At 41.7% G+C, this 129,121-nt stretch overlaps 2 protein-coding genes, 1 long non-coding RNA gene and 1 pseudogene across 4 annotated transcripts in view; 1 reads left to right on the top strand and 3 right to left on the bottom strand.

Annotated features, from left to right (window-relative positions):
- Positions 1–16,651, top strand: part of TXLNB (taxilin beta) — a 46,028-nt gene extending 29,377 nt beyond the window's left edge. The window contains exons 8-10 of the mRNA XM_081829377.1: positions 5,794–5,910; positions 11,905–12,000; positions 13,239–16,651. Coding sequence (XP_081685503.1) covers positions 5,794–5,910; positions 11,905–12,000; positions 13,239–14,039 — 1,014 coding nt within the window. The 3' untranslated portion in view covers positions 14,040–16,651. The remainder of the gene's footprint in view (positions 1–5,793; positions 5,911–11,904; positions 12,001–13,238) is intronic.
- Positions 16,652–47,285: 30,634 nt separating this feature from the next.
- Positions 47,286–47,352, bottom strand: LOC115940366 (U4 spliceosomal RNA; annotated as a pseudogene).
- A 7,047-nt stretch (positions 47,353–54,399) lies between these two features.
- On the bottom strand, positions 54,400–102,094 carry HECA (HECA ribonucleoprotein granule regulator). Of its 2 annotated transcripts, XM_081829090.1 has the most exons (5): positions 101,535–102,094; positions 67,502–68,545; positions 61,261–61,415; positions 57,809–57,989; positions 54,400–56,440 (listed from the first exon to the last, which is right to left on the bottom strand). In XM_081829090.1, exons 1-4 carry the CDS (start codon positions 101,803–101,805, stop codon positions 57,825–57,827), a joined length of 1,635 nt encoding a protein of 544 aa, XP_081685216.1. In that variant the 5' UTR covers positions 101,806–102,094; the 3' UTR covers positions 54,400–56,440; positions 57,809–57,824. The 2 variants fall into 2 exon arrangements, with proteins under 2 accessions (XP_081685216.1, XP_081685215.1); XM_081829089.1 differs by having other exon boundaries at positions 54,400–57,989.
- Positions 102,095–102,481: 387 nt separating this feature from the next.
- Positions 102,482–105,999, bottom strand: LOC145723120 (uncharacterized). The gene is made up of 3 exons (XR_014147974.1): positions 105,955–105,999; positions 105,738–105,833; positions 102,482–102,734 (listed from the first exon to the last, which is right to left on the bottom strand). It is a non-coding gene; the product is annotated as an uncharacterized LOC145723120 (long non-coding RNA).
- Between the last annotated feature and the right edge of the window lie 23,122 nt (positions 106,000–129,121).

Genomic DNA, 129,121 nt, shown 5'->3' with positions numbered 1-129,121 from the left:
GTGTGTGTTCTGAGGAGACCACAAGAATCCATATTTCAGACTCAAGAATAAAGGCTCAGGCAACAGATGACTGTATCCATCTTTCCCGTGCCCTTGGGGCTCTGCTCCTTCCGGCAAACGTTCCCTGTGGTGTTCCAGATGAGCATCCCAGGGCTGAGCTGTAAAGGGGCGCTAGCTCCCATGCTGGGAGTCCCAGTGCTACAGGGACTGTAAGTCACAGAGAGCAAATAAACTCACAGAAGGTGAGGAAATCACAAGCCTTCCAAGCTGGGCAGCGGTAATTTCAGATTTGGATAATTCACTTGTAAATGTTTATGTGCGGACTGCTATATGTTTATTCAGAATAAAAAACAAAACCAAAAAACTTGTTCACTACATGAATGAACAAGTTCAATGAATACTTGTTCATTTTTAAAGAGACAGATAAGAAAAATAAGAAACTGAAAATCACAAATCATTATCACTGCAGACAAAAATACAGATAACATTTCCATATCTAAACTTCCTAAAGCAGACTTTTCCAATGTGTGAACCGAATGCAGTGATAATTGTTTTCCCTCAGTAATATAAAATAACCTATCGAAATCATTTTTAAATACTCATTACATAGGAGTTTGAAGCATAATGTTTCTTACTGTTAATAAAACTAAAGGATCCAGAGTTAAAAGATTAAACTCTAGAGTTACAACTCAAGATCATCCTCTAGGTCATCACAGAGCCACCACATCATGGTTGTGAGGTAGGTGGTAGGCAGTGGTCGCTCTCTAACCAGAGGCGGGCGGGAGGAGAGGAGGTGTGACCTCACAGTCCTGGAGACAGTCCAGAGAATCAGGACAGGGCTGCTGGCCCCATCTCTGCCCCATTCGCAGCACAGAGCCTTGAGGGATACAATAGACAATATTTGAAGCTATTCATTGTTCACATCGTTTGTGACAAGCAATGTCTACTCCTCTATACTAAGTGGTGATAATGAACTTGAGAAGGGTATATTAATACCTTAGACTCTGGGCTAGAGAGTCATGTCTTCAGCTAGCATCAGAATCTAGGCCTTTAAAGACCTGTGGAATAAAACATAAAGGTGTGATCCAATATCCCACCAATACCCCCTTAAATTCGAAAAAGCATCTACCAGGAATTTTAGACTTGCCCATGTTCCTCGTTCATCCCTCAATACTGGACTGAGTCCAGAGACCAAGGTCAGAGTCCTGGCTCTTCTGCTCAGAATTTGTCTGACCCTGTGCAATCCATCTGAACCTCCCTACACCTAAATATCTTTGTCTGTAAAATGCATCAGTGATCCCGAGCTGGAGTTCTCTGACCTCTGGGAGGCTCATCACTTTTCAGTATTTCCAAAACACAACAGCATACAAGGCAGCAGCTACGATCTAAAATATAGTTGCTTTTGACATTATATCAGTTCTCCCTCAGCAGCTATGCATGGCAATTATTCACGTGTTTGGTTAAATTTATAAAAGGAAAATGAGTTAATGAATATGTAATATATGCAGTTTGTTTTCAAGTTATGCATGCAAAGCACTTAGCTCCATGCCTGGCCCATAAGAAGCATAATTAATTCAACCAATATTTATTGAGCACCCACTCAGTGCTAGGCAAGGTTCTAGGTGTAGGAGATACACTAATCAATAAGAGAATCAAAAATCCCTACCCAATGAAATTCACAATCTAGTGATAATAATATTAATAAAAATGCTAACAATTAGTGTGTGAGCTAATACAACTATTATTTCATAGGTGAGGATCTACGTAGGGATGTATGAGACAAAAGGAGTCTTTAGTTGCAAAAAAGTTGAAGAACCGCTGGAACAGATGATCTCCAGACCCTGTCCAGCTCTGTTCTTGAATGCAGAGAACGTCCAGAGTTGAAGCCATGTGGCCCGAAGCTGGGTTAACCTAGCCTTCTCCTCTACTGCTTTGTTTTCCATCATGTGGGGCTCTCTGCAAGGACCGTCCCTTGTCTGTCCCTTGTCTTCAAGGCACTTTTCAAAACTCCAATAATAACTTAATCTTCAAGAAGAATATAGAGGCCCCCAAACCCTATGTGTAATCATGTTTAAAGCTCCTCTTCAAAAGTAGCAACATTATATTTTTAAAACCTTTAAACCTGGAGAAACAAAATCTACCACAGGTCAGTGGGCTTAGCCCTTGAACACTTCCTTTGATTTTACAGTTTGTTTGAAGGAGTGGAGCGGTAGGAGACAGAGGTCTTAAGTCCCCGTTTCTACGGTCTGAGCAAGGGAAATAACAAGGACAGATTGTGTTTTACTAGACGAAGTCACTTTCAGCCGTAAGACAACAGCTTGCCAGTGTGCGGCATGGTTTTCACTTAGGGAAGAGATGTCTGGCTCTCAGTTATACAAACCAAGGCAACAGAGTAAATGTCAGACATGATCAATGGGATACAACTGTCACTACAAATAGAGTGTTCATTGGATCGATACAGATGAAGATGGTAGATGTGGAAAGTCAGCAGTACAAACAACCCAGCCACGCGGCCACAAAGATACGGCCCGAGGGGAAAGATCATGGAGTAAATTGTTAAAGACAGCAATCATAGCCTTTAAACCCAGAAGTCCTCACCTTCTGTGGAGAGGATGAGAGGAGATTACTCTGCGACTACTACTATAATTGGACTTGTTCCCAAACCAAATCTCACAAGTTTGCTAAGACAATTCCTGGACACGCTTCTGTTTCCTAAATGCTATGAAAGTTTGTAATTAAAATTCAGTGCTCCATTAAAAGAACGTATGTGTCGCTCACCCACTTAAAACTGAAAATGTTGGGGCAATTGTTGCTATTACTGACCCTAAGAATAGTTTGTTTCTATTTCTGCCTCTGGCAGGAGTACTGTGGATGACCTCTGGATATCCCTTCCATGGTTCTCTGAAATACCAAAACAAGAGCAGGAATATGACACGTGAAACCAAACATGCATCATGTCAGCGTAATAGTGAGAGGGGAGGTACTACCAAGCAAACTGGCATAAAGTAAACAGGCAGTGCCCATTTTTAGTTAGTGTAGGTAAAGAGTGTTGGAGTTGGTTACCTGAGGAAAGTGTAATCCACACAGATTTTGCCACCTACAACAAAGAGGTCAAATAGGAAGAAAAGCTGAGTACGAAAAACAGTTCTAGAAGGGAAATGGGGACTTAACTGTTTCCTGGGTGTCGAGTTTCAGTTTTGCAAGCTGAAACAGTTCTGGAGATTGGTTACACAACCATGTGAACAGAGTTAACAACACTGAACTGTGCACTTAAAATAGTTGAGATGGTAAATCTTACATTACATGTATTTACCCTAATTAAAAAGAAAGAAAAAAAGTTGAGGGAAGAAAAAAAACGGTCACTAGAAAAAGGCCAGGAGAAGTGGTAATGAAAGGAGACACCGCTTCCTGGCACTCTGGGTGTGTCTGCCTTCTCCATGCCACAAGAAAACATGAGGAAAGGAAACAAAATCTGCCCAACGTATACACCCAAACGAGCATTTTGCCCAAAGAAAGGGCAGAAGCTGAGCAAGCTGGGTGCGGTTGCCCCCGCTGATGCTGACAAGGTTGTGCCCGGGAGGTGGATGGCGCATGCGCCCAGTCGGGCTCCTCCTGTGGGCCTCCTGGGGCTCCAGGGCCGCAAGGGCGGGTTTGGGAGGACTTGCTCAGGAGACCGGAGTATCTGTCACCCTCCTGTAACTCTGCAGCAATTACTGAGAAGTGTGGAAAAGACAGGAGAGAAAGTCAGAAAAAGAGGCTTAACAGAGACCTGACCAGGAATGCAAATGAACAGATTTTGTAATAAAAGGTGAAGAGGATCAGCCCGGAGTAGCTGTTCCTACCCTAGACTGCTAGATCATGTGCAGTATAGGTAGCCAGTCCCATAGAAGCCTATGCTCGGATTAAGGAGCTTGACCTACTCATGGGCCCTGAAATCAATTCAGTGGATCCCAGCCAGTACTTTGGAAAAAATGAAACAGAATTAAATAGAACAGGTCAAGAGTGTGTTGCACATAATGAGTTAATGAGTAAGGATTGTCTTATGCGCTGTGTGTGTGCGTGTGTGTGTCTGTGTGTGTAAAACCCTGGGGTACCCTCCTGGCCATGACTTCCCTGATGCTCCTTTACTCAATCTTCTTTAATCTGTGTGCCAAGGAATCACGAGAAACAAATTTTAGGCCACCAGAGTTGCCCTGTCACATATTCACAAAGCTAAGGTGTGATTTCAAGATGATGGCCAGCCATTGTTTGACTTCTCTTTGGAAAATCTATCCTGTGGAAAGATTTTATATTATCATTTCGTTGTTCTTGTTTACTGTGGTAAAATCTCTGCTATTCTAAAACATTTGAGAATAAGCCATTCTAGATAAGCAGATTTTCTGGGTTCTGGGGGTTGAGTCCCATACTCTCTCTACCTCTCACCCCCAAGACTGAGAACTCTCCAATCTACTGGTTTCCAGTCAGTAGTTTTTTTCTGCTTTCAAAATGAGTGTCACAGGTACCACCAGCTAGTCATTCAGTGCCCAGTTGAGGAGTTGGAGCTGCTCCAGGCATTCAACAGTACCAAATACTCTTTGAAAATGCAGGCTTGGGGCGCCTGGGTGGCTCAGTCGTTAGGCGTCTGCCTTCGGCTCAGGTCATGATCCCAGGGTCCTGGGATCGAGCCCCGCATCGGGCTCCCTGCTCGGTGGGAAGCCTGCTTCTCCCTCTCCCACTCCCCCTGCTTGTGTTCCCTCTCTCGCTGTCTCTCTCTGTCAAATAAATAAATAAAATCTTAAAAAAAGAAAAAAAAGAAAATGCAGGCTTTACTAACGTGTATCATCCATATTAAATCTCCATTCACTCAAAGCATGCTATTCTAAAATCATTTTCAAAAGCAAAATTTTATTATTGCATTCCTGTCACTAGCAACACACTCTCCTTTCCTGCCCTGCTTTATTCCTACCCCAAATGCAACCCTTGGAATAAGGACGTAGATAGAGGTACAAGGTACTACTCCCATGGTGAGCCACACACTTGCCAATGCTAGCCCATATGATGTTTGATATTCTATGCATATTAGAAAAGGCATTTCTTCCTCAAGACTCATTCTTTCCATCTGTAGAAAATTGGTATAATAAACTGGTTTTGATGAAAAGGGACATTTAACTGCTATTGGCTAGAACACTGTATTCAGAAACATACAAAACCAACATGACTAAAATGCAAATGGCGGCTGCTCAGTGGGGCACAGCTGTATAATGGCAGCCACCCATGTCTGGTCCACCTTTCCTACCACTGCTTTTCATTTGTCTACATTCTCACTCCCTTCAAGACCAAGTGCAAGGCTCGCCTTCTCCACAAAAACATGGCTCACATGATCACCTGCCCTGCTCCCTTCCTTCTCTGACTGGCACTATCCTTAATGGAGTTGGCACTTTGTATTCACTGTCCCACAATCAAGTAGTCTATGAGATTATCTTCCTATCAGGAGCAGAAGTCTCTCAAAAACAGTAGTCACGTGTTAAATGCTTTTGTACATAGAGTCAATGCGTATATTCAGTGCTCAATAATAGTTTGTTGGTAAAAGTTTTGACATAATGAAATGGTGATGACATGTCATTATTTCATTTTTTCCTTAAAGATGTACTTCACTCATACTCACTGACTTAGGTTGTTCTCATAGTAAATAAAATAACTGAACATATTACTAACATTGTATTGAGAATTCCCTCAAGTCATTGTTCTTTTCAGATAATGAACAATGACATGTTGTTTTGTCCTGGAAGCATTCTGAAAGCAGCCCTAAAATAGATCCACTCTTTCCCCTATTTACAGCTTACTCTGTACTCTGGAAGGTTTGAAGAGTTCCAGAACACACTAACAAAAAGCAATGAGGTGTTTGCCACTTTCAAACAGGAAATGGATAAAGTGAGTATTATCCCCCCACAAAATCCTGCATTTTCTGTTTTGACAGGCAATTCTCCTTTGGATTCATTTTTCTCTCAAGATACTTCAGTGCATTTCATGAAGTAATGAAACACTTATACATGCAAATGAGATTTTAGACTGTATTTTTTTTATTGGTAAGTATCTGGTAAATTAATCTCAGGAAGAGTCCAAAAACGCTAGGATACATTTTCACTCTGAGAAAGAATATTTTCCTTTTCTAGTCCATCAAGAGCTAAATAAAAAAAGAAAGAAAAAGGAAAAAAAAAAAAAAAGACAAGAGCTGGCAATTTAACATTATGTTGTTTATACTAAATTTTTTGAAAAATCTAATTTTTAAAGATTGAAAAAACTTTCATACAAATATGCAAGAGGAGAATTTTAGAGTAGAAAAACCATTTCATACAATCCTTCTTAGAAGAGAATATATGTAGTATGTTATAATTGGCAGAGCCTTGAATGAGAAGGAAGCCTGAATTCAAATTCTGGGTGTGTTGTCACTCCTCAAGTAGCACTGGGCAATCCACTTAACTTCCCTCCAATTTTATTTTTCTTATCTATACATTAAGATACCATTTCCCTTGCCTACTTCACAAGATTGTGAAGTTCAAATATAAATTAATGTATTTTTAAAGGGTTTTAAACTTTCTTCTACCCTTTTACAAATATAAGGTGCTAAATATTATTATTGCACATAATGTTTAAATTTTATTCAATCCAATATTTTCCCAAAATAAAATTAGCATCAGAATTGTGTTTCTTAACAGGCACTGGCATTAACCTTTTTTAAGTGCACAAAGAATCCTTTTAAAGCATTTTCTTGGGGTGCCTGGGTGGCACAATCAATTAAGCATCTGCCTTCAGCTCAGGTCATGATCCCAGAGTCCTGGGATCGAGGCCCACGTCAGGCTTCCTGGTCAGCAGGGAGTCTGCTTCTCCCTCTCCCTCTGCTCATACTCTCTCACTCTCTCAAATAAATAAATAAAATTTAAAAATTTTTTTCTTAAAATTATATGATAAATTTCACAATTCAATGAACAAACATAAATAGGCCGACACTTGTTAAAATTACTACTTTCCTACTCCAAGATGAATCTATTTTTCAAAAATCTTTTTTCACTATAGTGTGTTAAGATTAGAATAAATATTAGAGCAGAAAAGTGTTTTTACTTATTTCAAAATTAGTTTTGATATTGGAATAAATATTAGAACAGGAATTTTTAATCTGGAATTTATTTATAGACTTTTAAAGTCAACTTGAGAATTAGCACACACACAAAAAACTGATGTGCATATTGCATTTTTTTGAGTGTGGTTCCATAGATTTCATCAAATTCTTAAAGAGGTTGATGACTTTAAAAAGTTTCTAAACCACTAACTTGGTTAAGAAATGATCAAAATTAAAAACCATTCAAAGCTCCCCTAGCTTCTCTATAGAGCCCAGGGGCTGACAGCCTGGGCCCAGCCTCTGGCCTCCAAGCACACACCACCTCAGACAGCATGGCACAGAGCCAGCAAGTGCCCAGGTGTGGTTCATCCAGAGAAACTGCACCCGATTATATGCCTGACCTTCACTTCATCCAAGCAGAGCAGAGATCTAACAAACAGTTTCAGGTTTAAAAAAGATGGGCTGCATTTTATTAACTTCTGTATCCCCTACACCCAGCTCCTTACTGATGACCAGCAGACACTCTGTGTATGTTGCATTAAATGGAATGAAATAACTCTAGTCCCACTCTTCTGCTAATTCACCTGAATATTCTTCCACCTCTCTGAACCTCAGTTTCCCCAGTGATAAAGTGAAGGTGAAAACAGAACCTTCCTTTTGGGGCTGTTTCAAGGATGGAATGAATAATGCATGTAATCACATTCTATGAATCCCACCACACTCTACAAATGTGATGACAGAGGGAGCAGAAAGATGGTGGTGGAGTATGAGGACCCTAGACTCACCTCATCCTACAAACACAACTAGGTAGCTATTAAATCACCCTAAATACCCCAAAAATTGACCTGAAGACTGACAGGATGAACTCTACAACTAAAGCGAGAGAAGAGGCCACATCAAAGAAGGTAGGCAGTGCAGAACCATGGTTCAGGGGAGAAACAGATTGCAGCTGCTGTGGAGGGGAGGGAGCTGTGGTCGTGGAAAAGGGTGAGAGAGAGAGGAGCACACAGGGAAATGCACAAGGAGAACATTTCCCCAGAGTCATTGGCTTAGAAAATGAGAGGGGCTGAATTATGAGTTCTTGCAACCAGTGGGTCTTAAAGCCTGGAGTTTTAAAGGTCAGCAGTCTTGACTGGAGAGAAGCAGGCAAAAATCCCAGGGTAGACAATGTGGAAATGGCGATGTGAAGAGCACCTGGGGCACACAGTGGGGAGATTATTCCCACTTTTCAGAGTGTGTCCCTGAGGGGAGCATTCATGGAAACACCTCTCCAGGAACACAGGAGCTGGCCAGCACCATTTCCCTCCTCTGCCCCTCAGCATAAACGTAGAGCCACCTGCAGGAAGCAGTGCAGCATGGACACCGGCCACCACAGCACACACTGGAGACCTTCCCTGAAGCACCAGGCTCTGGGCACTACATGACCTCCTCTTTATAAGGCCATTACCTTCAGGAGCAGGAGACATAACTGGCCTTTCTAATGCAGAGAAGAAGACAGAGACTTAGACAAAATGTGAAGATAGAGAAATTGATCCAAAATGAAAGAATAAGATGAGACCACAGCCAGAGACCCAAGCGAAACAGATATAAGTAACATGCCTGATGGAGAACTTAAAGCAACAGTCATAAGAATACTCACTGGCCTTGAGAAAAGAATAGAAAACATCAGTGAGACCCTTACCACAGAGATGAAAGAGTTTGAAAAGAATCAATCAGAGATGAAGAATGCAATAAATGAGATTGGAAACTGGCTTGTTGCAATAAACAGCAGGCTGGGAGAAGCAGAGGAACAAATTAGTGACCTGGAAGACAAAGTCATGGAAAGTAAAGAAGCTCAACAAAAGAGAGAAAGAAGAATTATGCAACATGAGAATCAACTCAGGGAACTCAGTGACTCCATCAAATATTTGTATTGGAGGAGTCCCAGCAGAAGAAGAGAGAGAAAGGGGAACAGAAAATTTATCTGAGGAAATAATAGTTGAAAACTTCCCTAATCTGAAAATTTCCCTAAGGAAACAGATACCCAGATCCAAGAGACACAGAGAACTCCCATCAAAATCAACAAGAGCAGGCCAACACCAAAACATACTGTAATTATGTTTGCAAAATATAGTGATCGAGACAAAGTCCTTAACTTACAAGGGAAAATCCATAAGGCTAGCTGGAGAGTTCTCAACAGAAACTTGGCAAGACAGAAGGCAGTGGCATGATACATTCAAAGTGCTGAATGGGAACAGAAATCTGTTGCATTTTTATACACCAATAATGAAGAAGCAGAAGGAGAAATTAAGAAAACAATCCCATTTACAAGCACCAAAAACTATACGATACCTAGAAATAAACCTAACCAAAGAGGTAAAAGACCTGTACTCTGAAACTATAAAACACTGATGAAAAAAATTGAAGATGACAGGGGCACCTGGGTGGCTCAGTCGGTTAAGCCTCTGCCTTTGGCTCAGGTCATGATCCCAGAGTCCTGAGATCGAGCCCCACATCAGGCTCCCTGCTCAATGGGGAGTCTGCTTCTTCCTCTCCCTCTGCTGCTCCCCCTGCTTGTGCTCTCTTCGGTGCTCTCTCCTCTCTCTCTCTCTCAAATAAATAAATAAATTCTTAAAAAAAAAAAAGAAATTGAAGATGACACAAGAAATGGAAAGACATTCCATGCTCACGGATCAGAAGAACAAATATTGTTAAAATGTCTATACTACCCAAAGCAAACCTACACATTTAAAGCAATCCTTAACAAAATACCAACAGCATTTTTCACAGAGCTAGAACAAACAATCCTAAAATTTATATGGAACCACAAAAGACCTCAGATAGTCAAAGCAATCTTGAAAAAGAAAAACAAAGCTGGAGGAATCACAATTCCAGAGTTCAAGTCATATTACAAAGCTGTAGTAATGAAAACAATATGGTACTGGCACAAAAACAGACACATAGATCAACAGAACAGAAGAGAAAACCCAGAAATAAACATACAATTATACGGTCAATTAATCTTCGACAAAGCAGGAAAGAATATCCAGTGGGAAAAAGAATGTCTCTTCAATAAATGGTGCTGGGAAAACCAGACAGCAACATACAAAAGAATGAAACTAGACCACTTTCTTACACCATACACAAAAATAAATTCAAAATGGATTAAAGACCTAAATGTGAGACCTGAAACCATAACAATCCTAGGAGAGAACACAGGCAGTAACTTTTTTGACACTGGCTGTAGCAGCTTCATACATATGTTTCCTGAGCCAAGGATAACAAAAGCAAAAATAAACTATTGGGACTACATCAAAATAAAAAGCTTCTGCACAGTGAAGGAAACAACCAACAAAACTAAAAGATAACCTATGGAATGGGAAAAGATATTTGCAAATGACATATCTGATAAAGGGTTCATATCCAAAATATATAAAGAACTGTTAAAACTCAATACCCAAAAAATGAATAATCCAATTAAAAAATAGGCAGATGACATGCAAATGGCCAACAGATACATCTTCTTTTTGCAAAGAAGACATGCAAATGGCCAACAGATACATGAAAACGTGCTCAATATCACTCATCATTAAGGAAATACAAATCAAAACTACAAGGAGGTATTATCACACTAGTCAGCATGGCTAAAATTAACAACTCAAGAAACAACAGATGTTGGCAAGGAAATGGAGAAAGGGGAACCCTCCACACTATTGGTGGGAATGCAAACTGGTGCAGCCACTGTGGAAAACAGTATGGAGTTTCCTCAAAAAGTTAAAAATAGAACTACCCTACAATCCAGCAATTGCACTACTAGGTATTTACCCAAAGAATAGAAACATACTAATTCAAAGGGATACATGCACCCTGATGTTTATAGCAGCATTATCTACAATAGCCAAATTATGGAAACAGCCAAATGTCCATTGAATGATGAATGTATATAGAAGATGTGATATATTTATATATACAATGGAATATTACTCAGCCATAAAAAAGAATGAAATCCTGCCATTTGCAACAACATGGATGGAACTAAAGAGTATTATGCTAAGTGAAATAAGTCAGTCACAGACATGTGATTTCACACACACGTGGAATGTAAGAAACAAAACAAACGAGCAAAGGGAAAAAGAGAGAGAGAAAGGCAAACCAAGAAATAGACTCAACTAGGGAGAGCAAACTGATGGTTACCAGAGGGGAGATGTGTGGGGCAATGGCTGAAATAGGTGATGGGGATGAAGTAGGGCATTTGCTGTCAGGAGCACCGGGTGTTGTAGGCAAGTGTTGAATCACTATATCATACAGCTGAAACTAACATTACACTGTATGATAACTTACTAGTATTTAAATAAGAACTTTTTTAAAAATGTAAAGACTGAGAAAATAGAAAGCTGCTTTTGTGTAGCTACTTCTCAGGTGTGCCCAGATAGTATCAACATTTTAATGGCTAAAGAGCCCGTCCAGCTTCCTCACTGATAGTCTCCTATTCAATAATGTAAAAAATCTAAATTTCAAGCTTATTCTTGTGACTAAATAAAGCTACTTTTACTTTAAACTAAAGAAAATGCAGTGACAAAACAGGGTGGACCTAAGGAGCTTCCTTCTTCCTGAATTGGCTCTGGTGCAAATAAGTTTGCTCGCCACTGACTTAGATGATTCAGAAATAAATATGACTCTCCCACTCAATCTTCATTCCTCGACATCAGACCTGTTTGCTTCAACAGCTAGTAACAAAAGGACTTTTCTTGGCGTCACATATGGAACTAATAGCTTTTTTGACATATTAAGTCTTCAGAATTAACATTAAAATACTCAACTTTTTGTAGACAACTAAGAAAATGAAGAAGTTAGAGAAGGACACAGCCACGTGGAAAGCCCGGTTTGAGAACTGTAACAAAGCTCTGCTGGACATGATTGAAGAGGTAAGAAGACTTCCCCCCAGCTTATTTTCCCCCATCTAGTCCAAATAGTTGTACTCAGAAGATAATTATTACCTAATAGTACAAATTATTATCTTTGAAAAAGAGCTGATTTTTTTTTCTGAGACATGACATATGAAATTATAATAAAAATAGAGCAAAAAAATAGAATTGGGTCCAGTCTCACAAAGAGCTTTGTGACCCTAAGTCACATGCCTACTTGCCGGGTCCAAAGCTGTCCTCAAATCAGCTCCATGCCTGCTCGACTGCATTCCTTAAAGACAGGACAAGCGTCTTACTTGTCTTTGAATTTCCCCAGTGCCTGGCACAGAGCAGGTGCAGAATATATTAGTGAGTTGATTTGAACATATGAGAGAAGACACCAGCCGGAGCACCCAGGGTATGTACTACTTTATAGACAGATATGGGGATGTATTGTTTAATTCTTCTAACAGGCATTTAATTACGGTAGTATGTCAGGCTCTGTAGATGTTGACCCAAAGATACGTGGCCCTGAATCTGAAAGGCAGATTTTACAGGCAAAGGTCTCTCCATGTGAACAAGCAAAAAAAAAAAAAAAGAAGTCTTAAAGGGTACAAAGTAGCACAAGGGTGGAGGCAAGGAGTAAGATGATTAGGAACGATTTCACACACAAACACACCAACATTTCTACAGAAAAGGAGGAGAATGGAATAGGTTGAGCAAGCAGCATCATGAATTAGTGTGTGGGAGTTTCTGTCATTATAATTACTGTTCTAACAATTCATCCCAAATTGCAACCAGTTCCAAAGAGATGAGCTTATTATTCACCAACATAAATCAAACAGTTGCTGGATTCCCATCTAGCAGTTTATCTATAGTCTAGATGAGCCACTGCTGACAGCCAGGTCCCCCTCCATCTCATTCATTGTGCTACTGGAAGACGTCTAAGTCCTGGAAGCAGAAAATGCATCTTACTTAAGATATTGGAGGCCTTGGGCTGAAGCAGAGAGAAGTTTTGCCGTCTTTCTCTCCCAAAGAAAAGGATACAGTGATTAAAGTTCTACCAGAGTCTCACACACTAATGGAGAAACTGCAGTGATGCCCCTGGCCAGGTGTCTGTTCAGCCACCTCTCTGAGGCCCCAGAGGCAGGTAGACAGATTCCTGGACAAATGGTTTTGCTTGTCTCCAGACAGCGTCCTGGCAATTTAACTTTGTTGTTTTATGCTTTTTTGCTTTTTCTATTGTTTTCAAATCACAGAAAGCACTGAGAGCTAAAGAATATGAGTGCTTCGTCATGAAAATCGGGAGGCTGGAGAACCTCTGTCGAGCTTTACAAGAAGAGAGAAATGAACTCTACACGAAAATTAGAGAGGCAAAAATGCCTCAAAAGGATGACCGAAGTCAGCACACCTCCGACGAGGAGCCCGAGTCCGCTGTGTCTGAGCGGGTGGGGGTTGATGCGGAGGAAGCCGAGAGTGTTCACAATGCTGTGAAAAATCTGGCCACAGCCTTCATGGCCATTCATCAGTCAGAGTCGACCCTTGACCAGGCCAAAGAAATCCAACCAGAATTCGGCAGTCCTCAAGGGGATGGTGACTCGGCCCTCCAGGAGCCGGCACAACCCCCTCTGAGCCCTTTGTGCCATTCAGAGAGTTCCCTGCCTCCCCCAACTCCTCAGGCGGAAGCTGAAAGAGGCCATGAGGCGGAACTGCCCCCCAGGCCCGGGAATCCCCCCCTGGGGTCGGGAGCAGAGGCCCAAGACCGGGGTCCCCTTGCAGCAGTCCAGGCTGATCAGCCGCCCCACAAGCCAGAGGCAGAAGCTTCTAGTCAGGCCCGGCCGTCCCCCGCCGAGGCTTCCCTACCCGCGATGGAGGCAAACGGTCCTGCTCCACCACCCACGGCAGCTGAGCAGATGCCAGCTGGGGTGCTTGGATGTGGGCCCAGCAGGCCGCCGCCCCCACCCCCACCGGACACAACAGCAGGGGGGCTGCCAGCAGGGGCCTCAGAGGGGCCCCAGCTGCCCCAAGTGGCCGACAGCAACCTAGAAGGAGTAGACTAAGCCTCATGGTGCCTTCCGAAGCTCTTCTTCCCGACGTTCCATCTCCATCATAACAGCTTGTCTTCTGAAAAGGCATTAAGGGCTAAGGATGTCTAAGGGAAGAGACTTGATTAGAATCAAGACATTTTCAAATCTTACGCAGAACACATTCAGCCTGTGCTATTTGTTCTCAATTTATCACTGATTTGGAGCTTTTCTATTTAACGCGGGTTGATGGTATAATTTTCCCAAATGGCAACAGAACATACAAATAGAAAATTCATATTAGTTTTCCACTGAGATGGTATTTATTTCAACTTCTTAATCAACAGTAAGATTTGGAGTTTCAAGACTTCCACTACAATTTAGAAATACAGAAAATGTGATGTTTCATTTTATTTCCCTATATAGTTTTAGTAAGTTCCAAAGTAAGTAATGGATGTCCAGGTTCCATTTAAGCATTATATACATAATATATGCATACATGTGGGTGTGCGTGTATATATATATACATATATGTATCTATGTCTGAATATACACATATGTGTGTGAATATATACATATGTGAGTTTATGCACCTATATATACATGTGTATATTTTATATATATGTATACATATGTGTGTGTGTGTGTATATATATATATAAAATACATACACCTCATTCCTTTTTGGAGTTGTCTCATGCAAAATATTTAGATGGTAATAAAAAAACATCTCTTACTTGCTTGGGATGAGAGTAGATTAATGCTCTATGAATCAGAAGTAGGTTCAGAACGCAAGTATTTAGGCCATGTAATGTTGGGCAAAAACAAGTAACTGAATGGTAGATCAATAAATCCAACCTGTTGATCAAATGACCGAAAAGCAGTTGGGCCGATTGCGAGTGTGCAGAACCCACAGACACGCAGGTGCCACAAGAGGTCCTAAACAGAAAAGGGGAACAGTCGCAGCTGTAGATTGCTCGCCTCCTCCAGCTGCCGCTCAGACACAACTCAGAGCACTGCTTTGCTACCCCGCATGGTGAGGCAGGCACTCTGTGGCTACCTGCACGGAAAGTTCTGGAAGTGGGAAGCAAGCCAGGGCATGGAGGGATTGAGGGTCCCCAGAGACGAGGCAGTGCTCTTACCCCCTGCCCCCTGTGCTACGGGAGTCTTAAGAAAGAATATTCACCTGGCCCTGCCAAGTTCCCAGTTCCCTCACTGTCATCTACTGCTCTCTCTCCAGAGGGGCTCCCACCACTTCTTGCTGTCACGGCTTTAATCTATATTCTCAAAGCACCTGCACCTTTTTTCGAAACCCCCACCCCGGACTTTGCAGAAAATTATACCCGGCCTTCATCTCAATTACTGCTAACTAAAAGCTATTATTTTTCCAAAACAGAAGTCCACACAGGGTCTCAATATGAGTAATGAGGCATACAAACCAACACGTTATCTGCTTTGTGGAATTCTCTACCAGGAATAAATGGGGCCCTACTCTAAAGGTTTTGAAAAATAGGTGAGGACTCAGAAGAAGGCAAAAGCTAGAGACACCTGGGGTTGTCTACATGAGTATTACATTACCATTGCTGGACAAGAACCTCTAACACCGCTGAGAGCATAAATCACTCGACCTAGGGTAGAAGGAGGCTGGAACAAAGAAACAGGAAGCAAGGGAGGACAGGAGGGCAAAGGAGAGAGGAAGGGGGAGAGGAGGGAGAAAAGGAAAAAAAGGTCTAACCCAGCCCTACCTTAAAAGTTGAATTCAAGTAGAAAAATGGATGAAAGCAAGATTCTCTACTGTTCATCCAGAAAACCGTTCTTTAGTGTCACGTGTGGCTTTCTGCCAAGGAACACGAAGTGCTTGTAGGCAGCAACCATATGCTCCAAGAATTGTAAACTGCATAAAATTTGTTTGAAGTAGACAGTGAGGGTAATAACAAAATGCTAATCAAGAAAAAAAGCATATCACTATTTGAGAACCCACGTATTTTTATTTATTTTTTTTTCCATGGATCTTTAAAGGCTCGAAATACTATAACCACAAATGATCCAGCCAAATTCAACATTACTGGAAATCTTCGAGATTTAAACATTAATTTAATTCACAGCCAAGTACTCACCACAACAATCCAGGAGGGTCTCCTTGCCCACTATTTACAGAAGCTAAACTTCCAAGAATGGAGTAAGATTAGATAATCATAGTAAAGTCTCAGTCTGAATGTTTCGCAAGACAAACAGGCAGGAGAGGAGCCAAAATCTGGTAAATCAAATATTCTAATACCCAAATTCTTTTTTTTTTTTTCATCCAAAAAGCTTTCACAGCAACACATTACGCACTACTGTGTATATCTTGGGCCGAGTTTCAATGCAATACCTTGCCTAAACTTTGCAAAGCTTAATATAGGCTCTGGAAGGATTATTTTAATATTCAAAGAATGTTTTATTATAGTCCTCTGTGTTAAAATTCAGCCTTACTAATTATAACAATAATTTGTAAGACCTGAAAGAGTAAGGAATTTCTTCATTATCAAGTTCACGTAGCTCTTTCTAGAGATGCCAAGTCTACTTTCCAGAAACACCAGCATTGTTTACGCTTTCTAAATTAAATAACTCTGATTTATGTATCTATTAAAGTTACTTCTCTTCCTGAATGCCTACTTTTGTTACTTCCATGTGTCAATAATACCTAACAAAGAGTATGGCTTTAAATCGTTGTTGGTTACATTTTTGGTCTCTGAGTCGAATGTACATATAATGCAAACTTTGAACACCTTGGCGTGTGTGTGTGTGTGTGTGTGTGTGTGTGTGTGTGTGTGTGGTGAGAGAAAGAGAAGGAGGGAAAGAAGGGAGAGAGAACACGAATGCCCAGAACTAGTGAGAGAGCAAAAGCCCAGCTCCTCTGCCTGGCCCTCAGCTGCCCACAGAGATCACATGGCCGATGTTTCTCCTTGGTGCCCGACTCCAGTGAAACTGTTTCCACAGGTTGCTCGGCCATGTGAGCTCTCAGAAACACTCTGAGGAGCAAGGGAGCGGGTGAGGAAGGTGTCAGCTCATTGTATCTCTACCTGGTCCTTCTAACTGCTCCAAGAGTTTCCCTAGTAAGACCCCAAGAGTCCTGACTGTCCTGCCTTTTGCTTATTCTCTCTTCCCAGTCTATACGGATCCAGGAAGGGTTTCTTGAACAAACCATTTCCTAGTATGCTTGGAGAAGAGAAATATTTAGCTAAAATGGAAAAAAAAGATTAAACCCTGCTCTTAAGGCTGTTTTTGCTCCTTTTTGCCTGGTATAAATACACATTTTTTTTAAATGAGCTATTTTTTTAAGCGTGTATTTATTTATTTATTTATTTGTCAGAGAGAGAGAGAGCACAAGCAGGGAGAGCAGCAGGCAGAAGAAGAAGCAGACTCCCCACTGAGCAGGGAGCCTGATACAGGACTTGATCCCAGGACCCTGGGACCATGACCCAAGCCGAAGGCAGACGCTTAACCGACTGAGCCACCCAGGTGTCCCTAGATACACATTTTTTAAATAGCTCTCTCATTCTCTCTTTTCTTTTCTTTTTTTTTTTTTTTTGAGACAATAAAGTATGTATTTGCTCCAAAACTGAAGCTGCTTTTCAGTAAGACTAAGATGTAGTTAGAGAGAAATCATTTCAGGAAAATGTCCTCAGCTCCTTCTCCTCTAACCAACAGCTAAATCCAGTATTTGGGAAAAATAAAAGTAATTTAAAATGTAAAGAATTGGGGTACCTGATGGCTCAGTTGGAACATCATGAGACTCCTGACCTCAGGGTCATGAGTTCAAGCCCCACATTGCATGTAGAGCTTACATAAAATGTAAAGAATTCCCTAAAAGAAAATAGGAAATAAAAATGATGAGTCTGGTCTCTAAAATTTGTTGCCATCATAAGCTGGCAGGTAAGATTTAGGGTACAAGTAGGGTATATGGGTAAATTTTCACAAGGTTTAAACCATTTATATTTCTGTACTTTACAACCTAAAAATTAAAGTTATCATTAGATCAACCATGAGGGCATTCCATTGGAATAGAAGCATTCATAAATGATAGCACTAAAGATTTTTCTTAGTCTTGTGAAGCCATATCTTCCATACTTGAAGTGGTCTCCTTGGTGGTATTCCCAAGAGAAGTTCTACAAATACCAGTTGCTGCTGCATATGTGTGTGAATGTTCCCACATACACATACACACATGGTGCACATAAACACATGTGTACAAAATTTGTCCTAGATTTGATGCTGTTCCTGTCGGTGAGTTTACACCTGTATTTTCAAAGGTTATTACTATTACCTTTCCTGACAAGGACAAACTATGAGAAGAAATCATTTCCTGTATAAAGAAGGACATTTGATAGAAACACTTCATTAGCAAAATAAACCTACAAGTTCATTGATTCATGACACAAAAAATCATCCACCGAAGCTGATTCATTCTACCAGGAGATAAGAAACAGGATCAATGTTTTACAAAGTGATATATCATAATGTTCAATTACCTCATGTCATAATTAAAACATACCGAGGTATAAAACTCCTTATTTCAGGGCTGACAGTCAGTATGACATTTTATGTCAAATAACACAAAACCACCACAGAAGACATTATGTTAAGAGAGGGAAAGTAGGGAGAAAAAGAGACTTTCAATGTGAGAGCTCATACAAAAATGAAAAATAAAAAAGATAAAACTTTAAGAGCAATAAAAGGCAGAGGCACATGAGTCGGTGGGCCCTTTTGTGAAAGCAAGATGCCACCAGAGGGCAAGAGCCATAATCCTCCCTGCGGCTTCTTACGGACATGTTTCTCAGCGCGGTTGCTTTGGTGTTTTTCTTCTTGTTTGCCTTTCTTCTAAAATAATAAATGCATTCTTTTCAGTAAAAAAAATAATAAAATTACATCATGGGACATGTAGAAAACAGAGAAAAGAGACAATTACCCCTAATTCCATCACCCTAACTTAACCAGGATCAGCATTTGCTCTATCATCATATATTTTATATCTCTCTTTTTAATTTAACACGATGTTAGTCTTTGGAGAAGGGAACAGTAGTTCAACTGAGAGTAATAGCTATGAGCTGCTGCCAAATTTGAGTCTTTACACTATGTATTCAAATCGTACACACTTTACCATACAAACATGGAAGCATATTATGTTATTTATAGAATAAACATGATTATGCAAATACAAATATACAGCATTCTCGCATGTTCTTTGGAAAAGTCGTGCTATGCCTTGAACTTGGATGTTCCACCACATGTATACACATTTCCAAGCAAATCTGGATATAGCTAGAGTGAACTTAACGCAGCTCAAAAAAGAAATTAATAAACAACCAACTCTAGAGACATACAAATGTGGTAGCTGAGAAAATAAGAGAAAGGGTCAAACTCTGGTTTATGAAGTGACAAGAAACATATGATAACACCACAAATCATAGCATTGGCTAAATAAAGGTCAACGTTCTAAAATAAATCTACACTCTTCAACATTAACGAGACAGTTAGTGCTTTTGTTGCTCTCATGGGATGACAGTCACCAACATTGGCCATAGTGTATCTATTAAATAGGGCTAGGCTAAAAACCAGTGTGAACCTGAGATTGATCTAACATCTGCCAGGCAGATGCAACCAGCTGTGGAGTACTCAGAGGTCCCATACACTAAGAAAATTTGAAAGTCAGCGTTCAAATTTATAGGAATAGCACAACAAGGATGCCTTTCATCGTGCCCAAAGTCATGAGGTTAAACATACGTCAGATATGATATCATAGGCTAAATTTATTAGAATACAGCAAAGCTCTGCCCAAACCAGTGTAATCCCTCCAGACTATTGTAATGCTCTGTGTAAAGAAATTCATGTTCAATCACTTGTTTTCTTCACATTCTTATCAAGGAATTATTTCCTGGAATAATCTGGAATAAAATTGCATAAGTCTAAGCAAGGTGAAAAGCACAAGTCCAGGAATCAGGCCATGGAGTCCCCAGTCCCTGTTCTGCTACCAACTAACTGGATTACTTGGGAAAAATAACTTAACATCTCTGGGCTTCAGTTCATTCACCTATACAATGAGAGCCTTGGACTAGACGATGTCTGAGGGTTTGGGCATCTCTGATTAAATCCTCAAGAGACTTAAGAAGTTATATAGGGCTTTCCACCCCCCAGGGAGAGTTTTATTCTAAGCGATCTGCACATCACCTTGGGTACTTCTATTAGAAGTCAGGGAAGGGAAAAGAGACAAGATATTACCCAAATAAAAGAAATGTTTTTAATTTTAAAAATGAGACAGAAGAAGTATTAAGGAGGAAATCACAAATTCTTGGATTTCTTCAACAAATCCTAAAGACCATCTATGTATAAGGGTCTGTGCTAGCCCCTGGGATGAAGTGGTTACAAGGCTAAATAAAAGATCTCAGGACCATCCATAACTTGACTCTGTCTGCTCAGGATGAGAATGCCTGGTTGAGCCTGAGGATTCCTGGGGACTCAGTAAAAGGGAAGGGGCTGCAAGAGATGCTGAGAGGCCCTACGTCCCCCTAAATGTTCTGCAACCCAAAAGCAGGATGGTGACCTCCATCAGCATTTTTATCACAAATGGTACCCAGACCTCCAAGTGGAAAAGTAATGTTCCTGGTCGAGAAGGAGGGTTTTATGGAATGTGTGTGTAGTTACTTGTGTGCATGTATATGAGTGCATACTTCTACATGAGGGTACGTATGAGCATATGTGTGTGATAGGTGCCAATCTATGTGTGTAGTTTTGTGTGTGTGCCATATGCATTCAGTTCTATGTGAATGTTCATAATTACATGTGACAGTGTTTATGCATAAAAAATTGACATGAGCCTATGTAAAGTGTGTGTAGTTGTATGTGAGTTTATGGCATGCAAGTGAAAAGACCGGGAACTGAAAAGCTCAACGCCACAGATGTGATCAGAGTCGTGTGGCCAGCTTGGTTTACATAGGATCATGTCTTGTTGCAGACTTTTGTTCGCACGACTAATCCTCCTTTGTTTACAGTGGCACAGGGCTCAGTCTTTTTTGGCTGACAGTCTGCCTTCTAAGCAAACAGGCAGGTGGGTGAAGTTGCAGGTGCAGGGGCAGCTAGTCATGAAATAATTGCACACACTCCCAGCCCCGGGTGATGGCCCCCATTGATGCACAACTCTCATCCTCAGGCAAGACTACAATTATGTCTTGAGAAATTCTCATAGACCAGCCACAGCTTGAGCAGGGAACACAGGAAGTACTAGAAAACCGGCCAACTTGATTCTTGTCTTTCTAAGTAGGAGAGGAGCTCCTCACATGACCACTATTTCTAACAAAGTTGGCATCCTTGGAGGCAGAGTCATAGTCTCTGCCACATATGTATATGGCAGACATATATTTTATATATATATCTTTACTAAACTATCATCTAGCTGAAACCAAGCCCCTGAATATTAAGAATGTTTCTCTGAATTAAAAATCAAAGAGAAACTGTCCAATCCATTTATGTTTTAATCATAAATGAAGGTAGCAAACCAGAGTTGATGGCAGATACTACCAGCCAATCAGTCATGCCCATGACTCATCCCTTGTGCAGAGAGATTTTTTGCTGTGATATAATTCATCTCCCAAAATATCTAGTGTTGGTTAGCTGTGTTGTCATAACTGGACCATCTGGCTTCTCCCTTGCCCATTATTAGAAAACTGATCCAGAAATCCTCCAAATCAGTCTGGGAGTAATTTAAAGCAATACCCAAAGGAAGGAGAGTGAAAGCCTTTTATAACAAATTAATTGCCTGCCATACAAGTTAACTGATGATCTTCAAAAGTTAAAGGAAACAAAACAACTAAGCATAAGCAAAATTTGAGGCGAGAACGGAATGGGAAAAAGTAGTCACAACGAATAGAACAAAGCATTAATATCCAGGATACAAATAGAAATCACAGAAAGCAATAAGAGAAGACAAACAACCCAGAAGAAGGTGGGAGAGGCCGGGGGAGCAGCCAACCAGGATGCAGGTGATGAGGGGCAGGGCAGAGTCTATGGAGAATTTAAAAACAGTAATGAAACCAACTACTAGCCAGTCTGCCTTTTACCACCACCATGCACAGCAATCATGAATAACACCAGTGCAAAGCTGTCCTCCCTTCCAGAGATGACACTCCCACCATGTATTCCCCATTTACATACCACTGGCATGAGATACGATGGACAGTTCATAGAAAAAGAAATGCAAATGACCAAAACACACAAGGCCAATAAAAAGAAAGGAGCTATTCTATCACGTTTGCCCATTAGACTGACAAAAAATTTAAATATTCATAATATTCCATTTTAGCAAGGCTGAGGAGCAAATGGATACACTCAAAAACTGTTGGTACAGGGGCACCTGGGTGGCTCAGTCGTTAAGCGTCTGCCTTCAGCTCAGGTCATGATCCCAGGGTCCTGGGACTGAGCCCCAAGTTGGGCTTCCTCGCTCAGTGGGGAGTCTGTTTCTCCCTCCCCCCTCTCCCTGCTCATGCTCTCTCTCTCTCAAATATAAATAAAATCTTTTTTAAAAAATTGTTGGTAAAATATTGGGTCATCCGTCTTTTTCTTGTTCTTTTGTAGGAGTTCTCTGGAAGGGCAATTTGGCAGTATGTGCTCAATTTTTCTAATGTGCAAAAATAAACCTTATTTGGCAAAGAACAGACATATTCTGTTCTTTGAGCGTAGGCTCTTGCCTACGCTCATTTTTTCCTTGGAAGAAGCCCTGTGCCCCTGATACATATAATCCGGATGGGGCCAACAATCACAGAGTCCTAACCCCCCAACCCAGGCCTGGCCTCAGGGCTGGGCCTAAAGCAACAGAATACTTGATAGGGCATTTACTTCAGCCAGTGGCAGCTCCAGGATTTCCTGCTTGCAAGAGGGGCAGGAGGCCATGTGACTTGTCTTGAAGCTGCACTTGCTGCGTGGCAGCCACACTCTTTTGACTCATATGCTATCTTGGTGTTTGTGGGCACTGAAAGCCCTCCAACCCAGCGTGTCTAAATTCACCACAGAGGGTCCAGCTTAATCGAACCGTTGGTTCTTTCTGTTGGAATTCTGCTGCCCACATGGAGATGGCCTGTGTGCGGGATAAAGTCCAGAGGGAATGAATGGAGTCGAAAGATGAGGAGAAACACCAGCCCAGTAACACTGTTTGGGCCCTGGATCCAGTTGGTCTTTTCGGATCAAATAGTTTTCCTTTTTGTTAAGAGGACGTGAGTCAGGTTGCTGTCATTCTCAATCAAAGAGCTCTGAGTCACAAAGATGAGAACAAGTTCAAATAGGTGAAGTGTGGCACACCAAGAAGGAAAGAGCTTAAAATTGTAATAACTGAATGTATATCGAAATGTTTTAAAAATCTCATTTCTCACTGTAAGTTTTCAGCTTCTCTTTAGAAGGTTTTTATCGCAAAAACAATGAACTAGTACAACGTAAATTCTTCCATGTAACCCACCACCCAGGTCAAGAAATAGAACACCAGCCAGCATTTTAGAAGTTTCCCCTTCCCTTCTCGATTGCTACCCGCAACTTCTTCTCCGAGGAAACCACTTCCCTGATGAATAACGACATGGATTTGTTTCTGCCTCTGTGTATGTGTGTGCATGTGTGTGTGTTGTTCTGTTTTGTACTTTATAAAAGTATTATTTTGTGTCTGCCTCCTTTTTTGCTCAAACTGTGTCCGCGAGCTTCATCCATGTTACGCTGGTAGGAGTAGTTCATTCATTTTCATTGTCAATAGTAATCACTTGTAGGACTATACCACAGTTTATCTATCTGTCCTAATGTTCACTGACATTCAAACTGTTTCAAGTTATTGGCTACTACAAATAATGTTGCTGTGACATTTCCAAAGTGTATACTTTGAGAAATTGTGCGGTTATACGGCATATACCAAATAGTTTTCCAAAGAGATTGTACTAATTGTTTCAACTACCAGTGCATGGGAGTTCCAGCTGCTCCTTGTCCTCCTCCTGGGATCATCAGCCATTTTAACTTTAGCTAGTTGGGTGTGTGCAGTATCTCACTGTAGCTTTAATTTGCCTTTCCTGGATAACTAATGAGGTTGAGCCATCTTTTCTTAAAGTTATTGGCCAAGTGGGGAGATCCTCTTTTGTGATACGCACATTCATGATTCCCCCCCCTTTTTTTGTTCATATTGAGTCATCTGGTTTTTTTCTTGTTCATTTGTAGAGTTCTTTATACTTCTAGAAAGACTTTATTAATTAATGTAATGACAAATTCTTCTACTCTGTGGCTCTGTGGCTTTTATTCTCATAATGATACAATTTGATAAACAGATTTTGTCAATTTAATGATGTCTAATTTATCAATCTTTACCTTTTTGACAAATACATGTGTTTGCTGCTTAAGAAATCCTTGTCAACCTCAAAATTATGAAGCTGTTCTTTCACGTTATCTTCTAGAAGCTCTATTCTCTTACCTTTTACATTTAGATCTACAATCTACCCAAAATTAATTTTTGAGGAGAAAGTGACAGAGGGTCAGATTAATTTTTTTCTAAATGGATAGGCCATTCATCAAGCACCACTTATTTAAGCAAAAAATTTTCCTCCACTGCTTTTTTAATGCTCTCTTAGTCATAAACTGAACGTCCATTTGTGGGTAGGTCTTTTTCTAGACTCTCCATTCTGTTCCACTGATTTATTTGTTTATCCTTGCACCAATACATTGTTTTAATTACTGTAGCTCTTTTTTAATTTAAATTCAGTTAATTAACATATAGTGTATTATTCGTTTCAGAGGTGGAGTACTGTAGCTTTATAATAAGTCTTTCTAGGCAATAATCCAGGTCTTCTACTTTGTTGTTCTTCAAGATAGTGTTGGCTATTCTTAAACTTTTTATTTCCATGTGTAATATAGAACCAGTTTATCAATCTACACACACACACACACACACACACACACACACACACGCTGGGATTTTCATGAGGATTGGATTTAATCAAAAAATCAGTTTGGGAAGAATTGATATTTTTCTAATATTGAGTTTTCCAATCCATGAACATGGTAAAGATGTCCACTTATTTATTTTCTTTGATTATTTTTCAGTAATATTTTATCATTCTCTGGTGTGTTTGCTCATTTTCCATTAGGTTTAATTTGGTGTTTTGTGATGATACTTAAAATGGCATTTATTTAAAATGTTGCATTAACTTTGAAATAAACTCAACATGGTCATGAAGTAATACCCTTTCACATTATCGGATTTGGTTTGCTTATATTTTGTTTAGGATTTTTGCATCTATGTTCATGAAAGAGGTTAATTTTAATTAATCTTAATTCTCTTATAATGTCCTTGTCATTATGAGTTGGGAAGTTTCCTTACTTTTCTATTCTTTGGGAGAATTTGAGTATGGTAAATGTTCTTCTTTCCTTAAATGTTTAAAAGAATTCTTTGGTTTTAAGCTATCTGGGATTTAAGTTAGAGATTTAATTTTCTTTAATAGATTTGCCCATTTTTTGTATCAGTTATTGGGTGCTGTATTTTTTCAAGAAATTAATCCATTGCATCTAAATTTTCAAATTTATTGGCACAAATTATTCAGGATATCCTTTTAAATTTTTTTAAATTCTGCAGTATCTATAGTATTTGTTACTTCTGATGGTGGTAATTTATACCTTCTCTCCATGTCTTTTATTAGTCTTACCTGAGTGTTATTAATTATAGTACAGTGTTCACAGAACCAACTATTGGCTTTTGGTTTTATCTACTTTACTTTCTCTGTTGTACATTTTGTTTTCTGTTTCATTGATTTGTGTCAATTTCATGATGTTTAATTGGCTGTTCTTTTTCTAACTCCTTGAGATAGATGTTTAGATCACCAATTTTCTTCCTTTCTTCTTTTCTAACATATGTATTTAAAACTACCTACAAATGGCTTTTCAACTGCATCCCACAAGTTTTGATCTATTGTGTTTATTACCATTCAACATATTTCCTAATTTCCACTATTTTTTCTCTGACATGTTTAAAGGTATATTGATTCATTTCTAAACAGAAAACTTTCTATTTATCTTTACTTTTTTTTTTAAAGATTTTATTTATTTATTTGAGAGAGAGAGAATGAGAGAGCACATGAGAGGGGGGAGGGTCAGAGGGAGAAGCAGACTCCCCGCCGAGCAGGGAGCCCGATGCGGGACTCAATCCCGGGACTCCAGGATCACGACCTGAGCCGAAGGCAGTCGCTTAACCAACTGAGCCACCCAGGCACCCTATTTATCTTTACTTTTGAATTAGTAGCTTAATTCTGCTATGATCATAAACCATATTCTAAGTGATTTAATTTATTTGAAATTTGTTGAAACTTTATAGCCCAGCATATGGTCAATTTTGGCAAATGTTCCATGCAGTTGTTGAGTGCAATGTTCTATATAGACCAAATAGGTCAGTTTTATTGATCATGTTGTTCTAATATTCATCCTGTTTGATTAACTTACTGATTTTTAGGTCACTAGTTCTATTGGTTACTGAGAGAAGTGTGCTAAAATATCCTACTATAACTGCATATTTTTTTAAGTTTTTATTTAATATAATTACATATTTTTATATTTCTCCAGTTTGTTCTTCAAGTATTGCCCTGTATCTTACTAGGTGTATGATTATGATATCCTTATGTTGGAATGACCATTTCATTATTATGAAATATATTTTTTTAACTTTAGTAATGTTTGTTGCATTAAAGTCTACTTTGATACATAAGTAACTGAACTTTCATTTGGTTAATATATACATGCTATATCTTTTTCCATCCTTTCATTTTCAACCTTCCTGAATTCTTATAATTTGCACCATGCACTTATGTACAACATTGATTTGAGTCTTGTTTTGGTTTGGTTTTTTGTTGGTTTATTTTGTTTTGTTCAATCTGACAATTTTTGTCTTTTATTTTTTTGTTTTGTTTTTTTAAATTTTATTTTATTATGTTATGTTAATTACCATACATTACATCATTAGTTTTTGATGTAGTGTTCCATGATTCATTGTTTGCATATAACACCCAGTGCTCCATTCAATACGTGCCCTCTTTAACACATATCACCAGGCTAACCCATCCCTCACCCCCCAATTTTTGTCTTTTAAAGATAATTTTTTATACCTTTACATATAATGTCATAACTGCTATATATAAATTTAAGCTCACTATCTTGCTATTTGTTTTAAATTTGTTCCATCTGCTTTGTGTTTCTTCTCCTGCCCCCCCCCTTTCTTTTCATATCTTCTTTTGGACTATGAATGTTTATTATTTTTATTATCCCATTTCCCCCCTTGCTTAACTATTTTTAATTATTCAATCTTTCATTATGCTTTTAGTGGTTACCATGGAAATTTCAACATTTACCTTTAACTTAGTCAAGTCTAATGACTAGTATTTCATTACCATTTCCTGGCCAAAGCAAAACCTTAGTACATTTAACTCCATCCAGTCCCTTTCTATGTCCTCTGATTTATCTTCCAGTTTATGATCTTTCTCTTCAACTATATCTAAGCCATGTTAAACCACTCTCTTGAGTTCTTAATTATAGATATTAGATATGAATGTTCAAGTTTAGATATTCCATTCGATTTGTTATAGTTTCCTGTGCAATTCTCTATCTCATCATTTAAATTCTTGAACATACCAATCACAATTATTTTAATGTCCTTGCCTGATCATTGCAATATCTGGATCTCTCCAGGGTTTCCTCCCCTCGGTTTTCAATAATTTTGCCTTGAGAGATACTGGATGATTTATGTTTGGATACAGGGCATTTTCTATTAAAAAATTTTGAAAAATAAAGCTCTGGATAGTGTCATCTTCCTGAAGGGAGCTTATTTTTGCTTCTAACAGGCAGTTAAGGTGGCACAGATTACCTCATCCGACCATAAATTGAAGTGATTTGAAGTTGAACTTCTGCCTTTTTATTTATTTATTTATTTTTTATTTTTATTTTTTTTTAAAGATTTCATTTATTTATTTGACAGAGACACAGCGAGAGAGGGAACATAAGCAGGGGGAGTGGGAAAGGGAGAAGCAGGCTTCCCGCCGAGCAGGGAGCCCGATGTGGGACTCGATCCCAGAATCCTGGGATCATGACCTGAGCCGAAGGCAGACGCCCAACGACTGAGCCACCCAGGCACCCCGAACTTCTGCCTTTTTAAAGAGTCATCTATTTCTTATGGCTTGTGGTGTAGTCATTTCAGGGTCCCAACCAAAAGCCTGGAGCATTTGCCAGGGCCCTAAATCACTGGCTGATGCTCAACTCTAATTTTTGTTTCTGATACTTCATAAAACTGCAGGACGCTTTACTTAGCTTCTTAGCCTCTCACCCACAGCTTGGATATTTGCAAGTGCCTGGAAGGGAAAACCAATCTCAATGTCACTTCATTTCTCTGGGGGTTTTGTTTGGTTGGTTGTTGTTGTTGCTGCTGTTGTTGTTGTTTTCCTTTTCTTGAGGACCTTGTCCCCTCAAAATTTTGTTCCCCAGGTAGCTCTCCAATGCCTTCAAACAGGTGTTATATGCATTTTCCCCAGCGTTTCTAGTTGTTCTTGGAGGGAAGGTCACCCTGCAACAGGTGATTCCACCTTTAACAGAAGTAGAAATCCCACCCAGCTTGTCTTCTGAGCATCAATTTCATTTTCTTGAGATTCTGGAGATTCATCATATTTCCTTTGAGCTCTCAAATTAAATTGATTCCTGATTTCTTTGTCTCCTTCGAGTTTCTGTTTCTTGTAAGAACCAACCATGAGGGATCCGTTTTGTTGTCTTAGCTAATATTTTGACCTTTATTTTTATATAATGAAAATACTAAAGATCAACCATGGTTTGAAGTGAGAAAAATAAGTTTTAACCCATGTGCCAGAGATCTGAGGCCACAGCTGATCCAGCAGGAAAGTGTGCCTTGAGAAATTAATGATGCCCCCCTGCCCCCCCACCCCCCGCAGAGAGTGGCGGTGACAGTGTATGTGCCAGGCATTTGTCAGACAATCCACTTGTGGATTTCTCTCTCTGAGAAGTTGCTTTGTATCCACTTAAATTTTAAAGAGATTCAGCTGGTGCCTCTCTCTAACAGTGGGTAAGGATTTGCTAACATGAAAGATATTCCTCCCATAAACTAAGAGACTAGCAACAACCAAATCCCAATGACTCGGGGTTTCCCATCACTTTGTATAAGAGTTTAATAGGTTTGAATTAGAGAGAAGTGGGGAGGGAGAACATTGTTGGTTGTCTTAGTCCATTCAGGCTGCTATAAAAATTATCACAGACTGAGTGGCTTATAAACAACAGAAATTTATTTCCCATACTTCCGGAGGCTGGGAAGTCCAAGATCAGGGTGCCGACAGATTCAGTGTCTGCTGAGAGCCTGCTTCCTGGTGCATAGATGGCTGTCTTCTCATTGTATGGTGGAAGGGGCAAGAAAGCTCTCCCGAGCCTCTTTTCTAAGAGCAGGAATTACATTCATGAGGGCTCCACCCTTATGACCTAATCACCTCCCAAAGGCCCCACCTCCTAAGACCACCGCACTGAGGGTGAGGATCTCACATAGGAATTTTCGGGCAACACAGTCCATAACATTGGTTGGAACTCAGCTGTCAGGAAACAGAGGATAATTATGGTGGCCATATTTCCTAAACCCCAAGTAGAGGCACCGTCTGACAAGAGCTAATACTCTTCTACCAGCAATAAGACAGAACATTAGAAATCAAGACTGATGGGGAGAAGCCAGCACAAAGATATTAAAAGTACAATTCTGTCAGTGGTACAAGATATTCTTGATTTTCACTAACTGGGTTCCAAGATGAGGCTTTAGAGAGGTGGCCATTTTAGATGAGATTTTCCAGAGCCATTCTGGGAGGGAAGGGCCTTCCCCAGGGTCTGGCCTCGGCCTCCAAGCTGCTCCCAGACCCGACTGTCTGCAGGGAAGCATATAACTGACTCGTAACTGGCTTCTTCCAGCCAGTGGCTTTGCCAGTCAGCTTCCAGAGGCCTTCACTCGGAAACTGCCTGCGAGCAGGGACAGACGGCAGCATCTGCCACCGCACCGATTATGGGTCTGTACTGCTGCTCGCCCCCAGGAGCGGCTTCGAGGTGACGATGTGCATGCCTGTTTGCCCAAACCCTCAGCCGCCGAGCGGCGGCCAGCTTCGGCACAGAGAGAACGGGAGTGCCACCTACTGGAGCACTGGGGATGAAGCCAGCCTCGCGGCCAGCCCAGGCCTGCGTGTCACCCAGCAACGGGACTAAAAACCACCTTTGTACGGCGATTAAGTAGGCCTCGTCTTCTGCCAACTTTAGTGACTGTTGACCGCAGTTAGGCTGAGAAAGTCTCAAGGAAGTTTATTCTGCTCTGAACAAACAAAACCGAACTGCAGTTGGGATCCAGGCTGTGTTCCACTTCAGTGAGAAGTGGGCGAGCCAGCAAATGCAGAGTTTAACACAGAACACAGTTATTAGGTACTTAACCCCGTCCTGGACACTGGTGAGACACCAGGATAGAAGGATGAATGGCCTGCACTAAGCAAACAATGCAAAGATGAAGAACCTATATCTGCATTCTACCTACGACTGACAGAATACACTCAAGAAATCCAGCGAGAATTTATTCCACAGAGACTCTCAAAGCATGGAATTGGGGGGATCTGAACTTTCCATTTTTCCCTAAGTTCTATGGCCCTGTCACAGAGCTTAGATTAAGAAGTCATGATGACTTATTGTTGTTGGGCTTTTTGAGTCATCAGTTAACACATGATATATTTGGAATTTTGTTCTCAAAACAGCTGCTTTGCAGACGCCCTCAGCATCCTCTTGGCTTGCTCTCATAAAATCTTGCCAGGACAACTCTCCAAGGGCTAAATCCTTTCCCTGTATTCACAAACTCTTCTATATGTGTCAACAGCACATTTCTGACAATGATCAATAAAATACATTTGTCGATATTTTTAATGTCTAATGACATCAGAAATCTTACTTGAAATACATGCATACGTACTTACATAAGTTAGTAAATAAACACCCTAGTCAGTCAAGAACCCAACGCAGTGACTAGGTCACACATGCGCAGCTGAGCGGCGAAACTGAACCCCCAAGGGGCCCCTCCCCCGTTGAGAGACTCCTGTACTTCAGCCATTGTGTGTGACCACCCTCCAAGCATATTTTAATGATCTGTAGAGGTGTGCCTTCTCCATTAAGAGGAGATCAGGTAAATATAAATGATAGGAAATGGGCAAAGGACTGCCACATTGGATGCAAGATATATATACACTTATGGCAGAATGCAATATTCACAGACTAAAATTTTTTAAGCTACTACTGTGAGAATTATATTTGAGGCCCTGCTAAAGTTTCTGGTATTTTACTCTCATTTTACTCTTGAATACATAATATGTTCTGTATTAGTATTTATGTTAGCACATCTCTCACCCATAAATAATCAACATATTTCCCACCTACCCAGTCATTCAGCTCCTGACCTGATAGACTTTTCTTTTTTCTTTTTTTTTTATTTAAAGATTTTTATTTATTTTTTGACAGAGAGAGAGACAGCAGAGAGGGAACACAAGCAGGGGGAGTGGGAGGGAGGAGCAGGCTTCCCGCTGAGCAGGGAGCCCGATGCGGGGCTTGATCCCAGGACCCGGGGACCACGACCTGAGCCGAAGGCAGACGCTAAACGACTGAGCCACCCAGGCGCCCCCCTGATAGACTTTTCTTACATGTCTTATTCCTTAGTTCTCACAATTCGGTTCAAAGGGGGCTCCTAGAACTGCTGTTGACCACTACAAATCTGTATTTGGACATAAAGTGAGCTGCTGGGGGACAGACACACAACTCCCTGTGCATCCCTCAGAACCTTCCACAAAGCTCTAAGGCCACGGCAGCCCTCATTCCTGTCAGAATATCTGTGCTGTTCTGAGGAAGGGCCTCGTAGTTTATGTCATGTTCCTGAGGTACACAGACCGCTGAGCACTGGGCAGGACACAGAAGCTGATTCCTGACTTTCGTCCACCTCATCTTCCCTCCATTCCTCTCCATCCTGCCTGTCCCTTGCACTCAGCAAGAAGCTATTCGCTGTCACCTGACCAAGGCACAAATACTCAAGCCTTGGGGGATAGCCTTGGCGAAAATGAACAGGAAATGACACAAAACAAAATAAAATAAAATAAAATAATCATAGATGCTGATATGGGCAGGAACCTCAAAATGCCAATTCAATCTCTGATCTTACTCAGAGCCTCGGGCCCTCTATACTCCCTGGCAAAAGGTCATCAACACTTTAAAACACTTTAGTGATGGGAACTTCCTCCAAAGCAGCTGACTTGATGTTTAGATGATTCTCCGTTATATCAGCCAGAATACGATGTAATAACAGCCTACATTTGTTAGATATTCTGTTTTGTATGTACAATAGCTTATTCTCCTTGGCAATGCTGTGAGGAAGATACTAGTATTATCCTGCTCTGCACATGAGGGACCGAGGCTTAGAGAGGTCAAGAGGCCTGCCCAGGGTCATCCAACAAGCAAGAAATGATGCAAGATTTGAACACAGGTGGTCTGACTCCAGAAGCTCTCTAAATTATGGGTTCTGCATAGCATAATGATTCCCAGCTCCTCTAACTTCCACTAGTGGTCCTCGGTTTACCCCCTTGGGCCACAGGAGCATCTAATTTCTCTTCCACATGTACTGGCTCTTCTCCCAGCTAATCACCCAGGTCCTTCAACATGTCTCATACAACATGGTTTTTATTTCTCTCCTTCTCCAGGCCCTGTAATTTGACATGCTCCATTTGGTCTATGTCCCTCTGAATGTGTTTCCCAGATCCTAACATAACCATATCCTTGATGTGGTTTGACCAGTGCAATGTTGAAAGCATGACCATAGCCTGCATTCTAGACCAGTCCTGTCCAACACAACTTTCTGTGATGAGAGAAATGTTGTATAGTTGCATGGTCCTACTCAGGAGCCACTAGCCACTCTTGGCTATTCAGTGCTTAAAATGTGGTTACTAAAACTGAGGAACTAAATTTTTATTTTATTTCGTTTAACTAATATTATTTTTAGTGGGTACATAGTAGAGAATGTAGTTCTAGATTCTGTATTTCTAAATCCTCACTGACCCATGTTGAACTGAATGTTCTCAATAAGAATGCCATCCCTGGGGCACCTGGGTGACTCAGTCAGTTAAGCATCGGACCCTTGGTTTTGACTCAGGTTATGATCTAAGGGTTGTGGGATAGAGCCCAGCGTCAGGCTCCCTGCTCAGCACAGAGTCTGCTTAAGATTCTCTCCCTCCCCCCTGTGCTCTCTCCTTTACTCTCTCAACTTTAAAAAAAAAAAAAAAAAAAAGGTATGCTATCCCCATCCTATCTCAGTTGGCTTTTGGGACCTCTGAGTATATTTTACATTTATCTTTGACAGATGTCACTTCGTGATGATTCCAGTCTTTTAAAATCATCCCCAATCTGATTTTGTCATTCAGAGTATTTAGGGTCTCTCATACTCTGTGTCACCTGCAAGTTGGCTAAATATACTTGCTACATCTTTACAAAACACAGCTAATGATGTGTGAGTAACTATGTAGCTGCCACTTACTTGAGGGCTTTCTAAGTGCCAGAAGCTCTGCTGTGCACTCCAGTAATCCATATACAGAGCCTCATGGACACCCAGGACTGACTGGATCCACTGCCCACACTCACCTGACTAGACTGCCTTCCGCAATGAGGAAACACGTTCATATACATGGGCACACACACACACACACACACAGAACACTGGAAAACCTCTTCCACAGAGACATCAGTTATGAATCTATGTGTTGCACACTGTCACTCAATCACAATTGTCCTTGCTGCCAAGACAATGTTTTTATCATGTTCACAAGAATTCCGTGAGAGTTCTCGTCAAATCCCTTGTTGAAGCGCGTATTCACAATATCTGTAAACGCTGCCCCAAACAACCTAACAACCTATTAAGAAATATAATGAGGTCAATCTACTCTGATATTTTCTTGAACTCATCCTGACTCTGGGAACTATCTAAACTATCTAATGGCCATTCCTCACTTAGTAATTCACTCAGTCAAGGACACATTCCCCTGTCCATCAAGAAGAATTTAAAAACTGAGACATTGGGGCGCCTGGGTGGCTCAGTTGGTTAAGCGACTGCCTTCGGCTCAGGTCATGATCCTGGAGTCCCGGGATCGGGTCCCGCATCGGGCTCCCTGCTCGGCAGGGAGTCTGCTTCTCCCTCTGACCCTCCCCCCTCTCATGTGCTCTCTCATTCTCTCTCTCTCAAATAAATAAATAAAATCTTTAAAAAAAAAAAAAAAACTGAGACATTAATGAAAATTTTGTTTCAGCAAACTGTCTAGCTTGTCAAACAGCAATAGAGATGCATTCAAAGTTTAGAGAAAAGAACAGTTTGGAATAAAAAGCAAGACTTCAAGGAGAACATTTTTTTTTTTAAAGATTTTATTTATTTATTTGACAGAGAGAGAGACACTGCGAGAGAGGGAACACAAGCAGGGGGAGTGGGAGAGGGAGAAGCAGGCTTCCCGCTGAGCAGGGAGCCCGATGCCGGGCTTGATCCCAGGACCCTGAGATCACGACCTGAGCCGAAGGCAGACACTTAACGACTGAGCCACCCAGGCGCCCCAGAGAACATTTCTTTTTTTTAAGATTTATTTTTTTGAGAGGGGAGGGGCAGCAGGAGAGGGACAGAGAGAATCCTTAAGCAGACTCCCCGCTGAGCACAGAGCCCAATGTGGGGCTCAATCCCAGGATCTTAAGATCATGACCTGAGCCAAAACCAAGAGTCGGACACTCAACTGACTGAGCCACCCACGGGCCCCCAAAGAGAAGATTTTTTAAATGATCATATGTCTAATGGCACATTGAGATTTTTTGCCTGTTGCTCAAATTTCAACTAGAGCCCCAAGATGGAGTACAAATGATAAAGCACCCCTCAGTCTTGAATCTGGACTGTCTTTGCAGAACTTTCTTAAGGGGTGGCCTCAAACCCCCATCAGCAGTCTGTCAGCTGTCTGCAGTCTATATATGAGAAAATTAGAATGATACAGAAAGGACACATTGGTGGGTGAGGATGTCTTGGCAGAGTTGTCAGACTGCTGTGCCATCTCTCTCGCCTCTCTACCACAGGTGGTAGTAGGAGAAGACATTAGAGGTGGGTAGAGAATGTCCGCAAAGCACCTGAGGAGGTAGAAAGAAAATCAGGAGAGTGCATTTCATGGAAACCGAGGGAAGGAACTGTTTCAGGGAGAAAGGGAGCGGGCAGCTACTGAGTACCACTGAGAGTTAAGCCAAGGAGCCAAGGTCTGGCTCGTATTTAACAATAATGGGACACCGGCTTCCTTCCTCCCCTTCCAATAATGGGACATTAGAGCAATTTCCTCCAAGTGGTGAGAGTGGAAATGAGATCGTAGTAAGTCAAGTGCTAATGACAGAAAATCCAGACAGTTCTCTGAATTAGGCTGTGAAAGGGGAGAGAGAGAAAGACCGGTCAGTGAAGGTGAATGGAAATTCCAGGGAAGAATGTTTAAGATTTTAAATTACCAGTATAAAGCCCTCCAGAGAAATCAACCTGTAGCTTTATATGTGCTCCATGGAGACCCCACCCTGGAGTGCAGGGAAAGTGATGAGCCTTGAAGACAGCTATATGTATATACACCTAAATAGGCTTTTTTTTAAAGATTTTATTTATTTATTTGCGAGAGAGAGAGAGAGCTAGAGCAAGAGCACGAGCAGGGGGGAGAAGCAGAGGCAGAGGGAGAAGCAGGCTCCCCGCTGAGCAGGGAGCCCGATATGGGGCTCCATCCCAGGACCCCGGGATCATGACCTGAGCCAAAAGCAGCCACTTAACTGACTGAGCCACCCAGGTGCCCCACCTAAATGTTTTAATAATCTTTAAAACAAAGATCAAAATTCATTTAAGTCCTGCTGCATTAGCCAAAATAAAATAGAAAAGGAATCAAGGGATCATTCAAAGTTTGAAATTCCTGAAACGTCCAATTTATGCATCTGTGGAAGACTTTATTAAGGTTTCTGAGAAACCCGGGATGATTTCAGCTAAACCAGAGGCACAATTTGCACCTGGGAAATGGTCCCAGGTGAGCCCAATAAAATAAAATGTGCCACCACACACATGTGGATCTGATCTTTGCCTACTAGGTTATTCATAAAGTCAGTCTCAGACACATTTCTAAACTGACCTGTGTAACTAGATAGGACTGGGAACTTTCAAATGGAAATTTTATATAGTGTCATTTCAATCAAAAGAAAATAACGAAATTAAGAATACATATCACTGGGGGGCACCTAGCTGGCTCCATCCGTGCAGTGTGCGACTCTTGATCTCGGGATTGTGAGTTCGAGCCCCACGTTGGATGTAGAGATGACTTAAAAATAAAATTAAAAAAACAATAAAGGAATACGCATCACCGTTGGGAAAGGAAGCAGTGTGCTGTGGTGTGTGTCCTGCAGGAGGGGAGGGGCCTGAGCACACCTGAAAGGATACCTCTCGCTAAGTAGGAAGCATTTGATTTTCTCTGGTGCTTTTTAAGCTCTGGGGCTGGTCTAAGGCCCCTCTCCAGCCTCGATGTCCAGTGTTTATCCCAAAGCGTTTCAGTTAGCCAGTTTGAGAAGGGGGTCGTGCTTTTCGGTTTCGATTCCTTCCTTCACAGGGCCAAGCAAATAAATCAACCAAACCTTGAGGAGTCAACAGACAGGGAGATGTGGAAGAATCAGGATCGCGAATCTCTGAGGCAGAGGAAGAAAACAGGGAACAGATACTAACATTACAGAGGAAAAGAGCCAACCGTTTAAAGATAAGAAAGAAGGAATAAAGTTACAGATGCTGTGAAGTTTGGCAACTTGGTGGCAAGAAGTTGAAGGATTTTTCATTTGTTGCCTTGAATTTCAATGTGAAGTCAAAGGCAAGGTCGTCCCCTGTGAATGGGGAGCAGGAGCGGTGGAGGGAGGTGGTTTAAGAGAATAAAGAGGAGATTTTTTTAAAAAAGAAAACCTGCCATGGAGTACATAGCAGGGAAAAGAATGAAAAGAGCACAAAATGGTAGAGCTGTTGAGACCTGGACAGAGACCAGGAAGGTGACGTGCCCCCAAATGCAGGGGCTTGGGAGGCTCTCCAGCAGCTGCCCAGGCCATGTGAGGCCCCGAGGAGGTGCTCAGGATACGAGGAGTAACTAGGAGAATGTTAGCAAGACAGGAATTGAAGCCCTGGGCCATGAGGTCCAGGCTGGATTAGAGTACCTGTCACTCAGTAAATCCTTGTTAATAGAGAAAGAAGAAAACTAGAAACCCAATAGTTATCCCTCTTCCCACCAAACCTAATCGCCACTTTATGTGGTAAGTACCTGACCTTATGTGGTAAATACCTCTCCGTTCTCTCCACTTCTACCATCTCACCACAGGGTCACCAGCATCCCAACATTTCCCACATCCACCATTGTTCAGGCAATGAGAAATCTTTTCTTAAACACCTACACGTGCCTTCTCAACTCACTGTCTTCCGGGAATAGGCCAAAATGACCAACTCAAAGGGGAAGAGCAGAGGCCCCGCTCTTTGTCCTCTGGGCCTCTCAGAAAACACGGAGTTGTTCCTTTGGGCACAGACATGCGAATCTACAAGAAAGGTGATTCGATAGACATCAAGGGAACGGGTACTGTTCAAAAGGCAAGGCCCCACAACTGTTAGCACGGCAAAATGGAAGTCTCCGGTGTTACCCAGGATGCTGTGGGCACCGTTGTAAACAAGCAAGTTAAGGGCAAGATTCCGGCCAAGAGAATTAATGTGCATAGTGAGCATACAGAGCACTCTCAAGGTAGCTTCCAGACACATACGATGAAAAATGATCAGAAAAAGAAAGAAGCCAAAAAGAAAGCTACTTGGGTTCAACAGCAGTGCTGGCCTACTCCACCCAGAGCAGCACACTTTATGAGAACCAACGGAAAGGAACCCATTCGCTATGAATTCGGGGCATAATGGGTGTTCAAAACAAAACAAAAACCCTGAACTGTCAAAACAAAAACAAAACCCTAAACTTACCTTGCTTTTTCCTGCTCAGACTCCTTCAGTCGTGTGTGAGAAGGGTTTTAGCTGAAGATCAAGGTACTTCAACCACACAGCTGCTGAGATGGTTTTCTATTTCTCCCACCCTACAAACCCTCTAATCTGACATGCCCCAGTTAGTAAATGTCCCTCTCAAAGGTGCTGCCCATATCCTAGACAAGATGGGACTAAACATGCAAGGATGTTATCAGGGCAAATGCCTGTGAGAGAAAATTAAGGAGACCGAGGAGGCTGGGGGAGCTGGGGGACCGAATGCGGTCAGACGCCCAGGGGAGGACAGAGGGAGCGGGGCGGGGGGAGCACCTGGACTTACATGCAGTCTCAGGAAGGTGGGGCTGGCTGCAGGGGAGTCCGTGAGCTGCAGATGGCCTTTCAGGCATCCTGTGTCTCCCAGGGAAGGCCCTGCCATGATCACCACGCTGTGCTCAGCCACTGGCTGGGAGCAACCTGTGCAAACATGGCTCGGAGCAAACACGGGGAGGAATTTCAACTCATGGCAGCTGGACCCTTGGTTTCTCTCCCTGTCACTGGAGGGCTGTGAAGCACATTCTTAGGACCACCTTGACCTAGTCTCAAGTCCTTAGTAAGTGTCACAGGTGCTATAAAGTCTGACCTTCACCCACTACTCCAGCCTTACCCAGCCCTGGTTTTTTTGCTCCAACTGTATCAGACTTCTCTCAAGTCCAGAACACACCATGCTACTCTTTATCAAGGCTTTCTATGTTCTGTATCTGCTAAGGAGAAAGCTCATCCTGATCCCACCCCCACCTTGGCTTAGCTACCTTCTTTACTTAGGCTTTACTCTCGTCAGCACCATCTCCTCAGCTCCCCTGCGGATAGCCCTCAGACTGGATTAAATGCCCCGTGACGTGCTCCTGTGACTGTCAGTTCTCCCATATAGAGGAGGCCAGATGAGTAAGCATCTGTCTAGTGTCTGACTTTGCTGCCAGATGAAGCAGCTGCATGACAGGTGGACCCATCTGTCTCACTCGCCCCTGGACCCCAGGGCCTAACACATGGCCGATGCTCAAGAGATGCAATCAACCAGCTTGACCACCTGCCCAGTAAAAGAGATCAGGTAGAAGGTGGCTGCTAGCAAGACATCAGGGCAATCACAGTCCTAGAGTGCCAGCTAAGGTTGAGGTTTAGGAGAAAAATTTAGTGAGCGACCTAAAGCAGGACGATTAGAATAGAAAGTCAAATAAAATGGTTTTGTAAAGAAAAATTTAGGCAAAGATCATACTAACAATGTGACCGTTTTGCTGAACTGAGTGTGAATCTAAGATACAACTATAGATATTTTTCAAACAACATGGCACCTGAAGGCTGTATCAGTCAGGATTAAATTCAGCTGTGGATAGCAGGGAAGCCAAACATGAAGCTCTAGCCATCAGGGATCCTAGCGTGAAATAGACGGCACATTCGAGGGGTTTAACCAGAACAAAATTTAAGGAAGGCACTATTACAGAGATGTGGCCAGATTTAGGAAACCAATAAAGAATGGGGGCGGGGGAAGCTCCCTGGGGTTAGCAACAGCGGGAAACCATTACCACCTCTAGGCTGAAGGGACAGTGGAAGAATGGTGCTACTGGAGCCCATCAAGAGCTGGAGCCAAGGAGAAGGGGCCACTGGGCAGGAGCTCTGGCCACAGAGGAACAGAGCCTCCGCTAGAACTGAAACAATGCAAGCAGGATGAGAACAGAAAAAAATCATCATTCTCTTCTCCCCATAGATCTGCCAAGGGCCTCAATGGGCCAAACCCAGCCAGAAGCCAAAGGGCAAGGGAGCCTCCTAGGGTACAGATCATGGAAGACAGAGTGGAGAATGGATGTGGAGGAGAGGGCTGCAAAAGGAAAATAACCAACACAACAGCTTGTTGATCTTGCATTACAGCAGATCCTGATGGAGGTGCCCAGGACTAGGATGCCAGCTCCATGGTCTTCAGGCACTCAGGCTCCTTCTAACTTTCTGATCCATCATCTTTAACAGTTGGCTTCCTTCCTTACTTTCATGTCATGGTAAAGATGGCTTCTGATGCTTCTGAGAACCATTCTTATTCCAGGAAGGAAGAGGGAGGAAAGGTGGAAGGTCAAAAGGGACCTTCTGGTTGAGCAGCGCCTCCCTGAAGGAGTTCCCCAGTAGCCAACCCAAGACTTCCACAGATAGCTCATTAGCTACCCACAGCTGCAAGGGAGCCTGGAAAAGGTATGCAGTACTTTGGTTCCCTGAAGAAAATCATGGGCTTTTGTAAAGAAAGGGTAGAATGAATATTAAGTAGGCCCTCCTTGGAACAATGATTAAAGAAACACTGCCAGCAATGGACTTACTGAGAGACGGTATGAATTTTCAGAAGAGAAAAATTTTTTGCCTCATATAACAACTTTACCACCTAATATCTATTAAGGTTCCCACAGGTTCCTGTGATTCATAATCTTCCTAAACCACAGAGACCATTTGCTTTACATTTTCTTATTGACATAATTCTCAAGGAATATCTGTCAATTAGTGATGGGCTGATTTCCTTAGTTGATTGTAATGAGTCATACTTCCAGCTGATGAAAGATGAAAACTCCTCATTCATTCACTCAATAAATATTTATTGTGTGCTAACTATGTGCCAGGTACTATTCTAGATGCTGAGATACAGCAGTGAACAAAATAGAAGAACAAAGTCTCTGTCTTCATGGAGCTTACATGCTAGCGGGGAAAACATTCACTATGATACATAAATACAAGTCAGTTGGTTCTAAGTGCTTTGAAGGGAAATAAAGTTGGAAAGCGAAAAGGAGTGTTAGATAGGAGTTGCAGTTTTCTGTAGTCAGCAAAGACTACATACAAGTACAGAGAGAAGACAACATACAAGTACAACCCTACAAGAGGGCATGATTTGCAGGTAACTGAGAGGAGAATAGCTCAGGCTGAAAATAGCAACAGGTAGAAGAAGAGGTAGTTCCCTGGGGCTCCTGGGTGGCTCAGTCGGTTAAGCATCTGCCTTCAGCTCAGGTCATGATCCCAGGGTGCTGGGATCGAGTCCTGCATCTGGCTCTCTGCTCAGTGGGGAGCCTGCTTCTCCCTCTCCCTCTGCCCCTCCCCCATGCTGTGCTCTCTCTGTTTGTCTCTCTCTCAAATAAATAATTAAATCTTAAGGAAAAAAAAGAAGAGGTAGTTCCCTGAGGGGTATGGTCAGGGGGTATGGTAGCTAAGATAATAGCTCCCCAAAGATGTCCAAGTCCTAATCCCCAGAACCTGTGATAATGTTATATGGCAAAGTTGCTAATTGGCTGACTTTAAAATAGGGAGATTGTTCTGGATTCTTGGGTGAGCCCAGTGTACTCACAAAGGTCCTTAAAAGTAGAAGAGGGAGGTGGAAAATTATATCAGAGGGATACAGTGTGAGGAGCACTCAGCCCACCATTGCTGGCTTTGAAAAAGGAGGAAGGGGGCCACAAGCTGAGGAAAGTGGACAGCCTCTAGAAGCTGGAAGGGCAAAGAAAAACAGATTCTCCTCTGGAACCCCCAGAAAGGGATGCAGCCCAGCCAACACCTTGATTTTAGCTCAGCAAGAACTAAAGTCTGTGTCAGACTTCAGACCTACAGAACTATAAGATACTAAATTTGTGTTGTTTAAAGCCACTGTTTGTAGTGATGTGTTATAGCAGAGCTAGAAAACTAACACACATGGAAACACATCGGTATGTTAGAGGAACAGCAAGGAGCTATCACTGAAACAGAGTGGACAAGGGAAGGAGTGGAATACTTGCATTGAGAGAAATAATTGGGAGCCAGATCATGTCGTTTTTCTTTGGCCATTTTAAGGATGTTGATTTTTACTCTGGAGAGGAAAAGGGAAATGTTCCACAGTTTCCAGCAGGGCTGTTACATCGGAAATACATTGAGAAGGCAGGGCAGACACAGTAAGATGATGGGCTAGAAAGCTATCTCAGTAAGCTGAGCAAGACACGATGACTTGTACCACACGGTAGCACTGGGCTGTGTGAAGTGATTTGATTCTAAACATATTTTGATGGCTGAGCTGACAAGATTTTCTAAAACATTGGATATAGAATATGAAAAAGAAGAGTCTGGCATGATTCCAAGCATTCTGGTCTAAGCAACTAGAGTTGCCAGTAATTGAAATGGGCAGGAATGCAAGAAGAATAAGTATAGAGGGAAGATCAGGAACTCAGTGTTGGACATGCTAAGCCTAAAATTTCCAATACACATTCTGCTGGGTTATGTTATTATTCAAAATAATTCACTCCCTTTCCAGTTGATGGAGTACACTTCCTTGTCATACTGACTTTGGTCTTGGCCACATGACTTGCTTTAGCCAATAGAATGTGAGCAGACATGACATATGCCATGTTTAGAGGCATCAAAAATTTCCACCTGCCCTCTTGTTCCCACTCTCTGCTAAAAGGAATAGTTCAGGCCAGATAGAGGCGATACCCTCAGCCAGTCTGAGGGTTCTAAGAATGAGAAGACGGGGGGGGGAGAAGATCCATCCATGGAACAAAGAAAATCTGAACCCAACCCATAGCCTGGAGCTGAGATGCAGCTGAACTGCAAATCCATGAACAAGAAATAAATATTTATTAGTGTAAGCCACTGAAATTTGGGGGTTATGTTCTTTTAAACTAGTGCAGTCTAGCGTTTAAGGGAGAAGTCTCGGCTAATATATCTATAAAGCCATGAGACAGGATGAGATCACAGAGACAATGAGTATAGATGGAACAGAGAAGAGGGTCAAAGGCTGCGCACTGGGGCGCTCCGTTGTTAAGAGATCAGGGAGATGAAGAACCCGCTAAGGAGGGATTGAGAAGGAGCTAGCCAGTAAGGTAGGAGGAAAAACTATAACATGCAGTGTCCTGGAAGAGGGAGTGATCACTATATTAAATGCTATTCACAGTTTAAGTATGATGAGGACTGAGAGATGACCACTGGTTTTAAGAGATGGAGGTCAATGTGAACTTCTCAATAGTTTTAATGGAAGGATCAAATGGAAACATCACTCTTTGTGATCATATTCACCTATTCACTCAATAACTATTTCTTGAGCAGCTACTACGTGACAAGCACTATCCTAGATATTTGGTATATACCAGTGAAACAGACACGCCCCCTCCTCCCCACTTCTCCCCCTCAAAAACAAAACAAAAAAACAAACAAAAACCTGTGCCCTCAAGAGGCTTACATTTTAGTGGAGAGAGACACATAAACAATAAGCATAATAAATGAGTCAGAAGGTGATAAATGCTATTAAAAAAAGTAGTGCAGGAAAAGGGAAATCAGGAATGCCGGAGGGGTTGCAATTTAAGTAAAGTGGTCAGGGTAGGCTTCATAAAGAAGGTGACACTTGATTTATAGCTTTAAAGAGCTGATTCTCTGATCCAAGACTTTCCCCAGGATTTTACTTCCCTAGGTGCCCTTTACAGCTCTCAGCCAGCATTAAGTAATCAAGTGCATCTACCACACCTATGACTCTAAAGCGTCTCTGAAATGTTAATTAGTTGAATAAATAAACCCAGAGTAAAAACCAAGATTCGGTCTCCACTTATTTTGCTGTTACCGTTAGAATAATCCAATTAGTACTGTGATCTATCAGAAACACCAAAGAAAAATTATTTCTTATTAAGTGTGATGAAAGGTTCATAAAGCATTACCATGTCAAAAAAATCCATCACTATTAGATTATTTAAAACTAAGTTAAGTGTATGTTTAGTGCAGCTCATAGAAGAGACTAAACTGAGCAGGGATGTTAAAAATGCCAGTTTAGGAAGTTACTTGACACAGACCTGAAATTAACCTTGGGGTTTCGCATGAGGCAGACAAGGGCCAAATAAAGCCTTTTCTGTTCCTTCTCAGGGATATGGTTCTGTGACTGCTCACTTCAGGCTGTTAACATCTGAATGAACCACGCAGGCCCTCCATGAGCTCCTGATACACCTCCCTCCTAGGATAACCAAAAATGAATAATAAGTAACAACATCATTTCACACATTGTTTCCAGTTTTGAATCATTTATTGAAATATATGGTACAGAGTGAGGGGCCCATCATCAGGCACCCATTCATTAAGGGAGAAGAAAGAGCTTTGGTGAAAAAGTCTAGTCCAGCAGGATCCAATAGAACTTTCTCCAGCGATGGAAATGTTTTATAACTGGTGCTGTCCAGGATGGTAGCCACTAGCCATGTGTGGCTATTGAGAACTGGAGATATGGCTAGTGCAACTTAGGAAGTGGATTTTTAACTTAAAAATTTGTTAATTTAATTTGAATGGCCGCATGTGGCGAGTGGCTACTGAACTGGATGGCCAGTTCAAGAGGCCTTGATTCTAAGCAATCCTTGTACTGCTCCCCATTCTTTCCAGAAAGGACTTTTAACATACCTTCTATTTCTGACATTCCTAATTTTTTAATCTTAACTACCTAAATAATCTTAAACATGATCACCTTTATTCTAAATGTGTAAGAGATGAAGTGATTTTTACCAATGGCCCAGAACAGAGGTCAGTTCTTATGACCCAGATATTTTCTTTACTTCTAATATTTTGATACTTGATTTTCCGAAAGGAGTCCCCAAAGGAGCAGGCATCAAAAATGCAAAACACAGTATAATGTAGAGTACACTAGGTGAAAAGAAAAATGGTCTGAACTCCCCCACAGCTAGCTCATTCATGCCTCTGACATGCAGAACTCCCAGTACATTCACTTAACCTATAACAGATAGTTAATGGGTAAGGCCCTGTACTAGACATTATGAATACACGATGTTGAAAATGACTGAGAGTCGAACACAGTTCTTCAAAAAACTCTTGCTTCTCTGCACACAACGTGCTACATATGCATTGATAAACCTGACAAAAATGTAAATGACAGATCCGCCAGGAATGAAATTTCTTGCAGACTTTTTTCAGCCTTCTAGTCCCTTGCCCATAAGGAGAGCATAATCAATGACATCTACATGGAGTGCCATCGTATAGTTTCCACAGAACAACAGCCTAGCAAGTTCTCCGTACCCCACATCTGAGCAACTTCATGCCAACAAATCATCCTTCCTAAATGCTAACATTGCAATTGGTCAAAGCTCTGTTTTCATCTGGCTCTGCCCTTCCCACCACACACCTGCACCTCCCCACCACATCCTGCCACCAGCTGCAAAGACAGTATTGCCCTTGAAGAGTTGAAAGCTTTCTTCCTTGACCCGTATGAGAAGCCTATGTATTCAAAATGAGCACATCTCCATAAGCCAAGAACTCCATTTACTTCATGACCTTTCCGATTTCCTTTCTTTTGGGTGTAATAATAGATATTGAAATCTTCAGACTCGTATTTAGTATCTTATTAACTGAAATTATGTGTAAACCAAGAAAACTAAAAGTGCCAAAGTACTTGCTCCAACCTTCAAATAGAGGCCATTCTAATAAAAAAAACTTCAACTTGACCATTTTTAACATTATTCTTCTTAGATAAGACTGTCTCTTTGAATTTTAAAACTTAGCAATTTTGAATAAGCTTTCTCACGTAGCTTAGATAATTTGCTAGAGATATTTTCTTAAAATTTTCAATAATGCGAATCTAAATATGCACATCAACTTTACAAGAAATCATAGTCTTTAGCAACAGAAACAGAATTTGCCTATCACCTCTCTGCAATGTTTTTACCCCCAAAACTATAAAAAAAAATTAGTACTTCTTACACTAGGCATCATATAAATGCTTAATGTTAAAAAATCCCAACTCCAAAAGAATAAGAACAACAGTCCATATCCTGCCTACACAGACAGGAGATTAAAGGCATCTGGAAAATGACTGAGATTCCAACACAATTCTTCAAAGAACTCTTGCTTCTCTGCACACAACGTGCTACATATGCATTAATAAACCTGACAAAAATGTAAATGACAGATCCGCCAGGAATGAAATTTCTTTCAGACTTTTTTCAGCCTAATAAAAATCTTCTTAACCTAAAAACGCAAATCTTCTAAGTCAAATACTTTGTTAGAATTTCAATTAGTTCTTTTAAAAGGGATCTACATTTAAACTTTCATATCAGTGTTAGGGTAGATCACCAATGAACACAGTAACTCTCAGCAAGAACTATTTTAGGTGTACATAACCTCAAGGAGCTTGTCACCTCTCATGGCACACCTCGAAAGTAGAATTCAGTAAGAGTTTTTAAAAGATTTTCACAGCTATTGAAGAAGATCAGCCTTCTGAACAAATAGTCATACTTTTTTAGCAAAAAGTATGCGCACATAGTACATGCTCAATAAACAGTGTATCTCAATACAAGCTGAATTGGCTAGCATTTAGCATGTCAAGGTTGACATGTGAAAGACTAATTCCAGTGACAGTCACAGCTATTTAACACCTGGGATCAAAGGCATCTGGGATAGATGCTACTGTTTGAAAGTAGAATTGGGGCGCCGGTGTGGCTCAGTAGGTTAAGCATCCAACTCTTGATTTCAGCTCAGGTTATGATCTCAGGATTGTGAGATGGAGCCCTGCATCAGGCTCTGCACGCTCAGTGTGGAATCTGCTTGTCCCTCTCCCCCTGCTCCTCCCTCCTCCCCGCCCTACCCCGCTCGTACTCGCGCTCACACACACACTCTCTCTCAAATAAATAAAAATCTTTAAAGTAGAATTAAATGGAATATCACTTACTTGCTCATTTTAATAATGTCTCATGTTTATCTCTCATTGAAGAGCTTATAAATTCATTTAGCCTATTAATTCATTAAATCTCACTCTAAGAATATTAGAAAGTTGGTATTTGTATTTTCATGCTGTAGCAGAAAGCAGGATCCAAAAGATGAAGTGGTTTGCCTGAGTGTAAGAGGCACAATTCAAACCCGGGCCTCCTGCCTCTTAGACCAGCACTGCTGCCAGGCCCTGGCCCTGCTTGGCTGAGCGAGCTCAGATGCCTGTCAGGGGTTAATGACCCTGCAGCATTTCAGCAGGTGCATCTTGCAACCTAGATCCCCCGCGCTGGATGGGGCCAGTAGAAGCAAACCCCCAGTACTAAAGGGCATTATCCTGATGAGCAAACAACGATCATGATCTGTTTCTATCACATTCCAAGCAAGGGTTATCATTTGCAAGTGGCATTCACTGCACAAAGTCAGGAGTGTGGATGCCATCCTTCATGGGCACGCTTCAATTAGCAATAATCGCGCCTCGGATAAACCTCATTGGCTACGATACTGCCACTGAGCAAAGCTCATGGGCACGCTTCAAATGAAGAAACAATCACCGTAACAAAACCAATGGCCAGTTGTTTCTCTTCACCCCCCAGGGGGAGAAATGAATCGTTTTCCAGCCGAGGAAGAAGGTTTTGGAGCGTAGGTCTCAGTGGGAAGCTAAACCCAAGTGGGGAAAACCAAATACAGCTTTCACAAAATTTCTAACCCACCTTCCTGAGTCAGATTTCATCTGTTTATTCATCCCACAACCTTTCAACTGCCTTCTTACCTTGCTGCCTTGCTTCACACACCCACTGATTTTAAAATGTTCACAGCTATTGAAAATGACCAGCCTTCTGACCGAGGAAGGCTGCTCTCAGAAGCTCTTCTATGAATCTGACATAAGGTCTGCAATTCCTCCACATGATCAGAGAACTAACTCCCTAGGTTTTCAGGAGCCCTTTAGAAAGAAGCCTCCAGGGAGCCTCCTTAAGGGTTACCCACTTTTGGTTATACAAAAGACCTTCAGCCCTGTATGCTGATGTGTTGAACCATTTTCCTCATCTGTAAAATAAACAGTTTAAGTCAATCTCTGAGGTCTTTCCTGCCCTACCATTATAAGAATGCTTTCTGAAATAATATACGTGACCATAAGAAGGCACATTTTCAACACCTACTACATGCCAGGGATTGCAGAGAGCCCTTTATTTACACTGTTTCACTTAGTTCATGTTTATTCCCAAACTTTTTTGTGCCAGGTATATTTATCCCTGCAATAATGTAACTTAATAAAAACAGTACATGCACCTATCATATATAATTATAAAAAAAAATATCGTTTCAATAACTCAGGATGTTTGGAAATAAGGCAATTCACACAAACACACACACACATTGTTGAATTAAATGTTGGACTGAAACAGTAAAAGATTAGGGGACAGAAATCCCAAAAGGGTAAAGAGTTGTTATATTTATAGTTTCTCATGTGTCCTTAAGTTCTTATTCCATTTTTTAAAAAAATATTTCATTTATTTATTTGACAGAGAGAGCCAGAGAGTGAGCATGAGGTGGAGGAGCAGCAGAGGGAGAGGAAGAAGCAGGCTCCCTGCTGAGCAGGCATCCCAAGTTCTTGTTCCATTTTAAAGAAAACCAACAGGAAGTATTCTTACAAGAATGCATCACAAAAGATTTTGCAACAAAGGCAGCATGGTGCCATAATTGCAGGAATTACACATTAAAACAAACAGAATCTGTCATGAATGTGTATTCCTGATTTTAATTTAAATAAAATGTTTATGGGGGCGCCTGGGTGGCTCAGTCAGTTAAGTGCCTTCGGCTCAGGTCATGATCCCAGGGTCCTGGGATCGAGCCCCACATTGGACTTCCTGCTCAGTGGGGAGCCTGCTTCTCCCTCTCTCTCTCTGCTGTTCCCCCTGCTTGTGCTCTCTCTCTCTCTGTCAAACAAATAAATAAAATCTTATTTACAAATAAATAAATAAATGTTTATGACATAGGTCATCCCTTGGGGAGGGTATTTCTTCTGCTTTCTGAAGATATAATTAACATAGAATAAACCACACATTTAAAGTATACAGTAGGTTTTAACAAATGTATACACCTATGAAATCATCATCCCAATCAAGATTATGTACACATCAGTTGTCCCCAAAAGTTTCCTCCCACCCCTTTGTCATCACATTCTCTCTCCCCTCCCCATTAATATCCCTCAGCCCAGCCCCAGGCAACTACTGAGAGCACACTACAGATTTGTTTGCATTTTCTCAAGTTTTATATAAATGGAATCGTAAGGTATGTACTCTTTTTTCCTCTGGCTTCTTTCACTGCAGTGTAATTATTTTGAGATTCACCCATGTTGTTGAATGTTATCAATAGTTTGCTCCTTTTTACTGCTGAGTAGTATTCTACTGTATACATATCCCCCATTTTGTTCATCCGTTCTCCTGCCGATGGACATTTGGGTTGTTTCTGTTTTGTGGCTATTACAAATAAAGCTGCTATAAACATTCATGAACAAGTCTTTGTGTGGACATGCTTTCATTTCTCTCAGGTAAATACACAGAGTGGAATGGCTGGGACATAGGATAGGCATGCTTAACTTTTTAGGAAACTGCCAGAAAGTGGCCGTTTTAGGAAACTGTTCGCCATCAGCAGTGAAGGGGAGTTCGGTACCTTGCAACTGTGCCAGCAACTGGTATTCCCTCCATAATCGTAGTCATTCCGATGGGTGTGTAGTGGTGTTTCACTGTGGTTTTAACTGGCATTCTCCAAATGACTATTACGCTGAATGTCTTATCATGTGTTCATTTATCATTCTTATTTTTTTAGCTGTTCAAATATTTTGCCCTTTTGTCTTTTTTTTTTTTTTTTTACATTTTGGGAGTTCTTCATAGATTCTAGATAACAAGTCCTTTTCTTCCAGTTTGTGGTTCTTCTTCATTCTCCTAACAATATCTTTGAGAAGTCCTTAATTTTAATAAAATCCAACTCCTCCATCTTCAGATTTTACATTTTTTTGTGGCAGATTTTCTTTCTTATCATAACTGTACTCTTTAATCCCCATCCAACCATCAGTTTGTTCTCTACAGTTAAAGAGTCTATTTCTTGGTCTCTTTTTTTTTTCTTCCCTTTGCTCATTTGTTTCTTAAATTCCACATGAGTGAAATCATATGGTATTTACCGTTCTCTGACTTCTTTTACTTAGCATTATACTCTTAGTTCTATCCATTTTGTTGCAAATGGCAAGATTTCATTCTATTTTTGTGGCTGAATAATGTTAGTGTGTGTGTGTGTGTGTGTGTGTGTGTACACACATCTTCTTTATCCATTCATCTATCGATGGACACTTGCTTTCAAAGTCTGGCTATTGTAAATAATGCTGCAATAAACATAGGGGTGCATGTATCCCTTTGAATTCGTTTTTGTATATTGGGGGGTAAATACCCAGTAGTGCAATTACTGGATCATAGGGCAGTTCTACTTTTAATTTTTTGAGGAACCTCCAGACCGTCTTCCACAGCAGCTGCACCATTCCCATTCCCACCAACAGTGCACAAGGGCTCCTTTTTCTCCACATCCTTGCAGACACTTGTTTGTGTTGTTGATTTTAGTCATTCTGACAGGTATGAACTACTCATTGTAGTTTTCATTCTCACTCCCCTGATAATGAGTGATGTTGAGCATTTTTTTCATGTGTGTGCTGGCCATCTCTAAGTCTTTTTTGGAGAAATGTCTGTTCATGTCTTCTGCCCATTTTTTAATTAGGTTATTTGGTCTTTGGGTGTTGAGTAGCATCAGTTCTTTACATGTTTTGGATGCTAACCCTTTATCAGATATGTCATTTGCAAATATCTTCTCCCATTCAGTAGGTTGCCTTTTAGTCTTGTTCCCTTCACTGTGCAGAAAATTTTTACAGATCTTACACTTAGATCTATTATCCACTTTGAATTTTAATATGGTGGGAGTATAGATCCAGGTTTAGTTGTTTTGGTTTTTGCATATGGGTATCAAATTGTTCCAGCACGTGTTACACTGCCCTTTCTTCTCTGAATTCTCTTTACATCTTTGTCAAAACCAATTGGCCACATATGTAAGTATGGGTCTACTCCATTCCTCTAGTGACCACCTAACTTGTCTGTTTTTTTAACTAACTTTTAAAATTTATTGACCAACTCACGTCTGGGTTTGTCAGGGGGCTTTTACCATTATTCCAGTGGTTAAGAACGTTGGTGCAACAGGATAGGCAGGAGAAAGGACAAGGTAGGAAAGAGAGATGGGCAGGAAAAAATAAGGCAAAAGTATAACAACAGGTAATAGGAAAAGGATTAGAAAAAATAGGCACTTCTAAAAAATGGCATTTTCCCAACTCTGCCATCACCAAAGGCCACCCCTCACCTAACTTGACCCTATCCTATTCTGAAAGCTTATGTCTATAAAATAAACAGCATTTATCAGGTAATAATTCATTAGTGTTCTCATATATTATTCATCAGAGACATATGCTACTGCCAGTGTTTGATGAGATAACCAGGGTTGCTGTAACTCCTGCCAAAAATAAACTGACCTTTTAGATATCCTGTGCAGTCTTGTGGTGGGCAACATTACATCCCCATTAAGCTTTCTGAAATATTCACAATAGCCACAATAGGACTTCCACCATTTTGCTCCCTGCCCAAACCACCCTCTTTTTAGAGCCATGGGGGTCTGGAGCCTTAGACAAACTCTAGCCTAGGGGCTTCACCTTAGCTTTACTTTCTCATCAACCACATGCTATGTCAACAGAGCTTCAGAAAAAATGTGTGATTTGTTAACGTGATGAAAACAAGTATAAGGCACTGATTGCCAACTCATGGTTTTGTAATAATTTGGAGTATTGCTAATTATAAGCTCAAGAGATAGCTCCTATACCATGAAAAATCTTAAGTCTCTAAAAGAAACATGTAACCAACATTCCCCCCCACCACCACCCCCAGGCTGTGTGGAATACAAATAAACAGTGCTCAGGTTTAGCAACTCAAAAAAGTCTGAGAGGGGCACCTGGGTGTCTCAGTGGGTTAAGCATCTGCATTCGGCTCGAGTGATGATCTCAGGGTCCTGAGATCAAGCCCCACATCAGGCTCCCTGCTCAGCGGGGAGTCTGCTTCTCCTTCTCTCTCTGCCTGCCGCTCCCCCTGCTTGTGCTGTCAAATAAATAAAATCTTAAAAAAAAAAAAAAAGTCTGAGATACCAGAGCTTCAGACAAAATAGTGAGAAACCAAAATTGAAACACACCAAGAGAAACTGTTTGAAAAGTTAGTTAAAAAGGAAAACCCTGCCCAGATTGCAGAAACCAATGCTATCAAATCTGACAGCTAGACATGTTTGAATCAAAACAACTCAAAAGTCAGATCCCAAAGTGAATAAAATGACGGATTCTTAGTATAGACTGTTAAAATGTCACCTTATACCCTCAAGCAATGCTCGAATGAAAGGGAACAGATGTCAATAAATTAATGCATGAAAAATGAGGCAAAAGACAATTATTGATTTCGAGTATTATTTTTCCCTTTTATAAAAGTGTTCCTATTTGGTTTTTTATTCTAAAAACGGGATGCTTTCAAATGTACTTATCACCCTTTTTTTTTTAAGATTTTTTTTTTTTAAAGATTTTATTTATTTATTTGACAGAGAGAGTGAGAGAGAGAGAGCAGGAACACAAGCAGGTAGAGTGGGAGAGGGAGAAGCAGGCTTCCCGCAGAGCAAGGAGCCCAATGCAGGGCTCGATCCCAGGACCCTGGGATCATGACCCGAGCCGAAGGCAGACGCCTAACGACTGGGCCACGCAGGCGCCCCTTTTTTTAAGATTTTATTTATTTATTCATTTCAAATGTACTTATCACCCTTACACGAGGACTCCGTGAAGCTTCTCAGAATTACTGCCATTTTAGCACCTGTGCAGCTGAAATGAGGGCTACCAAACCTTTTAAATCTAGTGTGAAAACAAACCCAAAGTTCTCTCTCACCTGAAAACAAAGCACCCATCCACTGAGCTTATTTGGAGGACTAGGAGAAGAAACCTAGACTTAATACTCTCAGCCAATAACTATGTGAATTTATTATACAGATTTAAGTTCTCTAGGCCTCCGTTTCTCTCTACAGTAAGTACAACATAAAGGAATTTAACAAACATATACTACTGTGAATACAACTGAAAACATAGCCCTTGCTCTAAATTCTGGCATCTCTAAATTCTAGACTTTTATGGCTATGAGTTCTTACTTTTAGATTTATGAGAAATGTAACTAGTTCTAAACCTGATTTTAAGATATGATCTAAATCATCAGAACCACTTGGCATAGTATCTATCCCTCACCAGGAAACGATGTAATGGCGGCAGATCCCATTTGCTGACCACCAACAAATGTAAACAGTGTCGTTCTACTGAACTCCATCAAAGTTCTTTGTTCATTTTTATTTTGCCATCCCTGAGGCAAAGCAATACTAGAAGGAGCTTGTATGAAGTCATTACCGCAGTGCAAGAGGCCATTAGAGGAAAAAATAGTCCTTAAAAAAATTATTTAAAATAGTAACTATCTTCAAAGGTATTTCATATTCATTAAATAAGGTTTATCCCAACTATGGCCAGCTAACAAAACATGAAAAGAACACAAGCTCGAGGCAAGCTTTTTTTCTTCCAAAACTTACCTCTTCACTCAAGAAACAGCCTGCATAATCTAATTGCTGCTAAATTTAAGTGAAAACAATATAAGCCAGATTTAAAGAAATGGAAACCACTACAAACAAGATTCTTCTCCCATTAAACTTAATTCCTATCAATTACTGCTTCACTTTGTTTCTTCTTTCTGCTCTGCCATGGTAATAACTGTATTTTTCTTACAATTGCAAAGGAATTTTGTTGAATAAATTACACTAGCAGAAACCACACTATCCCAAGTCCTTAGGCCTTTAAATAAAAGTTATGCCTGAAGATATCTGTAGTAAAGAAGCAGGAAGACAGGCCTTTGAATCCACTGGCAGACTGGAGACATGTCCCTCAGCCCCATTTCCACCTCTTATCCTGTGTCCCAATGTTTTTGTGGATTCAATCCACTAGCTGAGAGTGACAGTTGAAATGAAAGGGACAACGAGATTTAAAATGTAAAACATATCTGACCACAGTGCAGAAAGTCGCAAGAGGTTTAATCACAACTCAGTTTTCACTGTCTTACAATGAAGAAGCATGAGATCAAGGCTTCTCGTTATGAAAATTGTTATAGGCCTGGGAACCCAAGAAAAATCTGTAGAGTAGGACTGTATACCCATTCAGGAGAATTCCCTCTAACCAGAACAATTAATTCTGGACTATCCACATGGAAGCAACTCTGTTATACAGAAGGCTTATGTTATCGCAAAGTGAGGCTGCATGCGACCCACCACCATCAAACAGCATAAGAAGTCCACGGTGCTCGTGACTGTGAACGCACCGTGGTCAAACCCCAGAAAGGCTTCCCTACTATCTTTTCTGATCAAACAGGCCCAAGCTCCAAAACCCTGAAGCCCCAAACAAAAAATAAAGTGACACACTGAAGAGAGGGTACAATGTTAGCTTCTGAGATTTTATTATTTTTAATACACACATTTCACAAACAGAAACCTTCAAACACCACACACAATTCCATAACCAAATGTTTCCGTTTTATCAACATTCTTTTAACTATTTACACCATCTTCCCATAACAAAAGTGCAATCCAAGACATCTTGACAAGAAATCTTTAGGACAAGAATATATTTTTGAGCTGGCTTTAACGATGCCCGTCCGTTAATTGTTTTCTTTCAATCACCTGGAAAAATAACAAAGTCAACAGGACACAGAGATGAGCTGGGTTAGGTGGCAGCCTATTAAAGGAACCAAAACACTGAACAGGAGCGCTTTCTCCTCAAGTCCTCCCCAAACGTCCAACTAAAATTGCTCAAGAGCTGCAACCAGGAGACCAAAGAGGAGAAGCCATGTGGAGGTCCTAACCCGGGGAAAGGAGAACCGACTGTATGGGAGGCATTGGTCTTACAGGACAAAACAGAAAATTTCAGCAAATTAGTTTTCATGGTCTACTAAGTTATGCATCAGCCTGTTAGTTTTAGTAAACACCTAATAATATTCTTTCCTGATGAGTTCATTCCCCCCCGCCGCAAAAGATATGAAAATACTTTTTACTCTGAAAATAAACTTCTTTTGCAAAACCTGGAAATTAAAGACCGGGGAGAGCTCTGTCTTACTAAGAATGGAATAATCCACCCCACTGCCCAATTTCATGGCCAATGTCTATCTTTCAATCAAGCAGTTGATAAACTCGGTATTATCACTCGCTTCAGATACAGCCAGAAGAAGTGGAGAACTGAGCCAGCCTGAAGAGGAAACGATAAAGCCATCAGAAATGGTTTCTCACTGAATTGAAGCAGGTAAAATTTTATTTGTTCCAGGTACAGAACTCTTAAAAATAAATGATAAAAAAAAAAAAAGAACAGATGAAAAATCACTTTGAAATTATTAGTCACTTATGTAGTGGTTCATTTTATTGAACACTATTTATCAGAAAAACAGAAAATGGATCTCCTGGGTGACTAATATCCTTTAATAACCAAACCATAACAAAAACAGTCATCTTTTTTGACATACTCCAATTTCTACCAAGGTATTCAGAGCAAAGTACTTTGAGAAAGTCTGGTGAAAATACTAAGGTCAGCAGATTTCCAAAATAAGATTTATTATCCACACTGTGGCATACTCACTATATTTTATTCTCAAATAAGCCAGATTTTCTACTTTAGATGAGACTGTGATGCCTTACAGGTAAACGAAACTCTCAGATGACACCTCTGCCTCTCCTTTTTCAGAACTGTGGCATCCACCAAATCCTAACTTTGTGGTCCAAATAATGGCCAAAAGCAAATTTTACCCAATTACAGGGAAAACTCCTCCTACTTATTTTTCAGAGAGTAGAAACCAATAGAAGGAGAAAATACTGAATGCATCAGACACCACATTCATAGCAGTTTTAGACCAAGGGGCTTGTGAATGTGATCTATACGTAAACTTTAAGATCCAGAACAATAATAAGCAGGTTTCTCTATAAAATTTTAGGTGCATTAAAAAACAGCATTACAAATATTTTACTACCTGCTTGAAATTCAGAACTAAAATTCAAATGTTACTCTCAAGATTCGAGAAACTGACGGATTTTTACACTTGGGTACATGAGAGAATCAGTGGGGAACCAGTTAATTCACAATTACAGCTTTGTGTATTAAAGACAAATTTGCAAGGGCTATGTCCTACAGACCTTGCATCAAATGCAAGGTTGCATCAAATACTGTCAGACAGATATCGATTTGCTGCTTCGTAGAGGCACCGAGCACTTCCCCCCACTGTGAAATATTTTTCAGACCATCAAACACCAAACTAGATGCAGTAAACCGAATTACAATCATCCAAACTGAAAGATAAGAATATTAGTTGATATATTGGTTCTTCAATGCTCTGTTGTTTCAAACAAATTATCAAATATCTCATACAGTAGAACTGAAACTTGCTTGCAGTAACAGCTAAACACTTCTGAGAGGAAAAACAGCTTTCTGAGGGGGAAAAAAATGGTATAAACCAAATGAGTAATACAAACTGTTCACATAACCCCAAATTTGGCTACTCATAAAACAGATTGTATTTTCAGCATTCTTTTAGCATATATGTATATAATACTTAAAATTACCAAATCCATTTTTGAGAAATCATATTCTAATTCCAATTCTATGATGGTATGGGGAAAGCCCAATGCTCTGACTAATCAAGTTACACAAATTATCATCTTTTTTCGCTAATGGTGAAGTATCACAGAAAGCTTCAGAATGATCTATTTTCAAACATACTGTTATACATTACAATCCATGGTTTTGAGAAATGAAACACACTTTAAAAAGAAGTATTATTGTTCTCTTCCTCATATCCTCACAAAGCAATTTTTTTCCTTTCCTTCTTAGGGTCAAACCTATGATCTGGGAAACTCATCATTAAATGGGTCAAATGTGGCCATGACAGTTTTGTGGAAGATAAAGCAGGTGATGATGGTTCTGAATTTCACCAGTTCGGGTATATGCCTGTGAGATTTACCTGTGAGAAGGATCTGACATCAAATGGCACTTGGACAGTGCAACCTACATAAATCAGTACCACCCAAATCATATCATTCATGGATTCTCCTTAAGAGCTCATCTGACCAACTTCAAAGACACAATTCCAATGATAGGGTTCTGCCTGATCTTGCCCCCCTTGAGTCCGTGCGCATCACTTCCAAATTCATTTAGTATATTCTCTCTGTTACAGGTCAGTTTACCTAAAAATATTTGCAACACCACAAGTTTTCATAGGTCTCATAATTTGGATATAATTTTCAGCAGGAAAACTGCCTGCTAAATCACAGAGGTGTAAGAAACAGCACTCACGTCCACTTTCAAATAATCTGCAGGTCAATGTGCACTGCACAACAATGAACCAAGATGGACTAATACACTCTCAGCCCTCCAGGCACAGACTGACATTCACATGCCCCATGTTTTTCCCAAGGCCTGAGCAGATCTGAAAGTGGGTTTTCAGACAGGTAACATTTTAATAAGAGGTTCCTTCCAACTCCCACCATGCTTTTAGTTGATAACCACATAATCCCTTTACTAAATTCACCCTATCCTCCCACCACCTTAAAAGCTGCATGAGAGACTCTTAGTGATAGTGAACCGCTACCCCAGACTCACAGGATTATCCATTTGGGCTCTGGTCAGGACCACAGACTAACACTCAGGAGTCAAGTGAGGGCAAGGGGCCAACCCCATTTTAGTGGCACACATACACAAAGGAACTCTCCTTTAAATTAGAAAAGAAAGTCATGTCACAGAATGTTTCCCTATAAAAGATATGTAATAAAGAAATAAAGTCAATAAAACAGCTATTACTAAAGCAAAGCTTTCATCAATAAGCTTCAAGAACTTTAAAGGAGGAAAATGGCTTCACGAAATGGTAGTCCAGGTTCCCACAGTGCGGACACTGCTGGACATTGCTGTACTCGGAGAAGTACTGCATCCCGATCCGCACGTCTATCACAGGCTTCCCACAGTGCTTACAGTTCAGGCGGGCCTGCGGGGGAAACACAGATGCGTCAGCCACCATACCCTCCCTTCCACCTCACCACACTGTCAACGTCACCCAAACCAAAATGCAACACTGTTATGTCTCAGAAACTGATCAGGAGCTCAGCCAAGCATCCCTCTTATTACCAAAAGCAGGGTAGGCAAGCTGAAGATACATATTCACGGGCGCCTGGGTGGCTCAGATGGTTAAGCGTCTGCCTTCGGCTCAGGTCGTGATCCCAGGGTCCTGGGATCGAGTCCCGCATCGGGTTCCCTGCTCCTTGGGAGCCTGCTTCTCCCTCTGCTTCTCTCTCTCTCTCTGTCTCTCATGAATAAATAAATAAAATCTTTAAAAAAAAATTAAAGAAAAAAAAAGAAGAAGATACACATTCACATATTCATCACCCGTCTGACAGTGTGACTCCTCATTTCTCTGTGGATCTGCAGCACCGTTAACACTTTGACCTACTGGTAGGAAGAAAATTCCAAACTCGCACTGCCTGAACTTCTCCCCAGCTTCTCCATGGAAGCTCCCCTAACAATAGGACACTCCTTCCCCTGGATTGTTAGGAGCAGCTGAAGCTGACTCCCCTCATTCAAAGCTTCATGAAACTTCGTGGACCGTGCTGAGTTTATTTTAAAAATTCATATGCATTTCTCATTCCGCTCATTACTACACTTGTTTTCTTTGATGTAAAAATAAAGTTTCCCGAAAATACTCCAGCAAAATTAACAATCCAGGAAGAAGTGCTCTGTGTTACCACCACACACTAGCTCTTCATTCATGCCTGGGTCTCTAATGGCACAAGACTGGGATCTTTTAGCAAAAGGTCCAAGACCTTAGAGGAATAACCAGAAATGGTTAAGTACAACAGTCTCTCAATTTAGATTCATTCTAAAAATGTAATAAAAAGCGTAACCTCATTTTGTCCTCAATACACTCACGGGAGGTATGTGTAGTATGTGAATTTTAGATGAACAGGCACATAGTGATAGCAACATGCCCAAGACCACATAGTTAGGAAGCAGAAAGGCTAAGGACTGGACCAAAATAGCTTATTCCAGAGCCCACATTCTTAGCTAGGACACGGACGACCTTTCTGTGGCTAAGATAAATTCCCTTTACAATAATCGCTCTGAGCAACAAAAGTGAAATTCTGGGCAAACCTCTCTCTTTAATCATTCTCTTTAATCTGTTATTCCTTTCAAATAATTAACCATTAAACTTCTTTTTGGCTCAAAGTCTTAGTAGAAGACGCTTAGCAGCACCTAACACTTGCACCTTCCCAGTGAATACACAGTCGCCCTTGAACAACATGGGTTGAACTACACGGGTCCACCTAGAAGCAGTTTTTAAATAAATACAGTACAGGACTATAAATGTATTTTCTTTTCCTTATTATTTTCTTTATAACGGTTTCTTTCCTTTCCTTTATTGTAAGAACACAGTATATAATACATATACAAAATATGTGTTAATCAACTATTCATGTTATCAGTAAGGCTTCCAGTCAACAGTAGGCTATTAGTAGTTAAGTGTTTGAGGAGTTAAAAGTTACAGGCAGATTTTTAACTGCACAGGGGGTCAGTGCCCCTAACCCCCATGTTGTTCAAGAGTGAACTGCAGTTAACTGACATTTTTTTAAAAGCCAAAGAGTCATCAAACATGTTTTCCATTTTAGTTGGAGGCCAGAAAATAAAGGTCTGGGCTTAAACTGGTTTAAAAGAAATAGATCATGAGTACCAACAGGTTGGCCACGGCAGGATGCCATTCTGCTTTCCTCCCTAGCTAAAGATAAGGAACTAATCCCACTGCCCCTCAGTGGTATAGGAGAAAGAACAGCGGACCGGGAGTCAAAGGTTTTAGCACGGCTGTGGCACATTCGTAAAGACCTAGGTAAAAAGACCTCCACTGTGTGTGGAAAACAAGGAGGCTGACCTAGCTCTCCCAGGTCCTTCCCAGCACCACGAACGGCCCCAAATTCTTTCACTTCCTCATTTCTTTAAAAGAGAACCCGCTCTTGTGTGTGTCGAGAGAGGAGCCCCTTCCTTCTGTTTCTCTCGGCACTGGGGCACAGCTGAGTCCGACAAAATGCCGCAGTGCGTCGCTCAAAGACTATGAGATCTCTGGCGACGAACATAACAAAATAATAAACAAATAAATAAAAGACTATGACATCTCATTTCCAAGGCTGATGGAATTTTAAAATGGAAATGTGGTCAATACATTAGAACAGCGTACCAGTAGTCCGTCCTATCTGGAATCACATGACCGGTCACGGGTGCCGTTTAGGGCTCCCATGCCCATACTTCTCTTTTGAGGACCCTAGTACAGACAAAGTTTGGCTGAAATCCCCGCTCTGCCAACCTTTTCATTCAACCGGCACAGCTTCTCATAGGATATTCTTTTTAAAAAATCAAACCATAGTGCTAAAGATACAAAGCTATATAGTAACTAATAAAGTGCTTATCAGTTACTTGTATTAAAAGCCAGGCCTGGCAACTGAAGAGCAAAGTAAAACTCTCTCCTACCCGTGATTATGAAGGAACTGTAAAACAAGGCTTTCTTTTCCCCAAGCACAAGGATTTTGTTTTGTCTCTTGTGTTTCCATGGACTTATCTAACCTGTTTTCCCAGACTACTACTTCCCTTTTTTCTGGTGACAGCTCAATTTTGGAAAATGCTTCCTCTCAGCAGTACTTTAAGGATTAAAAATCTTTTCTAAGGCAGCACAGGAAGGCAGTTCCTGCGTAACTGCGCTACCCCACAGGAAGGAAGAAGAAAATCCTGTCCCAGAAAGTAAAACTTTCTTCTTCCTTTTCAATAATGACTTTTTCTTATTAGAACCTAAGTATATGTTAATCACACAAAACATAAGAAAATGCAAGTGAAAGGAACCACTTCGCATCCCAGCATGCGGACACAGCCTCTGGCTTACAGGTTAGCAGGTCCCTTTCCACAAATAGAAGCATACTGTTACACCATTTTATAAACTACCTTTTTTACTTAATACACTAAAAATATTTCCCATTGATTATGCATTATTCCACAATACCCCCCTTTTAATGGCTGCAGAGTATTCGGGCAATAGCTTCGTCACGCTGTGGTACATCAGCCATCACTCCTGGCCGCAGGGGCGGGGGGGGGCGGGGAAGACCACTCGCCATCTTCCTCGCCCTCTCCCGAACTAACGACAGTGCTGCCCTATCTCCTCTGCGTTCGCCAGGGGACAGAAGCCCGAGATCATGCACTGCTCGCTCTGCGGGGTCAATACCAACCTGACAGCACGGAGAGGCGGCCAGGATGTCGTAGGTGTACATGGTGCCCAGCTGGTGCCAGCTGCCGTCCCACCGGGACTTACACTTGATGCAGATGATCTTGTGAACCCCTTCCAGGCAGTCCACACACACGGCGTACAGGTGCATGAGCCTCCCTATGCACAGAAGACACAATGCTGAGAACGGCCGTCCTCGGGGCTAAAAAAGTGGCTCATCTATCGATTATAAGCAAACATGTTATCATTCAGATAAAAAAAGCAGCAAAACAGGTCATATTCATCCCATATCCCCAAGCTGTCCTTTTAGAATAATTATGAATTACGAACTACTGTCAATGGGACATACACTTAAAAGCTGTATCTTATTAAATATTGCTTCAATTCACTTTTCTAAAAAAGTACTGCCAGGTTTACAACATGGACCTCCAAATTCAAATGACCAAGCCCCAAATGCTACCAACTGCCAGTGGTCGTGCAGGACTCTCTGCTCAGAAGTGTGTGTGTGGCGCGGGGCCTGAACCAACAATGCTGGTCTGCAGTCTCGGGCTCGCATCTACCGACAACTGCCATCATAAGAAAGTCAAGTCTGTCCTGGTTCTGGTGGCCCAGAATTATACCACAGCCACAATTACCGTGTTAACTGTCCCTGTCTCCAAAACTGCTCAGCCATCACCATTATTTAATTTAGGAACCAGGATCATATATATCTTACTTGTGAGTGGTTATTTAAAAGGAGTTCAGTGTCTTATTATTTACTGGGCTCTTAAGAGACACAACCCCATTCCTCCACCATTTCTTAACATCTAATGCTTACGAGGAAAAGAGGTCACCCTTGTTTACATGGAAGGGTTAGGATTCAAATCATTAGGAAAGACTGGGCATGTCCAGGATCCACCTACGCGGTGTACAACAGCAACACTGCTGCTCTCTACGTAGGCATCAGGGAGCTCCACCTGGCTGCAAACTACGCTCGGAACACATACTCCTTCAGAATGCGCTGGCTCCTCGCCAGCAGCCTAACCATGGCTCTTCACCTTTCAGTGGTTAGGACAGCCTGCTCCTTACCCTCTGGAAAGAGGTAAACAGTACTTACAGGGTAACCTTTCATTACATTTGCTTACAAGGCTCTCTCGTCCTCCTCAAGGGTAGGAACCATGTTCTCTCTCTCTCACACACACACACACACACACACACACACACACACACACACTCACTTCTCAGGCCTATCTAATTTTCGCCTTTCTCCACCCACTGCCTGATAGGTACCCTTCAGACGTGGTCCTGGGCTCTCTCACATACTCTTCCTTTTCTTTCTCTTCTCTCCCTATTCAAGAGTCTTCCAATCTTAAGATCTGAACCACCCGTTATAAAATAAGCTCCCCAGTTCTCATCCCAGATGCTTATTTCTAAGAGTGCTTGCTAGATAGACATCTCCACCCAAAGTCCCAACACTCCTTCAAACCCAACACACACACCAATGCCCTCATCTTCTTTCCCCTAAGACAGGTCTCCTTCCCAATGTTCTCCACTCCTGCCCATGGCAGCATCCTTTATCTGCTCTAGAGCCAAAGTGAGCCATCCAGGATGCAGCTTCATCCTTGTAGGCTCAGTGTCTAGCACAATGTCCATAATGGAAAAAGCCCTTCATAATTATATGTTGGATAAATGGATGGGGTATATTAATAGCCAAAGACATTATAATCTTGGAGGCCTCTAGGGCCAAAAAAAAAAAAAAAGGAAAGGGTGACAAGAGCTGCTGCTTTTTTTTTTTTTTTAAGATTTTATTTGAGAGAAACCAAGAGAGCGAGAGAGCACAAGCAGGGGAAGCAGCAGACTCCCCACTGAGCAGTAAGCCCAATGCGGGGCTCAATCCCAGGACCCTGAGATCATGACCTGAGCCGAAGGCAGACGTTTAACCGACTGAGCCACCCAGGCGCCCCAAGGCTTCTTGTAATAGTGCCCATCTCTGCTCTAAAAAGCTGAAAATAAAAAGGTCTCATGTGGCCTGACAGCATTTCATGGTATCAGTTCAAGTACCCAGGAACCACTGGAAAACATATTCCCAGTTTCCCTCCTAGATTTAGCAGGGCTGATTCTCAAACATTCGAAGATACCCCGCGGGCTGCCCAGAAGGGTGGGAGGAGGGACACACGCAGAGGGGAGGCGGTGGCAACAATACCCATGTCACCAGAGCTGACAGGGCACTTTCGCGAGGGCCCACCACGGGACAGGCCTGTGCTCTGAGGAGGCCCCAGGCGTGACTGCACGTAAACCCTCCCGGCTCCACGATGAAGCAGCCAGTGTTGCCTTTCCCGGCCGACGCTGGAGGAACTGAAGTTCGGAGCGCTGGCGCAGCCTGCCCAAGCTCACGAAGATAGCAGGTAGCCAAGACCAGACTTAAATTCATGTCTGTGTGATTCTCAACCTCCGGGAAAACTCCTGGGAACTCCCGGCCTAGAGTCTCTAGATTTGTTTCAGTTACGATTATCCTTGTCCTAAGCACAGAGAATTCTACATTGCTAAACTGGAGGGTCGTGAGTTCAAACAAAAAGGAGATGCCTAAAAGAACAGTCAGTCACCTGTAGTTCTCAGTGGTAAAGCAGCACGATAAGAACTTCCTAATTAGACCAATCTTAATAAATTATTAACACCAAACAAAAGCATCTTCTCAAAGGAAGAGTCCGAGAACAGAGGCTGGAGTTGGAGGCTGCAGGGGGCAGTGATGGGTAAAGGGCAAGCACGGCAATGACAATCCACACAGGCCAGCCCTGGAAATTACAGGTGGTTTCGGCAGCGTATCATCAACTGCAGCAGGGATCCTTGTGGCCTGGAACAGGGCCTTGCTATTGTCGTTGAAAATGCTTTTAATACACGGTGGGACTCTGTGATGAAGAAATGATGGACACTACCTAGAGATAAAAAGAGTGTGTGAACTTCTATGAGAGGTGGCAACAGAAACACGGACACATGGCAAGGCTCCACCTGAACCACCCACCTGTCTGGTAGTGACAAAACACCTTAGCTTCAGATCTTATCATCAACAGTCAGACTTCTTCAGACCTTTGTAGCGCATGCCTAACACATCCATTAGCTGTTTGTGGATATAGATGTACTCATGGGTACACACACACACACACACACTTCTCGGGCCTATCTAATTTTCGCCCTTCTCCATCCACTGCCTGATAGGTACCCTTCAGACGTGGTCCTGGGCTCTCTCACATACTCTTCCTTTTCTTTCTCTTCTCTCCCTATTCAGGAGTTCCTCCAATCTTAAGATCTGAACCACCCGTTATAAAATAAGCTCCCCAGTTCTCATCCCAGATGCTTATTTCTAAGAGTGCTTGCTAGATAGACATCTCCACCCAAAGTCCCAACACTCCTTCAAACCCAACACACACACCAATGCCCTCATCTTCTTTCCCCTAAGACAGGTCTCCTTCCCAATGTTCTCCACTCCTGTCCATGGCAGCATCCTTTATCTGCTCTAGAGCCAAAGTGAGCCAACCAGGATGCAGCTTCATCCTCTATAGGCAATGAAAACCACAATGTGATGGAAGTGATGATACTCAATTCTAAACTTACGCCTCTTGAGAGAGAGTGCAGCCCCTACCCTCACCCCCTGAACGCAGGAAAAAGCCCAGGCTAGCCTACTGGAAGATAAAAGACCACACTGAACAGGGATGAGCCATTCATTCCAGCGGAGGCCCCCTGCCAGGCAGCCAGACAGCCAACTGTCAGACACGTGTCAGAGGCCATCCTAACCAACCAACCCACAGAACCGTGAGAATCATAAATCATCACCGGTTTAAAACACTAAGTTTTGGAGCAGTTTGCCTTTAACAAAAGCTAAAAAATGTAAGGGATTAGGTGAAATTCTAGAAAAGGAAGGAGACTGCTCCCTTCAACCTCCTCTTCCCTGTTGAGGAAACAGTGAAAACAAGAACCTGCATCCATGAAACAAGAGCAAGATGCTATTAAAAAGTGCTCTTGGAAATTATAAATATACAGAAAATCCTAAACTCAGTAAAAATCCTGGGATACAAAGCCAAAGAAATCTTCCAGAAGGCAGGACAAAGACAGACAGAAACAATAGGATATATCAGGGCCCTCCATCTAAAAAAAAAGGATCAATTTAAGAGATCCAATATCTAACTAACAGTTCCACAGTTGTTTTTAAAAACGAAAGAGAAAATGGTCAGAGAAATAAATCAGAAGAAAATTTCCCCAAACTGAAGACCATGAGTTTACACAGCCAAAAACCCAAGAAAGCACACTGCACAATGAATGGGGGTGGAGGGGAAGACCCGGGTCATGGTGAAACTTCAGAACGCTGAGGATGAAGAGAAAATCTTAAAACCTTCAGGGGATGGGAGGGGAGAACAAAGGGACAGCAATAAAATATTGACTTCTCAACAGTGACTCAGGAGACCAGAGACAGTGAAGAAATAAATGCCTTCAAAACCCTAAGGGGAAAATATTTCTAACTTGGAAGACTCTACCCAGCCCAATAGCAATCAACTGTGAAGACAGAATCAAGACCTTTCAATCAGACTTTCAAAGTCTGAAAATACCTATTCCCAGGCTTCCTTTCTCAGAAAGCTCCTGGGGATGTTTCTTAACAAACTGAGGAAATAAACCAGGAAAAAAAGAAAACATGAGATCTAGGAAACAGAAGATAGAGAACAGAAAAGTAAGCAGAGAATTCCTAGAAGGGCAGCCATGTAGTATGGCAGCTACGAGTGCAGCCAGACAGACAGGAGCAGGAAGATGAAGGCTCCGTGAAGGGAATTTAATTTCTACAAAAAGAAGTCCATTAAATGGATAATAGGTATGTGCAAATGCTTCTGAAAGCTTTGTGGGAGCTGCTGGAGAGTGGGAACAATCAGCCAATGTTTCCAAAAAGATTAAGCAAAGGAAATTGTGAAACATTAACTGTAAGAACAAAACAAAAGATGTCCTAGAATATACTGTACTCTGATAAGAAATACACCTGTATTTCTTGCTCTACACTAGATATTTACATAATCATAGCAGTAAAAACATTAAGGAGTTTCACCAAGAATTGTGATACATTATCCTGAGAGAAAGGGAAAGATTTAAGAAAGCACAGGCATCCACCTTAAACATAAGTCAATAGACAGTATCTAAAATTGGACATGAAGATAGCAGTTTTAAAATTATGATGGTGGGATGCCTGGGTGGCTCAATCGGTTAAGCGTCTGCCTTCAGCTCAGGTCATGACCTCAGGGTCCTGGGATCGAGCCCCGTGTGGGGCTCCTTGCTCAGCGGGGAGCCTGCTTCTCCCTCTCCCTCTGCCTGCCGCTCCCCCTTGTTCTCTCTCTCTCTCTGACAAATAAATAAGTAAAATCTTTAAAATATATAAATAAAATAAAACAAAATAAAATAATCAGTTAAAATTGAAAAATGCTGTCTCTGGGAACTGAGACAGCAGGGGGTGTGGGAAGAAGACAGGTGGGGATATATCATCTCTACCACAGGCTTTTTTAGCACACTTTCAAAGTTACAAACATGTTACACCTCATGTATCTCACCTTTATATAAATTCAGTAATTTTCTATGAACTGACAGATTGCTCATTTACCCTGACCAACCCCCATCATTCAAGTTCTGGCTGAAATACCCCTACATCCTCGAACGTCATCCCCAGCACTAAGCTGTCCCTGCCTTCACCACCAGGGTGATGCCTCAGCTTCCAATAATCCACTTTCCTTTTGCTGTTATTGAGAAAGCCTGATCTTCCATAAACTTCAAGATTAATTCAGCTAATCTAAAAACACTTGGCCCTCTCTGCCCCCACCCCTTCCCTTACTCCATTATGTTTACAAGGATCAAAGAGAATACACAGCGTGCTGGGCACATTAACACACGTTTCAAAGGCAACTGTTTTACACCAAGTGACATAATTATGCAATTCCCTCCCAATTATGGAAAACTATACCCAAGGAATCCTCCCTTCAAATTACAGCAGAACAAAAACATAAAATGACCCACCAGGACAACTGTATTTGGTACAGTGACATCAGAGTAAAGGGAAAAAAAAAAACACCACCACCACCTCCACCACCTCAGTGGGCAAAGCTGAGATATTCCAACACTGCCTGGCACCTAACTAGAACAAAAAGCACCATCCGTTAAAATTAAGCCAGAATGGAGCAATCCCATCTTGCTTCTCAGCTTTTAACAAAGGGAAAGCAGGCAAGGTGAATGAACACCTGTACCTTGAAGATGACACGGAACATCGTATTCGATCTCATCGTGTCTCGACGGGCTTAAGAACAGAGTTCCGTCCACCAGAGGGAACTGTTCGAACACCGGCAGCGCCCGATGACACAGGGCACAGTTTACAACATTCCTGTGGCTGGCGCTGAGGGCCGCAAGAATGAACTTGCGCAGGTCCTCGCCCTGGCCCATCTGGGCATCGTCCTCCATCCGCACGTGGAAAGTGTTCAACTTATGCCTGGGGATGTGAGTGAGCAGCTCGGACAGGTCGAGGCGCCGCAGGAACTGCACGGGCGCATCGAAGTGGCCCCCCCTGTGCCCCGACAAGCCAGCCGGACTGTAATCAAAGTGGGTGTTCCGGAACACGTGGCCCCCGGCCATGGCCTTTTTGTGAGGCTCCAAATGGATGGCATTCTTCAGGAATTCCCCGAGGTATCTGGAGGAGCGGGGGCCGCTAAAGTGGGCGGGGGAGAGGATGGAGTAGCCGGTGGGCGGGGACTGGCCCGGAGAGGCACAGGGGGAGCGGGCCCCGTAGGCCGCCGCCGCGCCCACTGCCTTCTCCTGGGAGTTCTGCCGGTCCATGGAGTGCCGCCGGGGGAGGTCATGGCTCAGGCCTTTCTGCGGCTTGCTGGGTGGCCGGCCCTTTTTGGCCTCCTCCCCGGCTTCGCCAGGGGGCCTGCCGGTGTTCTTCTCCGAGCCAGACTTCTTCTTTTTCTCGTCCTGCATCCGCTTCACCTGGTACCAGTCCGTGTCCTTCTTTAAGTGGCCCTGTCCACAGCGGCAGGAGCAGAAGCGGAAGGCCAGGTCGTAGCCCTTCTTCGTCCACATGTTTTGGCGGCACTGCTTCTCGTTCCAGCTGCGGGCTCGGCCGATGCAGTTAAACTGGACCAGGATGCTGCTCTCCCACTCGTAGAAGCACTGCAGGTGCATCCAGGTGCTGCAGGGGCAGTGTTCGTTGTTGCACACCACCTTCTGGTAGTCGTCCTTGTCTAGGTCCACCGGCCTCCCGAAGCTGCAGAGCAGGGGCGTGGCACAAGGGGCTTCTGGGGAGGAACACAAAGAGAGGGGTTCAGCACGCGGGAGCTGGGATTCCGGCCGGCGGCCCATCAGGGATCAAAGCCACCATCCCCCCGTGAGCCCATTCATGCCAACAGGACAATTTTCTGGCGTCAGGATTTCCACCGCTGGAATAACACCAGACAGGATTAAAAAACATTTACTACTTTCTTCTGGTACTATGTGGTGCCAAGAGAATTTATTTTCAGGTATTTGTTATCTGCTGAAAAACACACCAGTAAGCTTCAGAAAGTCCAAATCCTTCACAGTGCAATTAGCAGTATGTCAGTACTTGCAACAGTAGAGTGTAGTATGCGGTCTTCCTAAGATGTGGGGGTAATGACAGGCAGGTCCAAGGTTCTTTAAAAAGGAATCACTCCAATGAACTAGGAAATATTACGATGAAGCCACTTAACCCACCAGCTCCAAAAGGACCCTCAAAGCCCTTTATCACAAGTGTTAGGTTATCCTGAATACCACAGAGAAGCTAGAAAACAGAATTACCTCATCCCCAATTCTCTTCTAGAATGGTCTGACACCTAATGGCAGGAATATGTGGTCACACTAATTGTTGGTCTACACAGAATTACACTGCCAGGATATGAAGGAAAAAACCAGAATTCTCCTAAAGCTATCATGACAGAAACTAGGAACACCAAGATATTTCTACCCTATTTAACCACATGCCCCACAGGACATCTAAAAGGCCAGTTTCCCCAAAAGGAGGCAAAACTTGGTGACACAAAGTAGAACCCATCTCTTAAGAAGTAAACAGGATTTACGGAGATTCCACTGGATTCTGGTTACTCCAATATCCGTAACATTTTCAAAAGGCCCTTTTGGAGAGCAGTAATACTCCTAGTTGGGAACCACTGGGCTTGATCTGGAAAGTTCCACATACCAAGCTCAATTCAGACTTTATCTTCTGTTGTAGCTGAGAACCCTCAGTCAGAGTTCCGTTTTATAAAGCTCACCCTGGTGGCAGTGTGGGACATGAGGCTGCGGGGTTCAGGGGGGCGGGGGGGGGTGGTAATCCATTGAGAAATGAGTGCCTAAGCAACAGCAACAGCAGAGTAAAATGGCGCTCACTGTTGGAGGTGAGCAAACACTGATGAACAGCAAAAACGGGAGGGGCAGGTCTGGACAAATGGACAAAGATGACTTTGGGCTGGCCTTATTTTGGACCTGCTGAATTGACAATGCCTATGTACCAAAGAGATGGAGAAAGACAAGACTGGAGTCAAAAAGACCTGGAGCCTGAATACAGATGTGTAGCCGCACAGCCAGAGTTCGTGGAAGTTAAATCCCTGGACTGAGGAGTGAGCCCAAGAGGCATGTGAGAGGAGGAAAAGAATCCTGAGAAGCAACATTAAAAGGCTGGAGAAGAGTCCTCTACAGAAGACGGTTAAGAAATGAACTGAGAATTTACTGCAAGACAAGTCAGGAGAGAATTCTACCAAGGCAGTTGGACTGACTCAGAACAATTGTGACACCTAAAAATGTCTCCAGACATTGCCAGCTATCCCGAGGGGAGAAGGAGCAAAACTGCCCCTGGTCGGAAACTACTGGGCAAGTCAAAGACTGAAAAGTCCTCACCAGAATGATCAGTGAACCAGTCGGTGACACCTTAGCAGGAACAGTTCCAGTGGGATGACACAGGACAGATCGGAGGTGATGGTGAAGAGTGGATGAGGAGGTCAAGAAGTAGAAGCAGTTCAGACGATCTTCCAGAAAACTCTTCCCAGAAGTACAAGGAAGGGAAGGAAAAACAACGGGAAGAGGCAAGGGCTGAGACCTACACGTTCACCTACTCGGGGAATGAATGCCAAAAATTTAGGCCAGCCTGAAGAGAAGGAGGCAACAAGCTCCTCTTCAGGACTCCAGGACTCAAGGACCTTCACAACCTCACCACTGCCCACTGAGTTACAAATACAACATTGCACCAGCACAAGTGACAGGACCCATAAAGCCCAGGACACTCGAATGTTACAATCATCCCTTTCAGTGTGGGACTCCAGGGTATCAATCACAAGGCCCTAACTAACTTGTCTGCCTCCGCTCCTTTGATCACTGCAGCTCCCCCATCTACTGCCTGGGAGTCCACAGCCCTTAATCTTCATTTGTCCAAATCCCACCCGCCTCGTGCAGCGACTCACAGCATGGACTCTCAACCAGACTGCCTGAGCTAGAATCCCGGCAGTACCACTGTTGAGCTGTGTGCCCTTGGACAAGTTACTTCTTTTTATCTCCATTTCCCGTACAGAATGCAGATAACAACTGAATGTACTTTATATGGTTGTTATAAGAAAATTCTGATACATAGATGGTGCTTAGAGCAGGGCCCGGCACCTCATAAACCTCCTCCCCTTCTTCCCATCCTTCGAGGCCCACCTCTAGACACTGATTTCACCAGAACCACCCCTTCCCCAGCATAGTCTGGTCTGAACCTTACTTGAGTCCCCACTGTGATCCCACCAGGTTGAGGACTCCAAAGAGGATGCCTCTTAGTCATCTTTGTGTTCCTGGCACCACCAGGCCTAGGCCTGACACACATCCCATGCTGAATAAAGTTGCCTTAAAACAGGCCCACGAAACCCAACGTGACCAGCAGAGCAGAAGGAAGCAAGCAAGCTGAAATCCTAGACAGAAAGACCTACATGTACTGAAGTGCACCGAAAGGAAGTAGAAAAATGGTCTGTAAACTGAGTAAATTAACTGCAGTCACCTGGGCTGTGACCTTTAGTGTCCTTTAAAATGTTAATTAGTCAATTAAAGTTCAGTTGCTTTTATCTTCAGTCCTTCAGGGAAACAGCGTTGGAGGGAAGGTCTCTGAAATGTAATGACAGTAACCAAAGTGCTAATAACCCAGGACTCGTGAAATCAAACTGAAGAACGGCCTAACTCTACCTGTGCATTTATGATATCCAAAATTTAAAATTTTAAACCTGAGACTGGCTTGGTATTTCTTTTTAAAGTATTTTCACATTAAAGAAGGTAGATTAAGAGGGGGAAAGTCCTATTTATATCTTTCTCAAAAAGTTGCAAATGGATCATTTAGCCAATACTGAGCACTTCCTACATACCAGGTCTTCGGAGCTGGAAGAATCAGCAAATGGTGCTAAGAGCTCCCACAGAAATCTCTGCGGGAATCAGAGGAGGCAGTATGGCTCCAGGTCCCTCTCCCTAACATCGCCCAGCCTCCCCATAGCCGTCCTCACCTGCCTTCTGCCCTCCACGGCTCGGCAATAAAGAGCTCCCACGCCAACCTGCCAGCCTGCTTGTTTACATCTCAGCCACTCTGATGTGGTCTTTGTGGCTAGGCCTCAAAAACAAAGACAAGGGCTTGAGACCAAATATGTGCAACCGACACCTCACCCTGTTACACACCTCCAGCCCAAGGGCGAGGCTCCAAGGAACAGGGGGAGTAACGGGGAGCCTTGGGTACCGCACGACAGCTTCTGATAGGCTTTTACAGCTCATGCAGCCTTCTGATGAGGCCACGATGGGCTGGCCTCTGTACTCAGACAGGATAGCCCTCAAGGCTTGGTTAGAACTTGTCCTCTCCCCCCCACCCACTGTCCACACTGGAAAGGCAGCTGGGAATAGTGCGAGTGGGGTTTGGGAGACTAGCTGTTTGACATGGAGCGGTTTCCTGCTTCCTCAACTGTAAAGTGAGAACAAAAATGCTTGACCTCATTCACAGCAAATATATGTGGAAGCGCTCTATAAAGTTCCCTAACAACTCTCCCATGCTACCTACCTCTTCTGTAACTTGATACTTGTGTATCTGGCTCCCTAAATCTAGCTCCCTAAAAAAAAAAAAAAAAAAAAACCTAAATACAAACTGCTGCAAGAGATTTCCTACTTTTTCAAATGTTTTGGACCCACAAAAGGGGTTCAGAAAGTCACGAATGAGGCCATGCCTCTTTTTCCAATTTCCTAAGTCTTACAGTTAACTAAAACATACAGGAAAAGATTTTAGAACTCTAAGAAACAGCATGAGTGCCCTTCAGATCATACCTATAACAAATGAGCAATCTATTTTTTTAAAAAGATTATATTTAGGGGCGCCTGGGTGGCTCAGTTGGTTGGGCGACTGCCTTCGGCTCAGGTCATGATCCTGGAGTCCCGGGATTGAGTCCCGCATCGGGCTCCCTGCTCGGCAGGGAGTCTGCTTCTCCCTCTGAACCTCCTCCCTCTCATGCTCTCTGTCTCTCACTCTCTCTCTCTCAAATAAATAAATAAAATATTTAAAAAAAAAAAAAAGATTATATTTATTTATTTGAGAGAGAGAGAGAGGGCACGAGCAGGCGGGAGGAGGCAGAGGGAGAAGCAGACTCCCCCCAGAGCTTAACTGAGCCACCCAGGCGCCCCACAAATGAGCGGTCTTATAGAAATGCATTTGACTGCTTCCTCAACGTGGTCTCTAAATTTATAAAATTTGTAAAATTCCTAGCTCTTAAGAATTGCAGTCCCACAAAGGTAAAGATATAAACAGAATACAGACTGATCCAACAAAACCGTTCATGAGATGCGGGGAGAAGGAATGGCAGAGTCAGTGAGGGCCTGTGTCCCGTACATCCCTTAGGACATGTGTCAAAGCTGTGATAGTTGACTAACAAGCAATATGAGAAAATATTCCTTTGTGCATTTGTACAAATGTATATAAACCCTCCAGTGCGTTTTTACAGCTTCATCGTCAGATACTCAGGACTCAGCTTCTGTTTCTCCCTGCCCAAGTGAAAATAATTAGGGATCACCTCATTCTGGGCAAAAATCTCACGTGGTTTCAAGTCTGGACAATAAGATAGCTAGGCTGACATCACTTGGGCAAAGTCTGTCACTCTTCCCAGCCTTCTCATCCCGTATCCTGCCTCCCACACCTATTAAAAGGGAAGGGTCTGACAGCAGTCATTTACACCAGCTGCCCAACAAACCCAAATCCTGACACACCCATTCACACTAACAGGAGCCCCATAAACCAGACAGACGTTGCCACTGTCAGCTTTTTAACTATAAAATGAAATGTTTTCACCCCTCTTAAAATAGTTGCAAGCATCACAAGCAGGTGGGGAGTTCAGTAGGATGGATGGGGAAGGAGGGTCTTCTGAAGTCATACAAGGCTTTCTAGGTGAAATCTAAGGTAGGCACTTGGTCACATTCAGCCTTGTAGACCCACTACTATGAAAATCATATTAAGTGCCTAATGAATGTCTTATTGATGGAAAGTACAGTGACTGAAGCGCTGAAGGATGGGCAGGGAGGAAGGGTGAGCCCTTGGGTAGCACTGTTCTCATTAGGTCTTCCAGACTCAACCCAGGACTCCCACCAATTTCAGAGCACAGCCTGGCCCTCCATCCCCGCAAACTTACCACAATCTATTCTTACCCTCCTTCGGTATGCAGTTACCAAACGCAAACTGTAGGGTTTCTGAACCACTATTTTATTACATATATCTTTTCCATATGGTAAGTCCTTTTACATGGGAACACATCCCCTTGTTTTCAGAGCAAATTCTCCTCAGGGTATGAAGTTTCTGACTAGAGGATCCTCAACTCCAGCGTCCTGAAAGGCCACAAAGATTGGTCAATGAGGATACAGCCTGTGGAGCCAGCCAGCTTGGATTTGACTCTCAGCTCTGCAACTTAATAGTTTTAGGATCTTTGGTCGCTTAAGTCACTTAACCTCCCTGTGCTTCTGTCTTCTCAACATGTGGAATGGCAGAAATAACAGTGCTTACCTCAAAGGGTTGCCGTGAGGATTAAAGGAGTTATTGAAGCAGTTCACACAAGGCCTGGCACATAATAACCACCATTTAAACAGAAGCAATTATTATTAAAAGCCCTATCACTTTATATTACTTGATGTAAAAACCAAAGAACTTTGAAATCATTTAGGGCAAATCCACAAGCAGGAAGTGACCATCTGCCTTTTCCCGTACATAGTAAGTGCAAGAAAAACATATCAAAACAGGGTGGCATGGAAAATAATTCACAAAATATTTACTGACAAGTTTTAAAGAAATAGATGCACAATTTTCTTCTTCTAACCCCTTAAAGATGTTCTACTGCGTATCAGACAAATAAGTACCTTGCTATACGTATTTTTTCAAAATCTAAGCAATCTTTTCCAAGCTAGGTAACAAGGTTTCATAAAGCATGGCTGCATTTGATTCATGGGCTGTGTCCCTGAAGAACTCACATAATTCAGAACTGATTATCCCACAGTCTGGGGGAAGGGTGTGGGGAATGCATCCTCAGAACACATAAATCTATAATCATTGTGCTGTACTTTTCTTTACTGTTGCTTTTTAATATCAGCATTATCTCTAATATTTCTCAGTTGCAGCAGCACATAAATTGACAGCATGGCATATCATAGTGTGTTTTATCACATTTCTGTTCAAAAGTTACCGATTTTCAGGATATTCTTCAGCACCAGTATTAGCATACCTGGATATTTTACAAGATAAAGACTTAAATTATAATACTTAATTTTAAAATAATAACACGTCACCAAAATCCTTGAAGAAGTTCTATAAACAACAAAGAGATCACATAATATTGCCAAGGGTTAGTAGGTATTTCTCTTTATAAGAAAAGGTGATGCCACTGGGTATCAAAGCATTTTTATAATTCAGTTGACCTGCTAGCTTTGAAAATATGACACAGCTTGATGCACAACTGGGGGAACGTATCTGCTGAAATTCTGCACATCATGTGAAGCTTTTATTAATAGTATTTGTGTCATTAGTTGAAATTTGCATTAATTTAATTTGCATATAAGGGGATCACACTGTACTAGGAAATAAAGCAGGCTGCTTTTTCTTTTGCTTGGAGATTTTTTTGATCCTGAGGGTGCTGGATCACAGAGAACCACACAGCACCCTAGCATTACATGTATTGCCCGCACTCGCCCTGAAGGAAAGGTAGGTTCAGGAGCTCTCGGAACCAAATCACAGTATCATAAATTAAGTATGTGTACACATGAATGAGTGTGTGTGTATTTGTATGTAACTGCAGAGAAACTGCTAAATTGTTAAACCATCCCATTTCTTTTATTATTGAGGTATAACTGACATGCAATGTTTTTATTAGTTTCAAGTGCACAACGTAGTGATTCCCCAGTTCTCAACACGACGTGGTGCTCAGCAGGGTAAGTGCAGTCACCACCTGTCACCAGAGTTACCACAGTACTACTGACTATGCTGTACTTCTCATCTCCACGACTTATTTTAGAACTCGAAGTTCGTACCTCTTAATCCTCTTTACCTATTATGCCCATCCCTTCACCCACCTCCCATATTTAACCAGTTTGTTCTCCATATTTAAGAGTCTATTTGTTCGTTCATTTTTTAGATTCCACATATAAGTGAAATCATACGGTATGTCTTTCTCTGACTGACTTATTGTACTTAGCATAATACACTATAGGTCCATCCATGTTGTTGCAAATGGGAAGATCTCACGTTTTTTTAGGACTAATATTCCGTTGTATATATTTACCACATCTTCTTTATCCATTCCTCTGTGAATGGACACTTGGGTTGCTTCCTTATCTTAGCTATTGTAAATAATGCTTCAATGAACAGAGGGGTGCATATTATCTTTTTGAACTAGTATTTTTGTTTTCTTTAGGTAAATACCCAGTAATGGAATTAATATATCATATGGTAGTTGTTTTTAATTTTTTTGAGGAACCTCCATACTGTTTTCCACAGTGGCTGTACCAGTTTGCATTCCCACCAGCAGGGCACGAGGGTTCCCTTTTCTCTGTGTCCTTGCCGACACTTGTTGTTTCTTGTCTTTCTGACTCTAGCCATTCTGACAGGTGTGCAGGGATATTCTCATTGTGGTTTTGGTTTGCATTTCCCTGATGACTAGTGATGTTGAGGATCTTTTCATGTGTCTGTTGGCCACCTGTAATGTCTTCTTTGGAAATATGTCTGTTCAGGTCCTCTGTGCATTTTTTAATCAGATTGTTTGGTTTTTTGGTGTTGACTTGTGAAAGTTCTTTATATACAGATAGAAAGGATATCAATACTTTATCAGATATATCATTTGCAAATATCTTCTCCCATTCAGAAGATTGCCTTTTTCAACAATCCCATTTTTCAAAACTCCAGAAAAGACCTCGTGTCATCCTTCAATACTATATTCCAATTTTAAAGTATTTTCCTTGCTCTTCTGAAATACCATAGAACTTGATTATCTTTGTCAATGTCCTCTCCTTTGCCAGCACAAATATTCAAAATGTGGCCATATAATCAAAACCCTACATTTTTTTATATGTGATACCCATTTCCCACCTAAGTTCTAACACAGCATCCCCAAAATGATGGCCTACCTCTTCTCTCTTGGTGGACCCAAAATGGTACCTGGAGCCCAAAGAGTGGAATCGGCCTTCTCCTCTTACCTCTAGATTCTGATGTGGTTCAAGGCAGGCCACCCCACAATGTGCCACTTCGGCATGCAAATTATTTTGAGCTTAAGATAATCAAGGCACAACAGACTCAAGAAGAGCTTTTTAGCTCCCCCACTTATCTAAAAAAATTTAGACAGGGAGTCTGTACCAAGAGGAGAGCTATTTCCAAAGATAACTTTTTTTTTGTTTGTTTTTACTTAAGAAAGACCTCTCTGCAGGGTAAACACTTATTTACCAAACATTTGCTCTTCTCATCTTCCTGTAAATTGTCTTCCTCCCCTCTGAAGTCCCAGACTCCTACACCTAACCTCTCTTTAGCTCGGGGTGGCATATAAACTTCAACTGCTGTCAGAGAGCCGCTCCTGTCTTTGTGCGGCTCCCATACATATGTAATTAAATTTGTTTCTCTCCTGTTAATCTGTTTTATGTCCAATTAGTTATTAGGCCAGCAAATAACCTAGAAGGGAAGAAGGGAAAAGTTTTCCTCCCCTACAATTTCCAGTGGCCTCAGTTGAAAAGACAAATGGCTTTACCTCCTCCCTAGTCTGTCCAACAGGTAAAACATATGGCTGCATGATTAACTGGCAACATGGGTCATCTGCAGACCAGGTACCTGTCAGAGAATACAACCCATAACTCATTGCTGTTCAATATTTTCCAAAAGCTCAACTGAGAGAAACAATTTTTAAGAAAGATTTCACAGGTGATGTCCACACACTCTAGATCAGAGTTCCCGTGGGCGTTTTGGCCTGCAGTGTGACTTCTTAAACCAGTAGAGGCTTTTCTGTAATAGAAGATAAACCCAAATGCCTGTTAGGTGCATCTTGGACTCTCCAGGTCATCCAGGCCTCCACTCCAGCCCCATTCACACTTACTCATGCCAGGACTCTGGAGGTGTTTGGGTATATGACTCCTGTGCTAGATAAAAGCTATCCCTCAGCTAAGCTAGGTGTCACACAGCTGGTTAGCTAGACCACATTATTTCATTCTCTGGACAGACTGCTTTTAATGATGCAAGCAAGCCTAATAAACTTTTTTTATTTATAAAAGGATACTGTCATGGACACTGGTTAGTATTTTACAATGCCTTATAAATGGCTAAGTGACTGTTTCTGTTTTTTAATCTGATGGACACTGTAAAGTATAGCACTGCTTCTGTTTGCTTCTTCCTTCTATGAGTTAGAAATATGAAAACCAAATTTGCGACCTACCTCTTGTGATGACTGAAGACATCCATTATTTTTCCTAATACTGCTCCTAGTACGAATATTCTCATTTATTATTTATCTTATAGTAATACATGTATTTTTGAAAAACACTGTATTTTACAGTGAAGAAGGAGAGTATAAATGATGACAAAGAAAAAAACCTATTTGCCATCTAACTTTCCATTCAGTTTTGCCTAGTAGATACTAAAATCTGTACTTGACGGATGCCAAGGCGCCCCCTCTCCTCCCCACTTTTCAAAGTCAACCAGAGAAGGGTGGGAAGGGAGAGGAGAGGCCAGGATAACCCACCGTCCCCAGGGGTCCCACCAACACAGCACCTTTCAGAAGGGCCACCCTCTCTGCCATGCCCTGGGCTCCACTCCTCAGAGAGGCACCCTGTGGACAAGCCAAGTGCTCTCCGTCCTTGAACCACTCACTCATCCATTGCACACCTCTCCTCTCCTTTCCCTTGGCTCAGCTCCCTCAGCCTCAGACTCTGCTAGTCATATCCAGGTCTCCACCTATTCTTCTCTCACCTGGTTTCTCTCTCAGCATTTCTCCTCTCTCAGACACAGCCTGGGCTGCTCCTGTCACTCTACCCTGCCAGCCAACCCAGCCCTCGGTCCACCTGGTCCATGCAGGTGCCTCTCCCTCCACATCCCCCCACCTGCTCCCAGCCTCACTGGTAAAACTAAGACAATAGTGAAATGGGCTCAGCTTGCTCCCAACTCTACCCTGCCTGGTCTTCTGTCAAGGATCCTCTCCTTGGCTCTAACCCACAAAGGCCAGACTTCTCAGGGTGCTGTCATCCTCATGTGGGCCCAGTCTTGTCTCCACTTAGCTGTTCACAACAGCATTATCTTTATGTCCTCTGCACCTATTCTCCTCCCTCACCTATCAAACCTGGAATTCAGAGTCCTACAAATATGAAAAAGAGAGTCTCATATTTACCTCAGAGACTAGATCAATGAGGCGAGGCAGACAAAGAGCAATGAACTGAGAAATGACAAGTGATAAAGAAGTGGCCACATAATTTGAACCTACACCTAGATCACATCACCACCGACAACGACAGGAGCCCAACAAAGTCATCTTAGAATGACTACTTAAGAAATGTCAACATAGGAGCACCTGGGTGGTTCAGTTGTTAAGCATCAGCCTTTGGCTCAGGTCCTGATCCCAGGGTCCTGATATCGAGCCCCGCATCAGGCTCCTTCCTCAGCGGAGAGCCTGCTTCTCCCTCTCCCTTGGCCTGCTGCTCTGCCTGCTTCTGCACTCTCTCTCAAATAAATTAAATCTTAAAAAAGAAAAGAAAAGAAATGTCAATGTAGGGAGGCCTGGGTGGCTCAGCTGATTAAGCATCTGACTCTTGATTTTAGCTCAGATCATGATCTCAGGGTCGTGAGATCAAGCCCTGTGTCAAGCTCTGCCCTCAGCACAGAGTCTGCATGAGATTCTCTCTCCCTCTCCCTCTGCCCTCCCCCTAAAAAAAATGTGAATGTAGGGGCGCCTGGATGGCTCAGTCGGCTGAGCATCCCACTTTTGATTTCAGCTCAGGCTGTGGTCTTGGGGTGGTGGGATTGAGGCTGCACCCTCAGTGGGGAGTCTGCTTCTCTCCTCCCTTTCCCCCATCCCTCCCCCCACACTCGCACACGTACTCTATATATAAAATAAATAAATAAATATTTTTTAAAAAAAGGAATGTCAATGTAATTATAGGGAGAGTAACAGATTACTGAAGCTATCTAGTCTTCATCAGGGGCATTAGCAATCATAATGGCAACTTTTTTTAATAGGAAAAGATCATATTCATCAGTAAACTAATCATAGAAAAATGTACTCATATATAAGAACTATAAATTTATAACAGATGTCAACTGAAATAAGGCACACTCACATATGTGCATGAGTTATCTATGAATAACTATAGATACAACCTTCTCCATGTAAATTTACACACACATACATGCATCCATGTGCACATGCACACGTCTATCTACATGCTATTTCCACAGTGAAAAACAAACAAAAAACTGCTTGCATTTAACTTTTACTTGCTCTGGTGCAGAAAACCCAAAATACTCTTTCATAGGAAAATTGCTTATTATGTTCTTCTACATTTACAAACAGAAAACTGTGAAACAAAACTAGAAAGACAAGGTCCTTCAACCTCTTATAAACCCAAACTAGTCCTCGAAAGGGAATGATTGTTTTGCTAACCAAGTTCCTTAACAATTAAGTTTTAACTTCATGATCTACTGTGAACCCCAGTCATTTTTGGCCTTGTCTACAATTGCCAGTAAACCACAGTTTACTTTATGGGTTCCCCTTTCAGGTGTCACTCTTTGAATGTTGGCCAGCTCAGCATTAGCCACTGCAGCAATCTGTCATCACCATTCGGAATTCTGACCACATTCTAGAAGATCCTCATCAGCCCCTGCCTCCCCGGCCGGCATCAATGCAAAGTCAGTAAGCATCTCCTCCCTGCAGTGACACAGGAGTTTGAAGCTTGCCAGTCTAGCAGGTTTACTTCATCTTTTTTCAGATGCTGGAGTAAAAGAGAATGATGAAAAATATACACAAATGAGTATTTGGAAAAAGGAAATATTGATAACACTCTGTGCACAGATGTGAAGACATCAGTATTTCCAGTTTCCTTTTTTCTGCTCCTGGAATGAATCAGGGAACATCAATACAGTACCTGACAACCCTGAATATCTTCCATCATCACAATTGATCATGAAAATGGTAAAAGTCTGTCATCTGCAAATATTATGAATTTGAGGCCAGATTTTTAAAATCAGCATGTGCTGGTAAGTAGTCTTAATTCACGAGGTCTGACACACCAAAATCCTCTGAATCATTAAATAAAGAAGTCAAATACAATACAATGTGAGTACTTGACTGTAGGTCTCTAGAGATCTGGACATCTGCAAAAAAAAGTATAATTATATACTTAAAATGCTTTAAAAACTCAACACTATATAGGTAACTTTCATATAGCAAACTTCTCAAAATGATCTGGTCTCTGAATAAGTCAGTTTTCTTAGCAGGTTGACTATACATAATTGCCTAAAGAAAGAGCCTTCAAATTTTCCAGGATACTAAATCAACACACATTTGGGCAAACGTATGGCTTTTTAAAATGTCATTTAACAAGGACCCTGTTCTAGGAGACGTAATCAAAATGCCAGGGTTTGTCTTAGGGTTAAACACTTGTAACAGAAGAAAGAAAATATGCAGTGGCTCTCAAAATCAGCTAATTACGACCACCCGCTAATCAATGCACGTCAATTCAAATTATGTTTTTGTACACCTGTTATGTGGTCAGTGCAGAGTTTAGCACAGGAGATGCCAAGTGGTGAATAAGATCATAAGTCATTTTTTACTATTTCTTTGAGTATCATACTTTTTTGAACACTGAACACTTTAAAAAATATAAGGTGGCAACTCTGAAAACCAGATTCCCTCTCCTCCTTACTATTGCTGTTTGTTTAGTGATTTTCTTGGACTAATTCTGTAAAGTCTGTATTTTTTTTTTTTTTGTCATGTGCAGCCACTGAAGTCTCTGCTCAGTTAAGTTTAGTGATAACTGAGCTAATAACTGAGTCTCCTACCCTTCACCAAGGGGCTGTGTGTGTGTGCTGGGACATGCCTTCAATGCTTTAACAGTTCACAACTGTTTCAGCCTTTCCTTACTGCTTGTGTAGAGCCTCAAGGCCAGACGTGAGAATGTGGGCCACTTCAAGTACTTCCTGGGCCTGCGTGCAGCCCTGCCCATGGGCACAGTCTTCTGGAGCACCAGGAATACATCCGAGCTTTTCATGAGCCCCCTATGGACATCTCATTCCCAAGATTTTCTTTTTAAGTTGTTTGGCCAACCTCTTTTTTGCCCCAACTGCTATCACTGACCCAGCCAGTTGTGACATTGAACAATTGCTGCTGATTGTTTTCAACAGATATCCTAAGAATAGGACTTAACCACCTGGCAATTTTTGAGCCAGGTCAAATAAAGACAAGTCCTATGAATGAGCCTTTACTGGGGAGCTTCCAGACAAGTAAATAGTGACAATTCTCTGGAGCTCGGGCTTTTGGGGAAGCTCCAAACCTGTTCTTCCCCCTCCAACGATTACTAGGCTACTTACTTTTTTTGTTGTTGTTTTTTTTGTTTTTTTAAAGATTTTATTTATTTATTTGACAGAGAGACAGCGAGAGCAGGAACACAAGCAGGGGGGAGTGGGAGAGGGAGAAGCAGGCTTCCTGCCGAGCAGGGAGCCCGATGTGGGACTCCATCCCAGGACCCTGGGATCATGACCTGACCCGAAGGCAGACGCTTAACGACTGAGCCACCCAGGCGCCCTACTAGGCTACTTGTTTAAAGCTACCATGGAGCCAGGGAGAGGGAGTGGGATAGAGCAAGTTAAAACACAACAATATTCTAAGTGAAAGAAGTCAATCAGAGAAAGACTTGTATCATATGACCTGAATGATATGAGAAATTCTTAATCCCAGGAAACAAACTGAGTGTTGCTGGAGTGGTGGGGGGTGGGAGGGATGGGGTGGCTGGGTGATGGACATTGGGGAGGGTATGTGCTATGGTGAGCACTGTGAACTGTGTAAGACTGTTGAATCACAGACCTGTACCTCTGAAAGAAATAATACATTATATGTTTAAAAAAAAAAAAAAAGTAGGAAGGGAAGAATGAAGGGGGGGGAAATCGGAGGGGGAGATGAACCATGAGAGACTGTGGACTCTGAGAAACAAACTGAGGGTTCTAGAGGGGAGGGGGGGTGGGGGGATGGGTTAGCCTGGTGATGGGTATTAAGGAGGGCACGTATTGAATGGAGCACTGGGTGTTATACGCAAACAATGAATCATGGAACATTACATCAAAAACTAATGATGGGGCGCCTGGGTGGCTCAGTCGTTGAGTGTCTGCCTGTGGCTCGGGTCATGATCCCGGGGTCCTGGGATGGAGGCCCGCATCGGGCTCCCTGCTCCACGGGAAGCCTGCTTCTCCCTCTCCCACTCCCCCCGCTTGTGTTCCCTCTCTCGCTGTCTGTCAAATAAATAAATTTAAAAAATTAAAAAAAAAAAAAAAACTAATGATGTAATGTATGGTGATTAACATAACAATAAAATAAAATTTTAAAAAGAAGAATTAGAGAAAAAAAACACAACAACATTCACTGTTCTTACTGTGATTCAGTCCTTTTTCTTGAATATACACTCCAAGGATTACTGTAAGCCTATGGTTAATTTCCAGAGTTCTGAAAAAGTTGAGTTTAATCATCTTTGCATTTGTCCTCATTATTTTATGGAGAAGCAGATTTCTAAAGGTCCTTACCCTGCCATTCCAGAAGTGCTTCTTAATATAAACTTAAGTTTATATACATACTTTGTTATAGAAAAATATGATAAAATAATCAATAAGAGACTTTCAAGCAGGACAATACTTGGTCTTAGAATAAAATTCTGGGTAAGAATTGAATAGAAATCAAGAAAAAAATGTAAAATTTCTGACTACTATTTTTTAAATAGCTGATAAATGGTTATCAAATTACTATGATACTGGAATTCTCTTTAAATATGTTTAAATGATGTTTACAATACAATGGAAACGGTATCCTCTGCATTTATTTAAAATCTTTAAAAAACTGGGTGTAACAGCATTAAATGTGCAAGAGGAACTGTGCTTTCAAATTCTATTAGGGGTCACACAAGCAAAAACGTTTGACTACCACTTTGAAATCAGCCTTCTGAAAAAAAAAAAATCACACTATGATTACATCATACACACATTCAGGATACTCAGAAACGCCCAGATTAAAGCCCAAATCCTCTGAGTATGTTAAAGGAGTTCCACGATTAGGCCCTAGTCTGGTCTTCCCACCTAATCACCCACCAGGCCCAAAAGCGAAGCCTCTGCTTCAGCCACGGTCTCTCGCTGTGGCCACAGCACAGAAAACAGATTGGAGGGGAACCAGTGGACACAGACTGAGGAAGGCTAACTGCAAACCCCGTCGCCCCCACACCACACCTCAAATTCACTACGTGTTTGCGTATCATTTCTTGATTAACTGCTAAGTATTTTTTTAATTGAAAACCAGGAAGTTTTCTTAACGTTCTCAAATATTTTGAGACCTTTCTCTACTACATAAAAAAAGACACTAAGTCTTATACATAAAGGGAATAAGTTAATACAAAAATATTTTGTCAACTTGTTTTAATTAGTATAGGAACTACAAATAAGCTCACTTAAGCACATCTGTCTTAACCTCAGATTTAGTTTATCCTCCCTTATGTTATTTTAGTAGCTGAGACTGCTCCAAAGTGGGTAGCAAATCTACTACACGGCGATTACATTCAATTAAACATGTTTTTTATGCTTTGAATAGGGTTTAAACACATGCTTTTACTCAGACAAGCCACTCTATACAAATAAACATGGAAGTTTTACATTTAAAAAAAAAAAAAGAGCTCTTCAACTATATTTAACAACTTGGGTTTTTAACACTCTCAATATATTGTTTATTCTCTTAGACCTATACTCTTTCCTTACTTTCAGTTAAAACCCACAGCCTACCTAGCCTCAAGCTCACACTAAATTGAAAGCTACAGGCTTCTAACTGTACCTATTTTTTATTTCTATTCTGGCTTTCACATTCTGTTATCGGTAAAAAATCTGTATCGATAATGACTATAAAGTAGAAAATTCATTTTTCTTTTTCTAACAGAGGCCATGTCAAGATCCCAAAGGACAGAGACCCAAATATGCCTGGTTTAGGCTGAATATCAGAATGAAGATAATGGTTCCATAGTTTTCCAAAATGTTTCTTAAAAATACCAAAGTTTCACAGAATATAAATAAGGCAATCTCTTCATATTCTACAAACATTTCCTAAGCACATGGGATTCTTTAGTGATCTGCCCAGGGTCATCCAGCTAGTAAGTGGCCTTCCCTCTTCCACTCTTACCCATTCCACACACAGATCAATAAGTGCATAAAGCCACCTTATCAGAGACAGTGACCAATAAGCTTTGTGTAACCAGATCATAATAAGCAGTTCTATAATTTGGAACAGTGTCTTATTCAAAATTATAGCAATACTTACTGTGATCTGATGACCCAAAAGCTTATTCAAAATGTTCAATACTCATATTAACACTCAGACTTACCTTAAAACTAGGTACAAGGAAACCCAAATTAAAGAAGTGCTTAAACCCAATTATGATATAAAGGTTTCCTGACCCCATCTTTGCACTCCTTAAAAACAAAGTTGGAGGGGCACCTGGGTGGCTCAGTCATGAAGCGTCTGCCTTCAGCTCAGGTCATGATCCCAGGATCCTGGGATCGAGCCCCACATCGGGCTCCCTGCTCTGCGGAAAGCCTGCTTCTCCCTCTCCCACTCACCCTGCTTGTGTTCCCTCTCTTGCTGTGTCTCTGTCAAATAAATAAATAAAATCTTAAAAAAAAAAAAAAAGATAGAGAGGGGTGCCAAGGTGGCTCAGTCAGTTGAGCATCCGACTCCTGATTTCAGCTCAGGTCATAATCTCAGGGTCCTGGGATCAAGCCCTGGGTCAAGCTCTGCGCTTGGCGGGGAATCTACTTATGGAGTCTCTCTCCCTCTCCCTTTGCCCCTCCCCCTCACTCACACGAGCTCTAAGATAAATGAATCTTAAAAAAAAAAGATAGACAATGTGATAAATCTACTCTAGCTAATAAAGTTGCTAAACTAAAAAAGTTATGAGCAAAGGCTTACATTGTCATTAATGAGAATAAAGCAATTTTCCTTGGAGTTGCTAAACTAAAAAAAAAAGTTATGAGTAAAGGCTTACATTGTCATTAATGAGAATAAAGCAATTTTCCTTGGAAAGAATGTAAAGAAACACACCATTCCATCTGAACTAGGCAGCAGAAAAAGCACGCAGACGTTGAGAAAAAGCAGCTCAGCCTGTCTTGCCTGAACCCTGTTTGGGTCAACAGACTGGGTCAACATACCAGCTGAGATTATTTAAGACTAGTATATTTAAATCATAAAATCACAGCACACCGTAACAAAATTCATTTCCCTACCCTATCCATACCCCAAACTAAACTAAATCCTTATAATCCTTTGTTTTCCATGTGCCTTTTCTGCCCTGTTGAGCTCCCTGAAAAATAAACTTTCTGCTCCCTTGCCTTCCCTTCAAAATAAACCTGGGAAAATGTTTTATAGCGATCCCTCCCAGCCTGGCAGTCACTCTGCTGGGATCCAAGGAGAAAAGACAAAGCTTTTGCCTGGGGGCCACACTGGTCTATTTCTGAAATGCTGCATCAGCAACCAACAAGCAAGTTACAAAATCTGTTGCAACAAGGAAAGACTTGTCAAAGGAGAGAACATGTCTAAGTCTTATACATACCTCAGTAAAAATAAAAACTAGACTCAAGAATCAGTCATGTCTCTGTCCTGCCCAGCAGTTTACCACATATTCACACTCAACACAACCTGCTGTAATATGACTTGTTTTCAAGACAGTATTTCATAAGATTTTCTACTGTTAAGGAAACTCAAAGTTATAGACCCCCACTGAGATATTAAGCCAGTGACGTCATTCTAACTAGACATTCACTCCTTTTCCAATTACTTCTGTGGAACAAAGATGTAACTTTATAGTATGGTCACTCTCAAAGACTCAAAACTATTCATTTCTAAACTAGAGGGAAAAAAAATATATACCATTTATAAAATTACCAAAACTCTCTGGAAATTTCTTTTTGCTATAGGAGAATTTGTCACAGTAGATATAATTCTGGGGAAATATATAAATATATATAAATGTATACAATTATATACTAAATGAATTCTAAATAGTATTTCCAATCTGTCAAGAGAAAAACATTTCCAATTAATTCTTTAAAAATTCTTCAAAGTCATCTTTAGATCACATACCTCATGGAAGATTAAAAAGTTATGAGGAAAACTGATTTAGTCCAAAGTCAAAAGTTTCAAATCTGAATATCTCAAGGATGATGTTTACAAAGTGTTTTTAAATCAACCAAATCTCAAGAAAAACAATCATTCAACATATTGATACATTTGCATGCATACATTAATACTTACACATACCAAGCATCATATGCCTATATAAGTTATTTTGATAAAATCCATAATACAGTTTGATATATCCAAAATTCTTCAGTGTAATTTAAAAGGCAAAATCTAGGGGCGCCTGGGTGGCTCAGTCACTTAAGCATCTGCCTTCAGCTCAGGCCATGATCTCAAGGTCCTGGGATCGAGTCCCATGTCAGGCCCCTTGCTCAACGGGGAGCCTGCTTCTCCCTCTGCCTGCCGCTCCCCCTGCTTGTGCTCTCTCTCTCTGACAAATAAAATCTTTTAAATAAAATAAAATAAACATGCAAAATCTAAAAGGGAGGTAAGGAAACAAACGAAAGCCACATGTAAGCATTTCAAATGCTTTTACAGCAACACTTAACTCCCACTCCATAGGACCCTAGAGGCAGGTAAAGAGCAAAAAGCAGAAAGGCCTGAGTGAATCAAGACACAAACTGAGACATGATTCAGATCCAGGCGCACACACACATACATCATGCAGCACAACAGCCAAAAGCAAGGCTGTTAATAAAATGGTTAAAATCATAGTGGAATTTGTTGTTATGATGAAACCTGGGGACAAGATGATTCACAGATCCCAACAGAACAATCCCCTAGTCAGCTATCCTCACTCTGCTGAACAGAACCCTGCCCAAGGCTTCACCACAGTCCTTCTCCTGGTGGGGTCAGAAAGCTGAGGCAGAAACTCCTAAGAGCTCCTCCCTCGAGGGGCTGGCCTTGCCCTAAGAACAGCCGGCAAGCAACTGCAGATTGTCCTGGAAAACCTGCACAGCAGAGCTCCTATACCTGGACATGGAAAGAAACTCCCCCAATAAGATTCTAGAAGAATAACATTTGCTGTGAACTCAAGGGGGGAAAGAAAGCCAAGGCCTGGCCTGGGTTCTTCAACACATCAGAGTGTGCATTCAACTCGGTGGGAAGCAGCCACACTACCACAAAGGTAACTAAGAACCAAAAATTCACCCAGAAAACACTAAAACCCCCAAATCATGACCCAACGATTTGCTTTTTCAAACATTTGTTTGCAAAGAGTTGGTCACAAACAATATATCATTTTATTTTCTACAGATAAGAACATTTGGGCTAAGGGGCACCTGGGTGGCTCTGACTCTTGATTTCAGCTCAGGTCATGATCTCAGGGTCCTGAGATCTCTCGCTCTATCTCTCAAAAAAATAAATAAATAAATAAAATCTTTAAAAACAAAACGAAACATTTGGGCCGAGAAAAGTCCATTGGTCTTGCAAAATGCCAGATCTCAAGTTATGTATGACCTATGTCTGTCAAATCTCACACTCTCTGGAACAAGCAGTGAGTTTCGGAATCTCTTCCAAATCACAGCCATTTGAGAAGCACAAGGGCCGACTAGATCAGCATGATGCATGGGGGTGCAAATTTTGGTTTGACTGAATGCTATATCTTCATTTTATTAACATACAAATGTAATTTCAATCCAAGTGCCACAATGAGAAAAATGAGTTCTTGTGACTTGGCACTTAAGGGTGTTATCACAAGGAAGTTATGGGCAATTTAGCCTTACGAGGACTGAGTCTGCAGCTTTGTTCTTTTTTTTTTTTTTAAGATTTTATTTATTTATTTGAGAGAGAGAGCATGAGAGGGGGGAGGGTCAGAGGGAGAAGCAGACTCCCCACTGATCAGGGAGCCCGATGCGGGACTCGATCCTGGGTCTCCAGGATCATGACCTGAGCCGAAGGCAGTTGCCCAACCAACTGAGCCATCCAAGCACCCTGCAGCTTCATTCTTGAGAAGAGGTGATAAGTAACTAATGGACCTTTATCTACAAGTTGCAAAGTCCTACGTAGCTAGAATAAAAAGTGCAAGGTATTTTAGAAATGTGCAAGACGACAGGTGTTGAGCACTGCAGCCCAGGGTCAAGTGGACAACAGCGGTCAGGGAAGTGGAGGGTCAGGGAAGGCAACCGAGTCTGTGAAAACAGAGCCTCAAAAATTAAATACAAAAAGGGAACAGAACCTCACTACCGTTAAGCGCACTGCTGTGCACTGATATCCAAGTGAACGCAGTCATTAACCTTATGCCATGCCCACACTGCTTTGCCTGCGAGTACCATCAAACAGGCTCCTTTCCTCAAGCTCCCTACCTTTCTCCTGAGTTCTCTATGTGGATGTTCTGTGATCATACAAAACCATAACATTTCTAACCAGCAAGCTCATCTGAAATAAGACAAAAGATAAACAACAGACCAGGGAAAATGTACATCAAAAAAGTATCCTGAATATACAAAAACTTTGTGCAAATCAGTAAGAACACAAACATCCCACTAGTGAAATGAACAAAAAGCACAAAGAGGAAAACACCACGAATGAGCAGTATACATATAAAGGCACTCGCTCACTGACAATCCACCAAATGCAAATAAAAATAACAATGAGATGTAATTGTTCATCTATCTGATGGGTGGAGATGAAAATGATCATCAAAGCCCAGGCTGAGGACTGTGAAGAAAGGCGCACCCCATGCAGAGCCAGTGGTCATGCAAACAGGTAAACCCTTTCTAGAGGGCACTTTGGCACTTCGTCTGGAAGCCTTAAAAACCACATGCCTTGGGCACCTGAGTGGCTCAGCTTAGGTCACGATCCTAGGGTTCCAGGATCAAGTCCCACATCGGGCTCCCTGCTCAGCAGGGAGTCTGCTTCTCCCTCTCCCTCTGCCTGCTGCTCTGCCTATTTGTGCTCTCTCTCTCTCTCTCTCTCTCAAATAAATAAATAAAATCTTTAAAAAAAAAAACACACATGCCTCGTGACCAGTGATCCCACATCTAGGGCTTTAGCCTACAGTCCATTAAAAACAGGAAGTGTCAGTCCAAATGTTCACAACCTCCACAATTCCAACACCAGGAAATCCTTCCATCATAATGAGAAGGAATCAAATCAACATGAATGGAAAACGTATGAGTGAAGTGCTTCCTTGGTCAAGTGTTTTGTTTCACAAATTTAATTTCAGTTCAAGTACCCAAATGATAAGCATAAGGCCTTTTAAAAGTAATTTAAGGGCGCCTGGGTGGCTCAGTCGTTAAGCGTCTGCCTTCGGCTCAGGTCATGATCCCAGGGTCCTGGGATCGAGTCCCACATCGGGCTCCCCGCTCGGCGGGAAGCCTGCTTCTCCCTCTCCCACTGTCCCTGCTTGTGTTCCCTCTCTCACTGTCTCTCTCTCTGTTAAAAAATAAATAAAATCTTTAAAAAAAAAAAAAGTAATTTAAACAGCCCTATTGCTTCCTTGAGGTTTTCATACTGCATTTAAATCCTCTACTTAAAAACGTGTTCCTTATTTATACACATGCACGGTGTCAAGATGGGCCCAATATGACACAGGATGAAACTGTGGTATCAGGGTCAGGCACATCTCTGTAACCCAAATATGCCTTTTCTGCAAAAAGGGAAAGAGGCCTTATCTGGAGCTCAGTGTCCTCATCCTCAAGTGCAGACTGCCGACTGCTGGGTGTCGTATCTGGCTCCTAGAAAGCACTCAATAATGGGCAGTTGTGGGATCATCATTGTTCCAATTGCGGGAAGCAGCTGCTTCTCCTTTCTGTGGATTCTATGGGTTCTGTAGCTCTAACACACCTCGCACCCGGGAATCTTACCCAATTTGCTCTGGAAGCAAGACATCATCTGCACATCCAAAACTAAATGCCTAATATTGCGGCACCATATCATTCATTACAGGGCTAACAGCACTGCAACATGTAAGCACTGCCCCCCTGAGAACAGATCTGAAGAGCTTGAAACCACTTGGAGTCGTTTTTGGAGCTGCCCCCTATGTTAGATGTACACATTTTCACCTCTACCAGAGAAGGACACTTCCCATTTCTCGATGCCAGGCTCTCTCCTGGCTTCTGGCAGCACTGTGTGTGTTCAGTAACAACCGTCACCAACCATCCTCAGCTCAGCCTCTCAGATTACAAACTGCACATGCTGCCAATCAAAAATAGCCAGAACTCGATTCTGTACATTCCCCAGTTTCCACTTCTGCCCAGACACTGAGCTTCATCAGGCACTGATACATAACAAGTAATGTGTCACTTTAATAAGTTGTATAATAATAGAGTTCTACTAAAACATTATACTGAAATAACCACATTCAGGAGTGCTCATTTAGAAATCTTAAAGACTTTGTGATTCAGTTTCAACATCAGTGTCAAAAGACTCTCCTGAGATGCTTTTATAACTTGAAAGGACATGGATCTGAAGTATCATCAAACTTACGCTTATCCCTAGGGAAAAAGCTACATTTTAAATCTGGCAAATACCTTCCTTACTTATATGAGCAATTTGATACCCTGTTAACTTTTGCCTAAACTTATCCTTTTTCTCAGTTTTTTAAAGGCATATGCTTTAAGACCATCTATTTCTAATAAATTTCCAACAAAATCAAAATTAAAAATCCTGAATTATGACACTGTCTTTTGCAATCTGACTACCTGTAATTGCTATCACGGGGGTAATGTGATCTGAACTGCAAAATATTTTGAAGAGATCAAGAATGTGCCACTGTAGCCTAAAAATTATTTTCAGCTGAAGGCATTTGAGTTCTTGAAATCTCTTGTCTGCCTAAAAGCAGAGCCTCTCAAAAGAACTGACTTAAGTCTCCTCATAGGAGCAATCAGGGAAGACTTTTTTTTATTTTTTTTATTCTTATGTTAATCCCCCTACATTACATCATTAGTTTTAGATGTAGTGTTCCATGATTCATTGTTTGTGCATAAAACCCAGTGCTCCACGCAGAATGTGCCCTCCTCAATACCCATCACCAGGCTAACCCATCCTCCCACCCCCCTCCCCTCTAGAACCCTCAGTTTGTTTTTTAGAGTCCATCGTCTCTCATGGTTCCGGAAGACTGACTCTTATCACCAGAGAGAAGTCTCCATACCACACCTAAGCAGACATTGCCACAAAACTATCATCTCTCTCATCTATTCTCTAAGGGCCCATTTATCTTTCCAGAAAGTTATTTCTTTTCCTATAGGTGCCCATTTTCCTCTCCCCTTCTCTTATAAGAAGTCATCTGTTTCCCCGTGCCTTTCTCCCCTCCCTTTCTCCTATTAAGGTGGTATATAAGCCATAAATTCTAACCCCCCACTTTGAGTCAAATTCTTTTCCTGTGATTAAATGTCTTTTCCCTTATTAATTTATCTTTTGTTGGCTTAATTTGCAGACCCCAATTATTACACCTAAGAGGATGGAGGAAAATCTTTTCCTCCTGACAACTTAAATCTACAGATAATATATATGAGTGTATATGAAAATCATGCTAACTTTATTAATTGCAGTCAAAGCAATTATATGATTAACATTTAACACTTCCTCTTTAAGTCTTCCTCTTTTCTTTAAACTTCCTCTGAATCTTTGTTTCTAACTCTTAATTGTTTTCAAGTATTATCCTCATAAGTATAATTTAGCAGAAAGAATCTGTTTCCCTTTTCTACTTCTAATAAATCAGGACATAAATAAGTAAGCATTAGAAACACTACTCTCCGCCGTTTTATAAAAATACTCTAGTACAGGGCGCCTGGGTGGCTCGGTTAAGCATCTGCCTTTGGCTCAGGTCATGATCCCAGGGTCCTGGGATTGAGCCCCACATCAGGCTCCCTGCTCAGCGGGGAGCCTGCTTCTCCCTCTCCCTCTGCCCAACGCTCTGCCTGCTTGTGCTCTCTGTCAAATAAATAAATAAAATCTTTAAAAAAAAAAAAAAACACTCTAGTACAATCGAACTGAAACATCCTGTTGATTAAATAAAGCAAGTTGCTATTTCACCAACCACTGAGAACTGGAAGCTTTCTAAAATATACAGAATGAAACACACACACACACACACACACACACACACACACAGTTACTTTGTACAAAACAATGAGAGCCAACCACAACCACAGTTTGTTTTAAAACTGATCCAATGATAAAAATAGAATGACAAACCAAGAAAATTAATCCAACCTGGCACAGAGATATATATACTTTCTACGGAGATATGAAAAATAAACCATAGGAACAGCTCTCCCTCCAGAGAAAACCCCTTCTGCTCAGATGGCCCCAACCACTCCTTGGCAGTTGGTTCTCTTAAGTTAACCTCAATTAGCTAACCTTCCATGGCTCAGAAAGCACAGGGATGCTGGTGCCCACAATGAAGACAGACTCTCCCCTAACAGCCGTGGGTACTGTGCCCACTGCTTTACTGAAAAACCAGAATCAAGGGTCCATGGCAGGTTGGGCCAATAATCCTTGACTAGTTGTATCCAAAGAAAAATTGCTAAAATACCAGTCTATTGAAATTACAACTCTATCAGCTTGTCAGCAACATATAATGACAAACCAACTAAACGAACCTACACCCTTTTGCAGGTGCAGCTGACCATGTATGTGCCTGCTTACAAACCTCAAGGACAGTCCTCTACTGGCTACAAAACATCCAGATTTGACCATCTGGCCCCACCCCCTTTCCTGCCTCCTGTCCTACCGCTGCACCTGAGACCAGTCAGAAACTCCTGGCAGCAACCAGAACTTAAGGCTCATTCTCACCTCCCTCTGTTTGAAACATCTTCCCTTTGCTTTCAGAGCTAACTGCTTCCTGCAAGACTCAGCTCAAATATCCCCTCCTCCAGGAAACAAATCATTTCCTCCACTGGGCATCCATAGCACATTATCATGGCTCCTGGTGTTCACATGTCTCTGTCCCAACTTCACCATGAGCCTGTAGGAATGTAGATTCTGATGCATTCAAGTACAATTCAACGTTAAACTTCCAATTATAGAATAGACCATAGCATAGGCACATAATAAATGTTTAGTAAATGGATGTGTACACAGATGAACAAAACAATGAATAAGCAAACAAACAAAACACTTGAACTAATGAACTTTCTAGTTGTGGCCTGGAGAGAGGGGATATTAATATTAATATGTCAGTAATATTAAGCCCTGGCTGATCCCCAAAGAATACCCTGAGCTCCCCACCTCCTGTCAGCTACTCTTCAACTCCACATGTTTATTTCACTTCTCCATATCATAATACAATCCCATCTTTTTGGTTTTTTTAAGATTTATTTATTTGGTGGGGAGGGGGGAGGCAGAGAGAGAGGGAGAGAGAATCTCCAGCAGACTCCTTGCCGAGTACAGAGTCCGACACGGGGCTCAATCTCACGACCCTTAAGATCATGACCTGAGCCAAAACCAACAGTCGGGAGACTTAACTGGCTGAGCCACCCAGGGGCCCCACAATCCCCACCTTTAATCTAAATTTTTATCACCTCAGAAGCTCCAGCTCTTTATTTCTAAGCTACCCTTGTGTAGTGTACATGTAATAACCTACTTGTACTGGTTTCTATAAAGGCTCCCTGTAGACCATAAGCCCCTTGGGCCCAATTCTTTTGTCCTTGTAATCCCAGAGCCTAACACAGTGCCTGACAAATAGCAGGCACTCAATACCTGAGATGAATAAATAAATGAAGGAAGGAGGATATAACAATTTTCACATTTTGCTTTTTACTTTTTTTTTTTTCTTTTCTGATAAATCATCTGATTTTTCCAGGTAAACTATAATCAAAGAGAGATGATGAGGGAAGAACAGATCACCTGTAATCAAATCAGTGCTTGAATAATAACCTGTATGAAATCAGTCTTTTCTTATATTAATATTCACAGACCCTTCACCACCATCTTACTGTCTCTTGGTGTCTGTTCTCAATGCAGAATAGTTTAAAAGTCTTGTAACTGAATAAAGTTGAACAAATCACAAAACTTATAAACCTATTACTGACAGTGCCCATATCTGCCAGGCCCTGAGCCAAGATCTTTAATACAGTTCTTCTTCATCTTCAAAAACACTCTAAAGGGTTGTTTAGAGAAAATGGAGTCTGAGAAAGGTTACATAACTTGCCCCAAAGTCACTTTGCTAGTAAACTGGGGCACCTAGGTTTGTACCCACATCTATTCAGACCGCATGCTTATTGACTAAAACTTTAAAATTTTTAGGCCTTATTTCTTAAGATTAGAATAATGTTGCAGCCAGAATTTCAAAAGCCTGTGTTTTCATCTTCACTATTACCAACTGCTAAAATACCACTCACCATTATTAGATATCTTGTTGAATCCTTGTTAGCCACCAAATCACTAAAGAGCACAGAAGTCCCCAAAAGAAATAAATGCAGCTTTGGAAAGTCCCCTTAAGTGCGGTAGCATCCGCTCCGGGCTCTTGATCCTACTGGGGCCCTCTTACTGCTGAGACAGTCGGGGATACCAGCAATTCTCCAGCTGCCTAAAAACAACAAGAACTAGAGACTAGTGAGGCTATGGGGAAAGGACACTCTGACCACAGCAGGGTCAAACTGCTACAATTTTTCTATGAGACAATCTGTCAGCATGTATTAATTATTAAAAAAAAAAAAAATGCCTATCCTTTGAAACAGCAAGTCCACAGGTAAAAAAAGAAAAAAAAAAAAAAAAAAAGAATTTACCCTAAGCAAGTAATTGGGTAATGCCTACGGATGTATAAATAAGAACCTAAAGGTCAGACAATAGTAGAATGATCAAATTATCCAAGATGCAAACGTATGATGGCATGTTATGCAGTCATTGAAATGGTGATGCACCTGTGTATTTAACACTCTGCTAAAACGTCTACAAAATACTGCATATGTACAACACAGATTATAAAATATATTATCCTTTTTGAAAACTGTATACTTTTGAAAATCTGTAAGAGAAAAAATTAAAAGTGTACAAGAATATGCATCAAAATGTTAACAATGGTGATCTAAGTGGTAGGATTATGGGTTTGACTAGAAAGTCAAAGAGAACTTCACCTATCTTCTTTATTTTTTTAAATCCACAATGGCCATTTTATTACTGCTAAAATAATGAAATAACAAAACATTTGTAATTAAATCAACCCCTTAAAAATGCCAAAGACATCGTGAGCAACAATCAGATTTTTTTTTCCCTGAAGTTTTCCTTTTGATGCCTTCAAGTTTTTTAAATTGTTCATAGCTAAGCCTGGAGTAAATTCGTAGGAGGATTAAGCTGGAAGAGACTTCCCAGTTTTATCTCCTGTTTTCAATTCTCTACAGAATGATATATATTCTTGGACTTACAGGAAAGCTGACATTGAAGGTTTAGTTTCTAGAATTTAAACTCAGGTCCTCTAACAAGAAAGAAAGAGAGTAAGGACTGTGCACAAAACTCCATCAACAGAACACAGAATAGTTCTTAAAAGTGCACAAGATGAAACTTTGATGGATGAGGCAATATTTTCTACCAATCCCCATTACAAAAGCAGATTTTAAAAGACAAGGTCCAAAAGTAGCAGATATTTTTAAAGACCTGACAAAATTAACTTCTAAATAAGGCAAGAAAATGTCTTCCAAGATGACAATCACACTCAACATACCTCAGACCTGCAATAAATATTCCTTGATTTGAAAATAAACAGCAAACACTCTTCATTTTTCTTCTGATGAATATAGATAACTTAAATGTAGTAAGAACTCAAGTAAACACCTAAAAAGAGAAAATTTAAAATATACTACAAACCTGGGATTATACAGAATGTGTTCACTGGCCTAAGTATGCAGAAAAGCACAAATCTTGTTTATAAGGAACAGGTGGAGTTCCAAAAACCTACCTGTAAAGATGTATGGAATTCGGAACACATTTCCTATCAAAACAATGTCACACTGGTTGTGAACTCCCAGCCTGATCCATAAAGGGTAGTGAGAACTATTTATCCCACAGCTGTGTCTTAGGTGAATGGCACTAGTGGTCTAAGTGAAGAAACAGGTAATGCTAGGGAATTAAAAGGGCTCTCCTTCCCTCAGAGCAGAGAGCTCTCAGCTGAGTCCCTCTCCAGAGGCCCACCAGCTAAGAGATGCCACAACTCCCCAGGTCATACCCTCTTTCTGGGGGCAGCCCATGTCCAAATGACTAGTCAACAGGGGACAACGAGTTTAAAGGTCCTGCTTCCATGCCTCAAGGTGAGATAACTCTGCAGGACCATCCCAGCTCCAGAGGGCCCAGCTGTTAACTGCACAGCAGTTCAACTCCTCCCCCCTCTGTTCAATCCTGCTTCCCTCACTGCCCAGCTAGGGCATTTCCAGTAGAATTCCCACATGTAAAATCTCTGTTTCAAAGACTATTTCCAGAATCTGCCAAATAACACTTAGTAAGCTCATATTATAAGTCAAACACTGTATATGTATATATAATACATAAGTAGTATATCTGTAATATATGATAGATCTTACTGTATATGTACGGGTAGGTGCTATAATCCCATTTTAAATATGCAGAAACGGAGTCTCAGAGAAGTCAAATGACTTGCCCAAGATCATATGGCAAGTAATTTGAGGAGCCAGGATGGGAATCTACGCCTACCAAATGCACAACCAATCACTATGTAAACTAGCTCCATTTACTATAAAGTGTCGCTGAATGGATTAAAAGGCAGATTCAGCTACCCAGGGGTTCTGGTGGCAGTCAGGAATGAGTGGAGTGGTGAACCACGGTCATTCATAAAACAGGAATTAATAAAAGGACTTGGGATCCAGGCCCGCTGAAAACTAGATACTATGATCAAGGGTTCATATATTTTTAGGCCTTTGGCGAAAAAGCAGTGGCCTAATGGAAACAGAATTCCAGAATGAAACTGCATAGTTATAATCTACTGCATGATTACTAGATCCTAAAAATAATGATTGGCAAATCTTGTCCACCTACAATCAAAATGCTACAATACGTACACAGATGTTTACTATGTAGGAATAGGATGGCACTTTTACAATCTTTTACTCCACTTCCTACAAAAAGCTTCATAAACCAGTATCTAAAAATGCACTAATAAACTTATCAGGAGTACAAAGTCCTTACAATTAATATTCATCTTACTCAACTGCAACCAGTTCAATTTCTTCACCTACAATCATACCATAGCTTCCCCAGCTTTCCCTAACTAGCAGTCTTCTTTTATAGAATAAGCAGCTATTTATACCTACTGACAAACAGTGAACAACTAAGAACTCGTATTACCCTTCCCTGATGGCCATAATGCCCAAGAACTACAAGACATAAAACAATTCTATAAACTCCAAACAAGCACAAACTACAACTACTATTAACTTCATATAATTGGCATGCTTGCAGATATAGATCACAACTGAGTTGCGCAGTGAGAACAAATCCTTTAAAATTTTAAGAGAATTCAGATTTATTACATCCTTAGAATTATTTTATTTGTAATATTCGTAACTGCAAAATCTAATGTCACAGTTAAATAAAAAAAATTGAAATATACTTAGAAATACTATACTAGGGGTGGCTCAGTCAGTTAGGCAGTTAAGCATCTGCCCAGGTCATGATCTTGGGGTCCTGGGATCAAATCCCATGTTGTCAGGCTCCCTGCTCAGTGGGGAGTCTGCTTCTCCCTCTCCCTCTGACCCTCCCCACCCTGCTCATGCTCTCTCTCAAGTAAATAATCTTTTAAAAAACTGGGGTGCCTGGGTGACCCAGTTGGTTAAGCGTCTGCCTTTGGCTCAGGTCATGATCCCAGAGTCCTGGGATCAAGCCCCGCATCGGGCTCCCTGCTCTGTGGGGAACCTGCTTCTCCCTCTGCCTGCTGCTCTCCTTGCTTGTGCTCTGTCAAATAAATAAATAAAATATTTAAAAAAAAAAAGATAGGACTTTTGATGCCTTTGATGCTTCTCCCTCTCCCTCTGCTGTTCTCCCTGCTCATTCTCTCTTACTCTCTAATACATAAGTAAACCTTTAAAAAAAAAGAAAGAAATACTATACTAGTCCAACTGATGTCATTCTAAAATTCAACAATAATTGGGCCTTATCAGTTGATTCTTGAGAGTTTGCATATCTGTTGCCCTTTCCTTTAAAATTCACCCATGTCACCTCTCCCACCCCAACATTATAAAGCACAGCTTTAAATGGCAAAAAAAAAAAAAAAAAAAGGCATTTGTAATTTCCTTACTTATCAATTTTGCACACTGTAGGCCTTAGCATCCATGTTCGGTTATCAATTGCAGTGAGAAGTTCTTCAAATTAAGGTGGATCATTCACTGAGACTTCATACCATGTCAGAACCAAATGCAGCATCATAAAATACAGCTCACTGATCAAAGTTTGTACCTTCTCTAACCCTGACTATGGCAATGTTTGGCCCATTTCTTCACCCTTTTCCCCATTCATTTCATAAAACAAGCTCCAAATCAGAAATACACAGCTTCACACAGACATATACAGAACTGTTAAATATACCTGAGCTTGCCATTTCAGAGGAAAGTAGTAACAGGGACACCATAACCAGCTTGAAGTTTACAAAGGAGGAGGTATCACCAGCCTAAGAAAAAAAATTTCTTCATGCCACCTTAAAGTGGTCTAATCTTTAAAACATTTTTTTATTTATATTCAATTAATTAGCAGAGAGTGCATTATTAGTTTCAGAGATCAGTGAAAGTAGTCTAATCTTCTGGAGAAAAAGGAAACAGACAACTTGAAGCTTCCAAACAGACACACACACACACACACACATAAAAAGGGTAAGCCAGACCACCACCAGAACTGGAATGCAAGCTCCATGAGGACCAGGATGTCCTCTCTTGATTACCACTGTACCCTTTAATACTTAGCACAGTAGTAGTAACACTGTAAGTGCTTAATATTTTATGAAGGAGCAAATGACAGCTATCATTCATTGATCACTTTTCTTGAGGAACTTTACTAAGCATGTTAGAAATCTAACAAGACTTTAAAACAAGAACTGGGAACTGGGCAAGAAAGTGACACTCCAAGCCTCACAATAACCTTATGAGTGAGCCAATGTAATACATATATGTATTTTTCCCCCCAATTTTAAAGGCAAGGAAATCAGATCTGAGAAAGACCAACCTTCCTAAGAAGGCAGAGCTCTAAAGGGCTGAGCCACCAAGTCTGTCTTCCTTCCCCTCTGCCACATCAATACCAAAATGAAGTTTAGCGCTTGGAAAACAAAAGAACATGGAGAAGATAGCCTGGCCAAAAACTGTATTATCACACATTCAAAACCAGGATGTCTGTTCCTGGAAAAAAGAAAAACCTTCCTATTTCAATATTGCAGAGACACAGCCAACGGGGCCTATGGTTCTGTTCTTAACAGGCACACTTCAATCTTCTATGTTCAGAGCACTGTGGGGTTCTTTAAGTGCAGGTGCCCGTTTAAAAAGTGATCTGCATAAAGAATGGCTTCAAAAGCTGAAAAGCTACAAGTTAAAAGCCAGATATAAAGATCCTAATCTCCCTTCATTAAATTATGCCTCTATTCCCTTCCCTGAAAAACTGCCTGACCAGAGGAATTCAAAGAACTGTCCAAGTAAGAAAAAAGTGTTTGCCTAGCACTCTGTAACGAAAACCATGTCTCTGTAGTGACAACGGCAATCCTGTCACATCTTCGCTATTCCCTAAGTACCCCGACAAAGGTGCATTCAGGCACTACCTAAGATTAGTAGGCTTCCTTTTAAAACTGTGAAACAGAATCGTATAGAGCATGATTTTTTTTTTTTTAACTCCGGTCTGAGAACGGAAGTCAAGTTCAGATTCTCTTCCTTCCTCAAGCGAGCAGGAGAATTAAAGAGCGCGCGCGCGCACAAGCACGCACACACACGCCCTATAGTAAAAATGTCTCGGGGCCTCTTCACCTGTGGCAATTGCTGCGGCAAGCCTGGATTTGCTGGGATTTAAGGCTCTTCCTCACTCGGGAGGAAAGACGAGGGGGTGAGGGGGACACAGGGAAGAATGAACTGGTGTCTAAGTTTCCAATCGGATCATTCTTTTCAACTTGGGCAGCTCTTTCCAACCTCCCCTTCCCCCCTTCCCCCCTTCCCCCACGGCCCGGAGCACACACTCGGCCCCGCCAGCACGGGCAGGGCCCGAGGGGAGCACGGCCGCCGCCGAGCACCCCGGCGCCCCTCGGGGTCTGAGGCGCAGCCGACCCCGGGCGCGCGGCCGCGGAGCGGAGCAGACCCCGGGAACGGGTCGAGGATTCGTCGTCGCCGCTAGGCGTGGGGACCTGGAAGGGGCAGCCTCCGCGGGGCGGAGAGGCGGGGTGAGCACTTCCTGACTCTCGCATTGTCCACGCACCGCCCGCGCCGCCCCGGGCCCCGCCACCGCGCCGTCCCCGTCGGGGAGGAAGTTGGCGCTCGCCCCGCCAGCCCCGTCTTACCGTTCTTGGCGTCGCCTGCGGCTGCAGCCCCCGCGGCGGCCGCGGCGTTGGCGGCGCCAGTCCCCGCGCCTCCGGTGCCCGCCGCACCCCCAGTGCCCGGAGCTCCCGCCGCCGGCGCTCCGCAGCCGGCCGCCGCCGCCAGCCCCCCCCCGGCCGCCGCGCCCGCCGCGCCCGCCGCTGCCAGGGCCCCGGCTCCATTTTCCTGCTCGTCCCCGCTGCTGTTGGCGCGCTTGTTTTTGCGACCGCCTTTGCTGTTTTTGGGGTTGGGCATCTCGCGAGCGTCCAGGTGCCTGGCGTCAGCGAAGGCGGCTCCCCGCCGCACGGCCGCTCCCGGCCCGCGCGGAGCCGGCTCTGGGAGGGAGAGAATGGAGGGCGCGGGCCGGCGGCTCCTCCGGCGCCCGTCTAACCGCGCGGCCCCCGCCGCGCCATCCCGGCCGCCGCGCCCTCTCCGGCTTCCTGGAGCCGGCGCGCAGCCACCCGAGGCTCGCAGCCGCGCGAGCGCCGCGGGCTCGGGACGCGAGCGAGACGCTCCCGAGCCGGAGGGAAAAGGCGGGTCTCCGGCTTGTTTTGATTCGGCTTCGCTGACACGCTCTGGCCCCGCCCCCGCCCGTGACGACACTGGGGATTCGGCCTGGCCACGCCCACCAAGTGACCTCACGGCGGACTGGCCCGCCCGCGTGACGTCACGCCCCCGCTGAGCCGGCCACTTTCGAGTGACGTCATCCTGGCGCCCTCACCGCGGAGCTACTGGGCATCTGCGAAGCGAGCTTCGTGAAGTGGCCCCCTAAGCCAATACGGTGGCATCTCAAGTAGTTATTCGGTGGCCTCCTGACCTTCATGTGATTGAGGCTTAGAACAATATGGTCCGGAAAAATAGGCGGGTGACTAGAACAAGAAGTTAAAACAAAGGATTTCGGATTAATAATCCACCAAAACACCTCACCCTTCAAGATCAGTTTTAGGTTCAGTAATTACAGAAATAAGATTGAGTTCCCAGACAATGGAAATGAATGAGAAGCCTGCACGGTGTGGTGGTGAAAGTAGTTCGTACAAACAGGACCCACCATCCGGGGATAAAACTCAATGTTGCCTGTGATCCCGAAGCAAGTGGGGGGAAAATGCAACCCCCATGGACAGGGCTGAGCTGCCTTGAAAGAGCGATGGCTGCGTCGTGAGCAGAGTCGGATTAGAATGTGACACCTGTGAAGAGAAGCAATGACATGAGGGCAGGAGACAGACCCCTGGGGAGAGTTTTACATGGGCTCCCATTTCTGCAACTTTATTCTGTCTTTTCACAGACCAGCTCCTTCCCAACCTCAGGTCCCAGATCAAACACACTTCCTACAGGATGTAACAGAAACACCTTCCCGGAGGAGCTATCAGAAGTATCTCTCATTAAGTTTGTCAATGTACATGTTTACTTATTTCCTATCTATCTCCTCGCTCACATGAAAGCTCCATAGGTAGTAGATTCTATCAGTGTTGGGCACCTCAGGGAACAACAGCTAGCTTGTATTTGTTGAGTGTATAAATTAGGTTCTTTTTCCCATGAACTATGGAGGAAAACTATTTTAGCTGACAATTAACAGTTTCCTCTCCTATAGTGTAATCTTCTTTAATTAACCCAGCTCTTCAGTAAAGGCTCCGTGGCTGTGATGTAAAGCTTAAAGAGACAGGCAAGGAAGCATAGGGGGGAGAACCCTCCCCGTGCTCCTCACCTAATGGAGGGATTCTGACTGGGAGCAGAGTCCATAGTAGAGCTTGGAGCTACTGGGAGGAGCCTGGATACTCAGGAGCAACTGCTGGTTGGACTTTTCAGCAGGAAAATGATGAACCGTTTAATTTCCCAAGTATATATTGATGGTTACATTAGATAGACACATACTTTGTGCCTATATTTTCATATCGATTTCTACCCCACCCTGACTTCCTCTGAGCACTAGAAGAGCAGGGTTTGAGTCTATCTTTCTACCTAACTCTGCAGAGTCTAGCAGAGAGCCTGACCCACAGAAAGCAGTCAGTAAAAATCTGTTGAATGGGGAATGTCAAATGCACTCTTCTTCTGGCTACATCTTTCTGAATCTTGAAGTCTCAACTAAATCATCAATTCTCTAGGAAGCCTCCTCTGATAGCCCAAGGCTAGATTTGCCACCGGGGCTCCCTGTACCTTCGCCAACAAAACAGCTTGCACACAAAGGTATGCAAATGCCTGTTTACTAGTCTTTCTGGGCCCCCACTGGACTAGCAAACCTGTAACAGAAACTGTGTCTTTCTTAGTCATCACTGTATCCTTGGTGCCTAGCACAGTGCATGGTACTCAGTAGGTATTTATTAATGCATGACAAGTACATGAATAAATGAATGGACAAATGCTTTGAAGGTATATGCAGCAGGATTTGGTCACCACCTGGACCTGTGAAGTCAAAAAATTCTAAAAACTGGAGGAAATGCTGCTGGTGGTTAATTAAATGGAGACTTCAGGGAGAGGATGGAGGAGCTGGGGACAAAGATAATTAGTTAATGTGGCCAGTTCAGACTTAGCTTAATTTCATTACTGGGATCCTTCACTGGAGGTGGCTGAGAGATCTCACAGTATTTTGGTGACCTTGGCTTTGGCCTTTTTTTTTTTTTTTTTTTTTTTTTTGAGTGGTGAGAATGAAGAAGTTTTATGTTAGAATACAAGAAAATTGAGATAATTATTTTCTTGAATAAGCACATTGCTGTCATGTCATATTGGATCAGAGTAAGTGTGCATGTACCCTGCAGACAGATATTCACACCAGCTGCCTCCTACCTCTACATAACTGAGACTTCAGAATTGGAAGCTTTCCCACAAAAATATCATAATTGGCTCAAAGCACACAGTCATCCAGCCAGTTGTTGTTCTTGTTCATTGTGTAAGCCACCTCCTTCTCACTCAAACTAAAACAAAATCAAGAGGAAGGAGAAGCTGGGCCACTTCTTCCATGCTTAACCTTGCTCATCTATTTTTAGCCTTAGTCAAATTTGATGCAGAGGCAATGGTTCCAATTTTGTTGCTAAAAAAAAGTACTAAAATGAAGATATTAAAAACAAAATTTTTAGATAAGGTAAAGGACTCCATTTCCTACTTCCATACAACATGTGGAATTTCCTTGGAATCCTAGCCCTTTTATCTTTCCCTTTTCACACCATTTCTGAAGGAGAGAGAAAGGGAGAAAGCCTGTCCAAAGAGCAAAAGATGGATGGTGACACAAAGCCATCCCCTCAGATGCTTCCAGAAGGAGATATGAAGAGCTCTAGGAAACCATGGGAGCCCCTATGCTCTATACATCCACACTTGACTTCCCTTTCTTTAATTTCTCTGATCAACCCATGCACATTAAAATAAATTTCAAAAAAAGTATGCCTACACCCAGGGTTTCCTTCCCCCAAAGTTCATCACCCACTCCATACCCAGGTCTTCACAAAACTGAGTAAAACACAGCAACAATCCAGGTCATCAAAGGTAAACAATTTATACCCTTGAGAAAAGGGACAAGCCAATCTTCAGGGCTGGATCAGAATAAGTGGTCATTGTTTCAGTGTTCTTTTTCTGTTTGCATTTTTGCTTGACATGGGTACCTGTCTTCTAAACTCTTGGGGTCAGCTAAGTCCTTTGGGCTAGAATTAGCCTGATCTGCTAAAGTCACTTCAAGTAAATATACCTTGAACAATGCCTATTATCTCTATGTACCAGTTTCTTCTTCTAGAAATAGCCTATGCCCAGAGGTTTACTTTGAGGAATGGTTATAATTCTGATTACAAAGAATTTTGACAAAAGGGAATACTAATGCAAAAAATTGTATGAATTATTAAATGCCATAGATCTGCTCTCCTATTAAACTATTCCCAATTATCAATATTAATATTTTTCTCAAATATGTATCCTCATAACCTGTTTTCAGGCCTTCAGTTTGACTTTTATATTATTTCCGTAATCTACAAAAGCAGTCATATAACAGAATTCTGTTCTTCAATGATCCCTGAACTTGCTGCTTACTCTAACTTCTGTGCCTTCTTTGCTCATACAATTGTCCCAACTCAGCACCAACACTGTCGTGGACCCCAATAATCTAAATAGGACACTTCTTTCAAGAGATATATCAATTATCTTTTCTAGGACAGACATCTCTGGACTCATACAATTCAATACTCTTTTACTTTACACCTCTGTGTGCTCACCACCTGGCTATACCAATGTTTTCCAAAATGGGGGTCATATTCTCTTAGCAGATTGTGAGATCAGTTCAGAGGGTTTCCACCAGCATTTTTTGAAAACTGGAACAGAAAAGAAAATATCAGAATGTATTCTGTATAGAAATTAAGTATTGTTTTGTAAAACATATTATTTTTGTAAAATTTAGCTTACATGCACACCCACAAATATGTATGTACATACAGAGTCATGTTGTATAGTCCATTTCTCATTGTGGTTGCAAGCCAATACCATACCATGAAGTATTTGATTTATATGAGCTGTCTTTCCATGGTTTTCTCACCTCAGGGAGAGCATTTTCTCTTTCCAAGTATATATTAAATTCTGCAAAGACAGACATTATACCTTTTATCTTTTATATTTCTTCCAATGAAGCTACCATCAAGAGTGTTCTGCTTGCATGTTCCATTAATACTCATATATTGAGTTTTGGTGTAAAAACTCACCAAACTCAAACACCTGAAATTTTATTGGGGAAGAGGAGGGATGTACAACAAAACAATTCGGTTGAGCCTCTGCCTTCAGCTGGGGTCATAATCCCAGGGTCCTGGGATTGAGCCCCACATTGGGCTCCCTGCTCAGCAGGGAGTCTGCTTCTCCCTCTGCCCTTCCCCACTGCTTGTACACTCTCTCTCTCTCAAAAATAAATAAATAAAATCTTAAAACACACACAAAGGAAACAAATAAAAATCAACTATTAACCCGAAAACAAAGAAAACAAAAGAGATGGGTAAGTTGTATTTTGTTTTGTTTTGGTACCTTTTATTTAGGAGGGGGAGTGGTTCTCTCAGATCCCCAGAAGATAGAGAAATTAATGGAGGCTAAATTGTCAAAGAAGCCTTCATGGGGAAGCCATGAAGATCAGCCTTTTAAAAGGGCATGAAAGCAGTGGCACCTGGCTGGTTCAGTTGGAAGAGTATGTGACTCTTGATCTCGGGGATCATGAGTTCGAGCCCCACGTTGGGTATCGAGCTTACTAAAAAATAAATAAATAAACTTAAAAATAAATTAATAATAAAAGGACATGAAAACAAGAATGAGTATAGCGCCTACAGAGGGTAGAGAGGAAGCCATAGAGACTCTGGTGTTTGTTGAGTACAGTTGGAAAGCAGATCACGATGGGCACAGTGCAGCAATGGACACACAGCTGGTTATAGTCCAGACCTTGATAACTGGTACAGAAGCTAGAACTCACCCTCCCTCTCTCCCTCCCTTGCTTTCTTTTTCCTGATAGTACTTAATTACTCTAGTACATATTTTTAATTTTTATTACTATATGGTATATTTTTATTTTTATGTTTATTTACTTTGTTACTTTCTGTCTTTCCTTACTAGAATGGAAGTTTCAAGAGAGTGAGGATTTCTCCATGGAATCCTCAGTGCAGGGGCCCCTGGCTGGCTCAGTTGGTGGAGCGTGAGACTCTTGATCTTGTGGTTATGAGTTCGAGCCCCATGCTGGGTGTGGTGATTACTTAAAAATAAAATCTTAAAAAACAACAACAACAACAACAAAAGAATGCTTAGTGCCTAAACAGCACGTAGCACATAGTGTTTAATTCATAGCTGTGGAATTAAAGAACACATAGAAGAACACCTAAAAGAAATAATCCAAACCAGACCTCAAAAAAAAGGTGGGGGGAGGCCTTCTAAACCCACATTACTATGCTCTTGGTAGACATAACATCTTTCCCCAGTAGGTAAAATATTTAAACCAAAACGGGTGGCTCTGTTTGAGGCAAGCTTTTACAGCTAGGAGCCCTGTCATAGCAATAGCTTCTTCAGCAATCGCAGTGGCCAGGCAACTATCAATTTCTACACCTCGTATTTCTGATATCTCTTCTGGAAGATAGGAGATATCTGAAAATTCAGATTTGTATCACCTAGATTTCATCTTCAGGATCCTCCATGTTTTTTCCCAATTAAAGCAGTATTTTTCTATGCTGCCCGTCCAAAGCACAATTTAACCACAGTGCGTTAGTCCTTCTTTTGGCTATCTACCAGGTTTGACTTGGATAATTCAACACCAGCCCTCTCTAAATGTCTCTTTTAATTCTGCACTAAGTAGCTATTGCTGCCTAACAAATTACCCTACAATCTAGCAGCTCAGAACAACACACGTGTATTATCTCACAATTTCTGTGTCAGGAATCTAGGCATGGCTTAGCTGGGTCCTCAGGCTCAGGATCTCTCATAAGACTGCAGTCATGTCAAAACTCAGCTCTGGGAGAATCCATTTCCAGACTCAGTCCTGAGGTTGTTGGCAGGATTCAATTCCTCAGGGTAGCTGGCCTGAGGCCTCCCCCAGTTCCTTATCATATGAGCCTCTCAATAGGGCAACTGGCTTCATCCAAGTGAGCCAGAGAAGGGTAAGCAAGACAGAAGCCAGTCTTTTTTGTAACCTAATCTCAGAAGCAAGAAGCAAGAAGCCAGTCACCAGATTCAGCCAACGCTCAAAGGGAGGGGATATTACAAGGGCAGAAATTCCAGGGGATGGCGATCAGTGAAAACCATCTTAGAAGCTGCCTACCACAACTAGGTTAATATATTGCTTGCAATCCAAATTCGAATTCCTAAGGGCTTCAAATTTAGTTTATAAGACAAGGGTGGATTATAGTAATCATTTCACAGTATATACATATACTTTGGTCTTTGTACATTGTAAATATATACAATTTTTATTTGCTAATAAGACAAGAAGAGAGAAAAGGTATGAACTTATTGGGGTTCTTCCTTTCTAAATTACTGTTTCAACTAATTAATCTTTGGTGATCTTGGATGAGTCAACTTCATGAATCTAAAATAACTTCTGCAAAATAATCTTTATTTAAACTGTTTCAGTCCTCTGTATTCAAAACACTATTGATGCATGGAACGAACCCAAGAGTATAGTATATTATTGGACCAAGGGCTGGCTTCACAGACATCTATTTTTTGTGCTTAGGCTACACTCTGCCTATTTGTTGAGTTAATTTTGATTGAGCTTGAATAGAATTCTTTCAAGATTCCTCCTCCTCCTTTGTTTCCACTTAGAACAAGTTCTACCAAGAATGCCCTGAAGAACACTAGTTATGTAAGTCATGCCTCTGTTCCGGTGGCTAAATAAGTCTAGGAAACACTGGATACTTTATTAGTCATAATATACATGACTATAGTAAAGACCCTAAAAAATCCAGCAATAAAGAAACCTGCCTACTCTCAACTTAGAATTTCCCAAGCTTATACAACCTAGAGATCCTTTTACATGCAATACCCGTTAACATCCTGTGAAACTAGAGTTCTGCTAAATACTTTTTTTGGGAAATAGTGTCTTAGAGCAAAAAATACCTATTTCTATCTTTAGCATTCAGGTGAGTTGATGCACTGGAGAAAATTCAAGTGGAAAGATAGGCACTGGATCCTTCTTATAAACAACCAGTTCTTTAGGGAAAATGTCTTGAGAAATATCTTTAAAACTCTGCAATCTCCAATGCTTATAATGATATAAATGCATTGAGTACTAATGTAAAACAGTTGAACATGCACAATACTGCTTCCATTTTCAGAAACATCAATAATGTTATCATTGTTCCATCGAAGAACAAAAATTTATGTCAACAACCTAGTAAGGACTACTTTTTCTTTTTAATGGAAAGACATCATTACCAATATTCTAACCAGAGAAGCAACTTCCAAACTTTGTTCAGAATCTTTGATGTAACAAATACTGTAGAATCTAGAAATATATTGCTTTGTACTCTCTATATATGATGCAGTTCTTTTCTTTACCATCATGTGAATAATCAGTTGGTCTAGTAATAACAGCTGTTATGTCTGTTTCTGGAGTTAATTTTGATTGATGTTCAATAGAATTCTCTCTCAAAATTTCCCTTCCTTCTGCAGAATATTCATACTGAATCCTTGAATACAAATATGGTACTGCACAGATTAAAGATGGCCACAAGTTGGTTACTCCTCTCTCCAACATGTGGAGTCTATTTTCCCTCCCCTTGAATATGATCTGGCCTTGGGACTTGCTTTGATCAACTAGAAATACAGCAAAAGTCATGTTGCTTTGGTTCCCATCCCTTTAGCTTTTGCTCTATTCTCTTAAAGCTAGCCATCATGCTGTGGAATGATGACAGGCCAAACAGGAGAGGTGACAAAGACTCTCTCCTTGACCCAAACTTGTGTCAGGCCCCTCTGGGTCCTCTTTTTGAAGAGGTCCTAACCCTGGGCTCTGTCCTTGGTCTGCTCACCCCACTGTTAGCAAAAATCCTGCTGAGTCAGTCTATTGAAAATACCCCCCTCTTGATACCTGGTCACCCTCAATACCTTATCACCCTGGCCTGCCTTCAGCAAGAATCCTGTCAAGTCAGTTTAGCCAGGGTCTCCTTAACCCTGATGTTTCCTTTTAGTGATTTTTCCAACCACTGACCCCCAACCCTGCCCCTTGGCTTTAAATTCCTACTTTTCCTTGTTGTATTCAAAGTTGAGCCTAATCTCCCTCCCTTACTACAAACTCCATTGTAGTGGTCCCCCTGGATAAAGTCTGCGTTACCATCTTTAACAAGTATTGTGAATAGATATCTTTTTAACAAAGGATCCCAGACATTTGGAAGATGAGAAGTGTCAACCTATGGAGGCAATAATTAAGCCAGAGCATTTATTTGGGGTCAAAGAATTGCAATTCAAGGTACACAGATTTGAGTAGCAAACCAAATAGTGTCCCACTTGGGAGCAGAAGTCAGGAGCTTTTAAAGCAGAAAGGGAATGCTTGTATACATCATTTACAAAGAATTTTTGATTGGTGTTGGCAGCAGAAAGCTAATCTTGACTGCATATAATTGGTTGCTAAGGCTGTCACTAAGCAAAATCTCCCACTGTAGCAAGTTGCAGGTGTTCTGACTGAGTCCTTGGAATATTTGTGGTTTGGCCCAGTTCAAAAGTTCATGCTTCCACCAGTGAGGACATGCATAAGGCCCACCCCCTTAATAGCCTCCTAACTCCATTTTAAAACCCCTTGACACAAGCGACCCCATTCAATTTTACCATTCCCGGGAGCCATCTTTGATGTTTCAGCCTCAGCCAAGCTCCTAGCTCAGTAGTTCTCAGCCTGGGCTATTCTGCCCCTAGGGACATTTTTGGTTGTCACTATTAGCATCTAATAGGTAGAGGCCAAGGATGCTGCTAAAATCCTACAGTGCACAGGACAGCCTCCCCAACAAATAATTCTCTAGCCCCAAATGTAGTGAGAAGGTTGAGAAATCCTATTCCAGCTGAACGCAGCCGTATGAGTCATCATAGCTTCACCATGTGGAGCAGATTGCCCAGATGAGCCCAGTCAATCCCCAGAATTGTGAGAAATAATACAGAGCTGCTGTTTTAAGCAACTATTGGGGTAGTTTCAACGGTGTGCTATTGTTAAACCACTGAGGGGGGAGGGAGGGGGAGCCTGTGGTCTGAATACTCCTACCATGGCCAATTTTAGGCTACTAAGATGAGCCACTGCCCTCAAGGCTGGGAAGAGGTGTGCAGTCAGCTCTGTGCGCCAGTGGGACTTGCTCACACTGCAGTAGAAAACTGAGGCCACATCCTGTGTACGATGGTTTTTTTCTGTCTGAATTCTAGGCTTGGGCATTTCCTGTGTTCAGTGGTTGGCCTCATCAAGGCTCTCTACTTGTATATTACGGTCACATTTCTATTGGAGGCTTCTCCTTTAAATGCCAACACATTGATTCTGCGGTCTTTCCGGCTTGTGCCATTTTTTGCACCATTAAAATGATCAAACTGGGTTTAGCCAGGAGACTGTGGCAGAGGATCATAGCGTGGACTCCCCTCCGAAGTAATCCCACAATACTCTCAAAATTGTGGTGACTGAGGTTAATAGTCTGATGTGGAATAAAACGTTGCCCTCACTAAACAGTGGGTTTTCTTGGTGAAATGAAACATCTGAACAATAGGTGAAGGAACTAGGCAAAGGGGAACCAGACAGAGCAAGAGGACCACCCATGCCAGGTTTGGGCCCATGCTTTCTTTTATTCAGAAAAAAATCTTTTCCTTCCAGATAGAGGGAATTTCTTGCATATAACCCCAAGACATTCTCTGTTAATTCCTAGAGCAGCCACTTCTTAGGTTTTTAGGGTGGACACTGGATTTAGGTTCTATTGAAAGTTATTTTAGTTTTGTGGTTAGGAGACTATCCAGGCAGCCAAACTTCCTGGGTTTTAGTCTTGGTTTACCAGTTGTATGACCTTGCGCAACATATTTGTGAAATAGGGATAATAATGGTATCTATTTCAGAGTTAAGATAGACAGTAGGTAGTGCCTAGCACATAGTAAGCTCCTCAATAAATTGTAGCTATTATTATATTAGTAGGAGCATTTAAAGTTTGTATTCACAGTTGCTGTTTACTTTCCTCCTTCTAACTATAAATGCTATTTAACGTTCCACGTTTTAACTGTAAACAAGATCTTTTTCTAAAAGCAGTGCTGGTTCTAGGTCAAGGATAAGTTGCTTTCAGCACACAACTTTTGTCTCATCCAAGAACAGACCACACCCTATTTCCTGTTGCATGCAAATATGGGTACCTTAAAGGGGCAGTCGAGACCGGGACCCAGGCAGGATGCTAAGATTGCCACAGAGCGCACTCTGGTGTACACAGCTGGAAGCCAGGATGAGACACCATGCTTTAACCAAAAATCTGATGTTGATTTGTGTGGACAGAAGTTATTGCAAATTACTAATTTAAAAATGAGGGGCGTCTGGGTGGCTCAGTTGGTTAAGCGTCTGCTTTTGGCTCAGATCCTGATCTCAGGGTCCTGGGATTGAGCCCCACCCCAGGTTTTCTGCTCAATGGGGAGTCGTCTTCTCCTTCTGCACCCCCCCAGCTCTCCCTCAAATAAATAAATAAAATCTTTTTTTAAAAAATGATATGGTGAAAACAGTATTTTTGGAAGAATAGTCTAACAGTAACATGCAGGATTGATTTGATAGAAAAAAGTAGTGACAGGGAAGCCAGGTGAAAAATCTATGGTATCATTGCTGGGATAAGATCTTGGAAGTTTGGGATTAGATGGTTTAACGGGAACTAAGAGGAAAGGATGTACATGGCAGACATTTTGAAGGAAACATCCATAGGACTTAAAGACAAAAATCTTTGATTTTAAAGAAAGGCAATCTCACCATCACCTTATTGTGTTTGGATGGATACCATGAATTTCATTCAACTCACAAATAAGTTGTGAGCATCTGGGGTGCCTGGGTGACTCGGTCATTAAGCGTCTGACTTCAGCTCAAGTCATGATTCCAGGGTCCTGGGATTGAGCCCCATATCAGGCTCCCTGCTCTCCTCTCTCATTCCCCCTGCTTATGTTCCTCTCTTGCTGTGTCTCTCTCTGTCAAATAAATAAATAAAATCTTTAAAAAGAGAGAGAGAAAGAGAAAAAGCTTCCTTTGCTATCTACTTGTTTAAAAAAAAAAAAGTCGTGAGCCTCTTCTATTCTAAGGAATCCCATAAGGGTAAAAAAGAACCCAATATTTATTATGTTGGTTTGTTTGCTTTTAAAAGACAAAATTAATTTACTATTCATCAAGACTTGAAAGTTCTAGGTAACACTGGGCATTTTACCATTAAAGACGTTATCCAGTGATCTAGATGTCTTTTATACCAACTCTGATTATGTCGACAATTCTGACTTCATTGGTTTCCTAAGACATTTTTAGGTTCCTGTCTGAGACAAAAGAAGGGCCAGACATTTCCTGCCAAGCATTCTAGATGACTCTGTTTCCCCACCTAGTATACAGAGAAGTAGACTTAATACAACATGTATTTATCTAGTAACAATTTTGTACGATGCTCTGCACTAGATGGACAGCAAACACCTTTCATTTCCCTTAGTTTATAGGCCACAAAAGTTTCATGACCACAACATCAACATGTTGAAAAGAAGGAACTTTTTATTTAGTCCATCTTTTCATCCTTGACTCACGTAAGGAACATCTTCCACCTTTTCGTCTGTAGGTGACATTTTGATTCATGGTTCTTTCCCTTTATTTTACCATGAAAAAGAAAACTGTAATTGTTCAAATGATCAGATGATTCTTTTCTATTTTATAATGGCAACTTCGTTTGGTTTATTTTCAAACATATTCACTGAGTATACAATGAAGTTCTGTGCCAGATCCAAATGCAAAGTGATGGAAAAACAATCCCAGTCCAATCAAGGATCTCACAGCCTGGTGAGAGAAATATGCAGATGTGTCTTTATTTTCATGCTTTTCTTCAAAAGGACTCACAGAGAACAAAGAGATATACAACACAAGAAAATAAAGTATATTAGAAGCAAGTGAGAAAGATGAGGCAAAAAGGAACTCAACCATGGGATCATACAACAGAGGTAGGCTAATGCACAAAATAAATACAAAATAAATATAATGAAGGTAGGCTAATGCACAGAATAAATACAATGTATTTGCTAAGGATCCACAAATTGGCTCTAAGCTTTTTAGCATTCTCCTTAAAAGGAAAAACATGATCAGTTATACAATCTACAGGTCCCACCAGAAAGCAGCAGACAAGTTGCTCAGGAAAAACATAACTAGTCCTGATTGATATAAGGCCCAAACAAACCCTCAAGGGTCCTGCAAATACAGTGCTATGTAATATACTGAAGAACATCCTCAATAACATCCTTATACCAAATGGAGTGGAGCTATTTCTTATAGCACATCAAAGTATGGACTGATGGCTTATCATCAAAGTCTTTAAAAGCAATTCAGTAAAAGCAATTTTGTAGGAGTTCACTTAAGCAGAAAATTTCATTATAGCATGATAGGTGTAGTAATAGAAATATGCATAAAATGCTATGGGAGACCAGAGGGGGCACAGGTGCAATTTCATTATTCAAGGTTGGAGCAGACATCATCATCAAGGAGAGATTCTGGCAGCTTCTATTCAATTTCCAAAAGAAATACACAGGTTTTTTGCAAACACCTAACTTTCATAGAAGTCCAATATTTATTATGGCTGAAATATTATCTTAAAAGGGTTTTCTCATCACAGCAAAATTCACATTAAAAACTGGCTTGCTCAGTTGGTGGAGCATGTGACTCTTGATATCGGGGTTGTGAGTTCGAACCCCACATTGGGTGTAGAGATTACTAAAATAAAATCTTAAAAAAAAAAAAGCAAAACACACCTTTAATTGAAAGATTCTCAATTTCTTTGTAGTTTACATATCTTGGCTCACCCTTATTATTAAATACAATTAATAATAAATTAAGAAAATGGAGTTTACCTACCTGAAGGATGGGTGCTCAAAGAATCAATGAGGGTTTTGAGTTATACCAAGTTTAAAGTAGCCCCCCCCCCCCCGAAATCCAAGACCACAGAACAAAATGAATTCTTCTGGATTAGTTCTGGTTCCATGTTAAACTGCATTTTTAAAAAATGTTACCGTCAAGAGTTATATTTCCACCGAATAACAGAAAGAGAAAGAGCAAACAGAAAAAGAAGTTCTCAACATAAAAAAAAATAAAATTTTTGACATCAAAGAAAAAGTCTTGGATTTCTAATTTCATTCAATAAAAGGAGGTGACAAGATGTGTCTTGAAGGGAAGGAAAGGCAAGAAGAATGTAAAATGCTTCTATGGTTGGTTTTATGAAGATAGTGTTTTTCTTCAGTGTTCAGCCAAGTATGAAAGGGAAGTAGCGTTTTCTGGTTTCTCTATATTATAACTAGCTTCCTCATCAATAGGTACAGAATGGCCTCCGTGGACCAAGAAGGTGAGTGGCAGAAAGAGTTTCCTCCATAACACTAAGATTGGGGCTAACACCGAATAACGAAGGATACTGTTAAGCCTCCACAAATAAAAATGCACAAAATGAGAAGGAATGGCCCAGATGCGAAATCAGGGGCGATCCTACTTGACAACCACCAGTCAGAGAGCATTCAGAAACATTTGCATCTACTTCTCTATCTCCGAGCACATGTGATTGGTTGCTGAGATTACAAAAGGATATTTAAAATCTTCACCCAGCAGTGCTTTAGATACTAAGCTTGACAACATTTTTGTGTGTGACAGAAATAAAAACCGGGTGTTTAAAATCCATCTGCCATCCTGTAAAGGGGATGGGTCTTTCAGTTTAAGGATCTTGTTTGCTGAGCACGAATGAAGTCATCTTCAAGAATTACAGACACCTGCAGATGGTGTGAAGCGATGGGTGAGGAGGGGTTGACGTGAGGTACATTTCTGTGCATCAGAGAGTGGAGAGTAAGTGCGGAGGGAACCAAGAAAGGGAGATGGCTAGAAGTTTCATGAAAGGGAGGGAGGAGAAAAGACAGGAAGGAGGAGACTCATGAATGAGGGCGAGGCAGGGAGCGCGGAGTGATATTTGAAGATATTTGGCAGGAGGAGACCCACCTCGTATAATGAACTGTCTTGCCTTGTAACCACCTCCACCCGCTCAGTCTCCACATACATACATGCATACATACATACATACATACATACATACATACATAAAACCGCAGGGAAAAGACCAGCCTCTCAACGCTGGCTTATGGGGGTGGATTTTCTTTGGTGGAATCAATAGTAGCTTTCGATCCTACTTCCCCGCCAGAGAGGAGCAAGAACGGAGGCTCCTGTGAGAGGACAGGTACATTCATCTGCTGTGTTTTCGCAACTCTGTGAGGAAACACTACAAGTAACTAAAAGGCTGAAGGCATCTTTATCTCCACCTCATTTTGCTTACTTTATCCGTTGAGTTTCCAGAGCCTATGGATTCTGCCTCCATAGTCTCTCAAAAGTAGACCACCCTCCTATTTCCACAGCCATTTTCCCAGCATGACCTTCCCTGCTTGCTGGCAGAACCCAATCTCTCTCACCCCTCAATGCCCCTCACGCTTTTCTGTACTTCACTTACCCTGCTAAGCCCACTCTAACTTAATTTACTTGGATTGGGTATCTTAGTTGAACCTTCTAAGAACTTACATCACATGGTATTTGTACATAATATTTAGCCCCATATTTTTCTCCTACTCAAATACCTCTTCTGTTTTATTTTTCTCTACAGTCAATGTTCTTTATCCTTAAGATAATGGAAAAGTGCACGAAGTAGTTTGGAGATGATTCAAAATAATTTTATTTTACTGTGTACTTCATTTACCCTGCCTGAGTACCTGAAGTATTTCATGGATGCTAGTATATTATGTAAATAATTAAATAATTATTTTTCTCATTTCTGTGGCTTGGAGAAATCTGACAAGACCTTGTGCAGCTGCATGGGTCCTCGTGTCCGACTGGAATCCCCAGCCAGGTGCAAGGACAATGGCTGTTTATGAATATCCCCCACACCAGCTTATCCCAACATGTGCCATGCCCAGGCACTGCTGAGGAGGGCTCTATTTTATCTGCAACCTCCCCTTTTTTTGGTAAGGAATAAACTTGGAGATCAGCTTTGAAGGAGCTCATAAAGAGTTAAGGAGATAAAGTATGTTTTATGCAATATACTTCTCATGCAAAGCACCAATGATAGACCCTTTGTGTCTCTCCTAAGGTCTGAGGTAGATAGATACAGAGCACAGGACTTCAGGCTGCAAAGGTTATTGGTGGACCCATCTATGTGATTTCACTAGAGTCTGTGATGAAAATCAATCTGCCATGAAAGTACCCTGTAATTGGGTATAATGGACGTAATGAATAGGTAAGATATGAAACAGAAGAACACACTGGCAAAGTAAGACAGAAGAGGGACCAGGGAATACATGGGAAAGGAATCTGAGACAATAAAGCTGGGTGACATTTCAGTTTTTAGAAGTACTAACACAGTTGTCTAAGGAATCTGTTAAAAAGAAAACCACAGGCCCAAAATGGCGTCACTTAGGCCCAGTCACCAAACCAGGGCTTAATACCTCACCTAATTGCAGCTTTACCCTCCCTCCCCCCATGTAGTCGTAACTGGTCAGTCAGAAATTTTCTGATTAGCACCAATGAGATAATCTGTCACCTGGGCCCTCTCCATCCCCCAAAAGAAGATGAGGTAAGCCACCTAATAAGACCCCTTGTCCTCTCCCTTAAGGTAGCCTTGCCTGGAATAGTTGTTTGTTTTCTAGTTTCACTTTTGCCAGTGACTTCTTTTTTTTTTTTTTTTTTTTTAAAGATTTTGTTTATTTATTTATTTGACAGAGAGAGACACAGCGAGAGAGGGAACACAAGCAGGGGGAGTGGGAGAGGGAGAAGCACGCTCCCCGCCGAGCAGGGAGCCCGATGCGGGGCTCGATCCCAGGATCCTGAGATCATGACCTGAGCCGCAGGCAGACGCTTAACGACCGAGCCACCCAGGCACCACCCAGTGACTTCTTGCTCCACCCTCCTTCCTGTAAAAAATCTTCCATTTTGTACAACTCCTTGGAGCTCCCCTCTGCTTGCTATATAGGATGCTGCCCGAATCGCTGCCCGAATCGTCCATCACTTAATAAAGCCAATTAGATCTTCAAATTCACTCAGTTTGAATTTTTGTTCTTTAACAAACCCCCAATAGAGCTTGAGAGGGCTCAGCTTACAAATAGGCCATACTCTACATTATCTCACTTTTAAATTCGTGTCTTTATTCATAAATACTGAGATCACTTTCATTATCATCTAAAATCAGAAAGGCGGTGGAAACCACTCCCAAAACCAATATTGCACTGTATGTTATCTAACTAGAATGTAAACAAAAATTTGGAAAAAAAAAAAAAAAGGTGGCAGAAACCAAAGTTTTCTGTCAGATTTACTTCAAAGTCATATAATCTTATATTGGTAAGAGACCTTGCAATCCGCCTCCTCTAGAGCCCCAGAATTCCTTCCACAACTTTGTGAGCAGATGATCATTTAGGCTTAGCTTCAATTCTTCCCATAACAATGAGCTAAGCCCTCAGGAAAGCAGCCTACTATATTACTGGACATTTTTAGTTCCCAGAGAGTTCTTGGGTGAATATTTCACCTCTATAATTTCTATCCACGGGTCATGGTTTTGCTATCTGGAGGCTGCTACGTTATAATTCCTAGAGAAGCCCTCAGACAAAGTGACAATCTAAGATATTTTAGGTCCAAAGAGTAGGGAATTTTAAAAGGTCAAATAAGATACTGTTACTAAGGGGCACCTGGGTGGCTCAGTCGTTAAGCATCTGCCTTCGGCTCAGGTCATGATCCCAAGGGTCCTGGGATCGAGCCCCTGCATCGGGCTCCCTGCTTGGCGGGAAGCCTGCTTCTCCCTCTCCCACTCCCCCTGCTTGTGTTCCCTTTCTCGGTGTCTCTCTCTCTCTCTCTGTCAAATAAATAAATAACATCTTTAAAAAAAAAAAAGATACTGTTAAAAAATAAAATTCAACTGAATGAATTTTAAGTTCTAATCGGCTTTATTAAGCAATTCTTGAATTGGGAAGCATCCCATCTGGAGAATAGAGGGGAGACCAGAGGAGTGGTACAAAATGGAAAGTTTTTATAGGAAGGAGGGGCAAGAAGAAGTTATTAGCAAAAGAAAAGAAAGGATCACAGGCAAGGTCACCTTCCCTTAGAGGAAGGGGTAGGGAGTCTTGTCATGCAAATAACCTCATTTTCCCTTGCATGGAGAGGGCTCCTGTAATAGATTACCTCATTGGTGCTGACCAGAAAAAAAAATTCCAGATTGATTGAATTAAAATTTCCACTCCTTGGAGAGGTTGAAATTTGAAATTAAGTCTTGGTTTTCTGTCCTGGGGGCAAGTGACTCCACCTTGGATCTGTCGTTTTCTTTTTAATAATACATAGTTTTATATCCAACAACAGTTTTTGGATCGAGGTAAAAAGCGTGACTCATTATTCTAATTTACATGCAAGGTATAATCAATGAGTTAGTGTATATAGTTAAGATTTAAGGGTATGTCACCGCTAAGTACAATGTGATACTTTTTCTAACTAGACTCAACTGTCAGCATTCAATTTCTCATGTTCTGATTTCGGTAATCTCCCCAGCCTAAGACCAAGCAGGTTAAAGGCTTTATGAGTAGGAGACATAGGGAAATAATTTCCTCAAGAATCTTTTCCCTGAAAATATTAGGGAATGGCATTTCTTGCTGTTTTATTTTTAGCCCAATAAATTTGATGTTGAAATTGTCGCTTATAATCAGAGGCCTTGGGAGACATCTGCATTGCTCCAGGCTTGTGCAGAACTTCAGCCTTTGCAAACAACACTCTGACAAGGTACCACTTCCTCTTGGTTCTGAGGTTAAAAGCAAGTGCTTGCCCTAGATACTCTAGCGAAGATCTTATCTTCTCTTGTTTTTCTTTCTCTGATAGGCTGCCCTGGGACTTCTCCTGGACAGAATAGAAAAGTGTTTTTTGATATTTGCTTTCCTTGAGGCTCAAACTGAAAGAAGCCCATCAGAAACCTGCAGTCACATAGTCAATGCATTATAGTCTCCCTGGGGCCTGGGAGCCCCACAGCTACTGTGTTTCCAACTCTCCTTCCTTATGTGGGATGGATAAATCACCCTGTCCTCTACCTGCTTTGGGTTTTGGTAACCACACATTCATAAAAGAGATTTGTTCGCTTCAAGTAATTAATTCTTCTTTTTTTCTTTCTCTGAACAAATTTTAAAATGGATATATTTTAAACATAGATTCGTTCTCTCATAGGTCACTAATATACTAAATGCCCTTAGGGAACAACAATGGAACTTACATTTCTTTCACATGCTTCAAAGAATAGAGCAGAATTGAGGACAGCAATGAACTCTAGGAAGCACTCCAGATACATTTTTTTAATCCAACTGGCAAAATTAAGCGAGATTATGCTGGGAATCTGAGATATTTAAAGAACTGACAGAAGAAAGAAATACCTATTCAAATGCAAAATAATTCTTTTCGCCTTCTCTTCTAAAGTCACTGAAAGAAGCTTCTGGCAATTTTTTACAGCTATTAAAAGAAATCAAACTATATATCACCCACTTTCATAAATATTTATCCAATTTAATCCTCAAAACAAGCCCGGGGGCATTATCCTCCACATTTTTACAAATAAAAAAGTGGCTTAAATAGCAAGAAATGAGACTTGCCCAACATCCCAAGGGCCAAACTTGAAAGAGTCTCCGGCCTTCAGAGCCCAGGCATGCTCACTGTCACACAGCCACTCCCGGGATCTGTAGGCTTGGTTTGGTCTGCTCTTCCACAAAAAATTTCCTTTTCTTCATAGTTATCTCCAAACATCTTCATCCTACTAAGTCTTGAAATTTTTCAAATTATCTTCCATGTATGGGCAAGTAAGCTGGATCCTTTGCAGGAGATTCCTAAAAATGAATTCAAAGAGATGACCTCTAAGGTAGGTTTTAACTTTAAAACTCTTAATTCAATGAAATTTACACTTTCAAAGGCAGAGAAAAACAGAGGCTGAAATATAGACACATCAGGGTTCATAAGAGTCCTGCTTTGTGTAAGACAGAGTCTTGTTAAAGAGAAAACTACAGGCTCGAAATGACAGGACTTGGCCCCAAACTGGGCCTTAATACCTAACCTAACTGCAGTTTCAACCAGCCCCAGAAATTTAGTCTTAACTGGTCAGTCAGGAATTTTCTGATCAGTGCCAAGGAAGTAATCTGCCTTCAGGGGCCCTCTCCAACCCCCAAAGCAAGATGAGGTAATCTGCATGACAAGACCCCCTACTCTTCCCCCCTCCATGTTCCCCCGCCCCCGCCAAGGGAAAGCAGACCTTATGAGACAATCCTTTTCTTTTGCTAATAATTTCCTTGGCCCACCCTCCTTCCTATAAAAACCTTCCGTTTTTGGACAACTGGGAGCACCTCTCTGCTTCCTCTATAGCGTGGTGCCCAATTCATGAATTGCTTAATAAAGCCAATTAAAGCTTCAAGTGTACCCTGTTGAGTTGTTTTTTAAAAAATAGTCTCTTCCTTGGGCAAATATTAAAATGACCTGGAAATAAGGGGGAGGGGAGAAAAATAATAAGATGACCTAGAAATTTAAAAAGACAAAAATAAAAAAATCGTTGAGAGTCTTGCCCTCAGAGATGATGATCTAGTTAGCCTGGCAAAGAGCTCCCAAATTAAACGTTTTTCTTAAACTTCCTAAAAAGAACTTTAAAATTCCCCAGTTAATTCTAATGTGCAGCCCGGACTGAGAGCCACTGATTTGGGATGTGTTGGGGGTGTCTGGGAGGAGTTTGGAGAATAGAAGTTGGCAGAAGACAGTCTCTTCTTGAGAATCTACATTTTAGATTCTTAAAAAAAGTAAATCTTAAATCTTAAAAAAAAAAAAAGGGAGATAGAATCTACATTTCTGCTTGTGTTACAGGAATTGTGTGAATAAACACCGCAACAGGCATCCGATGGTATTAGTCTGGAAAGGCTTTTAAAGGAGATGAAGCCGAAGCAGAGTTTCAAAAGAGAACAGAGTATAATTTTATTATCAGAATAGAGGAGCCAAGATTAGGTCAGGGACTTCGAAGAGTAAGAGTGAATTATGTCCAGAGCTGGAACAGAGCTTTTAACTGAGGACAATGAAGGAATACCAAGAAACCCGTGATCAAAACTTTGTTTCCTCAAGGCACTCAATAAATACTAATTAAATTTCATTGTAATTGAATTGAAATAATCTTAATGGAAAATCGTTAAATGGCTTGAATTAAGTTTTGTACTTATCACTGTATCCATTTAATCCTGGATCAGCTCTCAAAGGTTTAGAAATATTAAGCCCAAAGATCACTATTCTCTCTTTCTTCCCACTGCATATTATCTTTCCAGGAGCACAGTGAATGGAATTTCATACTCTTAGCAACTTCCACTCCTTATTTTCAGCAGCCCAAATGTTACCCTGACCCCATTCAATGAAAAATAACTTTGAATCTTATAAAATTTCCCAGATATCCACCAACACAGTGGATAGCTCTTAAGTGTCTTATGATGATGGTCCCATGACCATAGGGAAAAAAGATATTTTAATAAAACATTTTCACTGAACTTTAGAATCTAATAGTACTTTAAGAGTCATACTAGTTTCTTTTTAACAATTGTAAAATATTTCTCATTCTCTTTTAAATACTTCTTTTTTGAGATTTTATTTATTTGAGAGAAACAGAGAGAGAAAGAGCATGAGCAGAGAGAGGGGCAGAGGGAGAGGGAGAAGCAGACTCCCCGCTGAGCGGGGAGACCAATGCGGGGCTCGGTCCCAGGACCCTGAGATCATGACCCAAGCTGAAGACAGATGCTTAACCGACTGAGCCACCCAGGTGCCCCTGAGTATTTTCTTTTCAAGAGAGAATGGAGTCAAATATGGATAGTTTGTGAGATATATAAAGAAACTGCTGGTTAATTAATTGAGAATGAAATTTTAAGGAGACTTGCTTGAAAATCAAACATGACCTTCCTGAAATATCCTTCCTTGGGGATTGTCCAATCAACATTTAAAGATCAGCAGCTGGAGCTCCAGCAGCAGATACACTTTTGTCACCAGCCAGACCCCAAGACCTGAACTTCACTACTCACCTGCTTACACCCACCAGCCTTTGTCCCACATTTTTCCTTAAGCTCTTCTTTCCAGCTTATCTCTTAACTAAGGCAAAGACCTGAGGAGCATAGCATCCTGTGATAGAAACCAAAATACCCCTCAAGCAATAACGACTACCTGGATGAAGAGCTCTGGGGTCTAGACCACCGAGACCAGTTGGAGCTCAACCCCTGACTCACACCTGCACAGACAGACCATGGACTGACCCAGGGAGTGACTGATAGTTACCTTTACCTCATTATAATACTAAAATGTCCACCCAACGAGAAGCACAGGCCTCATTTACATAGCATACAATGTATGTCTAGGTGTGTTTCCTTAAGGCACATGCACATCTCTACATAAGGATGATAGGCTCCCCTATCTAAATATTCAATGAAAAAAATGAAAGTAACCCATTCACCCTTGCTTGGGGAGTCATGGCTTTGGAGGTTATGCTCTATGAGCTCTATATTTGCTGCAAATAAGGTTCCCTTTGTGCAACGACTCCACCTGGTGTAGTTTCTACCTGTGACTAACCAAGGAGTGAACTCACATTAGTTTGGTTACACTTTCACCAGCAGCCTTCATCAACAGGTAGCAAGACCTGGCAGAATTAAACAGACCGTCCTTATCATCTTTAGGTGGAATAAGATGGTGTAAGATATTCTGGACTCATTAATAGAATCTGTGGGAATAATATAATACCTGACCTTGAAAAACAGTGAAACAGTCACAGTGTGCCCTTGATGCAACCCTACCTGAATGATAAAATTCATTCATTCACCCATTCATTTATTCAACAAACACTGAGTCTGCATTCCATGCCAGATGCTGAGAAGGACAAGCTCTTTTCTGCTCTCACAAAGTTTAATGGGGGGAAACCCAATAAACAGGTAAATCAATTAAAAATTATGATTAAAAATTGAAAAATAAATGTTGTAAAGGTATAAACAGCAAGTCACTTGAAGGACTAGTAAGAGCGAAACAGCCCTGCACACAGTAAGAAGGAATTCAAGCAGAGAGAAGGCTCTGGATGAGGCTGGAGAGTAAGGAGGTCATGGCCTGGTTATACAGGACTTCTTTTCTCTTCAGCCTGAACCCCCTCTGCTACCCCATGCCAGTTCATGTTCACCCAGGACACCTTGCGCAGGACCCAAACCAAGCCCTTGCCTTACTGTCCCCTGTGGGAAAGCTCCTCTGCTCCTGTGTGTGTCTGTGTGGGTGTGTGTGTGTCTGTCTGTCTTGAGTGTGTGTTTGGGGGCTTGTGTTGCTAGCGTAATTCAGGCTTTTTAATTAAGTTCACTATTTTTTTTTTTCTCTTACAGCTAGAAACTTAATTTTTCAAGAAAACTGCATGGGAAATAACTCTTGAGTATTGCTTGTCTGGGAAGCCCAAACCTATTGACAGTGTGGAAGCTGCCCTCGTGAGACCTATGAATCCTCTGGTTTGCTGACTTCTGGGGGTAAGCGGGGGTCGGGTGGGGCATAGGAGTTCCATAGCAGGGGCTTAAAAGGCTGTGATGCATGTCAGCGAGTTAGGGAGCCTCTCAGGGGAACCTATGTAAAAAGTCGGCTGACGGCTCTGACGCAGGCAGGCCAGGTCCGAGGACCCACACGAGGGCCTGCAGGACCAGCCAACAGGGTCCTTGGCTTCGCACAGGTTGGAAATCAAACGCAAGCCAACAGGATGTGAGAGCAGGGTTTACTGAGGATATAGACAGAGCACAGACAGGTGGAGCGTCGGGGAGACTCAGAAAGGAAAGGAACATGAGTCTCATCTTTGTTCAGGGTCTGGGATTCTTATTGAAGATGGTGGTCTGGTGTACGTGTCCCCTTAGGCATCCAGGAACCACTTAGAACAAAGACAAGGGCCCAGGTGTCATTCCTCGGAGCCGGGGGGCCTTGACATTGAGTTGTCTAGCACTGATGGTCTGGAACGAACATTTGGTGGCTTGTATGGTCATTCTCACCTGGCCCTTCCTTAAATGTTATCTATTCTGAAGAAATCACTAATTCCTTGTCCCTTACAAGGAGGACATACACTATTTGCATTATGAGGCATGTGTAAAGTGGGGTGAGGTACAGGTCCTAGCAAGAATAGAAGCAGAAAAAGGAGAAAAAGTAGATTTTTATGGAGTCTGTCTCTTTCCCTGTCTCAGTACACCTTTTTTTTTTTTTTTTTTAAGATTTTATTGATTTATTTGAGACAGAGAGAGAGCATGAGTCAGGGAAGAGGGAGAATGAGACTCCTCCCCGAGCAGGGAACCCAGTGCAGGGCTGGATCCCAGGACCCGGGGATCATGACCTGAGCTGAAGGCAGACGCTTAACGACTGAGCCACCCAGGCGCCCCTTCAGTACACCTTTTAAGCTTTGAAGTTCTCAACTTTTTAAACCGTATCTACTTTTAAAAAACATAAAAAGCTCATATACTCTGTTATGGGTTGAATTGTGCCCCACACCCATATGTTGAAGTCCTAATCCTCAGTGTCTGTGGGTGTGTCCTTATTTAGAAATGGAGTCTTTGCAAATGATCGAGTTAAGATGAGGTCACTAAGGTGGACCCTAATCCAACATGACTGTATCCTTATAAAAAGGGGAAATTTGGACAGACACATGTCACACAGGAACTAGGAAGATGACATATGAAGATGAAGGTGGAAGTCAGAGTGATGCATCTACAAGTCCAGAAATGCCAAAGATGGCCAGCAAACCGCCAGAAACTAGGTGAGAGGCCTGGAACAGGTTCTCCCTCAAAAGGAACCAAACCTGCTGATACATCAGTCTTGGACTTCTAGCCCCTAGAACTAAAATCAATGGATTTTTGTTGTTTTAAGCCATCCAGTATGTGGTACTTGGTTTTGGTAGCCCTAGCACACTAATATACCCTCTTATAAGCCTATTCAAAATTTCAAGATAAATGGAAAAGTAACTTCCTGTGAATCTATAATTATTTTAAAATAAAAACCTAAAACATGGAAAATCATGACTAAAAGCAATAAAATATTGAATATGCTTTAAAAGATATTTTTGTAGTCCATCCATTCCCAGAGATTCTGATATTGATCATGATAAGTGGTTATCCCACCTTCACACTGCACAGTTGAGAATCACTGTTCTACTGTCTCTGAGTTATATAGGAGAAGGCTTGGGCGCTGCCAGACCTCCTCCCAGACCCAGAGGAGACCTCCATCAAGGTATGATATTGGGGGAAAGTAGTGGAATGCTATACAGTGCCCTCTCTGAAACCTCTACCTGATGATGTCCATAAAATATTTCATTAGCAGGGGACGCCTGGGTGGCTCAGTTGGTTGGGCGGCTGCCTTCGGCCCAGGTCATGGTCCCGGGGTCCTGGGATCGCGTCCCGCATCGGGCTCCTTGCTCGGCGGGGAACCTGCTTCTCCCTCTCTCTCCGTCTGCTTGTGCTCTCTCTGTCAAATAAATAAAATCTTAAGAAAAAAAAAAAAATTTCATTAGCAGACTGGACAACTATGTCTACCCTTGGGCATGGGTATCTTGAAGACCACTAATGTAACAGAGGAATGGGAACCAGGAATATCTTTATACCATCTTGGCCCCATCCGAGCTTGTCATAGGGTGCGGGGAATTCATCTTGTCTAGGAACTAAAGTTTAGACACAGTATTAGTTTCCTAGGGAAGCTGTAACAAAGTACCATAGACTAGGTGGCTTAAAACAATGCAAACAATACAAATGTATTTCCTCAAAGTTCTGGAGGCTAGAAGTCTAAAATCAAGGTGTTGGCAGAGTTGCCTCTTGTAGTCTGAAGCTTACATGGTGTTCTCCCAGTGTGACTGTGTTTATGTCCAAATATTTCCTGTGTAATAAGAACACCAATCATGTAAGATTAGGGCCAACGCTGATAACCTCATCTTAATCATCTGCAAAGACCCCATTTCCAAATAAGGTCATATTGACAGATATTGGGGGTTAGGACTGAAACATATTTTGGCCAGGGGGACATAATTCAACTCATAATAGGTACCAAATTGACACTCCATACTGTGAGAGACTAAAATCAGTAAAATTCTCAGGTAAGGACCTGATCCAGCTGTTCCAACTACTCAAACGTTGGAAGAAGCTGCCATGAGGCTACTGTCTGTGGGCTCCCCCTGCTGGAAGAGTCAATGATGTAGTTAAACCTCTCTAATCTAGCTGCATTTATACCTGTGTCTCTAGGTAAAATTAGCTAATAATTCTCCTTTCTTGTTCAGTCCTTGAAATCAAGGTTACATTATTCTCATAAAATGAACTGGGGGATTGTCTCTATTTCACTATTCTCTGGAATATTCTATATAAGATGAAAATTCTGTTCTGTTTCTTGAAGATTCAGTAGAATTTGCTTATAAAACCATTTTGGCCTCATGTGATTAGTTTTGTTTATAGGTACATTTTTTTAAACTATTAATTGATATTCTCTCTCTTTCCTTCCCTCTCTCCCTGTGTGTGTGTCTGTCTGCCTCTCTCTCATTTCCTGTCTTCTTTCCAGTGAATTTAATTTTTTACATTTCCGTTTATTCTTCAACTCTTTTGGAGGTCTTACCTTATATTCCTATTACTTTACCTTTACTTCACCTTCTCTTAAATTTTATCATGCTATGGTAGGTTATGGGCAAGCTTGCTATACGTAACTGCCCTTCAAATTTGAAACCCCGATGAATGACTGCATGTTACCACAGCCTAGACATTATTACACAACTTCTGTACCCAGAACTGTTTGATGACATAAAGGCAGCATGAAACCATAAAAACTAATTATGCTGAAATTTGAGAAACTGAGGTATAAGAGGCTTGGCAAACATTGCTTTACCTTCAACAGGCAGAACTTTATTGCCTAATACAAGCATGTCTGTGAAGCACTGAGGGAGACTTGAGAAGCTCACTGAATATCTGTCTAATGTTCTGTTATGCTTAGAGTTTATGACAGTAAAATGTAACTAGTACACAGTTTATTAGTCAAAGTTCTCATTTTTTAAAAAAGATTTTATTTATTTATTTGAGAGAGAGCAAAAGCGAGAGAGATCACAGAGGGAGAAAGAGCAGAGAGCCTGATGCAGGGCTCAATCCCAGGACCCTGAGATCATGACCTGAAGGCAGACGCTTAACCGACTGAGCCACCCAGGCGCCCCAAAGTCCTCATTTTCATCAAGACCTAGAATCAGTCCTCTGCAGAACTACTTTGCCTGTGGATACTTTACAAAATCTAAATTAATTACTATCTTAGACCTCATATTTGACAGTAAAAGTACTTGGAATACTGACACTCTAAAAACTGCCCCCCATCTTACATATAACTATTTCTAGTATACCTTGTTTTTAACTCCACAAATAGACATTGCTATTTGTTTTTCAGACTGACTTAATTACAATCTTCTTCATATTTTATTTCATTTTTTATCTTGCATTTCAAATTCCTGGGGGCATGAATCTTCTTGTTTGTTGTATCTGCTGGCTCTCACCCATGGTAGCTTGTTTCCCTGTTTGTTTTGCAACTTTTCTTGTATGCCAGGGAATTTCTTTTAACAGGTTTTATTCTGTTGGAATCCCATTCAGCCCAGATTGTAGGAGAGTGCCTCCAAGGGAGTTGTGTGTTTTTCTCTTCTTTGACTTGAGACCAATTCTTATGTTAATTTCTGGATTGGGAGGTTCATGTACCACACAACAAGCAAAGAAGCAAGTTATGGCAGACATAAGAACTTAACATGTGATAAAGAAACCCTTACAAATTAGATGAGAAGAAAGGTTTTTTTTAAGTAAGGCTGGAGACAAAAAGTGCAATAAAGAGGGTATGCAAATTAAAACAAAACTATCTGGGGCGGGGGGGGGGGGGGGG

The sequence above is a fragment of the Leptonychotes weddellii genome, chromosome 8 (genome assembly GCF_054177405.1).
Source record: "Leptonychotes weddellii isolate Sample4059 chromosome 8, ASM5417740v2, whole genome shotgun sequence".
Taxonomy (NCBI): domain Eukaryota; kingdom Metazoa; phylum Chordata; class Mammalia; order Carnivora; family Phocidae; genus Leptonychotes; species Leptonychotes weddellii.
The sequence above is the reverse complement of the archived record's forward strand: the minus strand, read 5'-3'. Positions and strand labels throughout refer to the sequence as shown.

Excerpts from the sequence above, each read along its gene's own strand:
- HECA (XM_081829089.1), bottom strand. The coding sequence starts at position 101,805 with ATGCCCAACCCCAAAAACAGCAAAGGCGGTCGCAAAAACAAGCGCGCC. Across the intron at positions 68,546-101,534 it reads CGCAGGCGACGCCAAGAACG|AAGCCCCTTGTGCCACGCCC; the intron begins GTAAGACGGGGC and ends GTTCCTCCCCAG. Across the intron at positions 57,990-61,260 it reads CCGCCTCTCCGTGCTGTCAG|GCCCGCCTGAACTGTAAGCA; the intron begins GTTGGTATTGAC and ends TTTCCCCCGCAG.